Consider the following 144,179-nt stretch of genomic DNA (forward strand, 5'->3'; position numbering starts at 1 on the left):
TGTATCTTTATTTCAATCTTTTGTTACTGCATCCCTATTTGTCTTTGCCTCCCGCCTTTCTTCTTTCCTGTTGTAACAAGTTTCCCTCTGGGATGAATGATTTTATCTTATGTTTCCTGAATAAAAAACAATGATGGAATTCTTTTTTAAAGACATTTCAACTTTATTACATTTAGTCGTGGCTGGATTAGTATTGTGATAAAGCAGTGGTTGCACCAACATAAAATTAAATCATGGTTCAAATGGTTGAAAGGAGTTTGAAACTTACTGACATTTAGAGTAATGCACTTCATGCACCGTTGTCTTCCACATTCAGTTAGATTAAATGCTTACACAAATCATAGCTAACCTGTCAGTGGTACCACCTGGCTGGAACAATGCCCTGAAGTCAATATATCGCTGACATGATGAAAAACAACTTTCTAACCTTTCTTTGGGTAATCTCAATGTTTGAATAGAACATTTATCTGATGAAATTCAAAGTAACAGAAATGTAATTTTATGGTGCCAACCACGATCGGTGGAGTTGCTGGATAAGAGCATATTCATCACGCTTAATGAGCTTCCACTTTCCTGTTGGTATGAAATCTTCAAGATGAAGCACTTTCCTTTGGTGGCTCTGAGTTATCTCAAGAGTGGGGAGGAAGTTGCATTGCACACATTCCCAATCACTGATAATGGGGACTGTTGGGTGACATCAATTACACAGACATAGCAGACATTTTACTGGAATTACCTCACAATGAACTCCAGTCTCAGTCTGGCCTTTGACAGCTCAGAAAGACAGAAAAAAGAGAGACAGTCTAGAGAGACACAGGCGAAGAGTGAGAGACGTGTTTGCAGCCTTGTCAAGGGAGGAACACTGAAATATGCATGAAAGCAAAGCAGAGCAACAGGATCGACTACATCAGTATGTAACAGTATTTACACAATGGCTGGGCCTACCTACCAAGCAAAGAATAGTAAATCTGCTTATGAAACATTCATAAAGAAAGGGACTGTCATCTAAGTCGAGCTGCACCGCCTTGCATACACTTCAGGGTTCAGTGCCGTCGTCTGACAGGTTGGAATCCTCTGGTTTGATTTTCAGCAGGGCCAATGACTTGAAGCTAACGCCCCGCACCGCCCTGTGGTGCGGTAGTGGGTGCGGTGTGAACACCAGAGCACATCGACCAAAATGCCTAATCAGGGCTGGGCCGATTTGCTGCACAATCATTGGAAGTTGGTGAGGCAACACACAGGACATAGATTCTGCTCGTCAGTGGGCTCCACTCCTGTTCCTGCTGAACTGAGCCAGTTTCCAGGTAAAACACTGATACCAGTTCAGTAGGCACGGGAGTGCACAGCCCGCACAGCACTCTGTTTGACAATGCAGGGTGCAGTCCACATGCTAATACTGAACAAAAATACTAATGTAACATACAGCATGTGGTGTAAGAACAGTGACAGCAAAAAAGCAAAAAATCTCTGTGGAAGACAAAAGTAGGTTTGTCCTCTCTAGCCGGCGACTATTCATTTTGCCAGCTGAATGACAAGTCGCCTGGAAAATGTTATCAGCTATAGCTAGCTGGCTAATTAAAGGATAATTTCACAATTTTTCAAGTCTGTCTTAAAACAACAGTCAAGTGCCCATATGAACACTGAAAGAAGTTTTCCTCATTGTAATTTTTCCTCCTGTTCATATTGGCTATTAAAAGATTCCCTTCAAATGTGCTTTCAATGTAAGTGATGAGGGCCAAAACCAACAGTGTGTCCACACAGTAATTTTTTTTGCAGAAAATGCATTTAAAAGTTTATCTGAAGCTTACATGACTTCAGCAGTCTGAGTTAGTCATATCAAGTGGATATCTGCCACATTTACAGTCTTTTTAGCATACAATTCCCTCTTTGTGTTTCCTCAGACAGTGTTTCCCTGTTGAGCTGTGGTGGAAGTATAGTAACAAAAAGAGGGACTTTGTCACTAAAAAGACTGTAACATTGAAAGATATCTACTTGATTTGACAGATTTGGACGGCTGAAGCTTCATATTAGCTTCAGATAAACTTTTAAATATATTTTTGCACAGAAGGAGGCTTGTGGATTTTTGCCCCCGTAACTTACATTGTAAGTAAATTATGAAGGGATCTTCTAATGGTCACTATGAACAGGAGGAATGATTATGGCAAAACCTATTTCAATGCTCATTTGGGCACCATTTGTTTCAAGACAGACTTGAAAAATTGTGAACCAGTCCTTTAAGCTAGCATTAACTCCATGAGTTGGTTGAGTTGGTCTCCAGCTGACTTTTTAATGTTCCCAGCTGAGTTGTTTTAAAATGAGAAACCTGCATTTACAGAAAGGTCTTTGATATACAGTACATGTAGATATACATACATCATGCTAAAAGACTGAAGCTAAAGCTACATTGCTTTAACCCCATGTCTAGACAGCTAATGTAGCATGAGCAGCACATCAGCGGAGCAGCAGCAGCGAGTGCTCCGTCTGTGTATATACTGGAGGTGTTCAAGGGCAGTGTTGAGCGTAGGTCACCCGTGTGGTGGAAGCACTCAGAGCCCAATACACATGACTGTAGGGATGCGCATAAAACGGAGGAAAACAGGCTTGAAGCGTAAATGAACACTGAGATGCGAGCCTGCACGGAGCCAATGCAGACAGCTGCATAAATTAACATGAGAGCGTATCTGTTGCGTGTGACATGCGCATGAAAAACGTGTCTAGCACACTTGCTGTCTAGACACGGGGTAAGGCCCTTTATGATCCATGTAGAATTCCCCGTCGATAAGCAACCATAACAACACATCCTACACAGTATTGTTCTTGTATTGCAGTCTAGAGGCCTATTTATAAATATGATTAGGACAAATGTAAAATCAGACAATTATTTTGCTCCTTTTTAGCTGTTTAGCTTACATACTTATGTTTTCAGTTTAAACATTACATGAGAAAAGACTTTTAGGATGAGGAAATGCAACGCTGTCTACGCTAATGTTAGCGTGTTCGCCAAATCCAATAAAGAGCGTGTCAGAGCTGCTAATATTGCCCAAACTGATAATATCCAGGACTAGCTTCCACACAGGAGGAAAATACAACACAGCTAGTTGTGAACGGGGTGTTTTAATATAAACTGTAACCCCACAAACTCATATGGTTAGTTAATAACACACCTGTTTAGATAGTAAACTAGTTAGTGAGACATACTACATGATGATTAGAGCACACAAAAGCACTGTTTAATGCATTCCTTCCACTTTTGCTCTTGTATTTGGGTTTTGTAAAGGCTAAAAAGTACTCAATCTTCCAATCTGTTTAAATTTTGAGTATTTCTCTTTCTAAAGCCCAATGCATAAAGCTTGACAGGCCTGCTGTGCCTAGTTACAGTTGCTAAGCTATGATTGGACAATCGCTGTTTGGGGGAGGGATTTAGCAAACTGTCAGTTAGGTGTGTGCAGGTTTCTTCCCCAGCACATAAGTCCAGGCTGCTGTGTGGCACCAAAATACGGGCACAGCGGTCCTGAACTAACTCAGTTGGACATGAACTGGGCATGCCCAGACAGGTCCGACATTTAGCACCACATTCCTAAGATCGCAAACGAACCCGTGGCATTTTTAAGTCCACATTAAACCTAGGTCAAACTGTCTCACGGAAACGCTTTCAAATATATTTGGTATGCATGATGATTCTTGCCAGATGTACAGTATAAGGTGAGATGAGGCAGTTGTTGCTTCAGGCAAATACAATAAAACAAAACAGTACATGTCTGGACTGTAATTCACAATCAGGACCTGCCATTGGTCCACAGCAACACATTTAACCCCACGTAGCTCCTACATAGGACCGTGATCTTTCTCTGTTCACACCTCCCAGTCTCCCTCCCTCTCCACCTAATCTCCCGTCACTCCTCTCCTCCTCCCTCCTCCTTTCTTCATATCCAAGATCATCAAGTTCTTTCCATTCACCGGAACAAATCCCCTCCGACGAATCAACTATTTCACCTCAGGCACTGAACTTAGCCACTGTGAACAACACATAGCAGGGATCAGTGCTCACCAATTAGCTAAGCTCTGTGCCTTTAGCAAGTGGGTGGCTGGCTTTTGAGGGAACAGAGACGCACGCAGACCTTTACGTGACTGCTCAGTGGTAAAGTTGGCGGTTTCAAAGCCTGCAATTCTTATGATATTGAAGTTTGCTTCGCCTTCAATGGGGCTCATTCGTTTAGTGTGCTGCCAATGGAGGATCCTTGCCTTCATATTAAACATCAAAATAGTCTCCTTGTTTATAAATCTAAAATCCAAAAGCTGAAATGTGATATCCCTCCAAAAGTGTGTTCTATCGTGTAAAGCTGTGCAGCTCTCATATGCATTTACATTAACTTCCTGGCTGATTTGAAAGGGGAGAACAGTGAGGACAGTTTAAATTTCAGACAGCTGCACTTTTAACTGCGGCCTTCGATACGTTTAGACACTTTTAAAGGAGACACATGTTCTTAAGCAGCTTTCTGTGTGAGAAACGGATTCCGCAAGTTAACCTGTTGAAGTCTGTTGAGAGAGCTGATCACAACATCCGTCTAAACCCTCCAATATTTAGTCCTTTGACTCTATGGCAACATCCAGCATCAGATGTCAACTGCAAAGGACAAAACTGCCAATAAAAACAAACGCAAAACCATCCCACACTGGAAATATACCAATACCGACGGGTCACCTGCTGAGCTGTGAAGGAGTGGAAATCCCTGGCAATGTGATTTTTGTTTCTCTTTGTGCATCAAATCACGGTGCCAGGAACCCTCCCCACCACAGCTGGGACAGAAGATCTGCCCTTCTCTGCCCTTTGCATCTTCTCCAACATCCTCCTGGGCTCCAGATGCCTTCGTCCACAGCAGCTGCGGAGCACCTGTGACCTGAAAGAAAGAAAGAAAGAAAGAATGAGAGAGAGAGAGGGGATGTGGGTTACATTACTGATCTGATAATATAACCCTGAGATGAAAGATGATACAACTGACCTTTGCAACAAAACAAAAAAAATTAAATTTGTGGGACATGAGGAATGACTCTGCAGACTTTTCTGTTGCACGGATCAGCAAGATGCAGCAGATGTGGAGTCTAGTTGGAACATGCAGAGCCAGCTACCTGGTCAGTTTGTTTAAAGCAACTCAGGAGCAAAAAGAAAACACAGTTTGTTTGAAATGGCGAGGGCAGTGCAAACTGTCTGGTGCTGCTGGACATCAATACTCTCACTATAAAATGGCAGCCGAGGAGAACAGGCACCATAAAGAGATCTGTGTCTTGTTTTAGCAAATAATGAGCAAAATATGACTAACGTACATGATTCTGTTTTGTTTCTGCCTCCTATTAAACTGGGGGGTTTTCAGGTCAGAGAGGGCCGTTTGATTTGTTTTCCCATTGTAGATGGCTTGACGCTGTTGGGTGGGTCCATGAGGGGAGACATAGAAAAACAAACTCAAGCTCTTTATACAACTTCCTTCTTGCAAAATTAGAACGTCACTGTGTATTATTATCTTTTGTTGTTGTTTTTTATGCTGTTTTGCAGGAAAATTCCAGGCCCACCCTGGTAGGGAAGGAATAATGACAGGATTGTTGAGCGGTGAGGAGGAGGTTAGGGCTGAGTCTCAACAGTCTCTCCTTGATCGCTTTTCATACATACGTCAGCGTCTCCCTTAATTTGAGAGTCAAAATGATAGGAGAGCCATCTGGAGTCGCCTCAGTCACGAGTGATAAATCTCCTTTTTTTTTTTTGAAAGGAATAACTTATATAAACATTTGAATCTGTCTTTCCATTTGAAGATTTCAAAGATTTCAAAACACTATGATAAGATGTTCTCAAGCTACTTGTAATTGTTTTCTTTAATTTGTGGACTTAGTTTGACATTTTGGGAAATACGTTTATTGACTCTCTGGGGCAGAGTTAGAGCCAGGAAATAGTCTGGCACATAACTCCCTGTAAAACAGCGAATTGCTGTTTTTACACATCAGTTTTTGTACAAATTGAAGTTAGCTGTAGAGGTGCTGGTAGGTGGACTTCAGACAGAGCCAGGCTAGCTGTTTCTCCCTCTTTCCACTCTTTGTGCTAAGCTATGCTAACCAGCTGCTAGCTGTAGCCTTAAAACTAACAGATAGATATGAGAGTAGTATCGATCTTATCATCTAATTCTCTGCAACAAAGCAAATAAGCATTTTCACCAAAATGTCAGACTATTCCTTTAATTGTTAATTTCATATGCTAACCATGTATTTAAATGTTGTTTTCTTTTTAAAGTAAATATGAAAAGGATTAACTAACAGACTTGTGTGAATGACAGACTTCAGAGATCCATTTATAATCAAAGCTGCCGGTACAAATACCATCTGAAAGTACTATCATCAGTGCATTTTGAAATCATGATAATTACACAAATTCACAGAGATGGTCTTTTAAAGTCACATCTCTACACTTGTCTGCACTTGCAGGTACATAAAAACACTTGAGTTTCTGCTGACAGGATCACGATGGCATCTAGAAGGAACTGGGCGTCCTCCTCAGTGTTTGCGTCTGCACAGCCACAGTACACGCTGTACAACCTAACGAAGGCATGCAGAACCCTTTCCTGACAGAGAAATATGTCTGTCCTGTCAACCAGTGTTAACAGTCTGCCCCTCCCTGCGCAGGAATCATGAATAAATATGTTTGTCTAGGTTGTGAGATGTGGAACATACAGATGTGCTTCACTGAACAGTTGTAGAAAGTGGAATGAGGGATTGCCTGTGTTACTGTTTGTGTGTGTGTTCACGTTGGTGTGTGCATATTGTTCATTTGCATGCATGACATGATGTGTGTTGTGTATGAAAGAAAGAGGAAAAGGGTGAGAGTGTGAGTGAATCGAAGGGAGTGGTCATGCCCGGTGCCATGTCTGTGAGTCAGTGTTTGTTTGCTGGGTGTGAAGGCTTAGTATGGGAAATTGATCAGTGACATTATTGTCAGGTTACATGAATGGTGTGAATATGTGACATGTTTTTGGCAAGCAGGCTAAATTACAGGGTGGCATATAGAGGATGAATGTGGTAATGATGAGAATAAAATGACCTTCAAACTAAATCATTATTGCTTATCCAAGAAAAACATATATACAAAAACAAAGTTGGTGTAATACTTGAAATCTACAGTAGATTCGATTTGTTTAATTAAACATTTTGCCTATAAAATGTCAGAGAATAGTAAAATATGTCTATCATAATTTCCCAAAGCCCTTATTATATGTGACTAACAGTCCAAAACCCAAAGATGTTCAGTTTACTATCATGTCTGAACAAAGAAAAGCAGAAAAAAAAACATTTGAGATGCTGCAACCAGCAAATGTTCGGCCTATTTGCTCCAAAAATAACTGAAACAATTCCTTAATTATCAAAATAGCTGCCTGTTAATTTTCTGTTGACCGACTAATCGACTTATCTTTTTAGCTTTACTTTAGATAAATAATCCACTGCAGAATGAAGAAGAATAATGTAATTTTTTTTTTTTTTTTTTCAAATCACATCTACAGCCTCAGGGCAAGACTAATATTTTGCATTACTGGAAGTTAAGTGTTCAGTTGACATGATTTCCATATATCCATAGCAACTAAACTCCAGTGTTGTTATCATTTGCTTGTGGTTTGGGGAAAGCATATAGTCAGGTGTCCAGCTTGTGTGAGTCCAAATGGACGTAATTTACAGCCTGATGGAACTTGTGATTGTACATGAGGCCGAATGTGTGAACAAGTCACCACATTTAGAAAACGCAAGGTTTGCACTCTGAGCTCAACAAAATGACCTCATTCACGCAGCCTGGAGGAACTGCTTGTCGGGCAAAAGGCTGGAGAAGAGTCAGTGTGGATATAATATTGGATCTAAATTACTTTTAGCACCCTAAAAATGCAAAGAAGCAGCCACAAAATTCACTTGCACAGTATACTATATATAGTTGCAATGCCTCTCCCTGCATTTTCTTCCAGAGGTGACAATTACCACACACCATTTGTTGAAAAGCAGTTTCTCCTGTAACTCTACTCTTGGCAGTTGGCAGTGTTTACACAAGCGATGTTGTGATATATGTGCTGGTGACCACAGGCATAAAGATTCACATCTGAACCCGGCCGTGCAGCGTTGACGTCACCCTGCATCTCACACGTCTGTGGCACTGTGATTTGTCACCCTGCTCTCACAAAACACAGACAAAGTGTTGAGAGGGAGAAGGAGAAACAAGAGATGGAAAGAAATGTTAGTATGTGAGAATGTGTGCGTGTGAGAAAAGGGAGAGCAATATCCAGCCTAATTGCATTAGGAAAGCGTTGGTTTATGGATGCCATGCTATCATGCTGTTCCGGTCTGTAAAGTGTGCAAAGCTCCTCTGAAATGTGAAGCTCTTTTTGATTCACAACCTTTTGAGGGAACAGTTTGAACACTCGGCAAAGCAGACTCTAAGGGCGCCACTATGCTTCAATCGGAATGTTTGTTGGGTGATCAAACAACGTCTGCGTCCAATAATCTCTGTAACTTTCCAAAATTGACAATCTGACTTTCACGCCCACTTCACGCAGCAATTGGCCAGGTGTGCCTGGCGTGTCACTCTTAACTCAACTATTTCTATCACGTCATGTGCAAAACTATGAACATCCTACATAGGAGACTATCTAAAAGTGTGTGTAGTATCCCCATATTTAAACGATTATTGCATTTAACCCCTCAGAAAGTGTGTGTAGAATCCCCATATTTAAACGATTATCGCATTTAACCCTTCTAAAAGTGTGTGTAGTATCCCCATATTTAAACGATTATTGCCTTTAACCCTTCTCTACAACAGCCAGCATTTTACTCCACTGTCTGGAACAACTATAAACACTTTTGCTATCACATGTGGTCGGACCACACGAATTCGCCTTCAAGCAATCAGTATGCTTCAAACAAACTACTTGTCAGATCCTCCGGAGGCACCTTGCCGATATTGGAAACAAAAGGGGCTGCGGCCGACAATTTTTGTAACTTTACGAAACCTACAATCTGACATTTTTGCCAACTTCATTCAGTGTTTGGAAGTGAGAAAGTTGGCAAGGTTTGAGCCTCCTCTCAAGCTCTCTTTTTTTTATTTGTCACACAGCTGTGTCCACCCTTATTTCTGTGTACAAACGAGTGCAACTTCAGTGTGTGCTGTTTTCCACATTTTTACTGCCTTTGAGTGTGTGGTTGGACGACATATTGTACTGACGTATTCGTTTCAAGCACATCCCCACTATTACACTCAATGATAGTAGAAGAAATAGCCCATATATATTATATATCCCTCTTTGGAATTTACATGAGACCCTGATCTGAACCAATCACACCTCTGTAGGTAACTAAGGACCCCATGCACATTAAAAAGTCATTTCCAGTGCTTATTGGGCTTCATTATTTAGCTCATTAGATCACTCGGTCTCGATAACGCAGCCCTCACATGTGACTGATGAAGGGAGCAGGCATCAAGCAGCAGCTTTTTCACATATGCCATTAACAATAATCCACTTTGCATAGAGGTAATGCAATTTGGTGGGATTTAATTTCATGCAAAATCAATCATTACCAGCCTTTTCTTAGAAATGTACCAGAACAAGACATTTGAGACTAAACTGATTTGGTTGGTTCAGGAATTTTATATGAAAAAGTACTTGACGCTAAATTATTTGAATGTCCGGTCATCTTTCAGAGGCACTGACTCATCTCTTATAGGAACAATGGAGACATGAAAAAATGATATGGCCCGCTGCTCTGACAGGAACATGATCGATTATAATGTATGAGGGGAAATGGCACAACTGCATTGAAGCCTGGCATAGGCTATCTCTGAATCTGATAGTAGAAGCTATCTCAGCTATTAGCTAATAGCAGTGGCTATGCTGATAACATTCTGACTCTCAGAGAGAACCTGAGAAGAGCTGAGAAAAAGGGAGGTAGCACAGGGTGAATAAAGCTGAGAAAGTGACGCACAAAAGATGGTAAAAACAGGAAAGAGATAAAAAGAGATAAAAGAAACGTGTGAGGGTGTGCTCACATGACGTTGTCGTGAAGGAAATAAACTCAGACACAACAACATTAGACTGCCAGGTTCATCTGAGGACACTGGGATGTATCAGTGCTGCTAGAGCTAACTGCAATAAAGTCCCATACCAGACTCAACTAAACCAACCACTTCTTTATTTGTGGCACACCCAGTACATAGTGTTCCTGCAATTTTAGACACCACCTATAAGAACAAAAGCCTGTGAGGAGTTCTTCTATTTTTCCAAAACTCACATAAAAATTGTAAAGTAAAAATCTAAATACAGCAGGTGAAATCTGCAGCAGAATCTGTAGATATACTTTTCCAGTTAATTCAGATTAAGGTAAGGAGGTTAATTTAAGGAGGGACAGAAGGAGGTTTGGGAGGGATTCCTGACTGACTATTGAGATACATCCGTCAGCATGGCGTGTGAGAAGGCCAAGAGAGTTGGCGTGTTCGGATTGTGACCTCTGTAACCGGCAGGCTCCCTCCCACTCCAAGCATGCAATCTCTCCACAAACTGAGGCCTGTTTTTCCACCACACATGGCTTCAATTGGAGGCTACTGCTGCTGTGTCTGCAGCTCTGAGAAAAAAAACAAAACAAAACAAAAAAAAACAAAAAAAAAAAGGGCCAGGCATAGCTCGACAAACCTGATTATGAAATCAGTGACTGGCAAACAGATAGAGCTGGCAGTGTCACTTGTCTTGGATATTTCTGAGGTGTTAACTGGCAGAAGAAAAAATGGCGGTATATTTTTTCAGAATTTTTGGAAAGTCTGTCTATGTCTGCATGCATGTGCGTGTGTGTGGTGTGTTGGTGTGTTTGTATGTGTGTGAACAGGCCTGTATTTAAAGTCTCGCTCCAGCGCCAACAAGGCAAGCTGTTTACTACTTGGTTGGTTGTAAAAAGTAAATATGCATCAGTCGGGGCCTATCAAAGGCTCCTTCATTTGGTTCCTGGCTAAGATAGCCTTGGATGTGTGCTGTGCCTCGGCTCAGACAGAAATTCTCTGTGGTAGACGCATGGCTGGCCTGAAAGAGCTGAGGGAAACCATGCTGTCCTGTACACTTAAACCCTCTGCAGTTGATCTGAGGGGAACCAGCGAACACACAAAGTGCAGGCAAACCATGAGAGAGGGGAAGGCCATGTGGCTGCCACCGACACACACAACAACCTACTGTAGAGTCACACAGGTGCACTCGCAGGGGAACACACACACTCACAGGCATGCACTCATACAGAGACCTGTGCACTCACACTCACAGATGCACATTAACTCTATTGATGACAGCGACATCAGCAGCCGAACCCAAATAACAAACATCTGTTCACTGTTCTTGAGACAACGCCCTTGTCAGCATCTGCCACAGTTAGTGCGTTCACAGTGTTTGGCCTATTCTGAAGTAGACTTTAGATTTATAGCTGCATTCAGTGGTTTTTGACCAGTAGGGGGCAGAAACATGCCAGAACAAACTAACAAAAATACGTTGCTAACATATGTATTAAAGGACCTGAGTGTAAGGTTTACTGGCATCTGGCAATGAGGTTGCACATTGTATCCAAATGAATACCCCTCCTCTCCCACTCCCCTTTGAAGTGTGTAGGGGGACCTACGGTGGCTGCAAAACTCGCAAAAAATGCGAAAAGCCCTCTCCAGAGCCAATATTTGGTTTGTCTGTTCTGGGCTACTGTAGAAACATGGTGGTGCAACATGGTGGCATCCATGGATCCATGTCTTATGTAGATATAAAGGCCTCATTCTAAGGTAACAAAATCACAACGATTCTTTATTTTTATGGGATTATACGCTAAATAAAACATATTCATGAATATTATATTCCATTTCTGCTAGATGCCACTAAATTCTACGCACTGGTCCTTTAAGAGAGCTGGATATGGTGACGACATTCAGCCTTCCTGCCAATTTTTCCCAGTGACTACTAGCAGTATTGCAGTAAAAAAAAAAGTCCTCTGCGGCCCAAAAAGCATTTCCCCCTATTATAAAAGAAACTCAAACTGCAAATAAGTTTAATTATGACTCTTTGTGTTATGAATTTTTAATGTATGAAGGTTTTATATTTGTAAAACTTTCCTCGAGCCTAGAAAAGCAATTTTAAAATTTGTGACATCCTCCCAATGTAAAGTCAATGGACCGAGCGAGAGAAACATTACTGCACATATTCAGTGGGCCGCACAATGCAGAAGCAAACCTGGAAGCTAGAGGACTTTTTTGGCTTATGTGCCAAGCGAGCAATTTTCATTTGATTGAACAGGCGCCTATAATACATCCATGCATATCAAGTTGTTGTACCTAGCTGTAATGGGTGATAGCAAAAATTTCCCTCTTAACAAATCCAGCAGACACAGAGCAACATGAGCACCTTGAGTCTTATTGTAAGTCCAAATCTCACTTGGTGGTTATCTCTGGTTTGATTTACTAACCCCCTGAAAAAAAATATCTGGGAAGTTATTTTACTTGATGTTCTTTTTTCACCACTTATTTGTTTTGGCTCTCTGCCATTTCGTGTTTGGCATTTGGCATCATCTTGTCTGAGCTTGCTTGCTGTACAAAGCTGCCTGAGGTTGTATATTGGAGGGTTAGTGAGAGCTGTTAGACATAACCATATACTGAATGATTTGTAAACCAAAACAGTGAGCTAAAAAGGGCTAAAAGTGGCTAAAAGCTGCATAGCTGCACAGTTAGATATTAATTCTTGGTCTGTTTGGCTAAACTCTTTCACACAACAAAGCTATTTGATTCAATGTTAACATTAAAAATACCATTTAATACATGTTCAAGTTGGTGTACAGAATCCTCCTCGTGCTGCTTTTATTTTTTATCATTTGCAGCATTTGATATAAACACTGTACATTCAGAAGTATAAAACCCCTCTAAAATCGTTAGCCATGCCCTTGAGTAACATGGCTCGTACACATGGGAACAACTCACTGATTTAGCAGACCCAGATAAAGCCTTGGACCACGCTCAAATATTTGAACTATTTGTCCAAAAATGTTCTTTGCACTTGACTTTAGGGTTAGTTTATCAAATCAAGCTCCTTTTCCAAACACTGGTGAGATTATGGTGTTCTAAAAAAAAAACCCACCCACAGTCATGAGCTTGCTAAGAAAAAGTTTCCTGTTGCTGCAGCCAAAGAGAGACTGGGAACCATGCAGGTGTGCGTATGTGTGTGTGTGCGTGTGACATATGTGTTTTTCTCTTCACAGAGGTCAAAATCAAATATAGGTTTATCCGACTTTTATAAGGCCTTTATTGATTTGGCATTACAAAATACACTATGTTAAATTCTAGAGTGTGAATGAAGATCTAATTTTTCATCCGGCCCTCATAAACAACAGGATTAAACCACCCATGTGAAATATTTTTGATAAGCCAATGGTGGCTGTAAAATCAACTACTTGTTTGTCATACAAACAGATGCATTGTCTTCCCAAGTGCCATCATGAACAGATCAAAGCATGACTATGACAACTGCATAAACTCCATAACATCACACTGATGCTTTGATCAAATCTGTTGTCTTATGTCGTGTTTGTTACAAGTCAGCTGCCAAAAGGGGAGAAAAAAAAGATGAACACATAAGGAGAGGCACATCAGAGCAAAACTAATAAACTTTGGAAATGGAATGCTACACCCATCAGGAGAAAAAGAGTCAAAGGAAAAAAAAAATGTGTGTGAAAAAGCATGTGAGAGTTAGAGAGGGGTGTTTGCCACTCACCATGCCCACAGGTCCGCTTTTGCTACTCGGTGAGTCTGAGTCACCTCAGAGTTCAGATGAGGATATGCACAAAGTGGAAGAGTTGACCCTATGGGAAGGACCCCACTGACCAATTTACTGGCTGACTAACTAACCATCTGACTGGCTAATGACTGCCTGACTGACTAGACAACTGCACGGCTGTCTGACTGTCAGCCTGACTCGCTGACCGTGCCAACTGTGCCATTTCAGATCCAAGAGTGCGATCCTCAGAGCTGAGTTCTCCCACTGAGGTCTCGCTGCCAAAGCTGTCCTGTCCTGTCATGTCCTGCTCTGTCCAGGGCCGGTGCCCAGAGCTCGACAGCCCAACAAGAGCAGAGCCAGTGGAGGGGGGGGGGAATAAAAATCTGTCCCCTTGTTCCCACAGCCTGCCAGGAGGAGAGCAGAGGAGAGGAGAGGCTGCTCTGTTCCCATAGAGGTCAGATGTGGAGTTAACACACCCAGCCAGCTGGCTGGTGACTGCTGCCTGCCTGCTACCGGAGTTGTCTCCCCCTCTCTCCCTCTCTCCCCTGTCTCTCCTCCCTGCAAACCTGATAAATCACACTGGAGACACAGCAGAGCACTGACCCACTCAGCCACTCACACACAGCCAGGAGTAACAGTAGAGACAGAGAGAGACTTTCAACCAGTTGTCCCAAGAGATCCACTGTCCATATGAGAGTCTGGAGGCAGAGCTGCCAGTTCTCCTTCTTCCCTCCCTCCTCTCTCTCTCTATCCCTCCCTCCCACCCTCCCTCCTTCCCTGCCTCTCCTCTTTCATTCCCCTCTCTAGTTTTTTTTTACAGCCTCCGCTGAGACACTCTTATTGTGGCAATTGCATTAGCCTTTACCGAGTGAGGAATGGCTCTTAGTGCCTAATGCAATGTTGTGTCTCTCCGTCTTTGTCTCTCTTCCTCCTTATCTCTCTTTCCTCTGTCTGTCTCTCTCCCAAGTGTCTATCAGTTTGACATGTACACGTACACATACACACCTCCTCTCCTTCCTTCTTTGCAGCTTTTCTTCTTCCTCTGTGAGTTATCCCTTAAAGGGACACTGTCGCTCTTTTTTTTTTTGCTTTTTCACAGAGGTGCAGGACTTCTTTGAAGGAGTCCAGGTGCGGGATCACATTTCTGAAGGCTGAGAGGCATCGATTGTGTTTCTCTGTTTGCCTTGTGATTGTCTCAAATGTTTACCCGCTATTACGCAACTAATGGTCTACTGTGCCGCTGCAGGAGATATGTAGAATCAATCAAACAACAAAAGGCAGAAAGCACATTTAAGCACTTAGTTTATGGCCATGATAAGATAGCAAGAAGTATATTATCACAATGAATCATGATAGAAATTTGAGTCTGCAACTGGAGCATGTTAGTTCTCAAACAAATATCAGGTTCCTTGGATTAGAGTGTATTCAACTTCACATTTTCATTGCGAAGTGAATTTGAATTGTAAGCCACAGTCCTTTATGCAAATCTCACTCTATGTAGAGTCAATTTAACTTCAGGAAAATATGTTTGATTGAACTCTGTTGATGCAGATGTTCATCTTTCTCATGCTTGATGTGATGTGACCTCATTATCTGCTGTAACTCACTTGAGGTTGGCCACACTGTGAGCTTCTATTGCTAGCTGACTGCTTAGAGCTGAATCTACCAGTACAACAATCTTATTGTAAATCAAATGTAAAACTTTGAATTTTCTGATTTCACTGTTAAGTAAAACTAGGTACTAGAACTTGAGTTTTTACAGCACAATATTGTCAGTATATCTTTTAATCAGCCAGCATAAAAAAGAGTCTATTAACTCTCACTCAATCATATAAAATAATAACTTCCCAACTTTTTTTCTATTTATTAACCAAGGTTTCTTTAAAAAATACGGAGGCAAAAGAAATTTAGCTTCCTCCATTGCAACGGTGATAAGTCATTTTCTGTGAGAAAGACATGATATTGGCTCATGTTGACCATTTTTACTTTGTATTTCCTGGTTTCATTTTGCGATCAGAAAAATGACCACCTGTAAATTTACTCAAATAACCTTTTTATGAGTTTTTGTTAATGTGAAACAGTCATGTCAGAAAACTAATAAACATGAAATATAGAATTTTAATGTCTGTATGCTGCAACAAGTATCACTACATATTGTGAAATTATTCATGTACTGCATTTCTTCCTATAATATGTATTATCTTAAATAATAATAATATTATAAATAAAATGTATTCTCTTTCTTCTTGCATGGTTTAGTCTACATTCACTGTTTATTGTATTAGATGTAATTTGTGAGTTAATTGTATGTAACTATATTTAAACCTTAAAGTGTTAATCTGGAGACAACACAAATTACCCAAATAATTTTCTGTACACTTGTGTTGAAATGACCTCAGTTGCAGATTTTGCTGTGTAATCCGTCGGATGTCATTTACCTCACAACAGGGTTAAAAAAACATTTAGCAGCACTTAAAAATACATGGAAAAATAAATGCTAGATGTCAAAAGTCGCATCCATTCTTCACACCCACGTCAATATGTTCAAGCCAGTAAATCACTCTGTCAACAAAGCCAAGGCGGGTGACTGTGTTTCATCAGCAGGCACGATGCAGCAGTTTGGGACTTGGCCTTTAAGTCTGACATTGGAGAGTGACAGGAGGCCCAGTGGAGAAAGCGTCCTGTAAGTAGAAAGTCACGATTTTATCCCCAAAACAGTGTGTCCAAAACAGCTTTCTGTCCTGCTGAAGCATCCTTAAAAACTATGCTTAAACCTTCATCTGCTCATTGCACAAAAAGTCAGCTTGGATAAAAGTGTAATTAAATGTCATTAATGCACAGAAGAATATGTGAACAGCCAGTAAAAAAATACTCAGCAGGGATACCCTAATGATGTCCCTCTGAGGTAGAAACATGGCCGCTGGTGGCTCCGACTGTTCCCTGCTGTAAATCTAAAATGATTAGAGGGCAGCAGCAAAGATGAGACTGTATTTCAAAGAGTATTACATGTTCAGACATAACATTCATTAATTAAACTTTTGTGTTCTCTTTGAGGTTAGATAATATCTTACAAAAGCAGTTTGGAGGACTAGAACTGCAGCCCCTGCAATGTTCTTGGAGCCGTCTGTCCGTCTCATAACTCACAGCGACTTTATCAGTGCGACTGCGATCTATCATTTCACTGCACAAAATTAGACTTCAATGTCTTTTTCCAGGCTTGTTTTTCTCCATTTTTGAGCTAATAGCAAAGAAGGCATCATTCAGTTTCTCCTCAACAAATGACCTGGGTGTGAGTGGTGCACTTGAGGACAAACCAAATTATTTTTTTTAAAAAACAACGTATTTTCTTGGTTACTTGTAATGGAGATGGTTTAGGTTTTAATTGTCCATGTTTTGACATACACATCTCTGAGATTTATGCCACCACCACAATACAATGGAGGTGAGTGGAATATGGTGTGTGATTCTTAAAACTAATCAATATTTTTGTACTAACATATGGATAAATAACTATATGCGATGTGACAGGGGGTTGTTCATAGTGACAAACTCACAGGTAATTATCACCCAACTCTGCAGTTTCCCTCAACTCTATGAAGCATTTTAGCTTCTTTCAGCTCATTGTTTTGGTTTTAGTTGGGTTTGGTTCATCCGGCTCTCATTAGAGTCATTTCCAGCAGTGTCAGTCAGCTGTTTTCAATGAAAAAGCTCTGAGACCAAAAGCAGAGCTAAAAGAAGACTGAATATTGTACTTATATTCTTCAAGCTACCAGAAACAAAACTGCTAAAACTGCATTTGCAAAAATGCTAATGTTGTGAAAAATGAGAAACTGTTGCTAACACTTTCACCATAAGAACTTTATAAGTTGATTACATTTCAGTGTTGTGTTTACAGCTTGTTGCACTGCCCTAAAGTGGCCAAAAACTAATTTATTCACTGGTTATTTCAGCAAGTCAACTTAAAACAACCTGTATAACTGTGGCGGTCTGTCACGCACTTGTCAACATTTTCCTGGCAACTTTTCTGTCACCACGTACTTAATCCCACACACAAAACTCTGAGTGGTTCGACCATTTTTCCAACCAGGACAACAGCTGTCAGTGTGTGCAACACCAGATTTATTTGAAACATGAACAAAAAAAAAAAATTGCATCGTGGGCAGTTGCAGGATCTTGAATGAGGATAAAAGAGATGGTCCCTATGAAAACTGTGTGCAGCATTTTCTGTGAATTTCCAGACTAAAACGGAACACGATTTCTGAAAAGAGATGTAATTTAAGGCTTTGAGTGCCACAATTCCTTTCACCTCCATTGTGTTTGGGTGAAAGCAGAAATCTCAAGGCCAATAAACCTGGCTGCAAAAAAATACAGCTCTCTCTGAAAATTGCTGAAAATTAATCAGTACTTATGAGAGAAACGCTTCATGGGATGAAAACAGACATGGCATGACAGCATTAACCATAGATCATGTAGGTGATGCCGTCTCAGCACAAAACCAGCCATCTTTTAAAGCAGCAATGGGTGCTCATTACTCAAGCCAAGGTGCTGATGTTTGTCTGTGTTTCTCATATTTTCCCTATGGGATTATTTGTTTGTTTAAGTTAGTCTGAAGCATTCAGACTTTCCAGCAGACTCAGCCAGGATAAATCAAAGAGGCAGGGTGACCGACTGCAATCATAACCTCATTTTCAGTGACTAAAACCAAACATCCACCAGAACACAAAGCAGAGTGGTTTCACTGCGTGCACTGAGTTGCACTTACTGTGTTACAGTATATACCAAATGTCACACACAGTTTGTATGATGTGGCCTTGTTTAAAGAATTAAAATGCTTGTATATTAATGTTTTCATCTAAATCAATATTACTGTATATCTAGACACAAACATTCTACCAAGTAGGTTTCTTGTTTCCACTGTGTCTTGAATTAAATGACACCATGAAATAGTGTGTCTACTTTTTAAGAAGGTTGATTTAGGAACATTTCTGAAATGAAAGTGATTTTTTTTTTGTTCATAATAGCAAAACATGTTTTTGTTTAAAGAAATATGACATTTGCAAGACTCAGAGAATGATTTATTCACTTGTTGGGGTAAACATTATTGCTTCATGTTCCTCCCGTTCTGACCATCTTCGTGATTTGATATTGAAACACACACTGGCAGAGCGGAAAGATCGAGAGGTGATTCTGATGACAGACTGAGGCAGACAGACAGCCTGTCTTGACTTTTCCAGGGTGGGCTGAAGACGGTGCCAACGGGGATGCCATGCATGGTGCTGTGCCGGGAAAAGAGGCCTACGCAAGACATGGGGGAGGGAACACACACACACACACAGACATATTTATGAACTTGTTATGTACAAGTGTTTCACAAAACAGGGGCATGAACAAAAAATTGTGCAAGCGTTTGCATGCACAAACTACACAGACATACAAGCACACAAGGATTTCATTGGACACCCAGCTACAAATCAAACACTTGTACAAATACACACACACACACACATAACCTATGCAAATGAGGTCCAGAAGCTTCATGGCATGTGGCAGATGCCCAGTTCTCCTGCCCACATCCTGTTTCCAGACCAAACCAGAGCTCGCCTCTTCACACAGGGCAGCAGCACGGCCGCAGATGAAAAAGAGAGTTTTTGAATGTTTATCATTTCTGGATTTTTTTTCTCTCAAGACAAAATGTAGATCACTCCCAGTTTCTTGTACTTCATGTGCGGGTCTTTACATCTGTGTGTCAGCCTCCTTGTTAATGCGATTGCATACCGACTTCTGGTAAAATATGTTTTTTAATGTTCTTTCTGCTTCTCCCTATCTAGCAGAGGTGAGATTCAGTTTGTTGCTCAAGGGCATCTCAAGCATGGCAGAGGCTTGCTGAGACAGGACTTAAAGTCAGATTATATAGCTGAAGGCTGGTTTCTGCAGCTGTTGAGTTATATCGTACAGTAGGTCCAGATTTTACAGTACTGCACCTCTTTGCAGCATCATAACTTCAGTGACCGTCAGAACACCCTCGGTGCAGCTGCCCTCAATTGTAAGTCAGATATAGTGAGAGAAAGTAACTCAAATACAAGCCAACACACAGAGAGGCGTGCTAGATCAGTTTTTTGAGTGAAAATAGACACATATGTTCCCTAAAGCTCAGGGACTTTTTGCTGTAAGCCGTTAAAGAGAGGGATTGTGTGTGATGCATGCTGCCTGCAGGGTGCTCTGTCAGAGTTCTCCCTCTATTCTTTCTCATACCACTCAAGTATAAGGTCATCTGTAGCTCAGCTTATAACTGTACGCTATACAGCTACACACATGTTCATTTTCTACACGCTCACTTCTCCCCTCAGTCTAATGCGATGGATTACGCACCCATCTTTATTTTATGCGGCCATTTTCTGATTCATTCAATCAGTTTTTCCCTCCATGCACATTTTGATTTGTCATAGCAAGAAAGGCACAGGTGTAACTAATAATATTAACGATGGCTCAGTTCCATTTTAGTGTCTTAGTGAAGCCAGGGCTTGGGGCATTATGAATGTTATTAATTACACTTTTCCTGCTATTACATCAGAAAGGTCTAGACCAGCATCATCACAAAACAGTTACAAAACTTAACGTCAAATAAGAGAGCCAGAGGGAAAAATAACACACACACACACACACACAACGTGAAGTAAAGCAAATGAACCACAGCTGAGAATCACAGAGATTTTGCTATCCTTAATGCAGTGCAGTAAATTTGTATGTAATAACTATATACAACTGAAGATGTTTGAAATTCAGCAACAGTTAATGATTCAAGTGGACAGAAGCCAAAGGGAGAAGCAGAAGCAGGACAAGCGAAGGGTGAAGGAGGAAGATGAAGGAAGGGGAAGTGAGAGGCACGGAAGAGAGAGTCATATTGCACAAGGAAGAGGAATAATGGACCGATGGAAGAGAAGAGAAGAGTGAGAATGGAGGAGAGGTAGGCAAGGACAGACACACATGCTGTATGTCAGCTGTATGGCTCTCCCCAGCGGCCCTGCCTGTGCGAGGGGCTCAGGGGGAAAATCCCCAGGGACTAACTGAACTCTTCGCTCCTCTGCTGCCACATCTGGATGACACACCACCGCCCAGCATCAAAGGAAGGGACGCATTGGACAGCCAGACAGGTGGCAGGGGAGGACAACTGGGACACACACATACTGTATATACATGTTAAACATACTGTATGTGCAGATGTACAGATAAACACATATATTTTACACCCTTTGCTCCATAGATAAAACTGGCACAAAACTGCTCTAAATGTACCAAAAAAATTATCTTTTTTCATCCTTGTCCCAAAAATTACAATTACTATCCTTAAAGCTATAATCAATATTTTTTATCATAATGTATTTAATGACAGTGTGCAATGCGAGGTGCCGCAACTTTAGTGTTTTGGTTCACTCTCAGCACTCTCATAGCGTTATTTTGGCTGCAGCAGGCAGCTGTTCTCAGAGAAAAAACTCTAAAAACCCTACAGTACACGACCTGCTCAGCAACAAACAGCAAACAGACACAGATAATGACTACCTAGTGAACACTGAGCAGCTAAAGTGCCAGATATTTCCCTCAGGAGTTGGTGGAGACCAAAAACAGAGCTAAAAGCGAGTGAGTACTGGACTTGCATTCATCACCTGCACAGAAACATGACTTCAAATCAATAATGAAGTTGCTTCATAATTGCTGGATGTGTAATTAGGCAACTGTTTTCTAACAAGTTCAACATGTCAACTTAAAATATGATAATATGTAATAAAAAATTATTGAACATTGATTAAGCTGGCTACTAAATTTTTGCAACGATGTGCTACTACTCTGGACACTGTAGCACCCTTTAAATTGTCCAAAGCCTGTCCTGTTTCAACAAAACCACATCCATGGTTTAATGACCGTATCCGGAGCATTGGAAGGGCATGTAGGCGTACTGAATGGAAATGGAAAGCTTCCAAATTAAGATGTGATTTTAATGCCATGAAAGAGCTTTTAAAAGAGTTTAATAACACAGTAAAGAAAAAAAGATCAAAATACTTCTCTCATCTTATTGCTGCAAATCCTCACAACCCCAAGTTACTTTTCAGGACCATTAACTCCCCTATCCACCGCCCTCCCAGTTCCATAGAAGTCTCTTCAAATGAAATATGTGAGACTTTTTGTTCCTTTTTTGTTGATAAAGTTTCCAACATTAGAGCCCAAATCATGCCATCTGCACTTATTTTACCAGACTCTGAGGCGTATCAGTTTTTTAATTCTTTTTATCCAGTGTCCCAGTCAGATTTACTGAGGATAATTAATGGCATGAAATCTTCCACCTCTCCCTCAGATGTCTTACCCACTAGATTTTTAAAGGAGGTTTCTGCCTTTTTACCCTCAAATATTTTAGCAGTTTTAGCATACCTCCAATTTTTAAATCAGCCGTTGTTCATCCCCTTCTGAAAAAATCAAATCTCGATGCCTCCAATCTAAATAATTTTAGACCTATATCCAAAATACCCTTTCTCACCAAAGTACTGGAGAAAGTGGTTTATTCTCAGCTTATTTCTTTCATGAATGACCACTCTCATCATAGCACAGAAACTGCACTTTTAAAAGTTTAAAAAACAACATTAAAATCAATTCCAATGTCAGCTGCTGTACTGTTCTGGTACTTTTAGACCTCTGTGACAGAACTTTCTCTGTTTCAATTGGAAATGTCTCTTCCAGATACTCAGATATCACCTGCGGTGTTCCTCAAGGGTCTATTTTTGGCCCTTTACTGTTTTCCATTTACATGTTACCACTGGGTCAAGTTATCCGCAACTACAATATTTCCTTCCATGTTTATGCAGACGACACACAAATTTATCTATCCATTAATCCATCAGATCTCACCTCACTCACAGCCTGTCTTGCAGACATTAGATCCTGGATGTCCAATAATTTTTTAATACTCAACAATGATAAAACTGAAGTGACGGTGTTTGGACCAAAGCACACAGGGACTCCGTAAGTAAGATCTTAGTTTCCCAGAGTTTGCAATGCACTCATGAGGCCAGGAAATGGGTGTAATCTTTCCCCATTTCCCCTATTCTCGCCTCATTGCACTGGTTACCAGTGGTTTTTAAAACTGATTTTAAAATTTTACTGCTTGTTTTTAAATCACTGAACGGCCTTGCCCCATCTTACATCACCAACCTTCTCATCCCTTACACCCCTGTTCGTTCTCTTAGATCTGCAGACCAGCTGTTGCTCCCAGTCCACAGGGCAGGGCTTGAAACAGAGGGTAGTAGGGCATTTGCTGTCAGGACTCCTCAATTTTAGAATAACCTTCCTCTGGAAATCAGACTTACCTCAGTGTCCTCTTTTCAAATTCTTCTAAAAACTAATTTTTATATAATGGCATTTAATTAGAGGGTTTTTTGTTTGTTTGTTTTATGCTTTCACTCATTTATTTATTCTTACGATTTTTCATTGTCTGTTACCTTTGTTTCCATTTCTTATTGCATTGTAACTTTTATTTTATTGTTATTGCCTTGTATATTTTCTGTTTTTATGTCTGTGAAGCACTTTGTAAACTTGTTTTTGAAAAGTGCTATATAAATAAAGTTTATTATTATTATTATATATTGGTAACCAAGCTGCTCTCCTGCCATGGATCTCTTTTAAAAAAGCCAGAACTCTCACTCCTTACCAGAAACCTCCTCTGACACTTCAAACATCTTTTCTTTTCATCTTGTTAGGTCAAAAGTAAAGTTAGACACTACACTGACTAAAACTAAATCCTAAGCGGATTGAGTCCTATAAAAAGTAACTCAATGATCCATTTCTTGCAGCCTGGATTCATATTGCACCAGACCTTTCTACTGATGTGATGACATTAATCGATATCCTGTAACTCCTGCCTATTTTCTGTTTTTCCCAGCCTATCACTTCAACACGTGGACATTGCACATGTTGAACTAATCACTGCAGTGCTCTACAGGAAGCTCTCTGAAGCACATGTTGGGCTGAGTACCCAGTGGGGCACTCGGAGCAGAATGCTCCCCAGACGCTTCTGGGCTCTCACCCAGCCCAGCACTGCTCCTCTGCCTGCCGCTGGTGATGGATGACCTGTGAGGAATGATGAATCGACTCCTGTCAGGTCCTCAACACATCCTCATCTGGGATTCAGCCATAAGGAGAGAGGAGCGTCACCATCGCCCTGCGTTGTACTTTAAAATACAACCCATATCCCATAAGCCAAGATGATTATTAACTATCATGTCGTATTGTGTAGTAATAATGAAGCACAAAATGAATGTTGTGAGATTATAATTGTTGAATGATGTTAGTAGTTTCCGCTTTGATTTGAAACTGAAGGATTGAAAGGCTTTCCTCTTGAAAATATGAAAATGTGAGATCATTTCTAGAGCCAGTGAAAACAGAAACACACGCACTAAAATTCACTACAACAAAGCTGAAAACATTTTTTCTTGGAATCTAAAAACTTTATTTAAAACAGAAGGGACTGAAAAAAAGACTCAAGACAAAGAAAACTTAACTGGATACATACATTAGGCTCACTGTGTGGTTTTAAGTGTATATTTTGATATAAGCATTTTGCCATAAGATGGAGTTTACTGATGCATTTGAAGTAGGTACAACACTTTTTGTGGACAAAAATGTCTAACCTAGTTTACCAAGGTATCCAAATGTTTTAGTTCTGTCAGAACAGCAGGACAAAACCCAAAGATTTTCAGTTTACATCTTGAAACAACTTGAGAATTTTGGCATTTTTTAAATTGAAAATGTTGTTAATTGTTGCAACTTGCACAATATTCAATGCCATTTTATTACATCTAATATGTATCTCATTATTTCGATTTTCTGATATTTTGATTTCTCCTCAGTATTTTAGGATTTGTTGTATTCGTGGAGTTTCCTATACTTAAATTTACAGTACCTACGTGACAGTACAGGTTTGCTCTATTTGACGTCATTCAGTTTTGAGATGAAAAATTTGTCTGGATGAATGTCTAGTGACAAAAAGCTTGACTTTCATTCAATCATTAAATAATTGAACTGAACCTGTGCAGAGCTGTCTTTTCTCCATATTAAAGGATTTTGACCTTATTGCACATCAGCATTTTGTCATAAGAGATCTTCTTAAAAACAGAGGGCATTTATGTGAGAAGCTGTGTTTTTGAATTGATTTCAACAAAACTCATCTGTTACTGTTAGAGTACTGTTACAGTGTACGGCTGAAATAGAAACATTTTCAGTCCTGTCAAAGTACACGTTCATATATTGTAGATATATTGTGACACATGAGCAAACTTTCATCACTTAGAGTCATCAGTCTGCCAGGAACCCCATTCACACGCTGGATCAGCCCTAGTTTTTACTGTTTGAACTTCACACTCTGTGCTTTCCTCACTCATTTCATCACATTTTCTTCATTTCCTGTGTGCAGCAAGCAGATGGATCTGAGTTTGGGCTAAGGCCTGAGTGTTATCTGTGCTGAGCGAGAGAAGGGCTTCCTGCTAGCTTCAAAGCCTGCAGACTTTGAGTTGCTTTAAACCAAAGAGCCTCTCCACTATCTTGAATGCAGTTTCTCACTGAGGTGGTCAGTTGGCTTTATGAGAGTCAGCAGCACAGATGTTTTGTGTTTGTGTGGAGAGATCAGGTTAACGCCCCAACGTATTGTGTAAGCAGCTCGATCGATAAGCTGTGGGTCAGTACTGAGATATGTGCAGAGAGAGATGGAGAAAGAGTGTGAGCCATGTGGTGAGAAAGTCTCATTTCACACAAATCTCAGCGCGAGTGCAAACAGGAGCAGACAGAAACCATTCCCTCTCTCCTGCGTGCCCCAGTCCAGATTACTTCCTGAAGGTTCACTGGAATTTCAATCATGTCCCCCCTCCTCCTTCCTCCCTCACTCTCGTGCATCTGGCAAATGCCGGCCGATATTTATATTCATAACAAACAATGAATCCGCCATGAGGAAAAGAGAGAATGATATAGAATAAGTAAGGCAGTGTGGCTCAGGAGGCAGATACAACACTGTATCAAACATACTGCGATGGGCTGCTGGCAGATATTGGACTTGGGCTGGATGGAAGGCACAAAAGCCTCCAACAGACCACTCAGCCCACAGCATCATCCTTACAGCAGCATGGCCAATTACAAACCAGATGTGGCAAAAGCCCGAGGATCAGGCCTCCTTGATTGGAGCAGATCACCATCTCACGTTTGATTCTTGCTCTTGACTCGAGTTCAGCTGAATGGATCAGAGGCCTGTGGAAGAGAGTAACTCTACAAGTACCACCCTGTCCGAAACACTCATTCGCTTTCTTGACCAGAGATGTGAAGATCAATACCACTCTCATGTCTGTACATTCAATATGAAGCTACAGTCAGCAGCGAGTGAGCTTTGCTTAGCAATAAGCCTGGAAACAGGGGGAAAGAGCTAGCCTGGCTCTGTCAAAACCTTAAAAATCTACCTACTTGCACCTCTAAAGTTCACAAATGAACATGTTATATCACATTTGTTTACAAACAGAATGTAATGTGCTAAGAAGTGATGTTCAGAATTGCCAGTAGGCAGATTTTGTTACCTTTGGACAAAGCAAGGTGAGCTGTTTTCCCCTATTTTCAGTGTTTATGTGAATGTAAGCTAAATGGCTGCTGGCTGTAGCTTCATATTGAATGTACAAACATGAGAGTGGTATTGATTGTCTCATCTCACTATCAGCAAGAAAGCAAATAAGTGATTTCCAAAAATATCAGACTAATCCTTTAAGTGGCATCGTTACAGTGAAAAATATTGTGTAAATGTCAGTAAAAGTAAGTTGGTTAAGTAAGTTTTCAGTGTGAAATGCTTTAATTTCTTGTCTAACCCTCTGCTTCCACTTGAATACTCTCAGTAAGGTAATTCATTTTATTATTATTATTTTATTTGTTTTTTACATTTCTTTCAGCCTGCGTCATCTGGCCTTATTTACTACAGAGCATGATGCCATACATGTCCCAGAATGCCTTTGAAGAGCATGAATTTCTTGCATTCAGCTGCAGGTTTTATGATCAAGTTGAGACATGGAGACATAGCAAAGTACTTTTTTTTTCCTTTCAGTTGGAGGGAAACTCTTTACTCAGAGAAGCAACAGCCTCCTCCAATAATAATGTTATGACGAGACATTGAGCTCTAAATATGTGAACACATGCGACGCTAAACCCTGTCTTGATTCCTGTTTCTCTCTCACCATCTGAACGACCCAAAACCTGGCTGGCAATCAGTCAGTAATCAGGCCAATCAGACTGGCAAACAACCAAAACAAACAGCAGGAGGGTGAGCGATGGTCGGACAGTGCTCCCGTAGGCCTGGCGTGACCTCAGGACGAGGCGGCCTCATGACTAATTGGTGTTTAAGCCCAATCACAGTCAGCACGCTTCCTACTCCTGTGGGCCTGCTAAATGGCTCTATTCTCTCTGTCAACCCCCCATTTGTGTGTGTCTCTCTCCCTTTCTCTCTCTCCCTCCAGGGTCCCCTAACACCCCCTCTTCAGTCTGTCTGTCTGGGCCAGAGGGAGGCACCGTGGGAGTTTAATTGCCTCGTATTTCCATGAAGCCAAGTTCATTACATTAACAGCTCCGGCCCACGCTGCATACTTCTAACCTGCCGCAATTTGTTTTTGTATTTATTAGGCTGGCAGAAAGGCAGCTTCCCGCTCAGCTGGGGGAGAGAGGGAGAGCTCGCCTGGGTGAGGGAGAAGGTCAGAGGGAGCTCAGCAGGCACAGGCGTCCATTGTGATGCACAAGCCGGGCGGAGCGAAACATGACAGGGAGGTACAGACGAGGAACCCAAGGCCTAATCTGTCCAGGAGAAGTCAGGGTCGCTCTGGAGGGGATGTAAAAGCATTAGGCGGCGAAGGAACGATGAGGGGAAGGTCAGAGGCAGTGTTGACTCAAACTGTAAACATCACATTTGGAGGGATGCAGGAAACTTTTAGAATAAATTGCCAGCAATATACACAAGAGAAAAAAAACTGCTTGTTTAGTATGATGATTATTTGTCCTTCATCATAAACAGTCAGCATGTTATGTTACATGCTATCAGCCACAAAGTCACTTCATTATTTGCTGCCTTTGCATGTTTTATCTAATTATTGGACGACATTGACTTAGAGAAGCAGCAGTTTTCCCAGCTCCAAACCTGTGTCCATGTGTTAATTGTTCAGTTATTTCTTAATATATGCCAAAAATACGCAAAAAAAACATTTAATCAAAAAACATGTAGTATTTAGACATTTCTATAAAATCCCTGCCTTTCCTTTTCCTATAAAACATTTTCATATGTTTGATATTTCATCTTGAACTTAGGAATGTATACAAAAATGCATCCAATGAAATGTGATTTTGGGCGGCTAGCTAACCACACCTCATATAAAACTGCACTGGACCGCTTGTGTGTTTGGATATCAGTGGGCAAAAACTTTGTTTTCATTTCCAAAAGAATGTTACTGAGGTCTAATTTATTCACTTCTCCCTTGTCATTGTTTCTTTTTTTTTTTTTTGAACAAAGAGTTTATTTATATTTCTGCACATTTGCATAGCTCACATCTGCCTTATCAGAAAATTAAAACCAAAACCAACAAGAAATACACTTTTTTTAAAAAGTTCACAGTTCGCAAACATACATTAAAATTATAAATCATGACATCTTGTACATCCACATAGAGAGGAGTCACCCAATAAAGATAAAATAAAGAAATGAAAGAAAAGTAAACTGCAAGAAACAAATGTTAATCTTTGCCAATTTCATATTTACGTCAGTACAGCTTCTTATCACATTGCTAATCTAAAATAAGCAATTTTTGGAGGCCATCGGTTTAAGAACAGGTCGGCCTTTACATGGAGTTTGGCTGTTATTTTTTCCATTGAGTAAACCATCATAAACCTGTCTTTCCATTGATGCAGGGTGGGTGGCAGTGGTTTGAGCCAAGATAAAGTAACCTTTTTTTGCCACCAATAGAGGGATATTCAGCAAGTATGCCTTTCTCTCATTCATAGCTCCATCGGGGATCGCTCCTATAACATAATACAATCGGTCTAATGGTAAATCAATGTTCAAAATGGCAAGTATCTCTGTATGAATCCCCTCCCAGTATGACTTCAATTTTGGGCACGTCATTGTTTCTTGGTCTAACAACACTGGGTTAGGGAGGTCTGTGTCGAGACAAGCAGTCTCTCTCGACAGTTCTGTATTTGCTAAGCCGTGCCCGCCTTTTAGTGGTCCAATCAAGTCAGAGGGATTTGATTTAAATCCATCTGGTAATTGTACATCGCCCACATATTCTGTTTCATTGGAAAATACGTCACAGGGGCTAAACACACATTTTAAAGCTGCACTCATCAATAGTTTTATGGATCAAATGACTTACCGTAATATAATGGAGTCACTCATAGTGACTCACAGAGGATTATTATGACCTGACTCTGCACTTCTCTTCAAAGCATTTTAGCTTCTTTCTGCTCATTGTTTTGGTTTTATGGCCCACCAACTTAGTGTTCTGATTCACTCCCACTGCTCTCATCAACCTTGTTTCCAGACAGCAGGCAGCCTGTTTTCAACAAAAAAAGGCTCAGATAAACCTGTTGCACTCTACCTGCCCAACACCAAACAGACAGACAAAGTTAGTGTCTAGTGAGTGAACACAGTGCAGTATTAAGCAGCTCCTTCGTTTCCATCAAGAGGTGCCAAAACAGCTAATAGGGGAGTAAATATGGGACTTACATTCATCAGATGACTAGAAAATCGACTGCAAATAAATGCTAATGTTGCTCTGTGCAGGCTGGGTGTGTGAATAGTCAACTGTTTGCTAGCACGTGTGCCATAACAACGTTATAAGTTGTTAATATGTAACGGTTGTGTTTGCAATAGAGTTCTGCACAAACCTAAAGACAATGTCATATGATTGCTTTAGCAAGGCTCACACATAAAAAGTAACTAATCTGACAACGGCAATAGACCAACACAGAATATGGCACAGTGGCCCACCAGCAAAGATATAGCGTTATATCTTCGACTGATGGCATTAAACATACAGTTTCTACCAGCACACCAACGCTATCACATCTCAAAATAATAACTTATCTGTCTAACCAGTTATAGATTAACTTTGCTTGTTCCTGAATATTGTCCAAATTAATGTGGTTGGTAAACTCCAAATGCCTTTCCCAGCTGAATTTGACAACAGTCCAAACAATTATAATCCAAAGCAGCGATCACGACCCTCTTTATAGGACCAGTGCGTAAGATTTAGTGGCATCTGGTGGTGAGGTTGCAACCAGCTGAATATCCCCTCACCTCCCCTTCCAAGCATGTACCTACGGTGGCCATGAAACTTGCCAAAATGTAAAAGGCTCTCTCTAGAGCCAGTGTTTGGTTTGTCCATTTTGGGCTACAGTAGAAACATGGCAGTGCAACATGGAAACAACAAACAATATAGCTCAGTGGAAGGGGAGCTGCTCCTATGTAGATATAAAGGGCTCATTGTAACATAATGAAAACACAACAATTCTTATTTAAATGGGATTATACACTAATTAAAACATACTTATGAATATTATATTCCATTTTTGCCAAGTCCGTTCCACTAGATGCCACTAAATTCTACACACTGCACCTTTAAGAGTTGTGGAGGAAGGTTGGAGGTTTTAATCTGCTATCACAACGATTTCAAGTTTCCACAGTGCAACAGCCTTTCCTGAATCATTAGGGATTTTAAGAAGCTTCCCTTCATTTACATTTGAAAATACTACAACCCAAGACCAACCTGAGCCCTAAGCTTTGTGGAAAAAGAAAAAAAAGGGACTGAAAATGGCCCAAGCCCAACCTGACACTCAGCTCGTTGTCAGGACCCATCGGGTTCAGGTCGGACTGCTGAACTCTATATGCAGCTTGTTCTGCTGCCCCCAGGTGGTCAAAAAAGAATCAATTAATGCTGCTTTAATTTGCTGGATATCAAGGTAAAAAAAATTAACATGTGGTGGTAATGGTTCACTGTAAATCATGATCACACATGCCCCTGATGGCCTGGAGTCAAATCCTACCTGCGCACCTCCTCTCCCCTGCTTCATTTTTGTCTTCCTACTATATCACCACAACAGAAAAATACAGCACACATACATAGACATAATTCATAGTAACAAGACTGTGGAGATACTACATATATATTGTATATATATATATATATATATATATATATGTCTGACTAAGCAGTGATTGAGCTAAGAAAGCATTAGACAACATCCTCTCCCATCATAGTGCTTTAATTCCCAGCATTGTGATTGCCACATACACCCATGTCTCCATTCATGAATTTCTCTCCCTTCTGCTCACTAAATGTACAGTTCACAGAGTACTGACACGTGCACCTCTTTCACAAGCCTGAAGTTCCCAATTTGCCACAAACGTTGCAGTGACAAACTTGAAAAGCATTTAAGAGAAGTACATAGACTTAAAAATAAGCTTCTAAGAATTCTGAATTGCAAAAGTGTGAATCTACCGCAAATCCCACAGCATAATAATTCAGAGACAATATGTACCTTTTTGCTCTTGTGCAATGACTGTGATGATACTGCAGGAAAGCCACCAACTAATCTAAAACAGCAATACAAAATGGATGAATTCAAACCCTCCCAGGAAGCCAGAAAGAGCCAGAAAGAAAGAGAGAAGGATAGAGAACAGATGAGAAAAAGAGACACAGGGACATGCAGAGGAAGTCAACAGTAAAACAGGACAATGGAGAGAGTAAAAGAGAGAGAGAGAGATAGGCTGAAGCTACTGGCCATAATGAGTGAGCGTCTCTGAAAGTGGATATGAAGGCGGATGAGCCACGCCAACCTCCTCTGACCGCATTAACAAAACCTAATGGAACGGCTGGCTCCAAGAGGCCTCGTCATCTATTATCTGACTGTTGCCCTGCGCAACCAAATAGGCTCACGGTCTCAGTGGCTGCAGCTCAGCTGTCATACACTATGTTCTCCCTTTTTCTTTGTCTTATTTCCACTGGCCTTAATGAAAATGATTGGTAAATCAATTGCCTGGTACGTAACGAAGCCAGGGAAATATTGCCTCCATCGGGCCTGTGGCCACAAATCACTGTAAATCAAGAGGAGAGGAGAAGAAAGGATGACCATATTTTGTATTGAGAAGCAGCCATCATCTCACTACACACACCAGATCCATCATTACCCGTTCATGTCGAGCGAACAAACACAGTTCAAACCCTCAGACTGGATTTTACTGGTTCACTGTGATCAAAGAATTCAGGAAAACGTATTTTTCTTCTTGCATTTTTATTTTATATAATGACAACTCTGCTAAAATAGAAAGGTTTTGGGCTCCGGCATCCTCAGTGTGTGTTGACCAGGTGTGTAATATTAATGATTGTATTTCAGTGCTGAATAACTGAATACATATGTTCAAGTTCTCTACTTAACTTGTCCAGTTTTTAAGTACTTATACTTTACTTCAGTAGTTCCAATTAATGTTTTATCCTTTATACATAATTAAAGTCCACATTTCAGGGGGAAATGTTTTTACTGTTTTATTCCACAACATTTATTTTAAACCTGGAGTTACTAGTTACTTTACTTTTATATACAAAAAAAGAAGATGAACATATAGATATGATGTATTACTTTCCATAAAACAACCCAACTGATTATAGAGTATTCAAAAGTAGCTGCACTTCAACTAGCTGCACTTTTTTTTTTAAAAAAAGCTTACAGATGAATGCATCAATAACAATAATCTGATGATATAATATATTATATCATAATATAATAATATATATAGTATATAATAATATAACACTGATAGGGGCCATTCTTCCTCCATTATAAGTATTTTCTTTTAATGGAGACTTTTTACATTTTAGCAAAATCTGAATACTACTTTTTCTTTTATATATATATATATGTTTGCATTTTATGAATAAAACATAAGACCAAATACAGACAAGACAAATACACAAGAACAGTAGGCCAGAGATTACAAACGAAAAGATGTGAATATAATATATTTGCTTAACAGATCATTGCATCATAAATCTTCTTGACTGGAATTCTCTGTTCTTTATGCAAGATTCACGTTTCTATTCATTGTATGCTGACTTAGTCTTCTTCTTCTTCTTCTTCTTCTTCTTCTTCTTCTTCTTCTTCTTCTTTTCTTCTTCTCCTTCTTCTTCTTCTTCTTCTTCTTCTTCTTCTTCTCCTTCTTCTTCTTCTTCCTCTCCTTCTTCTTCTTCTTCTTTTTCTTCTTCTTCATCATAGCACCATAAAGGGCTTTTAGAGATTTAATATAATAATAATTTTGTTTTGTTTTTGTTATGCAGCCATAAAAATCTTTCAAAATTTTATGTGTAACTGTTTGTTCCAACATAAGGAATTTTGTTATTGTTTGATTCCTATTGGGGGTGAAGGTGACGCTGCCTTGTAATTCAGGAGTGTGGTGTACAGAGCAACATCATTGATTTTTCACAGATTTTGGGGATCCAGAGAACATAATTACTGGATTCTGCAATTTTTTTTGTGTTTGTGTAATAAAGTGACTATATATATAATTTACTGGCTTTGGTTAACCTGCTCTTTACAAACATTAAAATTCAAATGATTCACATCCTCTGACCACTCTGTCAGATCAAGGACCCCCTCCCTTAAAATTCTCAGGTCCATCCATCGAGCAGGATCTTGTTTTTTTCCAGCTCTCTGCTCATTAACAAGGGGATTACAGCGGGTGGTGTGTTAAGGGGTGAAAGACTCAGAAGACCTGCTACATAGGTCTTAGTTAGAAAGACCACCATTGTGTGCTGATAGTAGTGTCTGTGTGGAGAATTGAGCACGGCTCCCAGGCCAGAAAGCACTCCCTCTTACAGTATATCTTTGGTATTTTGTGATTCTGACCTTGTCGTTGAGTGGTTTAAGCACTTCAGTGTGGCCAGTGTTTGAGCAACCTGCCAGTGTGGTGAGAAAATGACAGCATCCTCTGAGAATGTAAAGGGGCAATAAAAAAAAAAGGGAGGGGGGGGTTCTTACATAGGCATGCTACACAGAAATTGCTTACTTACTGCTAGGTAGCTAATCTCTCATTAATCCATGGTACTTACCCCCACACACACTGACTGCACCTTTTGTGTGGTCGCACAGAGAAAGTGTTTTTCTGTGGCCGGGGGTCGGCAGCAAAGGCTGGTGTGATTCAGGACATTCCCAGGAGCGCTGGAAAGAAATGAGGACACTGAACAGCTTATGCATTGTGTCTGTGTGTGTGTGTGTGTGTGTGTGTGTTTATTTGAGTACATTTGACTGTTTTTGTGTCACAGTCTTCACTGTAGTGTGCAGACAGTCACATTTGGAAAAAAAAAAAGTTCATGTTTTTGGACAAGGCAACATTATGTGAAAAATGTGACCACATGCATGTTTGCTGTGCTGCTGTGTCGGATGATCTTGTGATAACAGGATGTTATGATTTTGAGGAATCAAGTGACACGACTGTCGTGCCACTCACGCACCATCCACACAAGAACATTATTTTCCTCTTGAGACAACTGTTCTTTTCTGCTTCTGTCTTCACATTGAGCGGTGACTGTTGGTTTGACCGGACAGCAGGTCATCTGAGCGGATCTCCAAATGATCATTTCTCAATAATGTGAAATCATTACAGCGAGTTTCAACGTCCACGCCAAATTGGTTTTGTGCTTTGTTTGCTGCTTGCCCTCTCACCAGCCTGGGCATGGATTACTCATACAACAGGAAATAATGACGCCAAGGTCCATTAAGTGGGATGGCAGGACATCATATCAGCATTAATCTCCACTTAGCAGAGCAGCCCCAGGAGAGAGGGAGGGAGGGGAGAGGAGAAAGAGAGAATATGATTTCCAGCTCTTCCCAACTGGACTCAGGCTTTTAATTTTTATTACTATTTCTTTTTATGATATAAAACTTTGGTCAAAAGGTCTGGTGGGAACTAGGATCATAATCAGGCCAAATTTTCCATTCATAAACATACATTTATTATCTCTGCACATTAATGCTCCCAGCAGGAAGATGCTTTAAGACTCTCCTTGGAGACATGTTACCTTTCCTTTCATTTGATCGGATACATTTGTGTATAAGAGCAGGATGAGTCATTAGGAGTACACACACACACACACATATATATATATATATATATATATATATATATATATATATATATATATATATATATATATATATAGTTAAATATTTTATTTTACAGGAACAGGAAAGAAATTATTTTTTGTATATAAATACTAATTTTTAACATATATTTGACATCTACCAAGAGACAACAGAACAATTTTTTGTACGTGGTTCCTGACAGAAAAAAATTTAATTAAATAAAAAGAAACCTGGGATTTGGTGAATGAATTTTGAATTCGCTGTGACTTTAATGCCACCATCAGGCCAGACTCAGGCTAATGCTACAGACTATTCTGTCAAACAAACTTGAGAAATGTGATATTGATGTTACCTTTTAGATTGTCTGTGCTCAGGACTGTGTGGAAATCAGGTGTGGAAATAGTCTTCCAGGGCAGTGATCATCATCATTAGGCCTTAGGTCTAGGGTAAGACCCTGTGGTGGACAGCTGAACCCTGAACCAAAGAACCCTTTTCTCCATATTTAGTTTACTATCATAGAAGCCTAATAAACCAGAAAATACTCACATTTGATGAGCTTGAATCAGATAATTTGACATTTTTCTCTTAAAAAATGACTGAAAACAATTAATTGATTATCAAAATAGTTGGCGTTTCGTTTTCTATCAATCAACTAATCAACTAACCATTGCAGCTCTAAATATACAATAAGATTATTAAGCAATTAAATATATGTTACACTTCACCATCAACGTCATTGTTTCAAGGGACCTGTTGTCCTCACTTCCATGTACAATATTTTTGCAACATTTAAAAAGTTATCTTTTGTTTTTTAGGTAATGATCAAACAGTGAAAGTGTAAGCCTACTCGTTAATTCATTATTGTAACCAAACCAAACAAAAATGCATCTTATCCATAAGGGCTGCATGTAGGACTCATGACATGACATCAGTATTTTTAAAATCCTGGTTATGCACCTGTCTGAGTGCTTTACTGCCATTGCGAAGAGGAAACTTGATTGATTTAATTAGTGAACCTCTGTTGTAGTAAAGTTTAAATGATCAGAGTAACAAAGTCACAATGATAAAGCAGTTTAACTATCTTTTTTGTGACCAATTTTTTTATTGCTTTTCCCCCTCATGTAATTTGGTATGGGTACAGGGGGCACACAACATGAACTGAATTGTCATGAATATAAACTCCACATGAAGCAAAAACTCATACAAGATGTATCAACATCTCTGTCCAGAGTCTTTACACATATCAAAACATATCAACAAACATACCTTCCCACCCTTTGACTGCAAAGAGTATTTCTAATTCATGGGTGCACTGCGCCACCGAGTGTCATTGAATATTATGGCACAGCCGTCCTTGGATGTCCCTGAAGGACCCCTAATTCAATTCAGTTTGAAATATTTAATCATCTGAGAAATATGTTAAAGAAACAAACACTTAGCATTGTGAATTGATTTGGTTCAGTCTGTTTTCAGAACGGAAAATAAAAATGATAATTTATAAGTCTTCGTCCTGCTTCAGGGTAACTGGCTGTTCCGCTGTTCGCCTGATCAGAAGTATTTCAATAACGGCTGCTGCTGGCTCAAGCTGAACCTGTCCCCCCGGCTGTCAGTGGCTGTGACAGCTGAAAATACTGTTTCACCCTCTATTTGTGCGCTGAATACAGTCTCCACCATGTTTGAGGAGGCCAGTGAAGTGTTCGATAACATGTTTAAATCTTCGTTTCCTCTCACGTTCATCGTGTTTCTGCCCGCAGTGCTGATCCTGGTGTCCCCGCTGCCGGCCGAGGCGGCGCATGAGTTCACGGTGTACCGCATGCAGCAGTACGACCTGCAGGGGCAGCCGTACGGTAAGACAGCTGTTCTTCACACAGGAGTAAATGTCAGCTTTACTGCTTTATATTAGCCTGTAATTAGATATGTGTCGAGTGAACGGGAACGTTTCTTGTGAAGAAGCTTTTAATGTAGCATTAGCCAGCTAACTAGCTGCTAATGTAGCTTCGCTTTGCTAGCAGGGAGGATCAAAGTAGCTTATTTCCCTTAAGTAAATCAATATTTTTAAACTTAAATCTGAGCCACATGATAAAGCACATATATCTCCTCCGTAAGCTGCACCCATTTCATGATTTGGATGCGTTATTATCTTAACATCATTGCTAAAATCATCAAACTTGAACTGAACAGGCAGAAAACTGAAGGCTGGCACAATGTGCCCTCCTCCCCGTCTCGCTCCTCTTCCCCACAGTTTTCTGCCTTGATGAACTGATAACATTTTATGTGGGTTGTTGAAATAGTGTACAAGTGTGAGCATGAGTGTGGTGAAGATTCAGCTTTCTATCTCCAATGGGAGAAAACATTTTGACAAAGAGATCATGAAGGCTCTGATCCAAACAATGTAGCAGGAGAAATAAATTCCTATTTGGTACAATACTGTGAAAGTACTCAGTCAGTAGTACTATGAATACTCTTTCTGTGTTTTGGATGAAAATGACTGAAAGCTTCCAGACTTGACAAATACATCACCCAAACTAAGGTATCAGCAGATCCTGAAGAGGTCTAGGTTTCCTCCAAAAAAAAAAGGTCTTAGAAGGTGTTTAAAAGTCTTAAATTTCATTCAAAAAGGTATTAAATATTTTTTTCTAGACTGCAACAGGCAGTAGTGTTAGTTATAAAATGATTTTTTATTTGTTTTTAGCAAAAACTGGCTGGAAAGTCCACAGTTATATTGTTGCAGACCTCTAATCTTAAATGAATTAGTTATTTATTAATTGTTTGATCTTTCCATCCATTCATCTATTGTTTTCCTGCTGCTGCTCCACATCTAGGTCATGATTAATAAGTAACTAGTTATATTATTGGGAATGATTATTATACTGCCAGGAAGTAATGACAATTGTGAAATAAATGTCAATAAATTGACATTTATTTCACATTGTTTATTTATCTTTCAAACTTTGACCATGAAACAGGTATTAAATTGCATTTATGTGGTATTAAAATGTCTTAAAAACCCTGCAAACCCAATCCTGCTGTTACAGTCTTTGTCAGGACCCTGACTGTGATTCATCTTATTCTCGTATCAGCATCATTATGTAAATGGAGTCCTAGTGTATATAAATAATGGCAGAAGTTCCTCTAAAGGAGTCGATTCATGATTTCAAACATTGTATCTGGTATCTTCAGGTACCAGGAATGCCATCCTGAACACTGAGGCTCGTACTGTGGAGGCAGAGGTACTAAGTCGTCGCTGTGTCATCATGCGGCTGGCAGACTTCTCTTACGACAAGTATCAGAAAGCCCTGCGTCAGTCTGCGGGGGCTGTGGTCATCATCCTGCCCAAGAACATGTCGGCTATGCCCCAGGACATAGTACAGGTATTTATACACACACGCTGTTGTTACAAATTTTGTGCTGTGCCCTATTTTTTTCCTCTCTACTCTCAACCTTAACATGTTGTGGTACAGAGGAACATGGTGGTGTCACATTGCAAAACTTTGTGAATTGACAAAGAGGTGGAGATCCTTTTCTCTCTACCTCCAAAAGTGATTTATAAGTGATGCTCTGCCTGTGACTGTGACTACAAACCCAACCAACATTGAATTGAGGCCAATACAAACGTCAGTATTTGAGTATCTTGAAATATTGGTGAAATATGATTTTCCCTTTTTTCTTTTTGCATGAACACACCAAAATATCCTTTTTTAAATTAGTATTTCTAGGAGCAAATTTAGAAAAGAATTTAGTTCAAGATATGTAGTGAAGAAGAGCCATGCAATAGAGACACTGTTTCTAAATGACTTCAAATATATCTTTATCATTTCAGTACTGCAATTTCTTATTTATTGGCTGACACATGAACTGTATCTGCAATACACTAAGATCAGTCATTATTTCGGTCTGGATGACTTATTGTTTTAGCTCTACTTGTGACACATTTGAATAAGTGAAGAGAAAAATGAACAGTAGGTGGTTGTGAAGCAACATTAAAGTCGATGTGATCTACAGATATACAGCACAAGAAGAGGAACAACTATTATTTCAAATTCTTGTTGTTAATCGTTATGAGTTGTTTCTGTTCCGATCTCGGCATCTGATAATGTTTACAAGTCATGAGTAATGTCCTCTATTTTAGTTTTGAGATGACTGAGCAGAATCACACAATCAATTTATTTTGCAAAGCCATCTTTCTAATAGCTTTTTTAAGCTTTTCTGCTCAGCTTTTCCAAGTTTAGTGTGGCTCAAAAACAAAGGTTTAGAGTTAGTGTAGTGAACAGTGAAGTCCTGCTAACCCTTCACAGAAATTCAGGATTATCTTGGTGAAGCACACGGCACAAGTTGTGACTAATTAGACTTCCCACCTGCGAAGGGGGATCATTAATCTTTCTGAGAAGCTGAAGAAGTTGGCATTTGATGTGTTACTCATTTTGTTACATAACTAAACTCAATTATTGGTTAATGGCAAAAGCTCTGGAAAGCTTTGTTAATCTGTAAATCAGTTTGTTTCCTGTTTTCCTTTGTCTCTACCTCCTGTCACTTACTGAATCTGAGCAGTTGAAGGAGTTGCATCCGATTCCCTCTTTCAGTTTTAACCCATCAGCATTTCATGACAATAAACGCAGCTTGGTCTCTTATCTTGCTAAACATGCTGTTCCTCCTTGTCCTGTGTAGCAATTCATGGAGCTGGAGCCGGAGATGTTGGCGACTGAGACCATCGTCCCCGTTTACTTTGCCATGGAGGATGATGAACTGCTGTCCATCTACACCCAAACCCTGACCTCCTCCTCCTCCCAGGGCTCCTTATCAGCAGCTGAGGGTAAAGACCAAATGAAAAAACCCCGGGGCTGAAAAATGAAGCCAACATGGAAGTGCCAAAAACTGCAGTTCCTTAAATGGCCACTTGAGGCTGGCCCCAGAAGCGAGTCAATCCCCATAGACCCCCATGATAAATGCCCAACTTTACAGCAGAAATAAACATGTTTACAGCCTGGTACCAAAAAAATGGTTTTGGTCTCTATAGCTAACTTCCCCTTTCATGACAACTGTACGGGGGTGAATTTTTTTATAACTCACCCATTTAAATTTTATTAAGCTGTAAAGTTCTGCATAATTAAGGACGTGGCCACTTTGAGTGACAGATCGCTAGCAGCTAGATGGCTTGTTTCAGCAACCAGGCTTCATTCGGCCCGCCTCAGCTCCACCTCTTTGCCCATTTTGGATTAGCCGAGAGTTAGGCAGAGTCAGGCACTGTCAAGATGGCAACAGCTGGGGCCGTCCACTTTGAGCTTCAAAACTGCCTTTCAGAAACCAATGGGTGACGTCACAATGGCTATGTCCATATTTTATACAGTCTGTGGTTAAGACTGATTGTGCTGCCAGGCTCTGCTCGCAGTTGAGAAAGTAGCTGAACTGATCATGTTTGTTTTGTGTTTTCTTCACCTCTCGCCTTATGTGTCTTTTTCCCTTTCTGTATTGTACACACTCATGAACACTCAGTTTAATCAGTTCAATAATTATGTCTTTAATTTGTGATTGTGTTGTGTTTTCTGTAGTCTTGCTGCATACGGCCACAGCCAATGGCTTCCAGATGGTCACCAGTGGAGCTCAGAGCAAAGCCGTCAATGACTGGGCCATCACCAGTCTAGAGGTGAGACTGAACTATAATCTGAAGACAGCTGTAGCTGAATCAGCTGCTTTAAACAAAAAATGTTAGCATTGTGATATGATTTATTCATGCATTACAGACACAAAAAACAAAATCCAAGGCATAACATGTTAAAGGGAAAACATTTCATTTGACATGTTCCTAAGAAGTTAAAAGACAAAGAAATATTTTATATAAAACTAACAATAAAATCCTGAAATCCAAAAACACATCATCAATGTTGAGATAAAAAATAACGCCCACATTAAAAGACAAGGACAATTTTATAGCTAAAGCAAAAATATCATTGGAGATTTTGTTATAAATCTGTGATCTACTCCATAAATAAGTCCTAACCTGACTTCTGTAATTCCCCTTGGCTGTTGCACAACACAGCACCAGTGTAAAAAAAAAAAAAAAAAGGAACTTCTGGCTACATTATTTACTCGAGGAGCTCTAACACACACTGGCTCTGGTATTATGGTTATACTGAGTACAGACCTTTATTATCTGTGAACACAAGTAGACATTTGAATCTTTTTTTTTAATTACTTTATTTGACAGGGATGGTACATATTAATAACATTTCTGAAAATATGCCAGAAAGGCTCATTTTCATCTGTTAGTCCCTGGGCAGGCAAATAGTGGGAAGCACAAATGTTACAAATAAAACCAGTGAAAATATGCAGATATAAACAGAGCCTGCATTACATAGAGACATCATGTCATCATGTGGTAACATTCACTCAGTAGTAAGAATAAATATACTTTCCAAGTTGTTAAATTCAAATTCTGCATGCTGCATACCAGGGCACAAAATTAGCACCAACCACCAGCCAAATGCTGGTAAAATAAGTGGCTGGTAGGTTTACTTCTTCTTCTTTTTTTTTTTTTTTTTTACTTAAAAAAGTTAATTTTGCACCCTGTTGCACACTTTCATTTGTATTCTAAGTATATAAGGGTGTCACTTTATCTTTAAAGAGATAAAGCGTCACCCTTCGAAGCAGCAGAAAGTAGGTTGCGGAACAGTGTTACACAACCTGCAGAGGAACAGTGGCTTTGTGGTTTGCACTGTTGATTAAAACCAAGAAGGTCCTGGATTTACATCTCTGAGCAATCAGTGTTCATCTGTGTGGTTTGTGTTAAGCTCTAAAAAAAAAACATGATCAAATTGCTGCAGCTGTCAACTGTTGTTTTGTGTCTGCAGCCAAGGAAATTCATATTAATTGGCTGTTTGATAACTAAACCTTTAGGCGTGTTTTGTGGCTATAAGACCAGACAATATACCAACACTTACAAAAAGCTATTCAGAACATTTTGAGTAGACTAAAAAAGATGTCTCTAAACTAGCGAGAAGCAACTGCAGCAATGACACTTTGTGTTATTTTGTTAGGGTAGCATTGTGTTTGCTGCCTGCTGCAGTATTTTAGTGCCGAATCTGTGTTGGTTTTTTTTTTTCTCTGAACATGTGGGTGGGCTTAAATCCCTGAACAAAAACGGTTGAGTGGATTTAAAGCCTGTAAGTCTCAATGGATTTGATCAGAAGGGCTTACTTTGATTTTATTCAGTGTTTGTGATGACTTAAATCGATAGCAGAATAATTGTATACAGTTTAAATTATATGAACAAACACACTGTGTAGCCTGATGGGCCTTAAAATTCTTTTAAGCTTAGATTTATTTCTATTTTACCCTCAAGTTCAACCTTCAATTCTAATTATGTCGACACAAAAGCCTGAACAAGTAGATTATTAATGCACAACGGGAGACCTTTCTGTATGAATGTCATTCACTGTTACTTCTGTCCTTCTCTCATAAGGGTTAATGAAGGGGTTTGGATGCCTTGTTTGAAAGTACTTTTAAACCAAAGAATTTAAGTCAGAAAGGTCACGAAATAAAGCCGGAGAGAAGTGTTAAGACAGGACTTTCTAATCTGAGTTTGTATTAAAACCAGAAGAAAAAAAAGTGGTTTAGTCACACTGCAGAGGATTAGGAGACAGAGGGGCTTGTGTGACTGTAACCCTACTGCAACGCTGCACAGTCACAGCCTGACAGTTTAAACACACATGGCAACACTGGATTAGCTGAATCCACTGCTATTGATTTACTGTTTCTGCCTTCATTTCCATCTATAACTCGCTAACGGCTTCCTTGTTGTCCACCAGGGTCGTCTTGCTGGAGTCGGAGGAGAGGATCTGCCTACTATTGTGGTGGTGGCTCACTACGACTCCTTTGGTGTCGCTCCAGTACGTTCGCTGCTTCTTTTCTCTTTTTAAATAATTTGATGCCTTCAAAAACATCCAGAGAGTTTAGCAGCTGAAGAAACATTTTGTCTGCAAACAGCTGAAAGATTATCTTACATTTGACAGCTTATTTAGTCTCTAAGTGGAGTCAGACACAGTGTCTCTGAGAATAAAAGATGTAAGAACCATATAATACGTGTTGATGCGGTAATAGTTCAGGAAATAACCCACTAACGCTGTTCAAAGTATTTACTGCCATCTGACTTCCTGTTTGTTGTGTGCAGTGGTTGTCGTACGGAGCAGACTCAAACGGTAGCGGAGTGTCCATGTTATTAGAGCTGGCTCGTCTCTTCTCAAAGCTCTACACGTACAAGAGGACGCACGCTGGGTGATTAATGACACAAAACACTTTCAACATACATTTTTTTTTCAACAACATTTTTTTTTTTTTTTTTTTTTGCACATTCATGGTCATGTTTCAACACCACACTGACGCTCCAGGCTGCTCATGTAATGACGTGAGCTTCCTTCGTTTAACTTGTGAAACAGTAAAAGTGTTATTGATTGCTGACTTCAGTCGTTCATCCAAACATCAGTTTAAGTTTATTTATCATGTCTATCACATTTGTTACGGTTAGCATCCTGCTCCGAATGCTTTTTGAGAACTATATTGAACATTATCAGTGCACTTTGTGTGCAACAAGGATCATATCAGATTGTGTTAAACACTCAGAGTGCTCAATAATCTGATGGAGACTCGTTCTTATGTCTAAATGTACTCAACACTAGCTGAGCGGAAGGAGTTATTCCTTTCAGGTGCTGAATAATGGACTTTACTGTTAACACAGATAAAACAGACTCTTCTTTGTAGAATCAAAGTCGTCTCCACTCGCTTGATTGGTCCAACAACTTGTGATTTATTGTCCACATTGGAAATGACTGATATTCTCTAATTAACCTTATCTTGTTCCCATGTTTGTATATCATAGTATCAGACATTCATCAGGTTATTCCTTTGGTGGATTTGACTCATTTATGAATCTCCGTGTGTGTTCAGGTACAACCTGCTGTTCTTTTTATCTGGTGGGGGAAAGTTTAACTACCAGGGCACCAAACGTTGGCTGGAGGACAATCTGGACCACACAGGTACTGTAGAGTTCAGTCGTCTCACAGTTTGCTGGACACTTATAGAAGGAGATGTAGTGATTCATGCAGCTAGATTTGGTTTGATACATAAAACTGGTGCCAGAATACTTGAACCAACATCTGAATAAAGACAGTTTATAAGCTTTTTAACAATGAAGAGCTGCCTGTGTTAAATACTGCCTTGGTGTTGGGGTTATCAGTGCATCATTCGTCTCTGCATAGCATATAAACAGGTTTTGTTTTTATCTTTCAATCATCTTAACTTGTCCTGGGCTCTTTTCTTCCTGTCCTGCGTCTTTCTGTATCTCTTATCTTATTGATGAACTTCCTTCCTTTCTCAACAGACTCCAGCCTGCTGCAGGACAACGTAGCCTTTGTGTTGTGTCTTGACACTTTGGGAAACGGAGACTCGCTGCACCTTCATGTGTCCAAACCTCCCAAAGAGGGAACTCCTCAATATTCTCTGCTCAAAGAGCTGGAGATGGTAAGACGAGTACCCACTATGCCACAGATTCTATATAGTATTATATTAGGTATATGGTAAAGCACACTCTTACTTGATGACACGTGAGTCTGTCTATACTAATAATCTCATAACTTGCATAGAAATGTAAATGACTGTGAAAAGTCAGCATGTCCCACTTTAATATCGCAGATATATCTGTAACACAACAGAAGTTTTCTTTCTTTCTCAAGTAACGTCATGTGAGTTGTGAATCGGAGCGCCTGTGCTGCTTCACACTGAGTTAACGTCTAAAAACTTGATGTTTTTCTAAATGCAAACCAATAGATTAACATGTTTAGGGTGGAGGACACTACAAAGTTAAACTGTGACAGAGCTGAAAACACATTTCCTGAGGAAGTGTTGCGTGAGCCTTCACACTTAGAGATGATTCACTGGAAGAGGCGAGGCGAGCAGTCCACTGAGAATATGCTGAAACAAAAAATGTGGAAGAATTTAAATTTATTAGATGACTAAAAACTAAAATATTCTGCCTCATATCTCAGTTTACTGGTTCACAGGAGCTGTCATATGTTTTTGTTGCCTGATACAAGTTGTTTGAATTATTAGCTGTACACATTCAGGAAAAACTAAGCTTATAATTTCTGTTTTTCTCTCCCTCTCATCTCCTCCCAGGTGGTCTCTAGTCAGTATCCAGAGGTCAAGTTCTCCATGATCCACAAGAAAATCAACCTGGCCGACGACATGCTGGCCTGGGAGCACGAGCGCTTCGGGATCCGCCGGCTGCCGGCCTTCACTCTGTCCCATCTGCCGTCCCACCGCCTGGCACAGCGCTCCAGCATCATGGACGTGCGGTCAGTGTCCCCCTCCTCTCGTTATGGAGCGGGAGAGCCCCCTGCTGGGTGGGTTCATTACTGCAAGTCTCTGAATCATCAACAGAAAAGAGTTTCTTTGTCACTTGCGAGTCTTTTTCATTTGTGTCATTGATGTTGTTGTAAGGGTCCTGTTCCTTTTCACGTCTTCTGACTTTCCTTGTCACATCATGTTAAATAACCACATCATCCATCTTCCTGTCTGTTAGTAAACCAGTTATCCTCAGATAACTTCATATTTTCTCTGTGCTGTTTTTCTTTTTGTTTTTGTTTTTTCTGGCAAACTTTCTGCATTCCAACCCACCTGTATGGAAACACATCCTCTGCAATCAGTTTCTCTTCTCTCCATTGTTGCCCCGGGTTGTTTTGTTCATCCTCTGATGTGTTTTGAGAATTTCATTCTCTTACTGTCTGCAAACTTGTGTTTGTGTCTTACAGGCCTCATGTTGACGTGAAGAAGCTCAGCAGGAACACTAAGGTGGTGGCAGAGGCGCTTGCTAGAGTCATCTACAACCTCACAGAAAAGGTGAAATGCACAGATAAAAAAATGTGGTATCAGTTAAATGCTTTTACCTGTTTCCAGCCTGTGAGGTAACACTTCTGTGTTTCTTGTGCTCTGCTGTACAGGGGGCCCCTGGAGACCTGCAGATCTTCAGCGAACAAATGGTCAGTCACTGAGCACACCTGCTTCCCTTTCACAAACAGTCATGCATCATCTGTCATCTAATCAGCATACTGTTTCTGAGTCATATAGTCACATCAAAATCAACCAGAAACAAACTCTGGAATCTAAGGAAGTTTTTATGAGTTGTGATAGATCTCTAATAGTAAAATCAGTACCAACAATCAGCTGTTTTTTGCTGTTATTATGACAAAAATCACAAAAGTCAAAAGTTTAGAATTTTATATTGTAAAGTCTTTTTTTAGTTGTAAAATCAGAAAGCAAAAGTTTGAAGTTACTCCAAATACAGGTATTGCTTTACATAGTAAAAATATTCAAACGATACTTTCCATCGCAGATTGACGGTTATTCTTAATGTAGCTCTGCGGCCCTTTAGCGGGTGTCCTCATACTGTATGTGTCTGTTGTGATATGATTCGTGTGACATCAGCAGGTGCAGGAAGAGCAGCTGTCAGCGGTGGTCGACTGGCTCACAGCGCAGCCCCGAGCCGCCCAGCTGGTGGACAAAGACAGCAGCGTGGTTTCCACGCTGGAGTATCACCTGGGACGCTACCTCAAGGATGTCAAGAAACACTACGTCAAAGCCGACAAAAGGTAAGGGCAACGAACAGAAAAGACACTTTTAGATGCTCGAATGCCCACAATAATGATAATGACTCTTTCCTCTCTACTTCCAGAACTCACAGATCTAATGTTTAAGGTATATCCTGATCAGTTTGTAACTTTGTCTTCCTCAGGGATCCAGAGTTTGTATTTTATGACCAGCTTAAGCAGACGATGAACGCTTACAGGTACAGTTTAATGAGCTGCTCTTCCCCTCTCTGAGATGCTTTGTATGCACCCTCCAGCTCACGGCTGTCTCTGTAAAGTCTTTAGTGTTGTTTCAATCAATCCTCAGTTATCAGACTTTGGTCCATTTCTCTCTTTAATTCTGAATCCCACTCTGCTGATTCTCTCTTTCTCTCAGAGTGAAGCCGGCTATTTTTGACCTGCTGCTGGCTGTCTGCATCGCAGCCTACTTAGGGATGATGTATCTGGCTATCCAGGTAAGGCTCTGCCCTCTTAGACGTGCACCTCATTACTCAGTTTTGTATGTCAATATCACGTGTGAATAAACACTTGGGTCACTTTTCTGTAAAAGACACAAACGTCATTATCTCATTATAATAAATGTTAAACTTGATGAGAAAACTTTGAAGCTGTTTCATTCAGGTCTTTAATTAAGGTTTGAATGACAATTATGTTTTAAAAATCCATAACAGATGCAGCCTTAAAGATCTGTGACCTAAAAACAAACCCTCTTCCTTCTTCACTTCACTTTTCAACTCACCGCTGCTCCAGCAGCGTCACAGCTTCCTCTGGTGCAGCAGACACCAAGTATTGCTTCAGTATCGTATCGATACCATCATGTTTGAATAAACCTAGAGCTGCAACTAACTAACTAACTAATTTCCTTATAGATGAATCTACTGATTATATTTTTGATGAGTTGTTTGGTCTATTAAAATGTCAAAAGGTAAAGAAAAACTGTCCAGTAATTTCCCAGAGCCCAAGAAAACGTGTTCAGATACCTTGTTTTGTCCGACTAAATGTCTAAAACCCAAAGATGTTTAGTTTGTAATGACATAAAATAGATAAAAGCAGAAAATCCTCACAGTTGGAAAAAATCACTGACATGATTGTTCAACTATTAAAATAGTTTTTCTTTCAAATAACTAATCAAATAATCAATTCCCTTTTTTCAGCTGTCAATTAAGCTTTAAAAAAAGATGTTTAACAGACACTAGTGACAATGTGAGCGTGCAGATGTTTGTGAGCCTTTTCTGAAAACATGAACTGATTGCTGTCTGTTTCTTCTCTTGTCGTCTCTTTACAGAACTTCGGAGTCCTGTACAGTATTGTCCGTAGAATCACCCAACCCAAGACGAAGACCCACTAAGCCCCACAGCACCTTCTTCTTTTTTTTTTTTTTTTTTTTTTTCTCTCCCCTTTTCCTCACATCCACACACTCTAGCCAGTAAGAACGCAGACGCCGGGCCAAGCTGCAGTTCTCGTGATGGTTTTCAAAACCAGCAGAATCATTTTCATTTCCTTCATCCTGAACCGCAAACTATGATGTCAGATCCTGTCTTGCTGCCAACTTTATCCATCTGGTCTCACGGACCAGATTAATCAGGAATCATTTTCCGCTCTCCCTGTCCTCATGAGTACAGATGTCTCGTCATTCATTTAAAAATAATTCCTCTGCGTTGGAAATATCTATTTATTTGACTCTCCTGATTGATGTAATCTGTTTGTTCACACCTCAGATCCAGATGAGATTAAGTGAGAGGTTGTGATGTCGCTGTACCGCCGATCACTCTTCATTCCTCTTCTCAGTACACTGCACGAGTGATCGTTCTGCCAAACTGACGTCATGTGCGGTCTCAGGCAGCTAGAGGGAGAAACTGACCGCACAGAGTTTAGCCCAGAATTTCTTCTGTCGAGAGATGTGCTCATCACCAATCTTTGTCTTCTTTAAGTCCGTCTTGATACAAAACTCCCTCATGTAGGCTGAAAGAGTTATTATTGGTCGCTGTAATCATTCTTCTCTGTTCTGGCTGTGTAGAGACCTGCTTCTAATGTGAATCCAGTGGAAGAGATGGGACACACGTTTAAGCTAATAAGAGGCTTCAGAAGTCTGATTTAACCAACCCGAGTGTGTATTTTTGTCAGTCCACCACATCGGTCCAGACTAAAATATCTCAACAACTACAGGACGGAACGCCATGAAAGTTTGTACAGTCTGTCATAAAACCCAGAGGATGAAGACTCATGACTGTGGTGATCCCCTGACTTTTCCTCTAGCGCCACCATGAGGTTGATATTTTTTGGTTTTGAGTAAAATGTCTCCACTAGTGCTGATTATTTTCATTAGCGATCAGTCGTTCAAGGTGCTGTCTTCAAATGTTTTTGTCCTGAGCAACAGTCCACAATCTAAAGATATTCTGTTAACATAATAGGACACTGAAGAAACCAGAAAATATTCATATTTAAGAAGCTTGAACCATTTTTAGTATATTTTTTCTTAAGAAATGCCTCAAATCCATTAATCGATTATCAGAGTAGTTGGTGATTAATGGATAAATTGTTGCAGCTTTAGTCTCCACAACTATCAGATGGATTGCCATGAAATTTGGTTCACACACTCATGTCCCTGTTATTATGATCCTCTAGCACCAACATAAGATCAAAGTTTCCATTTTTATAGTACTTTGATATATTGAAAACTAATGAGGTTAATAATACATGTGCACTTGTTAGCTTGCTTACATTAGCATTTAGCTCAAAGCTCAGCTGTGCCTGAGTAGACTATTGGGTTTTTTTTGTTAAGGGGGACTTTCATACCAAGAAGAGCATATTTTTGGACTAAACCCTTCTTCATCTGTTTAACTCAGACCGCTGAAGCTTCATGTTCGCTTCAGTTCAACTCAAAAATGTGTATTTGCACTGAAAGACACCAATAACTCTTTCAACGTACATGTAGGCGTGTGGGTATCTTACAAAGACGTGCTTGGAAAAATCTGTGAAAATGACTCCTCTTCAACACAAATATCGTTTACGAAAAAGTCGACCTGTCCAGATGAAATGTGAAGTAGTGTTTTAGATGATCCTGATTCCATTGCCTTGGTAGGAAAAAAAAAAATCCTTGCCAAACAATTATTGTATGCATGAATCTCCTCATTTCTCCCCATTGAATATAGACGTCTGTAGAAAACTAACCTTGAAATTTTCCTTCTTAATTTTTTCGTGTCACCTTTTTCTAGACTCGAGATTTGTTTCCTGTTGCTGTGTGACTTCATGTGTCTTATTTTCTACCACTCAGTCCTTTTTTTTTTTTTTAAATCCTGTATTGATTAGAAAGTCCTGCTGTTGAATTACACTTTCCTGACAGCAAAAGGTCACATGCTCAGAGCACCTGTGTGTGTTTTTTGCGTGTAAGAGTACAACGCCAACACATCATGACGAGATAAAACTCCCCCTTTACTCCTTTTTTATCAGTAAAACCATGCCGTGCTGAATAGGACCTTTTGCTGACTGTGGCAGAAATGTGATTTCCACTTAATCAGATTTTTTTTTTTTTTTTTTTTAAAGCTCAAGTCAGCACTGCAGGTTTTATACAATAGATGTCTTAAAATGAGCAAGAACACAAAGGGGGTGCGGTTAAATCGGAAGAGTATCTTAAAACACACAAAATAGAAGATTAGTTTGTGTAAATTCAACAGTTATGCAGTGAAGTCTCGACCTTTCCTCTGCCCTGGTCTTGCTCTGTTGTGGGTGAATGGTGTCTGTTTGCTGTTTTTTGTGTTTTCAGTGTTTTACTGCATGACTTGTGCCCCCCTCCTCCTCCTCCTCCTTCCCCACCCTCCTCCCGTCGCCATGGTAACAATGACGGGACATTTTATTTACCAACACAAGGGAACGACTGTGTGGTACAAATGAATTTTTTTTTTTTTTTTTTTTTTTAATTTATTGAAATCCGTTTTGATTTGTGCACTGAAAGTGAACGCTCCTCTGGTCTGAACTGTTTCACCTCATCCACAACACTTGATCTTTGCGATGAAAATGATATCAGTTGTGATTTAAAAAAAGACAAAAACAAATAAATGACAAAAATAAAATTGCACGTCTGTTCTCTTTTGTTTACTGACATGTTTTATTTTATGGGGAAAATAAATGAAACGATAACATTGGCTGAATGGTATTAAAATTGTATTACAAAAAGAGCAAGTAGTGTCTTTTATCAAGTGGTCAGATTTAAAAAGTGGTAAAATTTAAACACTTTGGAGGAAAAAAAATGGGGCAATTTGTATAGCTTACAGTGTTTATCAATGGTCCAAAAACAAAACAAAACATTTCATTAAAATAGACTTTGAATTAAGAGTTTTAGTCAATGATTCTTCCCAGAAAGTCATAAAAATTCCCAAATTCTCCCTTCCCTTTTCTAATTTTGATCTACGAATGAACAATAAAAATAATACTAATAAATTACAGTGCAACTTTTAAGAAATACCTGCAGTGCTTTCAGCCCACCGTTCTCTACTAACTTCTACTTAGCTCTCATCTCTGCTCGTCAGCAGCTCCCACAAACACTTGCCTTCATAATTTGGGTGGACATTTTGGCACAATCGATGCATTCATGTAAATAATTTGTGTCATAATGGAGCGAAGCCCGCAAGACAGTTCAGACAGACAGCTCGTATATCATACCTGGTACAAAACATCCAATTCATGCTCTGCGACAAGGTGGTCCTGTCAATGAAGCTGCTGTACTGCTCAAGCATTGCTTAATATTTTACCGTCACTCCCTAAATTTCTCTGTACTGAGCTTTGTGTATGCAAGCGGGGAGTGATAAACTCAGAAACTAGACACCAAATATATCAAACTACTAACTGCAACCTCTGCAATAAGGTGGTCCTGTCAGTGATGCAGCTTTACTGATCAATTCGCAAACATTGCTTCATTTTTTTTTTTTTTTATTGTCACTCCCCAATCTTTTCTTTCCTGATCTTGGTATGCAAACAGGGAGTGATGAGGTCAGAGATTAGACACCAAATATTATTCTCTACTCTCTACAACACATAGACTGGAGCCTTTGCAATAAGATGACCTTGTCAATGATGCTGCTTTACTGATCAACTGGCTCCTGTTTACCGTCACTCCCCAATCTTCTCTGTGCTGATCTTGCTGTTAGCAAATAGGTCAAACACTAACCCTGTTTATTCATATGATCTGTTATTGTCTAAGTAAGTTGTCTGACTGAACTGAGCTTCACATACAACTACAAAGCAAGATGAAGTGAAGCCAATGTTCTATTAAATGCTTAAATTAAGTAAGAATCAGCCAAATCACTACAGAAAGACAAAAAAAAAGTGTTCTCCCCAATTTCAGGTACTGTAGTTTTGTCAATTCTGGGTAGTATTAGAGGTGGGCGATATGTATAAATATATCTGCAACTTTATATCACCACATAATACACTTGAAAATCAATTGAGTTGAGTGTTATCTAGTGGACACCTACAGTAGTAGACAGGTGCGTAGTAAAATGAAATCATGTGAAGGAAAAAGTTTGAATTCCTTCAAACTGTTGCTTAGTTTAGATACAACTTTTCAGTCATGAACTTTTATCAGGCGTCCGTCAGGACACTTTGTATCTAATTAACTCAGTGCTGATAGGTGTGACAATCCAAACTTTACTTTCACATAGAAAATTATTTGGGAAATTGTTAATGGATTAAATAACCAGACAGAAATGCAAAAGATCTTACAGAAATCTAGCTCATTGATTTCCACCATAAATACACTCAGAGATGTTAAAAGGATATCTACAACAGTATAAACAATATGGTTAAATTTATATCGTCTGACAGTATATGTCGTCATATCGCCCACCTCTAGCAGTAGTTACTCGTTCACACATCACAGCACTGTTTGTAGTCTGACGCAGTGGGACTTTCTGCACACAGGACCGTACCAGACTTGAGGGATGAGTCGCACCTAATTCAGATCACAGGTCTTTGTGGGGTTTACTGCAATCTCGATTTACTTGTGTCACCATGTAACCACTGACATACAGTCGATGAATACAACTAAAACATCAGCAAATTATGGATAATGTAGTCTCACAGTTGAGCAGGCAGGACCTCGAGAGATATCACTCTCTGCCAGAACACCATACTAGTAAAACTGGTCTGAACGTTTGATAAATTACACACAGTAACATGTTGATAAACTGTGTTACTTACAGTACTGATGGATAATGACTACAGTAAAAACGAGTGTGAGCCAGCATTCAGATTAAAAGGAAGAGATCTAAGACTAAATCCAGATGTTTTGTAAAGTACGACTCTCCCTGGTCCCTGGATATCTGTTCCAAGCAGACTATCACTGACTCATACACAGCAGGAAAAAAAAAAAAAAATCACAACCAGAATACAAACAGTGCTCTCAGAGAAAAGAAAACAGCAGCAATTCAAAAAAAAAAAAACAAACAAACAAAAAAAACAAAACAACAGATGATAACCTGAACTACAGCAATAACATTGAAAGTAAAATTAAAAAGTTAGTTTTAACTCCCCAAGTGCTGACGCGGCGGTGTCGGGGATTGTGGAAGACGAACAGATAAACTAAAGACGGACAGACGACATCTGCGGCCTGCTCCAGCAACACAAGCATGCTGTTCATCCAAACAAGAGCTTGAAGTTGATCGAAAAGGTAAGAAGAGTGGAAGTATCCCTTATTTTTCTACAAGGTGCAGCAGCTGTTTCCACGAACACACCGACGAAGTAGGAAGTTCAAATCTTTAATCTCATTCCTTCCCATCTCTAAATGTGTGTGTGAGACATGAAATGGGAGCTTTTTTTTTTTAAATCGCACACTGGTTTGTATGTGTTCATTATGTGTGTGTTCAGTGGTCAGTGCTGCTTTTAAAAAAAAAAAAATAGACGACTTTTAGACAAGACATTATGATTACATAGCTAGAGGATTTTTTTTTCTTCATCGTTTGTTTTGTAAGACACATTCATAGCATATTTCCAAAATCATTCCGATGTCATGCATTCCTGGATACCATAATGTGTGCATACATAATGTTTTTATCATACTGATTTTTTTTAATCTTTACACAAGTTCTGGGCTATTCTTTCTAATTTTCCTGCGATAGCTGTCGCCACCCATGAACCGTTTATAAATGTTATTTGAATACTGTATCGTTTAAACAAATGAAATCATGAGGATGATACTGAAACCCAGTCAATCAATTCCAGCTATTTGCTGTCATTAAACCAGCAATCAGCTTGTATGCCTTCATGTCAGTGCAGCAACAGATGCTTTGCAACAAACACGCACACACACACTCACACACAGAGGAAAGACACAAAAAAAAAAGAAAAAAAAAAAGCTTTTTCCATACAGGAATGCAAAGTGAATGTCTGTTGATCATCAGAGACAATATGGTAAATCAAACCGAGAGGTGAAATGTTGTGATTTTGAGTTTGAAAGACTCGGCTACATGCGTACTCTCACACATACCTACACACACATCAATGTGGCTTTTCAGACTCAAACTAATGGGCGTGGGGGGGGTGGGGGGGGGGGGGTGGGGAGCTGTGCGGTCGCCACCACCGACTTGTGCAATGATATGAAAATCAATACATGTGGTGAAAACAGCAGCGGATGAACCGGGGCTCTCCTGCATCGCTGCAGCTATGAGACACAACACTCAGGAACAAACGACGCAGTGTTTTCCATCTGAATCATGTTTTGCAGCCTTTTCTCTCCTCACGCCTGGAGATTGAAGATGAGGGACGGATGATGAGGAGGGGAGAGTAGGAAAGCAAAAAAAAAAAAAAAATTCCAGACAGGGACCTTAGGAAACACTGAAATATTTCACTGATGGCGTATTGCCTGATTATCAAGTCACTGCAGGTCTAGATGTCTACAGACAAATCACTACAGGTCTAATCTTCGTCACTGTCTGGGTGCTGTTAAGGGTGACGGTGATAATTATGACACCCTGCACTACTGTACATGACAACTACAGCCCACCTCGCACGGAAACTGGATTGTTTCTATTGAATCTATCAAATGCAAAGTTAGCAACAATAAGACAAAAATGTCACTTGAAATAACATTCACAGTGCTCTAATAAAAACAAAAATGACAGTGATGAAATGAAATGGTCTAAAACAAATTGAAAAGAATAAAAACGTGTCGCGCCCTAACTAGGTTTTTTCCTTCCTTTTTCTTTTTTGTGACGCTCTTCCCTTCAGCCACGTTTTTTTTTTTTTGTTGGGTTTTTTTTTTTCTTTTTGGAGCGTGAGCTATCCGAGGAGGGCGTCTCGTCTTTGCTTGTACTCGTAGCCTAGTGCCAGGTGGTGGCGACAGAGAGCCTGTTATAGATGCTTCTCCTTGGAGATCCCGTTCTGCACGTGCTTCCTGCAACCAGAGAGAGAGAGAGAGAGAGAGAGACAACAGAGAGTCAAGGAACTGAGAGCAAAGCAGTCTCGGGGTGAGAAGCAGAATAAGCTTGTCAGGTGATCAGCAGATGTGAGGTATTAGCAGGCCGAGAGGATATCAGCAGTGTTCAAGGCCGGGCAGATAAGGAGTGCCACATAATCACATCTCCATATGGTCTGAGGCTCTTTGATCCGATCTACCTACGAGGGTCGCTGGTTACACAAGCTCCATGGGAGATCTCCTCTTTGTGCATCTATACCTGCCTTCAGGAGAGGAGGAGGAGGAGGAGGAGGAGGAGAAAGAGCCAACAGACTCTTAACCTGTTTGAGTTAATAAAGCTCCAGCAGCGTCAGACTAAACCAATAGAGGAGACTGTGTGATATAGACTATCTATAGATAGACTACATATATCTGCAGTTTCAGGTTCTTTGGAGTTGTGGTGGTCAAAGGCTACCATGATAACCCTCAGAAGATGATACAAGTACACATGACAGTCAGACACGAGGCTCCTCAGATAAAGAGTGATGAATCCTCAACTTCAGATAAAGGTACAAACAGATAGACTCTGATTTAGTCACGTTAGCGTTTTCTAGTTTAAAGCTCACTACTGAGTGCTGAATTATCACTGTGTTACGTAATACACCGGCTTCTTTGGAACAACACAGTGTAAGCTGGTAATACTATTAGTGAATGAGACCATGATTAAGAAGTATCAAACTCAAATACAGCTGCAATGATTAGTAGATTAATCAAAAGATGAATCGGCAACTATTTTGATTTCGATTTCTGTCATTTTTTTGAGCAAAAATGTCAAACAATGCCGACAGTTAATTGAATATTGTAACAATGACTGTTAGTAAGACCAAACAAGTATATTGAAGACATCAACGTGATCTCTGAGAAATAGTGGATGCCATTTTTTCACTATTTTTTAACGTTTCCTTGACTAAACGATTAATCCATAATGAAAATAACTGTCAGTTGCAGCTCTAAACTTGAGCCAGTGGCACTGAGAGTCTGACTTAATACCAATGCCATAATTCCACATAAAAGCTGCAGTTTCCTGTGACATCAAGGAAGAACTAAATCCCATCTGACTCAATTAGTGTTGTAGGTTAGACAGAAAAGAATTAGGTTGAGAAAAGCACTGAATCTGTTTCAGTGTGGTTTTACTTTGGGCTCTGAGTTTGACCGCCGTCTCTGTAGGAAAGTGTTTAATATATACAGCAAATTTCATTTGTATGCAGCCTGTGTTTATTATTCAGATCTACTGTATGAGTATGCATGAGTCTATATTGATAAGTTTAATTATGTCATTAGATCATTTTTTGGAATATTTAGAATATGCAATATGCCTGGTTTTGTTTTTTGATGTATTTTACATAGAAACTTTAAAATGTGTCCTTTATAGACTATTTAAAGTGTAAACTTCTCTGACTTGTATCATTTAGTCAACATAGCGCAGGCTCTGTTCTAGGAGTACTTACACTGGTGTGAAAGCTGCAACAGCTTTCTTCACAGTAGTTCATGTCTCCATATATTAACGACCTCTCTTAAAACTAATGATTTATTGATGTGGAAATTCTACAAATAGCACTTTAAACGGCTGGTTTGGTTTCCTGCCAAACCGCCTGTGAGAACAAACAAACTGTAGTAGTTTTCCACCCTGAGCTGTGGTCATCTCTCCGTCACATTAAACACATCACAGGGTCTGAAGGTGCTGCTCACCCCTGGGCAGAGATGTGATGTCCAGCATCATCATCATCGTTGTTCACAGCCTGAGGCTTTCTGAGCAGGCCCGCTGCTGCCTTGCTGCCGTCTTCGTCCTCGTACTCCCTGACGTCGTTCACCTCCTTCAACTTTAGCACCTTCACTACGAACACCACGATGAACTGCGCAGAGCGGGAAACACAAACAGATCAGACTGTGTTTATGTCATGAAACCAGTATGTATAAAGAAGCCTTTCTGTATTCCTGCGTCCTCACCAAGAACCAGTAGATGTTCATGACGAGCAGAGCGAGGAGAAGGGTGTTGAAGAAGAAGTAGAAGGGGATGGTGGGGACAGACTTAAGACTGGACACACATGTGGCGTACAGCACTTTTAGAGGGAACCAGTAGAGACGGAACCAGAACCTGAGAGAGACACAAATGGCATTAGAAATAAAAATATTCTACATATCTATGTGTTTTCATGAATAAGAGACTGTGTGTGTGTGTGTGTGTTTGTGTGCTGAGACACACCAAGTGATGCTGAAGCTGACAGAGCCCATGTTGGACAGCACGTCATTGAGCAGGTAATAGCCTCCTCCTCTGGACTTCAGGTAGACGTTGAGCTTGGTGAATTCCAGCTGGATGTCATTGATGTCATGGAGGAACAACACCAGAATCCCTACGTTGTGGTATCTGAAGGGCAGAGACATACAGTATGTGTATTATCTTCTACTGTTGTACACAAGGGGACAGATCACCAAGGTGCTTGATGTGTCAGTGTGCACAGCTAATGACTTATTTCTAACACACAGTGGTGTCCTATAAAAGACGACATCTGTGAAAGATCAAACCAGCAAACTTTCTAAAGCCGCTATAGTAAATCTGTAGTTGTAAACGGAATATTTTACAGATAAAAACAGAAAGTAATTACAGCAGTGATGCACTTTTGAAAGCACGGCTATGCCTCAATTCCCAAGTGTAAAAATCCATTTTCCTTCAGTTGCATTTTATCTATATTTAATTACAGGAAAGAGACCAACTCGAGCATTTCCGATTTTTGGCTTTATCACTTCACCTGTTCCTGTTGCAGTTTTTGCTGAGCTGTGACAACTGTAGTTCCTATATTCTGTTTTCTGTATCGTCATTTTATTTTGTCACTTTAATTGCAGGCAGAAAGCTGAAAGCCTGACGTGCTTATAATGATCTGTATTCTATTGTTTTTTCAGTGTTAAAATTTATGCTGTTCAACCAGAAAAATGAACAACCAAACAAGTAAATTTGTACTTTCTGAACTTTTTTGTTTATGTGGTGAACAGTTTTATGCCGTTTTATGATCTTTTGTTGTCTTAAGTGGACCAAAAAAAACATACCTGAAAGCGTAGGAGAAGATGATGAGCGCCAGTGTGATGATGTGGTGCACCACCATGACAGCAGAGTCCTTCCTCCATGCGTCCATGTAGACTGTAGCATAGATGGAGTGGCCGTAGAAGCTGCCCTGGATCAGGTAGGCTATGGCGATGTCTAGAGGCACTGACATACCGCTCTTCCAGTCTGGACAAACACGTGGGAGAAATGTGGCGACGTTAAGGTCTGATACACACTGGAGGCACATATGAGGTATCTCAGCTTTTACTTAAAAATCAACTGATGGGGAGAAAGAATGTGATCCCGTACAAGAGTTGTTTTATCCTGTTTGCATAGAAAGAGTTAAAGACTGTAGTTAGGTCAATAAATAAACCAGGCCAATTTATCAGCTGATATTAGCTTATTACAAAATATATTGATCTCTGCGCCTATAACTTACAATAAATTGTAGAATACAGAGGTCAAACTTGGTTGAGGTAATTTAAAAAGCATCTCCATTACATAGTTTGTCCACTGACGAGTTTAATTTTACACTGTAAAATACTGCGCTCAGTTTGTATCGTCTCAATTTAAAAAAAAGAATCCAAGGGATCTGTATCAAGATTGTTTGTTTATATTGTATGTTTATGGTAAAAAAAAATGTCCAGTGAGGCTATACTACAGAAAAATATATCTGTGCAGGTAATGTGTTTCAAATTAGTTTTTTAATCAACTCTTCTTCAACTTTTGGATGAAGTTTTTGAGAGAAAATGTCACCAAAGTTGGTTTGAAATAGGGTTAGGGTTAGGGTTATACTATATGCTGTAGCCATGGTCTATTTCACATAATAACCATAAATAAAATGGAGGCATATTGTCTGTAGGTGGCACTGCAGCGACATGATCAATTTAAACAGACATAACTCAGTGGTCTTACAGTAAGTCCCACTCTCTTAAAACTGTGTACAAATCTTCTATATATGCAGCTCAATGTTCCCAGTCCCCATCTGATCACCATAATTCACTGTCAATATGTGTATTTTGATGCAAATATAGATCCAGGCTGTCAATAAGTGCATTTTGATGCAAATCCGGATCTAGATGCAGATTCAAAATTCCTAAAAATGTTGTATTATCAATATAAAGAGAATTGTGCGACATTTTGCAGGTTCTAGTGTGTATTATATTGGACTATCTTTCTCCTTGTTCTCTGTTTTCTTGTTGTTTCTAGTTGGGGATCTCACACTGTTAATCACACTATAAACCGCAGCATCAGAACATAAAACAGCAATTGTGTCATAACTTCACAGAGTTGGGAACAAGTATGCCAACAGGCCTGTTTACTTCGAGCTCACTGCATGAGTAGCACGCTCTAGCGGTGGATGCAGTTGTCTGTCTTTGCCAGAATGTAGTTCACAGTGTGTTCACCTCTTTTCCAGTTAAAAATCAGACTATAGCTCACAACATCAGTCTATGCAACGAGACTGAAATCTGAAAAAATGTCTTAGAATTGACGGAGTCTGAACAGATAAACCAAACAGCAACTCTCAATGTTTGTTTCATTGTTTCATCAACAAACATTGGTAATTTCCCAAGTACAGTAAAGACTATTGGACAACTGGAGTAAGACAGAATTGTATACTGTATATAAATATATATTTTTCTCCTCTTTATCTTTTTCTCTGTCTTTACTTTGTAGTATCCTTTTCATCCCTCTTTTTATCTTGACTTGATTTGTATATCTTCGTATAAGCGTTTAGGTTCCCACCTCTGCTGAACAAGCATTTAATTACTCTAAACACATGTATAGCTGAGTTATGTTGATGAAAGTGTATTTTTATATATGTGAATGTATGATCAAATCCTTAAATCTTTTATAAAAATGGTATTTTTTTAATGTGCAAACCAATAAAAATTTTAAAAATGGTCAAACGTTGAGAACAACTATTAAAACCAGGAGGTTTAGATATTTAGTTAAGCATGTTTCAGCAACTAGATGACCTATTTCTAATAAAGGCTAGAGCGTGTAAATTTTTCAGTGGTTCATTATACAGTTTATAATGTGAATACATTTGCGATCAAAACCCTATTTAAGTAATTGAATGATTAAACGTTAAATGTGCCAACTATTTGCTTCATTATTCAGTGTTTTAATCATGACTCAATGAATACTTAAGTGGATTTGTGAAAGGATTTTAAATCTGCACTTCTTGATAATCGATTTACTATAATGCCTCCTTATCATATTCCATTTTATCAATAATTTGTCTCTTTTTGCCATTTACATTTTTAGTTTTGTCCACATCTTAATATAAATGTGTCTATCTTTAATTAAAAGACATGCAACTAAGTAACAAGTAATAGAGAAACCATGATGAATATGCTGTATATATATATAGCAGGAATATTGTCATACACACATACACTCATTTAGAAAGTAATACTGTATAACCAATATCTCCAAATACTGAGCTATATACAGTGACTTCCTGTAGGGATACCAGATGTGACGGGTCATTTGGGGTAGTAAGTATGGGAGGAGGCTGGAGGGATCAGGTTTAACCTCTAGAGAATTACAGAGGGTTTTTTAAGTACCACTGGCAAAACAGGCCACATGTACATTAAGGCTCCTGGGCTAGTTCGTGTCTCTGAAACCTATCCGATGGTGGACGGAAACTTTCTCCTCTGCAGTTTGAGTAAGGGTTGTCTCTGGTGGGATGGGGTTACTCTTGGGGCTTGTGTAATGTTTATTGATTGGACCTTCCGTCATTAAACATTAAGAAGAAGGCTGCCTGATGGATCACAAATGAAGGGCTGCCAAGTGGGTAGCATGGGAACTGGAGCCCTTATTTTTCCCTCCTGAAGACTATAACGCTTTTTTCTACTCTCTTGGACATACTTTGAATTTCCCTAAATTTCCAAATTCTTACCTCCTCTTTGTGGCTTCACATCTCCACCCTCTTTCTCTCTCCCTCTCCCTCTCTCTCTAACAGTCCAGCCGCATTACCCTGCTTCTGTACACATCTCAGACTGACAGCTATTAGAGGTGACGCAGCTATTAAAGATGAACCTGGCACTGTCAACCGGCCTTTGCTGGCTCCACTCAGAACGGCCGAGATGGACCGGAGCCCTGACACTTCCGTGTTTGATGGAAGAGGCCAAGAGCCTATAAAAGACATTGCTGGATTATAAGTGGAATACCCACTGCGCATCTATCTTTCATTAGCACTGCAGTGACAGTCTTCACACAAGCTCCCAATCGTGACTCTATTAGGTGCAATTATGCATCTAATTCTTTGTTTAAATGTTGGAGCAGAACTTAATGTTTTCTGTCGTAAAACTTTGCTCTCAGTTGGCTCGTTGTTGCATCATTTCTGTGTCTTTTGTTCACAATAAAAAGAAGATAGTTTTCTGTTGAGCCATAACTTTAACGCTGAGTCAGTGGAAATAGATAACATCACTGATCGTACAAGAACCAACCAAGAAAGTGATCAATTCAAAGTTCAGAATACAGCCTGCGTAACTTGTATGCACTGCTATATATATATATATATATATATGTATACACATACATATATATACATACATACATACACACATACACACATACACACACACACATATATGTGTGTGTATATATATATATATATATACACACACATATACATATATATATTTTTTATTTTTTTTTCACTCCCCCAGAGAGTCTGTGTAGGATTAAGCCATGTCGCCTGCTGTTTCATTAGATTAAAACTTCAGCTCCTTATCTACCCTCAGAGGTGAGGTAAGAGACTGGCTCACTATTAAATGTGCGTTTTCTGAGGGCAACATTATCTAATATGGACCAGCTTCTGAAAAGGAATGAAAAGAATTCACTAATTCAATTTAAATTAAACTTTTTGAGAGATTTTAACTATGAAAGAGGTATTTTACTTGAATGTGATGCGGAGCAGAGTCAAGCGATTCAATTAACAGATCCAAAAGAGGAATAGTGCATGGAATGCTAAATAAAATAAACAAAACATTTCAGTCTCAGTTCACACCACACTTGTACAAAGATTTGTATCTTACTGTAGAAGACAGAGGGTGGGTCGTGGAAAAAGGGGTAGGAAGTGAAGAAGAGCAGGTAGGTGCTGTAGCACCACGACATGGTGTAGAAGACCAGCTTCCACGCGCTCTCCGGCATCTTGGCAGCATCTTTGGGCAGCAGCCTGCACCACCGTGCAAGAGGCTGCAAGGGCAGAGCAGAGGAAAACGACAGTCAGTCAGAGGAAGTCACACAAAGTATGTATTTAACTCTTTCTTCAGGCATGTGGCTGGGAGGCCTTTAGACACAATAACTTATTAATATAAATTGTGTTCTTTTATAGTATTATAACTTTAATACAAGGCGCTCAATTGAGTATGAGTGGTGAAACAAACATTTTGGTCACAGTCTGTTTATGCAATGTTCTGGCTTTTGAGCTGAGATGACATCATTTGGTTGTTTTTGCTATTTTATAAACTACTTCAGTTTTGTGTCATATTGAAAAGGCTGAGAGAAAAAATGGTTTCATGCTAAAGTCTTAAATAATGTTGCTTTTTAATCTTTTGACAGGGAGATATGAACTGAGACATTTAGGGATAAATCTTGGGTAGGATTTTGGCCAGTTGACCACAGATATTTTTGGAGTGTTGCAACAACTTGACACTCGACACTTTACATTTTACTGAACTGATAAACACTGATTGCAGAAAACAAATGAGCTTAAGGGAGAGAGTCTACATTGTTTCTTCATATAAACACATGAAATACCAGAACATTCACAAAGACACAATGTAAAAAAAGTTGACATTGCAGTATTTAAGAAAAATGTGAGACTGCTATGCACAATAAATACTTTTAAAAAAATGACAACATCCTCTACACAGAGGGAATAAACATCAGATGACTGTTTGTTCATTCATATAGTAGTTTACATTGAGATGTCAATAAACTGTAAGATGACCCACTGTTGGCCTACAGCCAGAGCTACTGGCTGTGTACGGATGTTATTTAGATGACTACAGATACTGTAGTTGTAGCATTTAGGTAAATGTTAATAAACTAACTCATATACGTGATCACATGCACTTCCTCCTCTGACACACATGTACGCATGCATCACCGCCATTCAGCTACTTCACAACCATGTGACTTTCTGCCCACAGAAATGTGTCTTTCACAAGTCTGCGTAGGGTTTGCTATGCAAGCAGAAATAGAGGAAGTCAGAGAGAGAAGGCTCCTGACATACTGATGTAGCCTGATAACGCCGCCCCACAAATGTGTGGGTGGGGTGGCGTTATCGTCCTCCTTCTCCTCCCTAATCTTACTGTCTCCTCCGTCCCACCTTTTGCCCCCTTCTTTCATTCTTGAGTTGTTAAAGAAGACTTAAAATCTTTCTGTTTGAACAAATTTGCAGAAAAAAAGAAAAATGTCCAAGAAATCAAACAAAATGAAATGTTCAGGAATTGACGCTGATAATTAATTTCCAATGCAAGCAAATCTGTAAAAACACACAGATTGACATAAGCGTGCAGGCAGATAGACAGGTAAGATTGGTAAAACAAGGTACATCAGCTAAGCTAGCGGTGAGACAGGCAGGTGTTCAGTGTTTCATAGCTGTGCCAAGACAGGAAACCAAACCCAGCGTGCCGCCTCATAAACAAAATGCCATACACACGTATAGTACACACAAGACCACTTTGGAGAGCAATGAAACTGTGTAACCGGAGGCAGGAAAGTGAAAGATGCCTGTGTCAGTGATACAGTACATCTCGGTCAGTTGCTACCAAGACACCAGTCTACATGACATGAGCCGACAAGGCTCTGATTACATGACAAATTAATGGAGGAAGTGTCGCCACAGCTAAACGTAAACCATGTGCTCTTAGAAAGTCAGTCACAGGAATTCACAAAACTGTTCCTGCTTGATATTTTTTTCTACCCGTGTGAGGAAACATGAAACCAATACTGCAGTCTGTGTTTTATCTCTCGTCTCTCACCAAACTTTCATTCTCCCTCCCTCCCACTCTTTCTTTTTTCTCTTTCTCTCTTTTTTCGTTGCTTCTTTCCGCCGTTTTCTTGAATTGATGGAGCCCCTGCGTCACATGCGAGAGTAAAAACAAGACAGGGAAGGAAGCTGACAGGGCAACACTGATGTGAGATAACAAGTAACAGCAACAGACTTTGTGGTCCTCAGTCGTGACACATTTGGGAAAAAAAAAAAAAAAAAAAAAAAAAAAAGGGCAGCGAGCGGTGGGGGCACATGATCCCGCTCGGGGCTGCTGATTGGTTGAGACTGTGGGGACATGTGGTGTGTGTTCAGTAAGTCATGACCGGAGCGCAAGACACTCGCCACATTCTGTTAAGTTTCTCAGTTCATCTGTATCAGTCCGTCTCTATCAGCCCTCCCATCCTCTGTTTCATCCCTCCATCCCCCGCTCACCCCACCCCCCCACATCTTCCCTCTTTCTCTTGCTCTTCCTGGCTCCTTCGTTCGTGCTCTCTCTCCACCCCTGTGTCTCCCCCCTGCCTGCGACATTTATTTATAGAAGCCAGCTGTCAGCACACAGCATACCCCCCCCCCCCACCCCACCCCTCACCACCACATCACACCCCCCCACTACCACTCCCTGCACACACAAAAACATAGGCCTACACACGCTCACAAAGGCTGAAACACACTAGTGGCTGATACAAGTTACTGCAATCACCAGACCTACCTCTGCAGCTCATATCTTATATCTTATCTTGTTAATCACCATTACTGCTCTTACATCTCTTACTAATGCTCCAATATCAACATGTTATCTGTTCTCCTTACCTTTGTATGCAACACATCCTGATAATTAAACATAAGTAAATAAAATTCACCCTGCAAAAAAACGACCTATAGTTACCTTTATGACATCTAGCTGCTAGTAATGCACTCCAGAATGACCCATTGAACTGTCATGGGCTGCTTTCCAAAAATGTTACAAATCACTGAAAAAATATTGTTTTACGGTGTGACGACGCTGCGGTTAAGGACTGGGTAGGTTTAGGGAAACAGTTTTGGGTTAAAATGATCACTCGAAACATGGTTTAACTTCCTTAAAGTTACACAACTTTCGTCATCAATGCAACAGTAAACTCCATGATGTTTCGTTTTTTTAAAAAAATGTCCTGACTCACAGTCGGAAACAGGAAGTGAACAGTGGTCTTCTGCAGCAAAGTCCCTTTTCTATCTAGCCATCCACCCAACTCACCTGCCTCCTCCTAATTGGACAACATTATCTTATCAAGTCACCTTATGTTGATGTCATCTGAACTGCGTCACTTCCCCGGGTCATACTATAGCCGTTAAATGGTGTGAATGTAACTATAGGTCGTTTCTGCCAGCCTGAACTTTAGTCCTATACTATCAATTTTCTTGTGAGGACGAGCTGCTGTATGCAATGCTGTATGTCTCTTCAATGCCATCTCCTCTGTGTCATCTATCTCGAGTATCTCTGATGATGTTCACACATATGACAAAGAGTAAAAACCACAATTAGCAACTAAAGCGGTGATGTGAAAAGTTCTGCAGTTGGCAACATCATTTGTATGTTTAATACGAGCATGTGTCTGTGTGTCATTCTTTACATTTGGTAAAAGTTGAAAAGTAGTGACACAAAATTGCTTTTTTGGGAGAGTAGAAAACAAAAAGATAAATTTGAAGGCTTTTATTACACTGATAAAAGCTAAGAAACTATTCACAAAGGGAGCCAAAAAGAAATATCAAACAATGTCAAAATGAAACTAAAACACTAAACTCAGATTACAGCACAGGAGCATTGTCACCATTTTTGATCTGTGCTACATGTTGCTATGGTAACAGCCATTAATCATAGCTATTGAGAGGTTAGCTGAAGGAACGGACTGTTTACCTGTTCACATAAACTGTTTGAAAAACACAGCCCCCTCATTCATTTCAATGGGACCACCGCATTGACACAGTGTGGGTGCCAACACACAAGGTCTCCAGCAAAAAACACTGCACTGGTATGGTATGGTAGGTATGAGCACACATTCCTTTGTGCTCATGCCAGATTTTGGCATGATAAGCTTTCAAACTCACCGATTTATTACTCAATCTGAACCTGTACCAACGCATCAACACCAAAGTTAATCCCTTTTATTACTTGGGCTATATTCACAAAACATCCCAAAGATAAAAGTAGCTCCTAACTGGCCGTGTTAGGAGAAACTCTTAAGAATAAGGGGCGCCAGTCCTAATTTTAAGACTGCTACTTTTTTGGTCTAACAGCAATTCACAGAGCATTTTAGTGCTAAAACTAAGTCTGTGAGAAGTTAGAGGTAGTCCAGAGTAAAATTACCCCATTACCCCAAGATTTATTTGATCAACTGAAAAAAAAACAGTATTTACGGCCCCAGGTCTCTAAAGCTGCGTTCAGACTGACATTAGCCCTGCATAAAAAACGCATGGTCATCTGGCAATCGCATGTGACGGCATCACATTCATGCAAGCGTACATTCCTGGTGGAATACTTTGTAACATGAATGCTGTATTTTTACTGTTTACCTCACAATTGTCATGATGGCAGATAAAACTGTTGCTGCCGTAATACATTTCCAGAGTTGTAAAATCCTTTCTCTGAGTATTATAAGCCAAAGTGTAGTGTTTTAGTATCTCCGATGCCTTCAAATTCATGGATCTGTTACTGAAACTGGACTTCCTGGATCATAGTTCATGTCACGCTGGCACCTGAAGCACCGTGCCCTCATAGCACACTGTATTGATTTAAGGATTTAGTGGTATCTACCTCCCTTCACCCTCCCCTTCCAAGCATGTAGGTGAACTTACAGTGGTTACAAAACACGCAAAAAACACAAAAGGCCCTCTCTAGAGCCAGTGTTTGATTTGTCTGTTCTGGGCTACTGTAGAAACATGGTGGTGCAACATGGTGGACTCGTGGAAGGGGATCCACTCCCTCTGTAGATATAAAGGGATCATTCTAAGGTAACAAAAACACAACGATTCTTATTTTCATGGGATTATACAATAATTAAATTATACTTATGAATATTATTTTCCATCTCTGCCAAGTCTATTCCACTAGATGTTTCTGGCATGAATGCTCACTGAGATCCAATCACCCCGATTACATTCAGTTTTGATATTTGAACCCTTGCAACAGCTGCTTTTCAAGAGTATATAAACCCCAGACCCAAATCTTTGGGATCTTCTATTGGAAGAGGTTCAGTTACTCAAGGTGTTTGTTGGGGAAATGGGATGTTTTTGCCTTCTGACTAGATTTGGAGAGTGGTGGTCTCTCTATATTCTGGTCCCAGCCTTACTGCGACCAAAACCACACAGCGGGGATAAAATCTTTGTTTCAAATGCAGATTCTGAAAGATTATATAACATCCCGCCAATGGTTCCATTCTTGTCTCTGTGTGCCACTCAGCCCACCATCTCACTAGGTCCCATCCACCCACTCTATCCATCTACCCTTTAGTTTTCTGTGCCAGCCTACAGTGGGGGTATAGTGGGTCAAGGACACTGAGATAATCCACTCGTTCTCTGCCGGATAAATGACAGGGCCTTGAATTACACTCAGCTGGGACCTACGACCATTCAGACCCCCCTCCCTCTCTTCCTCGCTCTCTCTCTGACAGACAGACTCTGGCTGAACTCTTTCTCTAGCTCAGGGCCTGGCTGGCTTTCATTTCACTGTCTGCCTCTGCCTCGATCGCCCTGGTAAAGAGGAAGAAGCAGCCTGAAAAAAGAAACAGAGGAGGAAACGGAAGATAAACTGAGAAATTACATAGCTAGACTATGTATGAAAAGACAAGAGTCAGTATGAAAGACACTTGACAAGTGGTTCCCTTAGCAACCATGCAGGGATGCTGGCAAAGCCCTATAGAGTGGCTAAAAACTCTCTCCACCTCTCTTCAACTCCAGTCCTTTCTTGTCCTTCCTTTTCCTTTCTTTCCCTGTTGATCTACAGCTGCACCCTATTTCTCTCACTTTCACCCTCCACTCTCTAAAAGTTTTCAGTCCCCCCCCTGCCCTTCCTGGAAGCAAGTGATGAGAGAGGAGAGAGGGTGAATGGACTCCGCTGGCCTGTTGCATAAGAAGATAAACTGGGCCAGTGAGTCAGGATGCTGGCTCATGTGTGGATCTGTTCAATATGGCTCGCTCTCTCACTCACTCTTTCATTCCTTTAGCTCTGTCTATCTTGTATCTCTCATTGAGTCTGACGTCACTCTGACATCTATGTGTCACCTTTTAACCCAATTATTTCAAGGATTCCCCCTGTTCTCTTTCCATCTTCTTCCAGAATGGGGGCAAATAGGATTTGCAAAGGCTAATCCAATGGATGGCTAGAGTATTAGACTACACTGTATATACCTATGCAAGTAAATAAAGCCTATTTATGTGAATAGCAATATAAACAACACAATTTGAGGCATCTTCTAGACCTTTCTGGTGCTTTAAAGGTTCAATGTGTAAGAATTGGCCACCTGATCCAAACAAATAGGGGGCAAACGCATCACCCAAGATATCAAAAAGCTATGGAAAATTTACAAAGAGGTAAATTACAAAAGAACTGCACAGATCAGAGAGCAGTTGCACCACAGAGGTAAGTTACAACATAACTCTGAGTAACAACCAAATAGTTACATACACGCCCTTAGGGAAGGTGTAAATCATAAAAGGTCACAGAATTCACTGATGATAAAACAGCAGCTTTCTGCCACACAGCATCATTTTTCATTAACTGCTGCCATTTTGCAACCCAGTAATCCAGTAGAGACCTAATTTATTGATATGATATTTCAATATCGATCTAGCTTATGTGCTACAATGCCAAATGGCCAGCTTTCACATAGCTTGTGCAACCCAGTGCAGTTCATCGGATCAGCTGACATGAACAGCTGATGTCTCCCCAGCCAGAATCTGCAGCAGCAGCCAGCTGCTCCAACGTCGTTTGTTTAGCTTTCCAAATAGACGTTATTTGGATAAACTGACCACATATTAGGAATTTACAGTTCTTGGAAAATTACTGGGATAAACTTCCGGGCACTCCTAGTGGTTTTCACTATTTACACATGTGGCTACATTCGGGAACATTTCCGTCTTGCGCCTTTTCACACATAACATGGCAATACTGGAATAGATGGGGCAAGATGGCTGTAATGCAACACTTATGGATGCCAACCACCATAAAACTCAATAGAAGAAAAGGGTGAAACTCAAGAAACTCAGATTGAACTGTCAAACTAGGCAGCCCTGATCTAATATGAATCAAGATTATGTTACTTCATTGCCTATTTCTCTCCTCAACTGTTTCCAGGAACATATTTTTGGGTACTGTTTAGCCAAAATAAGAGAAAGTTTGTGATGCTGCCACCATGTTGACAACAGCCAAGCCAAAACCAAGCACCACCCAACTTGCAGTACGTCACCCACACATCAAGTCTTGTAATCGTTTGTTCACTCCATGTGAAAGTATCTTTCGTCAGATGGACGTAATCCTTTACATGCTTGTCCCTGCAATTTTGCTGTTTTCATTCACAACACAGCCGTACCAGCATTTTCTCTGAAACGTTACTAGGTCTTGAGGTGGGAAGTTGGTGGTACAGATTTCCCTGAATATCGATCCCTGCTCCCATTAACACATGACCCCATGCAGGAAATGTTCCTGAACATTTCAGGGATAGACTGTATGTGTGAAAGGAGCTAACATGGTTATTCTCTCAACTGAAAAAATATTAAAACTTAATAAAGTGACATATTTACATTCCTACAGCGAAGATTTCAACATTCAGCCTGGGTCTGCCATTACTGCCAGTGGCTCTGGGCAGCACAACTTCTTCTTCCTCTCATTATTAGACTGAGGGCAGACTGGATGCTACAGTGACTCACTATCGCCCCTGTGGTACAAAGTGGTATTACAAGACAATACAGGTCAGACAGGGCCAGGGCTAGCTGGCTAGCATGCTAACTTCAGTAGATATCTCTGCATCACAACACATATAGGTCTTTGATATAATGTCAAAACCTTTATTTTTCAAATTCTGTTGATAATTTTAGTTAATTTTGGAATCTTTTAAACTAAAATTCTGGCCAAGTCTTACACATTGACCCTTTAAGTAGGTTACAATCCACTGTTTTCACTTTAGTCTGCCTTTTTCCTCTCCCCTTGCATATCTATTCTACCTGAACCCAAACTGAATATCTGCCTCTATTTAATACTGAATTTCCATATGACTGGGTTTTTGCATATTCAACATTTTGTTCATTTTAATCCTAACCCTAACCAGTCAGTGGAGAGTAACAGATCTGTCCCACGGGTCTTTCAGTTGACAGGAAGCAGTTAAAAAAATGTTTTTTTACATTCATCAAATAATCATGTTGATTTAAGACGTGTTATTTCTGTATGTGGACTTAACTTGTACAGCTGTGTTGACCTCATCCATGCTTGTCAGTTTTTTGTTGCTATTTTTCATGAATGTGGTGAGGTAGCTAGCTATGTAGGAAAATGTTGTACCCATTCTTGCCGACCAAGCTCTGAATGATCAAATACTTCTCCAAAAAACACCAGAAAAAACACCAGTCAAAATCGATGAACAAATCTAAGATGTCTGTGGTGATTAACTGGTCTGGAAGCGGGCTACATTATTAGCAGTTTCTCATCACAAGCCTTCTAGTTGTCAGTTCACCAGTGGAACACTTTTAATGTGAAGCAGCCGCAAGGAAGCCTTTTCATTATCAGCAGCTTAACACGGCAATAGGTTTTGTTACAGTGCCAACAGCCCAACAAGGGAGAGCAGGTCAGACAACCGTAAGGCTACTATCTGTATGATAAAATTAACAGTAATGTGGGAGTGGCGTTATACTCCAAACCACAGAGAGATCTACATTATGCAGCTACAAACTACTGACGGGAGAAAGTAGTCAGCCTTTTGAAAATCTTGTTTTCTCTCTTGGCACTTGCTTGTATGTACACATTGAGCCAATGAGGTGACAGTGACTCTGTGATAGTATGGTGACCTGTCCAACATGTCTTTTGCCCCAATGTGTGCTGGGACTGGTATTAGGCCTTCAAACCTTGCACAGGATAAGCAGTTACGAGAATGATGGATGGACCATGACAGTAGGGCTCAGGTGATGGCAGAGCCTGTTGTGTATTGGCTCTGTTCCCATGCAGTTCAATAATATTGCAGGTCAGCGTGGCTACCCCCTGGCTATGAGGGCGCAGTGGCCATGGAGATGATCACAACACATCAAGTGTGATGATCACATCAGGAAGTGTTAAAGTGTGGGCACATCCAGTAGCCTAATAATTAAGGCACATACCACAATACCACGTCATTACGCCAGTTACAGCCAAGGACCTTTATTGCATGTTTTACCTCCCACTCTTTCCCCTCACACTTCCTGTCTATCTCTACACTGTTAACTACCAAATAAGGGCATTGTATATGGCTGGATCGTGTATGGTCACTGTGTGAAATTGTGGCCAATATGTTACAGGGATAGTCAGTGGTAGTGTCTATAATGTGAATTCCTGGTTATTAATCTTTATTGGCAATTACTGTTGTTAAAGTGTACTGAAGTAGCAACGTCTGAATAAAAAAGGGTATAAATGCAGTTGCAAAAACAATATTTTCCACTAATGTCTTGGGATGTTTGATTTGAAAGAAAACTTATTTTAATTTTAATTATAACTATTCTAATTATCTGTGAACTCCCCCTGGTCTTTCATCCGTTTCCATCTGCGGATGTCGTAAACATATGGTCTCATACATATGTTTATGTAGGGTTAGCATGTTAGGCTAACAGTCCATCAGCTGTGTGACTTTATATCTACACCGTGACACCTTTCATAGCACACAAATACTGTAAACACACCTGTCACCTGCCCAGCACGGTGCTGTTAACCTGGAAACACTGTAGCTACACCTTATTTTTATACAGTCAGTGGGCTACACACAGCACGGCATAGCTATGCTAACGATACTAGCTATGCTAACTAGCTGTTAGCCACTGTGCAGGCTGGTAAAATGGATCCATTGCATCTCTTTGTATCTGCGGGTTGATGTTCCTGTCAGTGTCGGAGCCTCCGTGTGAGACGCTTCAGTCGGTAAACGTCCTTTTTGAAAACTTATTTCGGGTCTGTGAGCTGTGCTATAAACGCCCCCTGAAGATGTAATTGAAACTGTTTGCGCTAACTCATTTTGAAAGAGAAACAGCCAATGGGGAAACTCCAACACTGGGCCCGCCAACCAATGGTGTAACTAACATCATTCAGTGAGTCAGTCAATCAGTAACGGACAGACATTCGGGGTTATCAGGCTGGTCCGTGGCCAGTCCAGCCAAAAATGACACAAAAACTAAAAGAAAAGAATTGTAGTGTGTACATACTGGAACAAACTAGTTCTCCTGCCCTAGTCTCCCTCTCTCTTCCGCACACACTCACACACACTCCTAAACTCTCCAGGTCACTGGATATGGATGTTGGATAATCCATATCCTGCCTACTCACTGGAAGCAGCTGAGGCTGACGGCAGACTGTTGTGATGCATGCTGGGAGATGAGCCAGCTGCTAATTTGTATGCAACTCAGTGAAAAGAAATGGACTAGAGATGAAAGACATTCTGTGATCAATCACCTCACCATGACCAAAGGGGAATGTGAGTGACTTGGTGGAGAAACGCATGGCTAACATAATCACACTGGGAAAGGGACAACAAACACACACACACACACACACACACACACACACACACACACACACACACACACACACACACACACAGTTTACACCTGGGGGCAACAAATGTTCAACTGTTACATGTGGTTACATTTTATGCACAATTCAGTCAGTCTGTCTGTCATTATCTGCTTGGTGAAATGCACTTGAAAGCTGAAAATGTGCTGTAGTGAAGTTTGCAAGGACAGACACATAGAGTTCCTTTTGAGAAATGAGCTCAATCATGTGGAAGTTGAGGGATAAAAGTTCTTTCCTTCCAGACAAAAAGAACAGGGCCACGAGGTCTACTGAATATATCGAGCACATCTGGATGAAGCTAGCCTAACACAGGATCAAATAGCATGTCATGGCTTTTATCTTTCTATATCGATATTGCTGGTCCGATGCTGGAAAATTCACATTACTCCAAATGGCCAGTCCGACACAATACTGATGCTGAACCAAGACTGTGGCTGAACTACATTTGAACCCGATTTTATTAAAAAAACATGATTAGGTGAGGCACTGTTGCCACTGAGCAAACTAATTTGCACGCAGGTACGTGACTGGACGAGCAGTAATGACCCATCTACTGTAGTAGCCATTAGGCATGGAAAAAAACACCTTCTGAAACGTTTGACTTTGCTGACTTTGCTGCACTGTGGCCGCCTGACCATCAAAGATTAAGCAAATTTTTTAAGAACGCTGATGAAAAATCTGCAGGTCTTGAAAAAAGTGAATGAATTTGGTTATTTGAACAATGTCCTCAGAAGTTCAATATTATGTAATGCAGCTTTTTAGTCTTTAAATTCTTTAAAAAGCCTGTTGTCTAGTAAAGCAAATACCACTAATGTGCACAATTCACTGCATCTGGCAACCTATTTTAAGTGAGAATTAAAGGTGCAGTGGTTTCAGTTCCTGCTGTAGGAACACATGAAATATATTCAAATAAGAAATGGCTTTGAAGCTTTTATATTTTGTGTGTGGTGGCGGGCATATCATTTTCCAGTACATATGTGAAAGAAATTGTGTGTGTATTTGTGTGTGTGTTTGTGTGTGTGTGTGTTTGAGAGAGAGAGAGCTGGTGCACCTGTCAGGAGGAGGTCTAGCCTATTAGTCAATCCCAGTGGAGGAATTAACCTCTAGACTTGGTGCTCAAATTAACTCCTGATGCATCAAAGTAAAATGAACATGCGTTCACAGCAGAAGATTTTCACAGGATTAAACTAAAACATACTATACACTCATCTGTACTACTACTATTACATATTTGTGAAGCAGCATCTGTTGCAGCAGGTGCGAATCTTTCTTAATAACATCACAGATTAGCAACTTTGTTCACCCTGTCATAGCTTTGGAAGAGGCTTATTCTGTCTAAATTTATGAAGATGACAGTAAAAATGGTGTTTCAAAATATAGTGTTTGGCACTGAGTAAAGTCAGCACATCGTTTACACAGCTGCACATTTTTACACTCGCCTAAGAATGACACAGAAAAACCTGTGAGGTGACAACACTGATCCTCATACACAATACTCTCTAGTGATGTGAGATGTAGCTTATTTTGGTTTTCATTATTACATTTTTTCATCACAGTCAGGGACAAAACATTATTTTCCTACATCGCTTAACGTGACTTTGACACACAGCAGAAACACCTCAGTGTGTCTATTCTACCTCAGCACAGGCACACTGTAGGAAATAAGTGGCATACAGTAAGCTCTTTATTTAATGCTGTTGTATATTTTGCTATGAGGAGGGAACACCAAGCTTGTGATGTGTGATCATATGGTTTTTATTCGTCTGATGACACCATACTGACGAGTACAGTATATAATCGTTATAGTGGTTTCTCTGTCTTTATTTCTAACTATGTCTGCGGTTATGAATGTTGCAGAAGAAACAAAACTTTCATGTTAATACGATGATCTTTCAAATTCTACGCAACACAAAGAGTGCAGGAATATGAGTCATAAAGGTACAGTCTGCACTAAGTGTTCAACTATTCACTCAAGCTGCTTCCTGTACAAACCGACAGCTAGAAGACATATGGCTATCATTCATAATGCAGCGTCTATCCCGTTGGCAATACAGAGAGAATGAGGACTAATTGTGTGTGTGTGTGTGTGTGTGTGTGTGTGCGCGTGTGTAAATGCATTGTCTTCAACAGGCCAGTCTACAGTGTGTAATGCATCAACAGGCGGTGGTTCATGAGCTCACCATAATCCATAATAATTTAAAGCTATCTGAAAACACACACACAACTCAAAGTGGCATAATGACTCCTTTTTCAATATAAGGCAACAAATGTATGTTTTATATATTATTTCACTTACCCACAACCCGAAAAATAATTTTAATGCAGTAACTTTCAAGTTAATCATTAATGTTAAACATGTAAATGTAAATGACCAAAATACAGTGTTTCATGCATGTAATGTTTGTATTCATAAATGTATTTGTGATATTGCTTTTATTTTATTTACTGTGAATACAAGAGCTTTATTTAGACACTAGATACATGTAACATGTGGAAATTGACAGTAAGTTACACTGGTGATGGCGCACAGATCCTCTTTTTTCATGTAAATGTCACACAACAGTCTCTTTCGGTAGATAATCATGGCACTATCCACTCTTCATAGACGGCTAGCAGCTGAGATGACCAGCTGGCACCCAGCCAGTGGCTCCTTACATCTCTGAAAACAGCAAAGCAGATGTCCAAATAGCTGTTATTTGGATAAACTGACCCCATATTGGGAATGTAAATGGTTACTTTCTCGACTGAAAAAATATTAAAAATTAATAAAGTGACATTTACAGTGACAACTTGATCTCCGCCATTGCTGTTGGTTGGTGCAAAATGCATTCTGGGATACTTAGCTTCGGTGGCCTTTGGCCAGCTTTGGTTTGTGAGGTCCAGCCAAAAAGAGGAAACATTGAATGATATCTACTTGATTTCACTAATTTGGACAGCTGAAGCCCCATCACTTACATTGTAAGTGCATTATGAAGGAACCCTCTAATAGTCAGTATGAACAAGAAATACCTGTTTCAGTGTTCATTTGGCCACCTGACTGTTGTTTTAAGACAGATTTGAAAGATTGTGAGCGCATCTTTTAATACAAAGGCAAAGACGCAATTTCAAGCAGCAACTGGCTGTGATTAATAAAAGTTCTGGTGCTTTTTTGGATTTGAGCCAATTCAGAGTTTAACAGATTAGAAACAACACAAGGACATATCTGGATCAATACCACATGGAGCTGAACATTAAAAAAATATATATATAATAAAAAAAACTGCCTATAAGGTTTATTCTAGTCTTTAAAAACTCTAATTAATGTCCTACATATTATGGAATAAAATTGACACACTTATAAATCATAAAAATCAACAAAATCAAAACTCATTTTCATGGTATTGATTATCGCTGACAGTATTGAACAACAATTCTACACAATCAGTCCAAAAAAAGGAAAAAGAAATCACAAAAATTGATACTGAATCATAACATCACAGAAAGGCAATTCATATCAAATTATCACCGCAAGAGTCAATGCTGTATGATATTGAGAGATCTTTACCCTAGTGATCGCTAATACTATTAACACTGCTCACAAAGCCACATGACATTGCAGGTAATAACGTGTGTGTGTACATGTGTTTCTCGAACAGGATCTTCTACAAGCTGGAGGAGCTTGGCTCAGAGTGATGGTAACAGCTCCAACATTGCACATAGGCCTCATTACACTAACAGACTAATGGAGTTAAATAAAGATCGGATGGCTGGATTAAGGTTAGGTTATTGGTTCAGGTATGGATTATAGCAAGAATACAACAGACACACAGTGCTGGGGTCTGTGGTATGGAAACACAATGTCATCCCAGATCTATTTTAGCTTTTATTCACATTGATGAACACAGAATTAAAATCTAGTCTATTTTTTTATGACAAGGTTATAACAAGCTAAGAACTCCAATATATTAAGATGACTTGTGCATGGCTTTAGATTTAGGTTTATTTATTTTCACTTGTCTTTCCCACACTTTTTAAGACTCTATATATGCTGTGGCCGATGACTGCCTCTTAAAAACAGATCTACAAACCAAACTTTGAAGACATAATCATCTCCACTGGAAGATATTTGTCATTCTTCACCAAAACATGGCAGTCTTTCAGGGTGTTCTTGAAAGTGTGACAAGACAGTGTGGTCTGTCTGACTCACACTTTGGTCAGAGCCGTGTTAGAACAACCTCTGTAATCGCTGCCAGATGCTGGTGAATTCTCCTAAGGGTCTGAACTAACCAGTTATATGATCATTCTAACCAAATACCACATGGTGGGGTAGGGGGGCGAGACAGAGAGATCTGCATGCAGAGGACAAGAAAAGAAAAATACAGAAGAAATAGGAAAGAGAAAAAGACAAAAATGAAAACCTAGGCAACTATTCTGGTCACATTTAGCAACAGAAAAATTTTTCTGACTGTGAGTCCATGTGGATGTACTGGTCTCTTCCACTGCAATGTGTGTGTGAGTAAGTGAGAGAGAGAGAGAGTAAGAGAGAGACTGGGATGCATAAACTGATCTAATTGCATCCCGAGAATGCTTTTGAAATACTATCCATAACCAAAGTAAAGAGAGGCGAGCAATTCATTATCAACACCCCGTGGACTTCGACGAAACACAGAAACAAACACACAATTTTCTGCTTTCTCGTCTCGCATCCGTGGACCTTCGGTTGTAGACCATCTGCTGCCTGTAGCTGCAGACCACGTGGTCCAGCCTGACGCCCGCCACTACTACTGTTATTATTAGTCATATTTCTATTGTTATTGTTGTTGTTATTGTTGTTACTGTGCTTCTCTGTCTCTCTCTCTCCCCTCTCCCCCTCCCTCTTTCTCTGCTCCAGGTTTCTTCCCGTTAAAGTGGAGTTTTTTTCTCGCTGCTGTCGCCGAGTGCTTGAGGGGGAATGTTGGGTCTCCGTACATTAAAGAGTACAGTCTAGATCTCCTCTATGTGAAAAATGCCCTGAGATAATTTATTTTATGATGTAGTGCTAAATAAATAAAGCTGACCTGACTTGACACATGCACACAAACACAAACACAAACACAAACACAAACACAAACGCACACAAACATGCATAGGATGTGCATACTTTGGTTTCGTCTGACCACTGCGCTCTCACACACATTTATAGAGTGGCCTTGTTAGAAGTGAGACAGCTGCCAAGTGACTGTGTGTTCTTGTCTAATGAAAGCCTGTCCACTGTGTCTGTCGGGAGGAAAATAAGGGCAACAGAAAGAGAGAGGAAGAGGAAAAAGATAGAGAGGCTGGCAGCTCTGTAGAGGTCAACGCCCCACAGCACATTCCAGTTGACCAGAAGAGAGAGTCTGACTGTCACAGTCAGCAAACCGATGATTCATGATCCTGCATTGTAGCTAGTGGTATATATGGCTGCTTTTAGCTATGATTCACCATGTAAGAGTGCCGACCACTCCCCCTGGTTCTTCCTCTTGTAGAATCACTGATAGACTTGCTGTCTTTCAATTGTCTTAGGGTTAAACCAACTCCAGGCTTGTACTTAATTATGGCATATGAAAATATAATATTGAGTATATCAAAACTGGAGAAATTACGAACAAACCTGAAGGCTGCATTCCTTCCTGTTCTGCTGATGAAGAAATGAGAGTCTACATGCATCTGAAGTGAGCGCTAAACTACAAGAAACTGAGAGGAAGATGTGTGGAAACAGTTACAGTGAGCATTTTCTGTTTCTGTTAGGGCTGCAATTAACAATCTATGTGGTTTTTGTGACCATTAACCACATAGATACTAAACAGGGTGTTTTATTTTTGTATGATGTAATGAAATGTGCTTCTGGTTTTGTACGATGCAATGTTTATTTACAGTACCCCTGTATTAACTGTAACATTTTTTATTAATTCTTCTGTAAATTTGTCTGCCCAGAGACTGCTGATGAAATTTAGCTATCTAGCTAACTCTGGGACAGTCAATGACTGCCCATTGTCCCTGTTAAATAAACAAGTTTTAAAAAATATGTTTTCATTATTGAAAATCTGCAGATTAATTTCTATTGTTGTCTGTACAATGTTAAAAAGTAGTGAAAAATGTCCATTATAATTTCCCAGAGTCAAAGGTTATGTCTTTGTAGCAACAACAGTTCAAATCCCAAAGTTAATAAGTTTACTATCCTGTATGACAAAGAAAAGTATTAAATCATCACATTTGAGAAGATGAAACCAGCTAAATGTAACCACATACATTGTGACAGAATGTAACAAAATGCCTCAATAATTAACAGACTGCAGAAGGTCTAAATGCGTCAAAAGGGCATGTGAATGGAAATCAGCAACTTGACAAACAAGCTGCCAAAGGCATCAATAGGAATTGAAACTGGCCAGCTTGATGCTGAGTGCATTACAGGCTGGAGCAACCCTGCGGGCAGCCAATCCTACAAGTGCACGAGGACAAAAAGCCATCAGCACACAAGGTTAGGAACATGCTGTGGCACTGGCATTACTGTAGGCGTTTTATAATCTAAACATACACAAAAAAAAATTACATGTATAATATTAATATAGATGTAAACAAATATGATGGGATATAATTAGGCTTTGCTGATTTCTACAGCTACATCTACTGCAGTGACAGATTATGACTGATTACAGCAGAACCCCCTGTGCACAGTGGGACTGACAGCTCTGAGAACTGTTAAGTGCTTTGTATTTATAATATATGACACAATGAAGCATGTAAAGCAATAGATCACATGTCAGGTGATAGTGAAAGTGCTGCTCATCTAAATGCCATATGCTGATGGATTAGATAGCTGCGTCACAAGAGGAAAGGGGAAGAGAGATCACAGCATGTGCCTAATAATAACCAAATGTCAGAACAATTGTTACCAATCAGTGTCAAAATTACAAGAAAGTTTCACCTGAGTGGGCACTTTTGGCTGAATGGGTAGCACTTCCCCTTACCGCAAAGCCAGTATCAGGTTTCTGTCTGCATCTCAAATGCACAACAATGAGCAGGGACTTAGTGGAAGGTGATCTGGGATCTGTGGTCGGGGACCTTGTCAAACCTCAGGCTGCATTCACATTTAGCACAACAGCAGGGTATGAGGTACTACTCAGCTATATGCAGGGAGATAAGCTCTGAAACAAGGCTGGAGATGGCAAGCACACTGCTGCAATAGCTGCACTCCTCTGCGTGACTACTTCAGTGTGAGTGTGTGTGTGTGTGTGTGAGGGGCTATGGGAGGCATTTATGAGAGTGGTTATAAACTGCTGCTGCTGAGAGGGTTGGACCACTGCCTGCCTTGTTTATCTGCACTGTTTGTGTGTTAGGTATGTGCTGCCTATCCCTTGATGCTGCTTGATATGACAGTTGGGTAGTGGACAAAAGTTGTATGTTTTCTATGAGAGAGCATATGTCTTTTTACCAACTTATGAGCGTGAGTATGGGAATGTGTGCAATTGTGTTAATAATTGGCTGCTGCATGCTGAGTCAGCAGGCTTGGCCCCTCAGCCCACTTCTCTCCTCCATTCCTTCCTTCCTCTACTCTGTCTTCCTTCTCTTTTCATTCATCCCCTTAGATCACTCCATGTCTTCTTTTTCTACCTTTCCTCTCTCACTCCAGAAATATCACTTTGTCCTCTCCTCTAAACACTAATTTACAACCATCTTCTCCACTCACACTCACATCCACCCGGGGGATTAAGAATGTGTGTGATGTAGTAAGTAACCTCTTGCACTTACATACTTATGACTCACAAAACATATGCAAACAAGAACACGCTGCATGTATCTGAAACCTCTAACTCATAAATGCAGACAGACACATGCATATACTGTAAATCAAATGCACACAACTCATTAACTAACAGGTGAACAGCCTTTTAAATGAACATAAGCATATAAAGAAATAAGCCTGCACATGCTCTGACAAACATGTTTGTGCAGAGTGAGGACAAAGAAAATGAGGAAGGAAAACTTTTGGTAACCAGGGTAACCCTGGTTTTCTGAAAACAAAGTGAAGTGTCTCACTATGGGAAGCACCTTCTTGCGTGACCAATCATGGAAGCTACAATACCACCAAGTCTGTCACGAGACAGACCATTCATCTTAAGTTGCACTGGCCAGCAGGGCAGTGTTGTGAGATACCTCACTCAGTTTTCAGAGAACCGTGGTTACCCTGGTAACCAAAGGTGCACTTTCAAACCTTGCTCGGTATCTCACTATGGGAGATATGGCCTACTCTCACTCCCGAAGCCCATAACACCTTGACCCAGAAGAAGTTGAGACCAAAAGCCCTCCCCATAAGCCTGCACACAGTTAACATGAACCCACACTAAGGACTGAGTGCGCCAGTGAAGACATCGTCACGTCCAGGTGGTAAAACCAAATAAACGTGTGTGGGGATGCGCAACTAGCAGCAGCACAGATGTCATTCACAGAAATGCCCCTCGTCGTCAGGGCCCATGAGGTGGCTCTACCCCTGGTGGAATGAGCCTGCAGGCTCTCAGGGTGCTCCAGTCCATGACTCTCATAAGCCAGAATTACAGCCTTCACCGCCCAGTGTGACAGGCACTGGTGAGTCAGAGCCTTCACTCTGTGAGAAGGGGCCCAAAATACGAAAAGCTGGTCACTCTTCCTAGATCCCTTACTCCTGTCCAAATAGACGTGTAAGGGTCTTACAGGACAAAGTGAATTAAGCCGCCTCTCACTTTCCTCTGCAAAATGTGGCGGGTGATAAGCAAGGACCTCCAGTATCAGGCAGCTATAAGAAGACTCGCTAACCTTAGGCTCAAAAGCCAGGTTAGGGTACAACATCACCTTATCATAGTCGGGTGAAAACAAGCAAGCACAGACAACGCATGTAATTCACTTATCCGTTTGGCTGATGTCGGTTCCAGCAACAGGATTTTGAAAGAGAGCAACTTTAAGTAAGTACAACCCAAAAGGCTTGAACGGCAACCCTGAGAGTGCCTCCAAAACAGTTGGCAAGTCCCATGAAGGAACTAAAGGTTTACACGCAGGCCGCAGTCAGCGGGTTCCCCTCATAAACCTCCTTATCAGAGAAAGCTGTCCAAAGCTGCCCAAAACCCACATGGCAGGCTGAAATCAAGGCCAAATAAACTTTAATGGTGGAAAAAGCTTTAAATTCCAGTAAATCCTGCAGGAAGTGTAATATATCCGGAACAGAACTCTGAAACAAATGGCTCCAGCTTCACACCATCTTTCAAATACCACTTACCATTATACAATGAATGCCTAGATGGCGCCCTTGTGCTTTAGATAGTCACAATCACCCTCAACAGGAGACCCAACTCATTTAAATTTACCCTCTTACATGCCAAGCCCAAAGAGCCAGTCATTCAAGGTGTGGGTGAAAAATCTGTCTGTGCATCTGTGACACCAAGTCTTGAATAACGGCAGCGGCCATAGCTGGATGTGAAAGAGCCGCGCTAGCTCCGCCATCCACGGTCTGCTGGGCCAATATGGGGCTATAAAAATCAAAGATAGCCACTGCTCTCTCACTCTGATCAGTATCGGAGCAATGAGGCTGAGCGGGGGGAATGCGTACAGCAGCACGTTCAGCCATAGATGAGCCAGTGCGTCCACTCCTAGTGGTGCATCTCTGTTTCTTAACGAAAAGAACAGAGGACACTGAGCGCTAATGTGAACGATAATGTTTTACTCGAGTTGACAACAACTACACTCATTATTGTGAGTAAAACAAAACCTTCACAAGTAGAAAGCCAATACGCACTTTATTAAATCACCTGTTTAACAAGCATAATTATGTAGAAAAGCGATATTTTAAACTGCTTTGCCCACACTACCACCGCCGGTAAGTTTCACACAACCACAGCACATCACAATGAAAACTGTCTGTATGTAGCCTAACTGTTTATCTGAGTTTGCCACATATCCTAACATTTGACAAATTCTCGTAAACTTAGTTACTGGCTGACACAAACCAGCCTCTCATTATCAGCAGTACCTGCAGGAAGTGAATCACATCAGCAGCAGAGGACAGGATGAAAGACTGCCTGAGCAGAGAGCAGCTGCGCACACACACTGTACAGTGCCAGAAACACGTTGTGATAACGAAAAGGGAAAACTATGAAATCAGGAGATAAATGTTCGCTGCTTCTCTCTTCTCTGCTCTTCTTCAGCACAGTCAGGGCTGCGCCCTCCGTTTGTGTGCAGCGCAGCAGAGGAGAGACAGACAGCGGTGGAGAGTTGGAGAGCTGATGACAACTAAACTCGTTATGTTACTGTAAGTGCAATAAAAGCTTTGTGAGTAAAAAGCCAAGACAAGAAATTTATCAATGTAATCCGTGCAAAAGATGGGTAGACTCCAAATGATGAAAAATACTGCCGTAAAGAGTGTGATTTGCGTAACGAAATAAACGATAGAACATAATATGACACGTTAGATGTTTTTCTCTTGTCACACGATATATATCGTCATACTGCACAGCCCTAGTAGTGACACTGGATTTCACACATTGTATCTCTGTTACTGGCATGTATCCAAGTCTATATAGCTAATGCTGTAGTAAGTGGACAGGTTACGCTATAATATTACTACCATTCCGACACATCGCCAGTGCGCTGGTTGTCATGGTAATGGATTACATCCAACTATTAACCATAACCCATTCTCTGTTTGAAAAAGAACATTAACTGTTAAACTGGAAGTAACACAGGCTAGAGTGGGGCTTTAAAGTGAAGGGGGTTAGCCCCGAGGTTAGCGACAATGGGTTAGCCTAACCTCATTTTAGTGAGAATGAAATGTCAGAAATGTTTGGCTGCTGAGACTCTCCCGAGTTTTGCTCAGTACCCCCCCACATACCTCACTCCACAGCAGTAAACCTAGGGGAAACACTGAACCTGATATGAAACGTGATGAGAAACACTCATTCAACCACACAGCACTGTGTACAGGGGCCATCCCCACCCCCACCACTCCCTCCTGACCTCACCCAACGGTATGTTCACTGACACGTGAAATTATGGTACCATGTGGAACCTAGTTTCCTTGCTTTGGTTAACATAAACAGAAAGACACAGAATCCTCCAAATACTGGACAAAGGATGATCTAAGTTAGCAATCTTGACATTTATTTCCCTGCTCTTTCCCTGCTCTTGTTTGTGGACCAGGTTTATTCCCCGCAACCAAAAGTGTCCAAACACTGAATCCTTGATGGCTTTAAATGTGATTGGATTCATCAGCTGTATTTCTGTATATATAAATCTTCCCAATTGAGAGTAATGAATCTGTTGCAGAGGCTCTGACAGAGAGGCTTTTGGCAGTGGGTGAATTCCACCAGAAGACATGAGTCTCACTTTAACGAGGTTTGGCTGCTGTCACTGTGCTACCACTCACTGAGTACAGCAGGCCATACAGAACAGACAAAGGAGCTAGTATCACTTGGACTGCTTTCATAATTGGAATCTGTACAGTGGAAAATGCAGACCAGAGTAAATGGAGATTTGAAGTGGGTCAACTGTCATTCTTCAAACATGACTGGGAGTGCTGTAAGTAACAAAACAGAAAGCTAATTATTTTTATCCGTCAGCTCTTGTGGCAGATGGATTCTTAAAATTTACCAGCAACCTCTGCATGAGAAAGTCCCCTGAATTACATAATGAAGAATGTAATTTGACAAATGAAATTCCCAGTCAACAGTCCCTGTTGATGCAAACATAACTTCCATTGTGCACCATTCTTTCATTCAGTGTTTTCAAAAGGTTGTCAGAGGTACCAACACTCCTCTTCACATGTCAGATCACATCACAACAGGATAAGCTTGCACAGTGAATATTCATTCACTTGGCTCTGCTTTGTCCTCTGATGTCTAAGCTAACATTTAATGTACATACAGTCTTGTGAATTCTGAACCCAATAAAGTATGTGTACTCATGATTGTCTGTGCTGTCATTTACTATGCTCATATGACAGCTCACCCACTTTACTGCAATTGTGTACTAATCAACTGTGAAAACCCACATATTCAATCATTACTCACAAGTTATTAAATGCACTATGGTGTAACGTCCAACTTAACAAGTGAGAAAACATCCTGTTTTGTTCTAGTCAGCGGTATACGCTGTACTCAATTAAGACTTCAAATAATGTGGTTGTACCCATCTGACAGCCCACCTCAGCTTTTGTGATGTATAACAGCAATATTCATATTGCATTAGTTCAGCACGGCTAACCTAACACTGAACCAATCCTCTTCATCCCTAATGTAAGCACTATAAAGGCAGTATTATACATGCACTAAATAACAGAGGGCACAAAGACTGATTCCTAATTCACCCTATATAAAAAATCTCACCTTATCTTTTAGAAAAATTACAATATGGGGGCCTCAAATGGGGTCCATCCCATACTGTTCCATAGGGGTCTGTGAGTCACACGCTGAGAAACACACATACATAATGTGAAAGGCAAAACAGGCCTCATTCTTTGCATTCTCAGGCCACATCTGGCTTCACACATGGGGCCCTGAGCTACAGTATACCGCTGCAGCATCATCATCGTAGCATCCACCACGTGTAGACACTCCACCCCCACCCACGATGATGGCAGCCGGAGGCCACATCCAGGCAGTCTGCTGAGAAAGGCCTCTCCCCAGATAAACCAACAGGGTGGAGGTACTCAGGACATGGAAATGTAAGAGACTCAGGCATAAGGCCCGTTTGTCAGCATAGAGATTCTGGCCTGTAAGTGATGTGCTGTAGCAAGAAACAATGTTGTGATGTGAGGCTTTTTGCAGTTTTGCAAGTGCATATTCTCAGGTACCTATCGAATACCATAATTTTCTATTCAACAGTAGCAGCACCAATCTGATGTTTCACAGTCTGTTGGTCTCATTTCCGAATAGAGCAGATACAATAGTTCACATTTGAAATATCAGTGGGCAATATGATGATATCGACACCGTGGGACGCTATAAATTTATCTACTATTCAAATCGAAGTGGCCATTTCTGTAATTAATATCTCTGGCTGTATGAGGCCAGTGTGGGCAATGTTGTAAATCAATATGCAAGACTGATGGCAATATATTGATTATTACATGTGTACGAATTTTGCATCAATGTGATATAACGCTTTGATTTGTCAGGTATCTGATTTACTGGAGTTGAGACATTCCTGTTTGTCTATTTATTTTTCTATTAACAGCTTCTTAATTGATTTCCCATAAAATGTATACTTCTAATATTGATATCCCAATATAAAGTTACATGTAGATTACATTTGATCAACATTATTCATACCTAATTTGGAATATTTTAAACTGACTGACTGACTGATTTAGGCATGGTGTGTGTGGGGATGTCTCTGTACAGACTTTGCTGCCTTTCCCCAAAAAGTACCTAAAAGCCCCGACTCTAAATCTAAAAGCTTCAGGATTATATTGACTCAAATGCAAATTACAAATGCATTAAACAGAAGATTATAAGTGGGCTGCATTCAGCGAGCAAACATTATGTAAAAGATGAAAATGCAAGATGAAGATGAAACCTATGAGCTGTTTCACTCTTAGTGAGACCCAATTTGGCCTCTGAACTATAAAATACATACTTCAATAATGTTCATACCTTCCTTTATATGAGACTGAAGCTTGCAGATCAATTCAATGTACAAAAAATGCAAATCTACTAGACACTACACACCTCAAACACAGGAACCATTGAGAACCTTGTGTGAAAACTGTGTGTACATGCGTGTGTGTGTGTGTGTGTGTGTATAAGATTTATCTCCCAGCTGTGTTTTTGGCAGGCTGTGGGTCAGGTTAATGTTTTCTGACAGTGGTTGAGCTATCTGAGCAGAGGTGAATGTTGTCAGTTTCTCCTGGTTTGTTTCTTTATCTTAAACCTACAACTGGATCCAATGTTTGTTGACATCTGTTAAACTGATTCTCACCTGCTTATACACACACACACTGACCCTCATTTCTTCTGTTTGCCTTGCTCCATAGCATGTGCCTTCAGTAACAACTCCTGAGAGACTGGGGGCCACATTTCTGCAGTGCAGGAGCTCTAATTAGACGAATGAGCTACTAAGCCCATTAATTAAGGATGTAAATAAATTAACCTTGCGCAGCTGAGGGATCAGTATGTGTTGTGATCGTGTGTCACCCACCTTGAACAGACTTTCTGTCAATCCCCGCCTGATCTGCGTCCACAAAAAGGCGCAAAAGAAGAACAGGAATATTTCCTTCCAGGTAATGTACGCGTTATCCAGGAGAGTCCGTTTGGTGAGCTCCAGACCGCAAGAACTACAGTCTCTCCATGCTTCCAGCATGGCAGTGGAGGCTCTGATGAAGAGGTCCCAGTATCCCGGCATTGGATCCACTTCTACCGGCCCGGTGTCCCCGGTGTGACCGCCCATTGTAGTGCGGCGCAGAAAGAGCAGAAACCGGGGGGAAATCACTCCGATTGCGGGACACAGGGATTCCTGGGAGCTGTACAGTCCAGACTGTGTGACTAATCCGTCAACAAGCTTGCTAGCTCACCTAAAACACAAAATCAATCTTATCTAACCAGCTTACCCTCCTCAGTAGCCTAATTCTTTGTTTTCCAAATTAAGGCATGGGCCCATTCTTCGCATTCAGGATAGTTTTATGAATTATAGCTAGGGCCCACCAGGTCTGACCACACACACACAGTGGCTATGCGCCTGTATTTATTAATCAAACAAACCAATTATTTAATAGTGTTTTGACCGTTAATCGGAGCCATCCGCGACTGTCTGGAGGTTTCTTCGGCTCATCATTCCGCTACGCACACGGGCTCATCAGCGGCAGCGCGTCCTGATTAGCCGCCTAGCTAAGTTAAATCAAACGCACACAATAGTGAATGGGCCAGCATTGGCAGCGGCTTCCAAGCTAGCTATCAGCTGTAATAAATTAATCAAAAACGTGATGGAAAACACACACACATCGACAAATTCAATTTTTGTCCATGAGGTCTTACGTCTCTGTCGCCTCTCAGCGTCGAAACCAGCCAGCACATGCGATTATTGTGCCGCTATGCTGTAACGTACGGTCTCATCTCTGTCCGTTACTCGCCTTATATAACGTCTCTTTTCCGCTACAAAGATAGACTCATGGCGAACCGGCGTGTCTCACACGAAGAAGAGGAGTTATTCCAGCGAAGACGAAAGGATAAATAAGAAAAATAATTATCCTATTGAAGAGACCCGCCGCCTCCCTCTTAGACGCCTCGTCTTCTTCTTCTTCTTCGTCTTCTCCTCCTCTGCCGCCGCTCTGCACTGGTCAACGTGTCCAACGCTGCGTTTTTTGACAAGCCGCGCTGCTCCGCTTTCAATAGGATTCAACTGCTACGTTGAAAAGGCGACAGCGTACGTTTATGAGAAACGGAGGAGAGAGAAAAAAAAAGCTGAGGGGGGCGTGACGTAATTACCGCTATCTTTTCTTTTTGAACTCTTCGCTTGAACCGCTGAGGATTTAAAAAAAAGGATGATTTAAAGAGACAGTACAGCCAAATGAGAACAAAATTACAAACAAGACATCACCATTTCCCCCTCATATAAACATATGCAAAAGCACAAAAATTCACACCTCATTTCCTGCTGACTTAATTTTATGGTGTCCGTCTGTAGAGCCCCCCCACACATAAACACAAAACCACACATCAATCCACAATGGTAATAAACATTTATTATCTTTTCAAAGGAATGCATACATTACACAAATGTGTTGATTTCCACTGGATAAATTTATTTAGAATGGATACTAAGGTGGTTTCTGTTCTGTTTTCTCTGTTCTGGTTTTAATAACACAGACAACAGTTTCATTTAAACATTTTTTTTTCTTACAGGTCAAAAATATCAAAACAAATACAGGTATGCAAGTTAGAGAGAGAGAGCGAGAGAAAGAGAGTGTTATCATCATGGCGCTGAAATGAAGTCCATTGTTGAGCTGTCTCAACAAAAGCAGATGTTTTATGCTGTAGCGGTGGGGGTGTACTGCATCTCTAGTCTGTCAAATTCATTCTCCTGCAGGAAAACAAAGAGCAGAGGAAACAGTTAGACACCAGGAAAAAAAAATCTGACCAAGGGAACAGCTGTGCATCACATGGTTTATTTGGCAATGGTATAACCCAGTTTGTGTTTATGTACATCTGCGCTCTTGTGTAATTACTACACAATGTGTGACAAAGGCTGGAGACTCAAAGTTTAAAGCTCTCATTGGCTTTGCTCCAGGGACGCCTGCTGCCCTCCCATCAAAACAACCAAGCCAGGTAATTAAATTATAACAGTAAAGGTTATAAAGGCCAGTCAACAACATTGAGTGGATCTGAACCTGAATAGCCCCAGCCCCCTCGAATACATCCCAGATTTTATCGTCGTGTTTGCTTTTGACTTCTGGAAAATCTGGCTCGAGTAGTAATGAGTAATGGATCAATGCTTAAAACGTAGCATCTAGACAAATTCCCCATCATCTGAACACGAGGGAGAACAGAGAACAACAGATCCTGATATTAGCGGGTTACCTTGGAGAAATAGTCTTTGAGGAATGGATGGGCTTTGTGAGCATCTTTCAGCTGAGAGAGGTACCGATTAGTTACCTGAGGACACATGTAAACAAATTATACAAATGTTAGAAACTAAATATGACAAAGTTAACCAGAAAAGCCTCCTAAACAGCTTCTCATCATGAACGACTGGATCCTACATGAGGACACATTTTTCTTCTAAATTTAGAACATTTTTTTCCACGTTCAAAAGGTTACAATCTCCTACCATACCTGAGGATTACATTTGTTGGCAAAAATTGTCCACGTAATTCCAGTTAACCTTGTGTAAGACGAGGTAATCAGCGGTTATCACAGTTGGAAACTTTTTAATGATGGCTTTGAGTCAATGGTCAGCATTCTGTTGCATTACTATCAAGTCCTTCAAACGTAAGTAAGATAATTGAGTCTTTATCTTATGAACTCTGGAGTTTCAGAGTGTGTAACTCACACAGCACTAAACCAGCAGATATGCTTAGATGACACTTTTCACGATAGAACACAAATGCAATCAAGGAATTGCTTGCTTGAATGCATTTGCCTGGTTTAATCAAAGCAAACACACATAAAATTGCTGAGAGGTGCATTTTGCACTCAAAGCAACAGAAGAAAGATTTCTAAAGTCCTCTTAGACCAAGGTTGAGTCTGTCTAAAGGAAACTGCAAAACTGATAGCTGTTAAAGCAGTGTCTCGTTAACAGCTTTGGGTCCAAAGTCTCACCTCGGGAGCTTTGCCCAGGTGCTGAGTCAGCACTATGAGGTTGATCAAGGTCTCAGGGTGGCTGCTGTCCTGAAAGGGAAGGAGGGGGGAGAAAAGTGAGACACAGTGAGAGACAATAGATCAACAGAAATGGAAAAGTGAAGACAAGACAGTAAAAGCAAAAATGACCTTCCATTCAGCATGTTTTATGTTGCTTACTGAGATCAATAACTAAATGAAATGACTAATTTCCTCCATCACATTCATAATGTGCAGCAGACAACGCATGGCTGCAGACAGCTTTTGTGCAGTGTTCCAGTCTGCTGCTAACATCTGCCATAAGGGATTAATGAGTATTGTTCCCAAAGTGCATCAACGTGTACATGTAAAACACTACAACATCTGTTTATCTAGTCAGTTTATTTACTCCGTTTATCATCATAGAAACAGTTTATCTGTTTTTCCACTGGAGAACACGAGGATTGAGATCATTAATGTAAAGTCACATTGCATTTTGGGTTATGTTGTGTTTCTGTGTCTGTTTAGTGAGACATAACATCAATGGATAACCATCACTCTGTAATAATTTTACCAACATCATGGTATGTCACCCAGTCAAGGCAACATATTTTTTGAAGCAGGATTACAGTTTTTCAATAACTGACAGGTTACAGGTGGTTATTTAGGAAAAAAGGAGAAAGGCCTCATTTAAATCAACCTGAACAGTTGATTTAGTTGTTAGTTATTCCACATAGACATCTCAGATCTAACATAATCTCAGAGCTCAGAGGGTCTGGTTAACCCAGGTCTGGTTTCAACAGTCAACAGAACTGCTTATAAAAAAACAGACATGAGATGTAAATCATTCGTTGTGCCCTCATTCTCAATAAAGGAATATTCACAACCACAGAGCAGCACATATGCAACATATAATAACAATGAAAATTCATAAAAGACTAAAACCCCTTCAAATAATGAATATTTAGTTGTATATGTATATTAGTATACACTAGTCAACCCCTATCCTGATAATGTAGACTTACTGTGGCCTTCAAAACAGTATTTGGTGCCATCTACTGGTACAAAGTAGGAAGCTGAATTTTTTCAAATTGCACTAGATTCAGCCTAATTTCTGAGACTGATGTTATTGCTATTAAAAATGATAGGCTTTAGCATCTCATACATTTTTGCAGGCGCTGAGTAACAAAAACAAAAGAGCACGAGAGTACCCACACACTGCTAAATTGTTCCCAAATTTCATTTAATTGTTCTTTTCCCTGCTTGTCTTGTCCGTATCTCGACCGTAACTCTCAAACAAAAAGAAAAATGCTAAAAAAAATAATCTTTCAAAAAAATAATAAGGCCCTAATTACTAAGTGTGACATATTGGTGATATTTTCTCACTAAAGGTTATCCAGTTTCACTAGAATGCATTTGGTTTCACACATTTCTCAAATGAAACAGACTGTTTGGGGTACATTAAAAAACAGTTTGCATAATTAACAATTACACTTATTGGTAGCCAGAAGCTCAGAGTCCCTGAACATCCCCTATCTAAAGACCATATGTATCAGCACACAAACCTGATAAAAACCCAAATTAGAAACATTCAATACTGAATATCATTATTTTTTCAAGCTGTGACACTAAGGAGTAGTTCAGATTGGCTTTTTCAAATAGTGCTTCTGCGGCACATTAAAAAAACAAAAAACAAAAGAGACTATTCTTGTTTTCCATTACACCCCCTCTTTAATCTTTGCTTCCTCTCATATAATTATCAGTGTATCTTGTCTTGTCTTAACCCTATATCCACTCTACATAGCACTTCTGCCACATTAATTCAGGATTAGTGTGAATCTAATACCAGTCTCAGAAACAAACCATTGAGAGGTTCAACTGAATAAACAACTGTTCTAGTATGTGCGACACAATATGCTCAGTATGTCAGTTGATGTGTGAGGGAGGAAGAGACGAACAACAGAGACAAAAACAAAGAACTACTGTCCTCTAACCTTGTCAAGTGCCTCCTGCAGCACTCCCTCAGCCTCTTCCCACTTGTTCTGAGCCATGTAACAGGCCGCCTGCCCATTGAGAAGCAGCAGCGTAGATGAGTACTTGTCTGACATCTCCTGGAAAATATAGTAGGCATCCTGCAGCTTCTCTCCACCCTGGAACGACAAGCAAACCGCAATAAAATGTAGGCAAGAAGAAATATAATCTGAGTGTTCAGCAGTGTTCATGCTGAAAAGCCACTAATGAGTGCACGAACCCTGCAGTTTGTTTTTGTTTCATCTTTTTTAATTGTGTCTGGCTGCCTGCTGCTCTTCAAGAATTCAGAGCTCTAGAGTGAAATATGAGCAATTTAAACAAAACATAATCCAGCTAATACCTGCTGAGCTTTCACATGGTTTAAAAACAGCTATATACAAATTGCCTTCTACAGCTTCATTCAATCGCAATATAACACAGATGCTGATAATGTGATGAATAGGAATTTAATTTCCTCAGTGTACACAGAGAGGCATTAGGCTTCTGATGTCGGCTACATTGTGCGTTTAGAAATTATTCATTATAGAGCATTTATTTATAAATTAACTATGTATCTCGGTAATGTTACACAGATGTAACTATATGCTGGTCTCCTCACCACAGCGATATTAACCCAGGCTGTGGCTAACTGGGTTAGAGTAGCATCTTCATCCTGCTCCTGCATCTTCTTCAGCTCTTTCCTGTCAAAGCAAAGAGAATCTTGTCGTCACGATCAGTGGACACAGACAATTTAAACAGTGTGCATGCGTTCGTGTATGCAAAGTCTCTTTCTATTATGTAATTCCAGACTTGGCAAATGCATACTGTAAGGTTTATGAGAATTTACATAATGAATATGACCACTGTCAAATGAAATTTCTGAATGCATACTAAAAAACGCCTGAATGTTTTCCATGAGGCTTCCAGTAACAAGGCTGACCTTTCAATGCAATGCAAATCATCTACTGTTCATGTTTTTGCATGAGGCCTTTAAAGTACTCCATACCTTGCAAGGTCAACACGATCCAGACTCAGCAGTACCTGGATAGTCATGGCCATGCTGAAAAGTAAATAAATGATTAGGTCAGTTATGTTGGTTTCAGGCTAGTGTCTTCTAACTAAAACAGAGTGATGTGGAGTAGATGTGGGTCAGAGATTCAGGTGTGTTATGCTAGCAGTGACTAATGTAGCCTCAAGCAGAGATGAGGAGAGGGCTTCAGAGGTGGTAACCTCACTCCTTTCTGATCCTCAGATTTTTCTCATTTTTAAACTTGGAGCTCAGCCCCCGATCAACGTTGCCTCAAATTACATCACTTTACCAGACTTTGCCCAGCTCCCTCTGGAGCCACAAAAGACTTTACAAACCTTTTTTACATATGTAGTAGTAAAACTGGTGCGCTTCCTCTTTAATTTGTGGAGGCTACTTCTTCCTTCCTTCCTAACAACCTTTCCCTTTATGATGTTGAATTTTCCTGTCACATGACTCTAGTGCCTATTGCAAATGTAATTAATCTCTCTCTCTCTTACAAAAACAATATCAGCTTTGTAGGCATCTGTACTTATTTGGCTATATTAGATGGCAGTAGCTTGACATGACGTCATGATTAATATCAGGACACACCTTTCTCTTTAACGATGATAATGACAATAAGTTTAGTTAATCACTTTTGCAATTCTTATATGTTCACATTTTAATGCAAGGAATAAGAATGAAACAAATTTGCTCTGTCGTCTTTGTTGTAGTCTGAATGTAGTTTGCCGAAAGTAACAGATTTAATTTTCTTTGCTGGTATATTGACTTGAAATCAGTTAGGGTCAAATCTTGCTGAGACCTTTTAAAGTAAAATCCTGATCCCTTCTTACCACTCCAGGCTTTCTCCTTGGTGCAGAGTCCTGAGAGCAGCGTCAGTGTTCATCTCATGGTAATAGATGGAGGCAGCCATGAGGAGGAAGGTGGTGTTGGCAGCATCCACACTCTTCGCCATCTTCTTGTCTAGATCAGCGACAATAGCATCCCTACACAGAAAACAACAGCAGGAAGACAGTTTAACAAATATATTTACAATATGTAGTATATTCTAAAATATTCTGTTACATACAAATGTATATTGATTATAATTCACTTTTTAAGACAATGGTTGCCTTTCAGTAAGAAATAAAACTTGGACACAGACACTGTTTGGTTCAGAGCAAAACACCTTACTTTGCAAATTGAGGAAGACAACCACAAAAATTGGCAGCACAACTTACTGTACATGTTTCATCACCTCAAACAGCATCTGTGATATGAAACTGTGAAGGTCATCGTTCTCATCTTGCACTGGCATGAAAACTCTCCCATAGAGACCTAGCTGTATTATTTTACCAAAGTGTGCAGTATGCCAAACACAGCAAAAGATTGGAAGAAATAACCGCTGCTGTCATGTAGCACATAATCAAAGACATTAATCACTATTGTATAGAAACTGGGCTCGGGCGGCTGAATAAGATCCATGAATTCACATATTATTTACCAAGCTTTTTATCTTTCCTTCACTGTGTAGATGTATATTTTTTTAATTGTTAACTGTACATATCCTCACTGGCCACTTTACTAGGCACACCTGTGCAATCTAATGCAATCCAACACAACAGCTCTGCCATAAATTCTACTTTTACGAAGCTTATACATTTCCAGTTTTTGTTGACATTGTCAGAAAGGTGATAATTCTACTTTATGTTTATTATTAGGTCATAGTAGGTGGTGCTGTACTGGAGTGAATTATATTAAAAAGTGTTCCTCATATTTTGTCCACTCCATTAACATATGCAAAATATTAGGAACACTTTTAATATAAAACTAAAAATGTATAAGCTTTATAAATGTAGAATTTATGGCAGAGCTGTTATGTTGGATTGCATTAGATTGCACAGGTGTATCTAATAAAGTGGCTGGTGAGTGTATGCTGTTGATACACACACACAGTTCATTTACACTCAAATATATATTTATATCTACATTGGTATTCATACTTCTATTTATATTCTGCTCTTTTGAACACACATAGTTTTTATCATGTCAATATGCGAGCACATAGTACACCCTCACTGTGTAAATTACTGTTATGTTTGTGTTCATGTTTATTGTTTAATGTTCCTGTTTATTACTTTTCCTGTTGACATCTGGACCACACAGAATTCCGTGTACTTGGCAAATAAATCTGATAATTGAGGAAGCACACTCAAAACTTTCAGTATGATTGCATTTCTGCTTGTATTTAATGTAGATTAAAACATTATTGTGGTTAAAAATCCTTTTGCTAAGACTTACAGTATATTTGTACTTCTATGTTGAACTCGGGCCAAATAAAGGCTCTTACCTTTTGCCTTCATTTGAGAGATACTCAGCAAACATCCTGACAGCCTGAAGCTCAGGTGATGAGTTGCTCTTTATGTCATCCAGGACTACAGCATACTTCCTCTGCAACACAGAACACAACATGTCTGAGTGATCACGCTTTTAATCTGTTACTGTTTTTACTTTATTGTACTGTGACAGTGATAAATAATACAGCACATTCATGATAATAAAATTTCTACTAGAGAAAATGGCACTTGGATTTACCTGGGCAATGTAAGCTCTGTACAAAAACATGTCCCGCTCAGTCTCCTTCTCTGGTGTTGACGGCTTTTAAATACAAGACAAAAGCAGCAGTTATAAATCTACGCTAATTCAACTCAGTGAAAGAAATATTAGCTAAAATATTTAGCATTGTTGCTCGCAAACCGCAGCGCTGTCTGCTGTTAGCCAGAGAGCTACAGAGTGGACACAACAATATACTTTATGACGTTCAAATGTTACCTACCTTCACCTTCTGAGCCTCGTTGATACATTGTTGATAACTGCCGATATAATATGCATTTTTCACATCGAAGAGCTCATCAACATCACCCTGCTGCGCCGCCATGTTGACTACAGAACTTCCTGACACGTAGCACAAATACGTCACCTTCTTGCGTTGTACCGAGGATTGTGGGAAGTGGAGTTCAACAACAACAACAAAAAAAATGTTCTTTTTTTTTGGCGGGTGAACCAGTATCTGCCCCCTTGAACAAACAAACACAGTAAAATAAAATAAAAACATCCTGTGGGATGTTTGCTTGCTCAGAGCTCATTATAGGGTACATTAATAATACAGACGGATCAAATATACGCTTTTATTACGCTATTACGTTGTATTGTTTTGTCCAGAAAGGCAACACTCACATAGTTACAGGTACACTGTTATGTTTATGTTTACTTGGTCACTAACGATGAATTTCCATTAGTATCAGCCTATTGAGGCCTATGGTGGGTTTATTGGGCTTCCAATGACATTTAATCCCACGCATATGAAAATGATAATGCACAAAGGGTAGGCGCCAGTATTAGCCTATTTATTCACAGACTAGAAGTAGTATAATTAGACCTGAAACAATAAGTTAATCAATCAGTAGATAACCAGAAAATAATTTGCAAAATTGTGATAACTGATTGATAAGTAATTAGTATTTTTGCTGCTTTTCTGTGATAGAGAACTGGATAGCTTTGAGTTTAGGACTGCTGGTTAACCAAAACAATAAACTTGGAAGCATCATCTTAGATTCTGGGAAATTTTCACTATTTTCTGACATTTTATAGGTCAAACAATTTATCGAGTAATGTCAAATTACTTGATAATGAAAATAATCATTGGCTGTAACGTAATGCAGCCAAATCACTGAAAATTGCGTATCACATGAAAAAATCAAATTATGAAATGAGAATAGTTCTTGAAAAAACAAAAATAAATTACAGACAACAATCTTGTAAAATAAAAAAAAAGTGCATTATACATTATACATGATTGTTTAGATGTTATTTGTGTATCTGACAAAACTGAAATCTACAGTATATTTCTGTAGCTGTTGTTATGTGATTGATAAAGGCACCCACTAGAGGGCGAGCTAGATTGATTTCATCACTACAGGTGTCTGTTTTATTATGAGACCTGCTGCAATACAGTACTTAGACATACAATCCAATTGATATTAACATTAATGCCCAATTTATAGGATAGTATCACAATTTCTTAAGTAACACCTGGGTATGATCCCCTACAGAGCTAAAACGGACACGCAGGTGGCTGAAACACGTAAAACGTGCGTCTATAAAATGAACTCAGTGTTAAACTAACAATGCAATAAGGTTATTTTGACCTCGGGAGTTCCTGTGTCCTCATTAGACAGATGAGGAAAAACTTCCCCTGTCTTAAAAACATCCGCTGATAAAATTTCAGACCTCTCTCTCTCCCTCTCTCTCTCACACACACACACAAAGAGAGAGAGAGAGAGAGAGAGAGAGAGAGAGAGAGAGAGAGAGAGAGTTGTGTTTCCATCACTTCAGAGGACATTGCATTGACTTACATTCATTTCCTGCAGATTTACCCCAAGCGTAACCACAATCACCACATTACTAACCGTAACACTAACCCTAACCTTAACATAACCTTAACTTTAAACTAAGTCTTCACCCTAAAATCAATGACTTACATTAAGGGAACTTTAACCATAAGGGAGGCGAGTCCCCACAACATGAGAAATACCTAGTACACACACACACACACACACACACACACACACTAATATTAGTCTACGTGTCTGTTCCCATAACTACCTATATACACTTGTTTGTTTGACTCGTTCCAACTGAAAATGCAAAAACATCAAGTGTACTTCATTAATGTGTAACTTAACAAGCCACTATATCATTTTGTCCATGACAGTAAAACTGCTCCCCACAGTTCCTGCTCATTGTTCCCTTAACACCGTTTCCTCTGGGAAATGTTCAGCCTTGGGACTGGGACTGGACGAGGATAATTACTGGAAACCCTAATGGGGGCAGGGGAATGTGCTGGCTGTAAATGCTCCTTTCTTTTGGCCTGATTGGGCTGGTCTACTGCCCTTGTTGCTCCTTCATTGGCTCAAGCCAACATCAATCTGTTCATTTCCAGGTCCCCCTCAAGTTTGAAACTTTTTTTTTTTACGAGTAGGAATCGGGTTACAACAAACTCTTGTAACCGATCTCACAGCAGCCGAGAGAAGAGAAAAAAACACTCTTTCAATAATTTACACATCTGTGCTTGATACACGGTAACAGAACAAAAAAGAGGCGTCGAGCCGAGGACGTGTTTTTAACGCACAAACAACCGGAGACGCAACAAAAAACAAGCCAGAGAAACAAAAACATGCTGTAAAACAACTTTCGCTGCGTTGCCAGGATGAAGACTTGAGGAGGTTTTGACTGGAGAGATTAACTTGTCATCTTGTTGGCTGACCACTCCTGTGTCCCACTGAGCTCAGAGAAAAAAGGTGAGTTAACGGTTGGCCAGTTTCTAATGTAACGTCTCATCAACAAACAGTAACAGTTAAAAGCAACGGTCAACGTTTATGACGTTATCAGCGGCCTGTGGTTAAATCACTCTCGACTTAATTAGGCCGATAAAACTTAACTGCAGTCATGCTCGACTGACAAAAACGAACTTATTAAGACTTAATTTTGTTTGCTAGCGAGGTCACTTGGCTTTCTTTGACTTGCTGTATTTTTTAAAATAGGAAGTTGTTGAAAGTAACGGACAGTTTCTTTTTTTCTAGCTTATCAGTTAGGACGTGACTCATATAGCATTTTGACATTATAGCTAGCTAGCAGCAACAACTGGCAGCAAAAATGAATTTCAGCTCATTATGAGTCATATGATATTAGTTTGGTGAGTATTTCTAATAATAAGATTGATTCATGTTTAGAGTTATTGATTTAATGTGATAGATATTGGCAGGATGAGCTCAGAGTGTGTAGCAACTATCATGCGTAATATTAACACTAGAAGACTAAGAAAAGGGAGAAACAGTGTCATAGAGTGAGTTTTTGGATTTTAAAACGCATTAGCTTAGTTATTGATGACTAATGAGAAACTTTTCAGAATGGACTGCCTGCCATATTTGGTTTTACTGTATGTGAAACCAATGAATGGAAAATTGGATGGCTTGCCTGATGGCACGCCCTTGCATCAGTGTTATCCAAATATTACTAATTTAGTATTTATAGAACCAGATGCTCCAAATTTACCCACTCATGAACATTTTAGAACAACAGATAAGTCAGACTGTTTGGAGGACACCATCGAGAGAATATCCATATGTGGCCATGTAAGGCAATATTTCACAAAGACCTTATGTTTTGCACAAAAAAAAACTCCCATTCTGTATCATGTCACAGGAAATTAAGGAAACATAGAGGAAAAAGATCTCTTAAGGTTTATCCCAGCACCTTATATGCCTCCTTATAGTTCCACTGCGTGTCCTCACTAAGGGTACAGACATATGTTTTGCAAACATTGATATGTTTTGTAACACATCACCGTGTTTACATTGTAAAGCGTCTCTCCAGAACATGGCTTTGAGTGTGGATGAATAGCTTCACTGTGCAGCCAAGGCTCTGGCAGGTAGCAGCGCACATTATCATGCACAGCCTCAACAGACATGTCAAATGAATTATGGCCTTGGATTAGGACTTGGAGTTGCCGCTCCTCTTGCATTAGCTGTGTCAGTAGTGAAATGATTTGGCGTTCTTCTACCAACTGTGTTTCAGTTGCCTGGGCTTCCTTTGTGTCTTTGTTGTTGGCAGCAACAGCTGACAAGCAGTGAGCTGAGGCAGGGCCAAAATGAATATTGCAGAATAACCATAAGGCTTCATTTCAACATCTACTGTGCATATTGGCCAACATATGTAAAGATACAGGCTAAATAACCTGTAACCTTGTCGATTTACCAATTAGTAGACAATCACAACGTTAATCAGCAGCGATTTTGGTGATTGATTAGGCTAAGTAATTTTTCAAGCAAAAATGCCAGACATTACCTGCAGTAGTTCCAGCAGCTCAACTGTTAGTATTTGCTGCTTTTTGTTTATATAATTTTAATTTGCATACGTTTGGATTTTTGACTGTGATGGATACTTGGTAAATTGAAGGTGCCTCCTTGGGCTCTTTTGAAATTGATTGCCATTTTTTTATTTATTTTTTTCTCTCCTGTAAATTGTGGTGGGCATTTATCCACACTGTTGTCTGATATTTTGTGGGCCATATCAGTGGTTCCTAACCGTTTTGGTCCTCTCAAAGAGGAGCAATGTCTTCATTGTAAATTTAATATCTTTTGGTTTTGAACTATTCGTTGGACAAAACAAGCAACCTGAAGGTGCCACTTTGAGATTTAAGAAATAGTTCTGGCCATTTTTTTAGTATTTTCTGAGATTTTGTAATATAAAAAGATTCAATTGTTAATCTGTATCGTAATTGATGTGAATCAATGAATAATCAAATTGGTGTCCACTTCCTTGAACTGCATGGAAATATATTGAAAGTGGAACACAATACAATACAAGTACAATTATAGTCCATTTATTTTAGATTTCATCCATGACTGATTTTAATGAGTATTTGCTTTTCATCATTAATCATAGCTTTGTGCTTCACAACAACTTCATCATTGTTTTGGGACAATATGAATGTGAGAGACAATAAATAATAATATACAATAATTAGCCAGCAGGTCTAGGCAGAAGCTGGTGAGCCTCATTCATGTGTATTTCAGCGTAACTGTACCTGTGAAGATCCCCTCCTCCGAGTGTCTTTTAGAACAAGACAATATAATGGCGTTGCCAGACATTCTCCATGCAGTGTTATTAAGGGCAGAGCTTGAAATTGCAGCAGTAATGCTAGAGACACTGTTGTTCCTGCTGAGGAGAATCCATGGTAACTCATTGACGAGACAAGAGAGGTGTTTGACCTGCTTTTACTAGGCTGCAAAGTTCATCCGAGCACGCAGGTGGCCTCCAGTTTCCCTGGAAACCTGAAACACTTCGAGCATGCGGCCTTGTCTGAAAGAGCGGAGCTGCATGACCTGCAAATATTATGGCATTGTTTGAAACAGAGACAGAGTGAGAGATGGTGGTATCTTGCCAGTAGACAGAGTAGACTGGATTCATTTGAGATCCCTCTCAAGTCATCTATTAGTCACAGTCATGTCTTCTCATATTGGTCCCTCTCTGTTCTCGCTGATCTCCATCCCCGCTGTTCTTACAGCCAAGCACACTGGTATTTGCCACTCCATTAACATACAAAGTTAACAAATTACACTCTCTGGGCTTGAGGTGAGGAAAATTAGTCATAATGTGCCCTGCTCTTATGGTGGCCTTAATTAAAATGTCATTGGCCCAGACATCAGTCATAGCTCAAGCACCCGTTAGCACCTTGATTATATCTTGAATTATTCGCAGTGCTGTTAAGATACTAATTATATTGTAAATAATATGTTATTAAAACTTGCACACGGCAGTCAAAGTTAAGTCACGTGAGAGTGGACTGGCGTTTTTTAATCTCTATTATTCTTATGTGTAAAGCCAAATCTACTCAGTTGTAACAAACAACTACCCACTTATGAATTTTAATGCGAGAACAAATGTTGTCAGTGAGTGTTGTGTTGGCCCTCGGGCAGCGCAGCAGTGATGTAGCTGCTGTATTCCCAGCCTTATTATACATGCGCAACACTGACTGATGTTCCTAAATTAAGGCCATCATCTCGCCGCCACTGTCTTTTACTGTACGTGCTTGTAGTCCGCTCTTTATCCCCACATCGCTGCCCCAACCTGTTGCGCCACGGCAGACTTCTCTTAGCCTCCGGTCTATTTTAGTCCAAATCGGCAGGATGAATTATTAATCCCTGATCCATTATATGCCGATGTATTAATTATTAATTGTTCAGCGGGCTCTGGCAGATCTGAGAAAACTGTTAAAAAAAGAAAAGGGTAGGTGTCTGAGCGAAAGGCACTGATTGCCTCCTTTCTCAGCAGATCTGCACAAGCCTTCACAGATGATGACTGTGTGGGAAGATGAGAAGGCGACAGCACATTACCATCATACATACTGCATTCAAAGCAAAGCATGCATGTAGTGTCCCCCCCACCCGCTGTATATTACTTGCTTGCATTTGCTTTGGGCACGATTATGAATCTCATGTCAGAGCCACCGTACCAGATGACTATGTGAACATTGAAACCATCACATAATCACACGTCTGCCATATACAATTGTTCCCAGTGCAGGCTCTCTTATTAGCAGTCAGCACCTCCTCTGTTATGCAACATCTCAAGAGAAGGAGTGAGACAAACACTACAAAAGTTGATGAAAGATGAAATCGCAGCGTTGACTTGAAATCCTGCTGTTGATTTCCCTTACAGCGGAGTGGCTCCAGTCGTACAGCTCATTGGAGTGGTTACTTGTCCTCTCTGAACACAAAGCACGGATGTACCTTATATAACTGCCAGGATTGTCTATTGTTTCTCAAAGTGGAGACGGATTATATCACACAGCTGGGGAGAATTTGTGGAGAAAGAAGTTTTCTTATTCAAGATTTCCTGATTAGACGGCATTTTAACGACATCCGTAATGCTTCTGGTTATGATCAAGAAGCTTGCTCTCAGGGGTCCATAGTTCTCTTGTCTTTTTATGGCTGCAACTAAAGATTATTTTCTCAATTTAATTGATTGATTATTTGTCAGAAAAAGTGATAAGCCGTGTGTGACGTCTTGACATAGCTTGTTTTGTCCAACCAACAGCCCCAAATCCAAATTTATTCAGTTTACATACACATAAGATCAAAAAAAGCAGGAAACCCCCATAACTGAGTGTCTGGAAATGGAGAATATTCTGCAATTACACATGAAAAATTATTGATTATCAAAATAGTTGCTGATAAACTTTCTGTCAATGGACTAATAGATTATATCTAGATTAGATCTAGTAATTGTTTCAGTTCTAAAATTTTCTCTAGCGACTATTCAGTGTACAGAGACTTTAGTTCTATCTTCATCTAATGTTGCATGGCCTTGGAAAAGGTAGAATAGTAATCCAGTAGACTCCCCCTGTTCACATGGTGGCTGTTTTTTATTTACATTTTGCTCGTGGGAGTTCTACCAAAAGGCAGCAAAGCAAATACAATATGTACAGAGAGTGAACACAGTGCAGAAACATCCCATCCAGGTCTACAGTTTTGCAATAAATTATACTTTTATGATGCTTATTATGTGTAGTTTTTGTTGGCACTGTGTCACAGAGGTGTTGATTCAACACTGTATGTTATTGCTCAACTGTATTGAGAAGTGTTTATAGTATTTTGCCTCCCACATAAGTGGTGGATTATTATGCAGCCCATCACAATATGGCTACAACTCCTGGTATAAAAGTTATCATCATCTTGAATAGCACAGAAACAATTGTTAAACAATCGAAACATAATCAACAACTACAGTATTGTGATAATTGACTCATCTTGTAAGTCGTTTTTAAAGCACAAATAACAAACAGTGTCTGGTTCCAGCTTCACGTTGTGAGGATTTTCTACTTTCCTTTGTCTTTTGTGATCGTATACTGAATATCTTTCGGGTTTGGAGTCCTGCTCCAATAATACAAGCTATTTAAAGATATCCCCCTGGGCTCTGGGAAATTGTGATGACATTTTGAGATCAAACGATTAATGAAGAAAAAACTTGAATCAACAATAGTCTGACAGTGTCGCACAAAATGGAACATTAGAAGCTTCACAGTGGCAGTTTTTATTGTACAGCTCTTGTGCAGGGTTGCATGAAAGGCTGCAGATGTTGCTGCGTCTGTATTGGTCCGTCTCTTTCAGGCACTTTTCAAAATGTGCATTTAATTGATTTAGAGCTTAAACGATAAGTTGATTAATGCCAAAAAAGTTGGCAACAGTTTCTTACTTTGATGTGAATATACAGGTACTAAACTGAATATCTTCAGGTTTTTTTGACTGTTTGTCAGACAAAACAAACTGTGCTGGACATTCCTCACTATTTTTTGACTTTTAATGGACCAAACAATCAATTAATTTAGAAAACAATCAACATTAAAATATTAAGTGCAGCCCTAAATTCTGTTTGTACTACTTGTATCTGTTTGCGTTTTGACCTGTTTGAAGCTTTTAAGAGTTTCTATTTATGATATTTTGTGTTAATTGGACAGTTGAAAGCAGCAGGAAACAGCAGGCGAGAGGAGAACGAGTGGAGGGAACATATGGTAAAGGTCATTGGCCAGACTCAAACCGGGCACGTTTCAGATCGATGTTATGAGTCTTACACCACTGGGTCACCAAGATACTTAAATGTTTATGCTTTAGAAAAAATGCAGGATTAAGAACACCAAGAAAGAACCTTTTTGTTTTTGCTAAAACCTGGAAAAAATGATTTAAACTTCTGTATGTCACAGCAATGATTTGCTGAGATCATTTGTTAGCAGAAAAAGGTTACTGTCAAATATCAGAGACATTTTTTGCAATGATCCCTCAAATATGCACAATACTTTTATGAAATAGATATGTAATGGAGGCAGGATGTTTTACAGTTTAACAATAAACTTTTATTGTCCAAAATGACATCAGTCCACTGAAACAGTAAACTTCACATGGAATTTAATATATATATATATATATATGTGTGTGTGTGTGTGTGTGTGTATATATTCAACTTGAATTAAGAAAAAGGATCAAACATACATAAACATACATAAAATGCTGTTTATATAACTTAATTTATTTATTTTTTAAATATTGGCGAATATCGGATAACATATATGCCAGTACCAATATATCTGGGATAGGCCAATTTCGGCCAAAAGTATCTCCAGCTCTAATCTTGTATGAATGTCTATTCAGAGAGTTAAAGCAGTAAATCCCTACAAACACAGAGCTCTTCTCAGTAATCACTTCTATCCCATAGCAGTGAAGATTTTCTCTGCTGATGGAGTCATCTCTTTCAGGGTCACAGTGCCCCCATCCATGTGACTAGTGATCCCTGAAGAGCATGAAAGTCGTGACATTTTCTGCTGCCATCAACCAATCACTTGTGCGATGAAGTGTCATGGAAAGTTCTACAGTGTCTGCCAAAGCTTTTTTAGCAACTTGTGGTGGCCAAGTACTATAAAGAAACATTCTTTATTGGTTTTCTCTTTATTATGACTGTTATCGGTATCCACCAAGACGTCTAGATCGGCAGCAGCTATTAGAGTGATGATATTTTGGATGCTGCGGCCTCCTCTTCCTCATGAGGCGTGACATCATGGGTTGGAGGGGGTGGAAGCTACAGGTGTATCCAATTTCTGGCCCTTTCTCACCTGTCACACCTCACCTTTGGTTTAACTGACGAGTGAGTACAGTCAATACAGAGGATGTATGTTAGATTCTGCTTAATAAAAGCAATGCTACGCTCACATCATGTTAGATTTACATTCAATATGAGCAGCAAAAAAGCAAAAAATGTTCATGTGAAGTAGCATGTGTGGAATTTTCTTTGTGGTCTCCAGTAAATATCTCCCTATCGTCCTTTTTGGCTTTTTTGGCCACTGTTACACAATGTATGAATTAGCAAGTAGGTCATCATGTGACAAATGCTGCAGCGAGGCCACCAATGAAACAATTCAATCAATCGACATCAAAGTAAGCATCAAGGAATTGTTTAAGCTATTTATCAAGTGGAAAAACCCAAACAGTCACTGTTTCCAGCTTCTCAAATATGATTTTTTTTTTTAATCTTTTAAAATCTTGTTAATCTTGTTTAATTTTATTGTCTTTAAGTTTTAGACTGTAGGTTGGAGGAAAAAAAGCTATTTGAAGACATCTCCTTAATCACAGTTTACAGTCTTAGTTTGAACACGAATTGCAAAAAGTTCAACCCAAGAGTGACTTTTCCTTTTCAGACAGTTTTTTTTAAAGGAGTTATGATTAAATAATCAAGTATTTCCCAAGAAAAAAACAGATTTTGTTTCTTTCTTTTCCCTTTAATTATTTGGTGACCCCTCAAAGACACTCAATCCACAGGTTTGGAACCACTGGGCTAAACTATTAGGTATTAGGGCTACAACTAACATACTTTCATTATTGATTAATCTGCTGATTGTTTTTGTCATCAGTTGATCAATGGTAAATAAAATGTCAAAATAGTGAAAAATGGCTATCACAGTTTCCCTTAAGTTGGAGGTGACTTCTTCAAATGTCCTGTTTTGTCCCACAAATACTTCAAAACACACACAAACACAGTTTATTATCACACATAATGTGAGAAAAGCAGCAAATCCTCACAGTGGAGAAGCTGGAACCAGAGAATATTTAATGAAAAAGAAAGACTAGGACAGCACTCTAAAATGAGTTTTTAATTGCTACAGTTGTGGCAATTAAAAAGTTTTTAATTGCTACAATTGTGGCAATTAAAAAGTCAATTGGAGTACTGTCCTAGTCTTTCTTTTTCATCATCAACTATTTTAAGGATCCAGCACCCATTTTTCATGGTATTATTGTTAACTGAGCGTGTTGTATCTTATTTAGAGAATATTTACCATTTTTGCCACAAAACTAATGCAAAATGATTGATTGTCAACATAGTTGCAGTAGTTGATTATTAATTGAGTTGCCTCTAAGTTGTAGCAACAAAATGTACAAATTTTCACCTTTATTCACTGTAAGTCTCTAAGGGCTTCACAACAGCCACATTATGGCAGCGCTAAATGAAAACCACAGCCGGTAGTTGTCATCCCACTCTTTTCCCAAATGAACTGGGAAAAGCTTTTGGCCCAAGTGTCACCAATGCAGTTTTACTTGTCTGGAAACTCAAAGAGGCAGAGCACATTAAACCCAGATAATAAAGGGCCTATCCAGCTTCATCCGACCCAACTTTAATAATGAGGACTAGAGAGGACAGTAAGGTTATATCTTCATCATCACGGCCTCTTTTTACCTCGATCCCTCAGCCAGGCTGTCACACCGCCGTGATGGGGCTGTCTACACCTGCAGGAGGGTGAGTCTCTGAGCACATTACCCAGGCTCCCTCACTGTCATGAGACATCCATCCACCGCTGGGTAGGGTCGGGTTTCATTTCCATGAGTCATGTTTGCTGAGCTTTTCAACTACACGTCTTTGTGAGTGAATGTGCTTGTTCTGAGCGAGCTGATGATTTTGTGGCTTGTTTAACTGTCATAATTACGCTGAGGAGCTGTTGGCTGCCGCAATCCGTCTTTGTTTTTCATTTCATTTTTCATCCGCTCAGCAAGCCAGACCTGTCAGTAATGTGTATATGTGTGTGTGCGAGTGTGCAGATGTTTGTTTGCGTGCCACGATGACTCTGGCTTGTATATTTTGCTGTAACACTCTGCAACATTGTTGCTGTCATGTCTCGTTCTGCCTTAAATCCGTGAAAATTTTTTGCCTCTATAAATTCTGTGGAGACGCTGTGTCAGGGTTGGCCAGGCTGTCCCTGGGCACCGGACTTCACAGGCCATTTAGATTTGGCAGTAGCCACTCTCATGCTGCAAAGTCACCAGAAAAAAAGGAATCCTTGATCGAGAACCTTTTCATCATACTGAGCACTTGTCCCATGAGGACTGTTTTTTTTTTTTTTTTTCATGAAACCTTTAGTTTTCTCGCCATGGGGGAAAGAGAGGGGGAAGCGAGAGCCACAGTGAGAATCTTCCTCCATCCGTAAGATGAGAGTGCCACGGGTCTGTTATGTGACTCTTCAGCTTTGAGTGAAAGCTCACAGAGACAGTCCTATGCTCCACCTCATTTTGAAGTGTTTGTATGTATGGGTATAAAAAGACAAAACACTCCTCTCTCTCATTCTTTTTCCTCTTTTGCTTTTTTCTGTTCATCGATAGGCTACGCAGAGTTGACAGCTGTGATGGCTCCAGTGCCCGATGAGAGTGGAATTTAATGAGCACTGTGAAGTCACCCTTCAATCTCAGAGAGAGGCTGTTTTTCCTAATGTGCCCATTATCCGTTTGCAATTTTCCAAAGTCTTATACATCCGTTCAACAAGGGGCACGGAGAGGAAGAGAGGGAGGTGAATGCAGACTTACTCTAAGTGTTGCGATGAGTGATTCTCCTCTTGAGGCTTGACCGTTTTGATTAGAGGGTGACAGTAAGGACTAAGTGTTTTCAGCAGGCCGCTCTCATAAACATAAAGATCTCAAGCTCTGTTGTTTTTTTTTTCTCAGTCTGATCATTAGTAGCTGTGTCAATGTGTTTTTATGCACATTTTGAAGTATCACATTAGTAAAGGTTGAAGGAAACGGCCAAATTTGAAAAAATGTCCTCAATTTTGCAAAAAGGTTTTTACGCTTGCTTGAGCCTTTTTTTGAAAAAACAGTTAGTGTGGCAAGTATGATGGCAACACTTTTGTTGAATGAGTTCTGACGTCTTGAACATTTAACTCAAATCAGCTATTTCAGCTGTCGGCGTCTTCCCAGACATTCCCAGAACACGTGAAAACATGACTGGTAGTAGCAACTAAACAACCAGTACTAGCTGACATGAAAGAACAATTACAACTTGCCCAAATGAAATGAATTCCTGAAGACCTCGATCCGTTTTTCTCTCGTAGATGGCCAAGGCGATTGTTTTGTTTTTGTTTTGTTTTTTTCTGGTTCGCAACCAGAAAAAAAAACGCTTCTTCTACTCTATTTATTACAGTCATGCGTAACGTAGCCTATACCGCCATCTTCTAATTAAATTTTTTTTTTAGTTTTTTTTACGACATTTAAAAAGTTCGCTTAAAATTCGCTTGACAGATAGATGGAAACACAGCTACTGTCTCTCCTTGTTATCTGTTTCACACACATTGCATCAGAGCAGGATTTTCTGTAACAAGTGCAGCTGGGCAAATTTAGAGTTACGATCACGATGGTGAAACGGTCGATGGGGATCTGCCATTGATCCTTGATCAGCACAGCGAGAGGCCTGATTAAACGTCCAGCACCTGCAAAGAGAGAGAGAGGGAGAGAGAGTGAGAGTGAACTAGATTCAGCATGAGACAATATATAAATGACCTCTCATTCAACACCTACGTTTCCCAAATGTTTGAGGATTGATATGTAACACCCACGGCCCTTTTGTCTCTATCTCTCTGCGTCTGTCTTTGCTCTCGCTCTCTCTTCATGTGTCTCCTCCCTGGGAAGCATCCTGCTGACACTCTCTCTAAGGAGTCTTATTGATATTCTTGGAGAGGCATTGCAGTGAGAGAAAGAGAGGAATGAAAGTCACACTGTAGCAGCAGTCGCACTGCCTTCTAGTACCAACAACGGTAAAAAAAAATCACAAGTCACCCAGCAGGGATGTGTCACCGTTCATTTTGTCTGCTGCTCTAATAGCACCTCTCTTGGATTTGTATTATTCTCCAGCACGTTGAACAGGCAACTTGCCAATCACACAGATTTTCAGGCTATTGTATAAAGATGAATCCCCTGTTGTGATGTGAATAGGACACTTTGCTTAAATATAATTGTTTTGTTTTCATTGCGGCTGTCACCTATTAGGCTACATTTAGCATATCAGAGACAGTGAGATGTATCAAGGAAATAAGATCTGACTGTTACGCCTGTTTCTTATGTATTTTCTTTCCCTGAGGTGCAGAAGTGTTTCACTTATTTGCTTGATTCTGAGACATCTTCGCAGTGACGCTGGGTTTTGTTTTTCAACACTAGTGCTGATTTAATTCTTGACATTATTCGATACCTTACTTTGAAAGATGTAACCATGTTTTCTTTGGAGCTGATCAACCGATAAGTCAGTTACCAGAAAATGAATCTGTAACTATTTCAATTTTTGTCATTTCACAAGCAAAAACCTTCATCTGAAGATGTGCTGCTTTTCTCTGTTTTATTGTTAACTGAATATCTTTGTGTTTTGGACTGTTGTTCAGACAGAATCAGACATTTTAAGATGTCACCTTGGTCTCTGGGAAATAATATCACACATTTTTTTGCAAATTTTTGATATTTTATAAATGAAACACAAAAAACCCCCCAAAAATCAGAAAAAATAATCTGCAGGTTAATCTGAAATTAGCTAGAAATAACTTGTAAAGTGTGAGGTTTTTGATGTTTTTCTCTGTTTTGTATTATTGTGGATCTTTGGTTCTGGGCCTTATAATCAGTATTAATTAAAATAATGGGTCATTGCAGCCCTATTTCAGGATTCCTAAAATGAAGTTAAGGGAGGTTCAAAATATAACAAAAACATTTTTTGTAAGAATAAATGTTTGAAAATTGTTGCCATCTCTTGTCAAAGTTAAACTTGTAATACAGTTGCTCCCTCCTTCACCCTTATTCATTCTTCTTGCGCTGGAATAGGAACGCACTTGTGGAAACCAACTTTTTCTTTGCCCGTTAACTCTCGTGTACTTGATGTTATCCTTGGAGAAATGTGAATCTCAGAGAGGGAGTGCACAGGAAAATAGATTGGTTTTATTTTTTTCGAAAACAGGATATACAAACCTGAAGAAGTGACCCGCATTGAGACGCGGCCGCTGAAATGATGTGGCGTGCTGTGGACCTGCCTCATTTGATTGGGGAGATGGGAGGGAATGTGGAAGCTGGCAGCCTCACTGACCCCCACTATTTATGAGTCTCTGTCATAGACGCAACCCTTCACTGAGTCACCGTGCTTCGACACACAATCCATCCACACACACAAACACACAGCAGCAGCGTCATACATAAATCAAGCAACACGTGTGCAGTGAATGAGTTGGCACTCTCGCTTTAACACACACATACACACCTTGTTCTTGAAATGCACTCAACAGATGAGACGTCCAGATTACATTGTCTGCTTTGCTTGGTCGTGCTGTAGCCGACTTCACTCCTACATGGATAATGAAACGTTCTTCTCTATCTGGTAGGATACGAGCCACAGGGTTGCTGCGACTAATTTGACAGCTGCCACTGCTCATTATGTGATAAAGGGGACAGTTCTTGGCCCTGCAGTTTAAACAGTATTAGTGTAGATGTTATTTTCAATAACCTCACACAGTGCAGGATGTCAGTGCAACATGAGAAAGTCTAAGCTGATATCTAAGGACGAGTTCTTGTCTGTTCATTTCTGTGTGTATATTAGTTTTAGAAACCAAACATGTTTTCAATTGTTATGTTATGAAAAACCATCTAACTAAACTGTTTTCTTTTCTTTGCTCTTTTTTTCTCCGCATCTGTTTTTTTTTCTCCTAGACTCGACTATGGACTCCTTCAGCACTAAGAGCTTAGCCCTGCAGGCGCAGAAGAAGCTGATGAGCAAGATGGCCACCAAGAGCATGGCCAACCTCTTCATTGACGACACCAGCAGCGAAGTGCTGGACGAGCTGTACCGCGTCACTAAGGAGTACACCCGCAACCGCAAAGAGTCGCAGAAGATCATCAAGAACCTGATCAAGATGGTGGTGAAGCTGGGAGTGCTCTACAGGAACAACCAGTTCAGCAGCGAGGAGCTGATCCTGGTGGAGACCTTCAGGTGGGCAGAAAGAATCATTAAAGGACATTTTGGGCTGCAACAATTAGTTGATTAATTGATTAGTCGAGCATCAGAATATTAATTGGCAATAATTTTGATAACTGGTTCATTGTTTTTAGTCACTTTTTAGGAAAAAAATGTAAATACTCTGCTTAGTCTTGTTACATTTCTGTTTGTGTGCAGATTAAATGAGCACTACTTTGTGATTCAGAGGTTTTGGAAGGTGGATTTTTTTTAACTTCCTGCCTCCTGGCTCTTGCTCAGGAATTTTATCAATCTTCTCATCTAACTCTCAGAGGGAAGCCTAATAAATTGTTTTTTTACTTTATTTATTTTTAAGGGGTTTAAATGAAAAGGTTTTCAGACATTCATTTAAAATATATTAAATTGTATGTCAGAAGGTGACAAACTTTGAGAAGCAACAGTCAGTGAATCCTGATTGAAAGCTTCACGTAGGAAGAACTGCAGCTCAAGTACATTTCTGTGTGCTGATGGAGGCAAATTAAGGAAATTGAGTTTTACATAAGTTTATTTTCCACTAAAATAGTAAAACTCTGCTTGGAGGCATGTGAAACTGACATAAGTGCACAGTGTGGAGAATGGTGATTATATTAGCATGGAGATGTATCGCTGCGAAGGACCATACTATAACAGATACAGGGACGGTGGGGGGGGAGCAGTGAAACTTCTCCAGAAAAAAAAAAATCACAAGACAGCAGTTTCTATTTTTACCCAACAGATTTCACTTTGCTTCTGCTGCTGCAGTCAGAATTAGAAACTGACAGCCTCTCCTTTCATTCTGTCTCACAGGAAGAAAGTCCACACTCTGGCCATGACGGCGGTCAGCTTCCACCAGATCGAGTTCACCTTTGACCGCCGGGTCATGAGCGCCATTTTGAACGAGTGCCGCGAACTGCTGCACCAGGCCATCAAACGCCACCTGACAGCCAAAAGCCACTCGCGCGTCAACCATGTCTTCAATCACTTCGCCGACTGTGACTTCCTGGCGGCTCTCTATGGGCCCTCGGAAGTTTATCGTGCTCACCTGCAGAGGATCTGTAACGGCGTCAACAAGATGCTCGACGAGGGGAACCTCTGACCTCTGTTGGCCTCGTCAACAGGGACCTTTACCTCCAGTCACCCCTCATGTATCATCTTGCAGAATATCTTTTTTTTTTTTAATAGGTGACAATCATGAACATTTCTTTTCATTTGTTGGTTTGTGTTTGTGTGTGCCGTTCAAACATTACTGTAACACTGAAATTCTCTTGGCTAGTTAGTCCAAAGTCTGTTTCCTCTCAATTTTTTTTTTTTTGTTATTTCACAGTAAACAAAACCCAGCAGATGTTTTTTTAAATGAATGTAAAACTTCATGCTCTTATCAGTATATTCAGAGGTAGGAGCCTTGACAACTGTGCCTTGAAAAAAAAACACATTTTTATCTTCATTCCAAGGGCACAATGCTCGCTCTCTCACTTAGTCATAAAGACATGAATCCAGGCACAGGCCTTCAGTTATATCTCTGTGAGGTGCCTCTAATGGACGAAAATGGTTTTGGGAGTAACAGGAGAGGAAAGAAAGTGAATTTCTGACTCTTTTTAATACCCAAGGACATAAAGAAGTGATTTTTTTTTTTGTTTGTTTCTTTTCTAAAAGTGGTATTGCACTCAATCCTGAACAAGCGCTGTACTGTACTTTCCTGCAATAGTGAAACCATGTGAAGCACAACAGTAATCCTGCTTAGCTAGCATTTACAGATCTCACCATCATGCACTGAACTCCACTTTGTAGAGAGGCCAGGCTTTTGTTTAAGGAAACTATAAACCCAGTTCTGCTTTTAATAGTGTGGTTTATATCCACCACAACAAAGATAAAGTATTTGGGTCACAGGGGGACCATAAACATGCAGGAATTTGATTGTGCTGTGCATTGTCTCTGCACTGACTCAAATGTCTCACTGGCTGCAAGCTCGTGTGCTTTTAAAAGCGCTCGTAGAAAAACTTCAACTTTCTGTCTATAAATGTCATAATCACAGCATGGGAGCGGTACAGTGTAGCACCAGGTGCAAAGGTTGCTCTGGCATTTTATCAGAGGGGAATAAAGCGAGAGAAGCGGGCAAACTAGTAGTCATAATAGATGTTGGGAGTTCAGTGTCAGCTGTGTTACAGATTTAGCGGTGGTGCCTCCAGTCTATCCAAAAAGCACTAAAACTCCAGTTTGAATTCTGACAGATCTGAACTAAAAAGACTCCCCTTGAGCAGCCAGATGAAAGGCTGGACGAAAAGCTGCAGCCCCATGTCTATGAAAAAGGCCAGGCAGGGTGTAGAGATTAGAGCAGAGACAAACACAGTACCTGATTGTACTCTCCCACTGCAATTATAGCTCCCAGCTCTGGGGTGGTATAATGGCCCAAAGCCTGCCTCCATCGAGCAGCTACTCCATTTCACCGCACAGCAGCCTCATGCAATGTGATGGAGATAACCATCTCCGTTTGCGGGATTCAAGTCCTTTTTAATGGAGTGAAAGATGTTCTGTTTCTTCCTTATAAAGGAGCGTATGAATAGTTACTACTATCCTCACATAATAGCCATCTTTCTTTTTTTTTTTTGTCTGTGTTTTTGTATCACTGAGCCTGTCTGGGAGATTGTTTTGTGCTGCGGCCTCATTTTGTATTCTGTGTGAGTGAGTGAGTGAGTGAGTGTGTGTGCGCGTGTGTGTGTTTGTGTTTGTGTGCGTATCTGTGAGAGAATTGGAAATTGAGCCGTATAATAAGCGCTGTGCTTTTCCAGATAGGATTGCTGAAACTTTAACTTCATCCACAGCAGCTCTGCCAAAGACAAGAAGTCTGATGTTACTCAAAATGCAGCCTTTTTTCCCAGAGAAACATTTCAGAAAACCGTATGCACTTGATAACTAATAAATAACCCTGATAATGATGAAGACAAAGGTGGTGGCTGTTGTGGGTTCAGTCCTTTTTTCTTTCTTTTTTTTTTTTTTTATTAATTCACCTGAGTATATTCTCGTTTGTTAGACCCATTTTGTTCTGACTTGGGAGGCTATAAAAGCGAATCCTTTTATAGCCTGAGCAGTTGACTTTAATTATCTTTAGATGCCTTTTTCTCCACTCCCCTCACATCTCAGGGTTCTCCCTCAGTTTAAAATCCATGTAAGATAGAAAGATTAGGAACCTTTGCAACAGCCCCGCTTATTTTACTAAAGCTCTCAATGACGCATTCTTCTCTTGTTGCCTTTTCACTCTTGTGAATTGTGAAATGTTTTTATTTTCACTTGTGTACATATGATTGTTTTTGTGTCTCTGTATTGTATCCAGACACAATGTAATACAATTTACTTTTTTAAAAGAATACATACTTCTTGTCTTTTTTTTTTCCTCCTCCCCAAACAAGTGTCTTCCCATCAGTATGTTGGATGTTGGAATTTTTCCTGCCAGATCAGAGGGGTTAATCTGACCAAGTCTGACCTGGATTTAGTCGGCCAAATCCCTTCCTCCTGCTCCCAGCATTGTTGGGAATCCACGAAAGTAAACACAAGCTCATCTGACTCACAAACAACTCACGTTTGGGTCATCTTTTTCCACTTCCTACAGGCCCACGTGACAGTCAAAGGTAGAACAGGAAATTCATTACACAGAGAGACTTCTGTTTTTTGAAACTTAAAGCAACACTCGCTGTATGAATTCAGTTAATCTGTCATTGACTGGGATGATAATAGCACGTCTGCAGATCCTCCCTGCAGCACACTTGAAAGGCTACTGCAGTATCAAGTGCCCAATTATCCTCTAATGGTCATTATCTCAGCAATCTCCTTTTTTTTTGTGAATTTACCTTCAAGTTCAGGTGACCATATTCTGACTAAACTGAGATGTGAGTACAACTCGGTCGCATCTTATTGTCTCTCTGTGTACTTCCTTTTTTTTTGTTTGACTTGACTGTGATGTCAAATGAAGCGGAAAAATATCCTCACATCAACTTTTATGATTCATCTTTGCCTGCTCTAATTTTTCGGGTAGTCGTGTAAGAGCTAAAAGTCAAGAGGGGAGGGAAAGTTTTTTTTTTCTTTCTTTCTTGCCAGTGTGTGCCTCACTCAAACGCTTTACTGAAAATTTAAATTTCAAAACGACAGTCAGGACTTGATTATCAGTGGATGTGACTGAGGGCTCTAATACATTTTGGTGAAGCGAGCTTCCACTGGGGCATAATTATCATTTTGACATAATGAAGTGACTACAAAGGTGCTGTCCTGCATCCTAAGAAGTAGGCAGCTGGAAGGATGAAACGTGCACCCATTACTCTTTCCACTCATGTTCGAGCACAGATTATCGAGTTATGATTCGTGAGCCAGACTCCTAACCTGAACTAAACAAAGTTGAACAGAGCTATTGTAGCATCACACTTTCCTCTAGGATCAAAAACGACACCCTGAAATCCTCGCTTGGCTGTATGCACGCACGGCGATGCTACAGGAGGAAGGACAAACCGAGCAGGATTTTCACGCTCCATCCCTGCAAGGGTACAGGCAGTTGGTTTTGGCATAACACAGTAAAGTCTGGCTGGCTGTCAATACGGTCACAAACGCTGTAATGTTTGAGTTCTGGGTGGTGCTGCAAAACAAACCACAGGGCATTGTGTTCAAACAGCAGGCAATGCTCTGCACTTGTGCAAAATCACAGATTTGCTTTTATCATCAAAGCCAACGAACATGCCTTTTAGGCCTAATGAGTGAAAAGGAATAAGATTGCAGTCAAGAGAAGAGAGGCACTAAAGAAGAAACTGTAAAATGATTCAGCTACCTCTATGATGATAGCTTTTTTGTTGTACAAATTCAAACAAAATCAGCTGAGGAATACGTATTGATTTATGCTGCAGCGTAGCAGCAGATAGTGAGGTTACATACAGTAAGACACATCTTGATTTTGTCACCACATTGTCTGTTTTTGTTCCTCATTTCTATGGAAATCTACTTGTTGAGACCAACATCCCAATCTGACGGTTGCATACATACTTCTGAAATCTTATTTCAGTGTGTGCTGAGCCACACTAGGCCAAATTTTTTTTTCTCAACACCAATCTCATGTAGGTTAGCTGCCTGAGCAGAGCAGAGCGAGCACTGCTTATTATGTATTACTTTGCTTTTGTAGTCCCTCCACATTGTTACTCATCCAGTATGCTTAAAGGTGCTCTCCCCTCTGGCAAGCACAGCTATGACAGTCGGCTTGGAAGTTAGAAGTCTTTCAAAACTCTTTTCCCCCTGTCTTCCTCCCCCATCTCTGTCTCTTTTACTCTTTCTTGGTGTCCTCGCATCTCTCTTTTCCTCTCTCTCTCTCTATCTCTCCCTCTTCCTCACTTGCTGTAGTCCTCAGAGAGCACCTGACTGACGTGTTGTTCAAGGATGAAAAGCACGGCGGAGGGGAATCCAAAAGCAAACAACACAAAAATATACATGAGAGGACAGAAACGACACTGCTGTACACACACACACATACAGAATTCAGTGCTGAAGCCCTGAGGATTATCACCAGCGCGACACTGGACACTTCGGGGAAGACAGCATCTGCTCACTTCCATATTTAATACCGCAAAAAAGAACATTGTGTTCAGAAAAATTCTCATTCTCACTTTGTGTAAAAACAGAGTCAAATACAGGCATTTCAACCCTTATAATCCTTTCCAAACGATACATTTCTGCTGTCCAGGTGACTATAGAAATTTCTCAGGCGCCCAGAGGCATTCACACTGTGACTAAAAGCCATTTTGCACAGGAACTTCTGACAGACATTAGGCCTTTGCCTTTCAAAGCATTTTCTTTGACATCTATCTTTTCCACTAACTTACGTAAGGCATTCAGTAATATGCTCTCTCTCTCTCTCTCTCTCTCCCTCTCTCTCTCTCTCTCTCTCTCTCTCTGTTGCTCTCTCTCTATTTCTCTCTCTCTCTCCGTTACTGCCTGTTTCTCTCTGTCTCTCTGCCTGTTTCTGCTCGAAGAAACTCAATCAGGAAACTGTATCTGCAGTGGCAGTAAAGTTCAGCAAACACACACACGCGCGTGCGGCTGAAGTCTCCCAGCACACACGCTCTGCTGCTTCTCGATGGGCAGGCGCCCTGTTACAGGACTCAAAACAAGTGAGGGAGCGCTACAGGAGGCGGTGGACAAGGTTACAAGGAGGCCATATGCTCCCAACTGTTCCACCGATATTGAAAACTACATCATAGTGACAAAAAAAGGCCTCCTGTAGAAAAAAAAGGGTGAAAAGGAGAGTTTGCAGGGAAAGAGAACATGTAAGAAACACTGCAGCAGAACTGAGGAGGTGAAATTTCCCTTCTTTAGACCTCTTTCAGTCTGTTTTTGTCCTTCAATCACTTACACACATATTCAGCGCATTATATAATGGATGGAGTAAAGGCAACTGGACTCGAGAGGCTGCTCAGCCAGCATTAAATGGACATCAACTGTGACAGCTACTTAATTATGCCACATTGACTTCAAAATGAGCAATGATTGTGTGTTTCACTGCCATGTTATTTATGGACCTCACAAAGGGTGGCTGATTGGAGGAAAACGGAGACTTTTAAGTGACATGAATTCAAGGTCTTACCACACACACAAACTTCAGTACTATCTGCAGTCAGGTAGGTGGTGTAGCTATGTAGCTATCTGAGAGAGAAATAGCCATGTGTCTCCCCAAAATCAGACCCAACAAAGCCCCCGGGCCTGATGGTCTAAGAAGAAAGGTGCTTAAAGTGCTCTCAGCAGCTTAAAGGGGTCATCACTCGGTTGGTTTAGACTCTGTGTAACGGTTGTATTTTACCAAACTCATGGGAAAAAAATCCACAATAAGACCTGTGCTTAAAGTCTGTGGAGCAACATCTTTTAAAGATTTTAGACCAGTTGCACTCACTCCACTTTTAGCTACGTGTTTAGAGAGAGAAGTCAGCACCCTCCTACGTGAATGGTGGTCTCATTCATTGGATTAGAAGCTTTCTAACTGACCGCCCTCAGAGACTTTTGATGAACGTGGGTCTACTCAGACCAGCCTGTTTTAAACACTGGGGCACCACAAGGCTATGTGCTGTCACCACTGCTGTTTTCCATTTACACAAATGAAATGACTGCTCACAGCAGTAATGTCAGGCTATTCAAATACGCTGATGATATTGTCCTTGTTGGTCTTCTCATAAAAGACAATGGCATACATGAGGAAGCTTACTTACAGCCAGGTCACTGTACTGCAGGACTGGTGTCACGCAAGTAAACTGGAAATGAATGTGGCCAAAACAAAAGAACATATAATACAAACAAAACCAAGTGGAACCAGTAACATCCTCCCTGTCATAATTAATAACCAGCCTGTAGAAGAAGTAGAACATTTGAAGTATTTGGGCACAATCATTGATCAGACCTTAACTTTTAATGAGAACTCAGAGAGCATTTTTAAGAGAGCCAATCAGAGATTGTTTTTAATCAGGAAGCTGAGGAGCTTTGGCGAATACGTACTTGAAATGGCTTACAGGAACCTGGCTGAAAGCATTTTTATCATTTAATGTAACAGCTTGGTACACCAACTTGAGTGTAAGGAGCAAAAACAGGCTCTCCAAAATTGTTAACATTGCAGGGAAGGTGATTGGCAGGTCACAAAAACAACTTTGAAATATATTTGACAGTGCTGAACACAGAAAGGCTAAACATATAACTGCAGATACTTCACACCCACTACACTCAGAGTTTGAGCTTCTGCCGTCTGGCCGTTGATTCAGAGTCCAAAGGGCCAGCCAGAACATAAAGAAGTCTTTTATTCCCGTGCCATACAGGCATTGAACACAGAATGACTGCATCAGAGAACACTTGTTATTTTTTAAGATTTGCTCTCAGGTATTATTTATATAACCTCTCAGGCTGCTACCTGCCCATTTGCACTATTGTATGCTGTATATTTTGTTGTGTGTTGTGTTTTTAATGATGTGTTGTGCTATGCATTGTTTATGTACTGTGGACAGTAGAATCAATCAATCGATCAAACAGAAAGGTTCAGGGAAGGTTATTTTGTCTAAATGTAAATGACCATTTTAAATGCCTCAATATTATTAGTACTAATAATCTTTAACATCAGGTTTATACCAACACAATAAAGATATAATGCAGTCACACATTTTTAGTTCAGCTTTAATTTATGTTTGTATATGTGTGTTTCTGATCTAATTTTAATTTTATAAAGCACTTTGAATTACTTTTGTATGAGACTGAGCGCCACACATGAACTTGAATGACTAATCATTGTTTCAAAATGAAATTCTGTTTGAAATTCTCATTATGTAAAACCTTTCAAACATGAATATGCAGACACATTCACACACACACCAACATGCATTCACAGTTACATTTTTAAACACAAACTCATCATCACATAGAGACAGACCTTGGTTGTTCACACATTCGTGCATTCACCAGTATGTCCTGCAGAAAAAGAAGCTCTGAAGGATTAACACTGGCTGCTCTATTACTTCCACTCTTTATCGTTTTTTTATCCAGACTTGCGGTCATTACCGGCTGACAGCAGTCTGTCGACATGTAGGCAGGAATCTTCTTAGCCTGCAGATTACACATAGCCTGGGTCTATTTTCTCTTCCCCCCACGTACCTGTATAGTAGAATATGTCACTGAATGAAGTCATATTTTAACAGGGCACTACCAGAGGAATAGATTGCTATGCTGACTAACAGAATGACAGATGCTTTGAGGGTCTCGCTGCTGAGTGACAGCCAACTGTCAGGGCTTTTGTGTGGCTCTGCTGCTGTCTTTTCATTTTGGATGCTGCCAGAGAGGGAGGGACCCATCCAGCCGCAGCTGACTGAAAAGGCACCTAGGAGGCATCTTTGGGCTTGTCAGACACAAGAAATCTAATCCAGACTGCCAGGAATTGGAATTTGAATGAGAGACCCGAAAATAGCAGCTGTCTCTGCATAATTGGAACAAATGGAAGTTGGATATACTGCAGAAAATAAAACAGGAAAACAACTGGGATGTAACGTGACACGATTTGCTGACAGTTACAATAAGCTGGGGAGAGCCGTGCCACAGGCAGGCTGTTGTTTGCAGCTGGACAGCTTATAGTTTCTGTCAAACTGCTGATCTCTGATCTAGTAGGTCGCAATTATGTGCCCCCCTACTATTCCTCCTCCATCCCTTCCTGCTGCCATCCTCCTTTAAACCCACTCTGGTATCCTAAGCAGCATTTAATTGTGGAGGGTTGAGCTGGGGAGGGAGTAATCAGATGAGAATGGAGGCAGGGGGAATCACGTGGATATACATTGGCTAACGGGGGATTAATAACACTGGCTTGATTGAAGTTCAGCTGCTCTCCCTCCTGGGTTTGGGTAGGGGTGGGGGGAGAGAAAGAGAGTGACAGAGAGGGGAGGAAAAGAGAGGAGAGTAAGACAGAGTTGCAATGACAGAGGATGATAAGGGGTTTCTCAGATGTGATCGGAGAGTAACAGAGAGAAGAGACAGAGATGGGGAGAGAAGAGGGAAATAGAGAAAGGGAGTTAGAGCAGTGAGAGGGAGTGGGAGGAAGAAAGAGCGAGGATAGGAGGCAGCGCAGCGCAGTGCGGGGGGGAGAGAGAGACAGGAAGAGAGAGAGAGAGAGAGAGATGTAGAGACAGGAAGCCTCCACTGCTACCGAGCCAGTGAGACGCAGGCAGGCAGAGAGAGAAGACGGAGAGAGAGAGAGAGGCCCTCAGCATCTCTGAGGCCAGCCCAACGAGGGGGTGAGGGGCTCAAGAGCACTACAACGTCGAGAGAGTAGTGGGAGGAGAAGCGGGCACGGAGGGGAAAGAAGAGGGTAAAAAAGCAGGGCGATAAAATCAGAAACAGGCTTCCAACAGCAAAAGGGGAGTGGGTGGGTGGGATCTGAGCCGAAGAGGGGAAAAAGCAGATAAAAGTTTTGGAAACAGAGTAGGAGAGGGAGAGGGAAGGGGAAAAATAACAAAAAGATAGAGCAGATACAGTCCATGTTAATGGCAAAGGTAGGAGGAGATTCATGGAAGAAAAGGAGGAAGCTCTCTGTGTCTCAGGAGTCCTCCTGTTCCTCTTCTGCTTCTTCTTCTTTCTGTGAGGCTGCAAGACATCATCCATCACCATGTTCTCTGACAGCAGGGCTCCAGCGCCTGGGGAGCAGAAAGGCTTCAAGCCTCACACCCCTCACTTCATCCCGTGGCTGCGCAATAGTCTGAAGCCCCACCACAGCAGTGACCTGGGGCTCAACGGACCATACAAATCCAACTCTGAGGCCCGCAGCAACCTGACCCCGCTGGAGAGAGCCAAAGGGATTGGGTTCTTCTCCATTCAGGGGAAGGACAGAGCAAAGAAGGGTGAGCTTCGGTGTAATGGCGTGGGGATGGCGAGGATGCTGCCAGTGATGCTGAGGGGGCACCACATCCTGCCAGGGAGTCTGGGGAAGCAAAGGGAGGACAGTCCTGCCAGGTGGAACCAGTCTCCAGAGCTGGAACCAGACCCCAACGCACAGATCAGCCCAGGGGACGGGCCGCAGGGTCTGGGCAACAGCTCCACTTCTGCCCAGAACAACCACACCTTTGTTAGCAGCCACCTGAGCCTCCTTCATGCGCAGAATGACGCGACTAGCACCACAGTCAGGAAATATGGGCCACTGATGGGACCCCCTCCGGTTTCTGTTCCTGCACTACTGGCTGAGGAGCCAAACTGTAAGGTGCCTGTTGTGGCGTGCATGGAGGACAGGAGGGGGAAGGTGTGGGACTACGCCAGCCACACTATTCGTCAGAGAGACCTCCATTCATCCAGCTGGCTGAGCTCAGACACTCAGGGATTAATCGAGAGGCAGCACGGGTTCAGTTCCAGCTTCAGCTACATCAGCAGGAACTCCCAGAGCCAGAAAGACCTGACAGCGCTGAGGGATCCACCTGTGGAGGGTTTCAATGGCCCCCTCAACGGAGTCACCTTCTCCACAGAGGTTCCACAGAGAGGCCTGGGCTGTACCGCGACTCTACGAGGCCCCAGGAAACCCAGACCGAGCTCAGAGCGCATTGCGGTCCTGGGCCAGAACCAGACATGGGTCCAGCACAAACAAGCAAACAGAGAAGGGGAGTCACAGAGGAAGGAAGCAGGCTGCAACAGAAAAGTGGTCCGAAACCAGATTAAACGAGTGGTGGACAACCTGGAACAGGTTCTTGCAGCGCTGAGGGATGTTCACCAGGAAATGAAAGAGGTAAAAATACAGATTTTTATTGATTTTTGATTTACTCATAAAAAATAATTAGTAAGAAACAATAAGACAAAAGCTGTTTAGTGTCTGATTCATGTTTGGTCTTCACCTATTAATCATCACATTTCTATCTACATCTAAAAAGACAAAATCAGTTCAGAATAGGTACAGAGAAGTTACTGCATCCTCTCACAGTGATTTTTCCTCATGCAGGAAATGTTTGTGCTTGTGCTAAAAACCCTCAAGGGCTTCTACACTTACACTTTAATATGCATTTAAAAAGTCAGCAGCAGGGTTGCATGAATCCACCACAGTCTGCAAACTGTCTCTCCAACTCTCCACCGTCATCTGTCTCTAAGCCTTCTGTATACAGCGCTCGTTCTGAATTCATGGCTACATTTTCACAGAGGTGAATGACACAATAGTTATGCCTCATTTGCCTGATGCTTTCAGAGGTTGCTGAGAAGATGCTGTGTGACTTTAGGCAAAGCAGTCGCTTTCCTCTCTGCATCTTTTTCTGTCTTCCCTCCTCTCTGTTCTCTCATCTCTTCCTCCACTCTCCCTCCTCATGGACAGATGCTGCTCCAGGCACTGCTGGATAGCGTCCGACGCTTTTCATAATCCATTTATGTCTTCAGTACCTCTGCCTCGTATTCCTCATCCAGTAAAAGTGACACGTAAATCTCGCCTCTTGGCATTTGATCTGCGTCTACGTGGTCAAAGCTAAAACCGAGGTAGTAACCTCATGTTCCTGGCTGGGTAGGGGGTGGAGGGTGGGTGGATGGGGGGGGGGGGGTGTCGGCTGTGCAAGGTTTTGTGTGACAGTGTTAATATAACACTGATGAAAGAGCATACAAGCTACACAAAAAGAGGGGAAGGAGGAGGGGAGCAGACAAGACACTGTGATAGAAAAATCCCGAATTTTAACAACAGAGACGACAGATCAAAGGAAGATAAGGCACCCGAGAAGACTTTGGTCGCATATTTATTTCAAAGCCCTGTTTTATCATTCTGTTGCATGAGCAGCAAACCCTCGGTTTTATCTAACAATCAGTCACTGTTATAAAACAGAATTGGAGTGATCCTTTAAAACGTTTTAGACAGACAATACAGATATTACAGCAACATTTAAGACCTTCTCTCTCTTACAACAGGAGAAAAAAAGCATCTCACACTTGAATATGATAGAGATCTTTCTAACAGATCAAAAACTGTACAAGACTCAGAACTTACAGCATGAAACTGAAAGAGTTAAAGGAAATGTCTGAGCTCTAACACTCATCAGCACTACATGAAGACCTGAGGGGTCAAAAAACATTGTTTTTAATAAACACTCTGGGGAACAGCAGCAGAAAACCAGGGTCCCATGCTCTTTTATCTCCTCTGATTCCTGACATTAACAAGCAGCATCTGCCCAGAGTCACTTGATGTGCATATACACGTTGTACTTCAAAGTAATATGAAATGCCTTGCCCAAAAAGCTACAGCAAAAAAAAACAACAAAACAAAACAAAACAAAACAACCAAAAAAAAAAAACAGGTAATCTTTTGACATCAGCAAGGATGTTGTTGAACACAGAGAACAAAGTAATAATTCATCTGTTCCAGCAGGGGCAGAGGATTTATCTGTGCACATAGAGCAGGTGGAGAGATAGGTCAAACATTTTCCCCGGTGTAATTTTCTCCAATCTTTCCAGCCTCCATCATTGTACACGTGTGTATGTGTGTGTGTGTGTGTGTGTGTGTGTGTGTGTGTGTGTGTCCACCAACCTGACTGTGTTTTTGTGCTGAGCATTTGTGTGTTGTGCATACACTCACATGTTACATGCACTGCACTCATTTCAACATGTGTATGCCTGTGTATGATTTATTATATAGTGTCTATTAGAAGGGAAATCCACTTAAATGTAGTTTACACATTTCCTATAATAGTAATCTCATTCTTTCTGGGCTGAGGTAAACATTTTTGCACTAAGTAGCAGCACGTGTGACATACTTACAGTTACAGATTAGAGCTATACATCTGGTGAGAGGCCATTTCAAAAATGACCCAAATTATAAATTAATACTTGAGAAAACAATAATCAAACTATAATTTAAGATCTTCATCACTATATCAAGGCTACAGTGTTTCTTTATGTTTTCAATTATTCTGTTTTTTTTTTTTTTAACAAGGCTACAGTTTTGTGTTTTCAATTATTCTGTTTGAGTTTTTCACAATGATGTCTCCACTTGGAAGAAAACTCTTTAAATTAATAATAAACTGTCACAATCAAGTTCATAATTTAAGTAGTTTATCACACAAAAATGTCAAACATTCTCTGGTTCTAGTTCTCAAATTTTAAGGGTTGTTGGTTTTATCTGTTTTACATAATTGGAAATTGAATATCTTTGGGTTTTGGACTGTTGGTTGGAAAACAACAACCTGAAGTCGTCACCTTGGGCTCTTGGACATTGTAACCGACATTTTTCACCACCCTCTGACAAACAGTTTATTGCAAAAGAATTAGCAGATTAATCAATAAAGAAAATAATCGAAAGTTTCAGCCCTACATTAAAGGAGTACTGCAGTGATTCAGTATTGCACTTTAAATTGGGGGATTCACAAGAGACAGATACAAAAAAAATCAAAATTGAAGCAGCAGACTTTTTGTCCCTAGTAAAAAACACTGTAAAAAAGCACTAGTTTAAACTGGTTATATTTCCCATGATGCAACTCGTTAGCGTCTTTTGTTGAAGGTTTGGCCACCTGCACCAAACAAATAAAGGGGGGCATATCACCAGAAGGCACAATCCCCCCCACACAAACAACACAAACAGAGCTGCAGGGAGTACTGTGGTGTTCAGGTTTATTTTCACGTGAATTAAATGAAGATTGCCCTGACAGAGAGATGAGATTTCTATGTTGCCAGATCTCACGAGAGTGCATTGCAGAGACAGAGACAGATCTTGAACAAAGTTAATTTTCTCCTGATTTGTCTGTCTGAAAAATGTCATTTTAGTGTCAGAATGTTTGGAAGATATGTGACTCGTGAAAAATAGGTCCAATATTTACTTTGATGACAATTGGGCGAAAGTATCGGTAATAATCTGTGCTCACGTTCACTTCTCCCATTGGAGTAAATAGACTCAGGACCTGCCATTAGTCTCCTAAAGGGGCAGGGCAGTGGCGAAACCCAGGTGACACAGATACAGGAAATGACGCTGTCTCCTTTCTGAACCGTCTCTGGCTCAACTCAGCGTTACTTCTTCTTCCTCTCATGTTGGGCTGAAAGCAGACTGGACGCTATAGTGACTCACTATTGCCTCTAGAGGTACAAAGTGGTATTACAAGATAGGACAGGCTGGGGCTAGCTGGTTAGCATTCTAACTTCAGTAGATATCTCTGCAACACAATACATAAATGTCTTTGACATAATGTGAAAACTGTTATTTCTTCACATTCTGTTGATAATTTTAGTAAATTTTTCAATGTTTTAAATAAAAATTTCTGGTCAAATCTTACATAGTGCACCTTTAAACACCCATATCTTTCAAACTTCACAACTCCAGTTTGTTTGACATCATAGTGATGTCATCAGGGTAATTTTCTCAGACTAGAACGCTTCAGAGTCACAGAGAACATTATAAAATTGTCTCTAAATACTGAGTAGTGCTACTTGTGACATGTTGAGTGACCCTCATGTAAAATCAGTGGAGTGCCCTTTTTCATTTGATCACATCTTTTTATTCATCACCATATTGTGTGTATTTTCTAGGTTGTGCAGCAGATCGACCATCTAACCTCGTCCATTGATCTGAATGAGGAGGAGCAGCAGCAGCACACTAGCGGAGGAGACAGAAGCCCCAGTTCAGGTTCCAGCTCCAGCGAGGTGTTGGTGGGCAGCACTCATCAGAGGCCCTCAGAGCCTGAAGACCAGCCAGGAACCACACACTCATCTGGCACCCTCAGGAGAAATCATCGCACCAGGAGCCAATCTCCACCAAATGTGCAGATGTGCCCAGTAAACTCTGGATTTTCATCAGAGAAGACTCGAACTCATTGGCTCACCAGTAGTCTCCCTTCGGCAGTTTCCTCAGTTAAGATCAGCAACCCAACTCAACTCCAAAACCTCACCTCTCATGACCTTACTTTGTCTCCCCAAAGAACCCTCCTGGTTCGGCCTCCCACTCCTGGTCTCTCCCCTCTAACAGTAAACCTCCATCACTCCAGCAGCCCTGGTTCTCAGCCTCATTCCCCTGGTCACTGCTCCTCTATCGGGGTCAGCCCTGTCTCCCCTCCCTCCCCTCTGTCTCCAAAGTCTCATCCACCCCCTGCCCTTAGCCCTTCTGTCATCATAGAGACCAAAGTCGGATCTTACCAGACCCCACAAAGCGACCACCCATCTGCTGGTCCGCTCTGTCCATCACTGACCCAGCCTCCGTCTGCCAGCTGCCCACCCACTGACTCAGAAACTCAAACTGTGTCCAACACCGACAGAGAGAGGGGAGCATCCTCAGCAGGGCCCGTTCAGTTGTGCACCACCCCCGCGGCCACAGCTAAACCAACTGCAGCACAGGGCCGCAGAGGTCGCAAGCCTCCGCCGTACCCACACCACAAACTCTCTGAACAGACAAAGAAAGTCAAGGAGCCCCGCAAAGCTCCTCCGTACCCCGAGAAAAGAAGACTGCTCTCGACCACAGTGTGAGACAAATGCAGCAGGAGGGGGAGGCTGATCGAACAGAGCCATATTCACAGCACCAGCCACGAGTCTGCAAGAGCGGAGAGTGATTTAAGGCTCGCCAAGTTGAGCTGAGACCAAGTTTCCAAGGTGACAGGACTTTAGACGCAACTTGGGGTGAGTATGCTAGGAGAAACAGCTTGGCTTAGCTCTCCTTCTCTTCAAATCTCTTGAGGACATATGCTGAACATACACAGGGCATCATAACATCTGTCTGGGTTAATGTGATGGTAACAAGAGCCCCTGTACAGATGCTCACTTTGCACCCCACCTCTCACACTCCCACAGATTGCACAGTTAAAAAGGGCAAAGGAAGAGACCTAATTAGTCAGAAATATGAAGGAAAGTGCAATTATTGCAAGATGACAGGAAAAAGTAAGACCTTATTACTTTAGAGCACTTCAATCTATGAAGCCAGACACATTCACTCTCATGTATCAGCATTGTTTGGGTTAGATAATTGCTTTCAGGAGTCGTGATGGTATAACAAGAACTCATGCGGGGGAAGCGACGCCAGAGATCTGTGGAGATTTGGAGACAAAAAAGGTCTCATAATATGAGAAACTTAGCGAGGCCAGATAAGAAGTGAGCAGGCCGAGTGGCCTCGAGCTGACTAGGTCAACATCCCGGCACCTGGGTGCACGTCAGGGGAGACAAGAGGCAGCTGGCCATTCGTTGTACCCTTCACTGGGCCCCTGGTGTTACAAAAATCCCATCTCCTTTGCTGCCTCTGGCTTGACCGACCCGGCCACAATCTCCATCTGTTCCCCTCCAAACGTCAGGAGATGCAAAGAGAGAGAAATAGGGGGCAGGTGTGTGAGAGAGGAAAGAGAAAAAAAAGAGACACTGGAATGCCAGACGGAGTAAATCAATGGCTCATTCATTCATGTTGTCCTCTCTGAAATGTGACTGTAGTTCATTTCAATGCCTTCATGCCTTCTTAAAGGATAAAGCTGGTGTTATTCCATATTTTTCTTGTCAACAAATCAAGTGAAAAGATCAAAACCAACAGTGTGTTAATCCGTCTCTCAATACTTTATGACTTTCCTACCTGTCTGTGACACTCAGACTTAAGCCCAATTGATCCCCCTGAAGAAGTAAATCTTTAAAAGAAAAAGTCTCACAAATCTGTAGTTTCATTTTTAGAACAGCAGTAATTTTCTAAAACAGCAGGACACTAGAGGAGGAAATAGTGCATTTGGCGGTGAATAAAATATTAATAAACGATGGAAGACTGAGCTATCAGGCTTTTGATACCAAGAAAATACTCGTTGGTGTTTGTCTTTTTGTGGGATTTGTTGACATTAAGAAAAATATAGAACATCACAGTTTTCTGCTTAAACATGAGTCTACAGCTCTGTGCAGCTGTAAGGCACAGAGGTGCTTTGAGGTAAATGCTAACGTCAGCATGCTAAAATGCTCACCATGACAATGTTTAACATTAATGATGTTTAACTTGCTAGTTTGTTTACTATGTTAAGCACCTAAGTTTAGGGTGTTACATAGCATGCAAACATTTGCTAATCAGCACCTAACACAAAGTACGGCTGAGGCTGATGGGAATGTCATTAGTGTTGCATCCACCAAAGTATTGGACAAAGTCAGAAGGAATAGTCTGAGGATTATTGAGTTATTACACAATAAAAATCACTGGGTCAAAACTTTACCCAGTTTGAGTCAATATAGCACCAGTACAACATTACAACACAATACAACAAGGTTTACCCAAAAGTAATTTTGACCCAGTACACACAACAAACATTAGCCTAAAACTGTCACAAATGTATTGTTTCATATTGTTTTAAGTTATTATCAATCAATAACAAACCATGACATGTAAATTTAAGTAAAGTAGATTATTTAGTTTGTGTAAATAACTCAACAGTAAATTAAGATAACACTAAAACACCAGGTGCTCAAGCAGTAAAGACTGATAATTACACCTTGAGGTGGATGGGCAGAACATGCCTTTACTTTAAGTTTGCCAACTTTTACGTAAACGGTGTCACGGCTCTTGATATTGTCGTATTTGTCGTCAGTGGCTTTCTGGGTAATATTAACCCAGTTTTGTGTTGGTGCTTGTCCCAAATTGAGTAAATTTTGACCCAGTGATTTTTAGTGTGTACAATCCCTCCTGTGGTGAACATGAATTTCTGTACCAACTTTCATGGCAATCCATCAAATAGTTGTCAAGACTTCACTCAAAACCTGCTGGCTGGTTGCACGAGATGAAAAGTCAGCAGATCACCAAAATCAGTAGGATTCATAATCTTGGGACTATAAATGTGTACAAAACTTCATGCTAATCTATCTATTATTTTTAAAAGAATATCTTTATTGAAAGTATGACATGAATACATTATCATAGGAGAGTAAAGACTACATGTTTTTCCCCCCCAGAACCCTCCCGTGTTCATCTCTTCTCCCTCCAAATCCATCTGAGAGTTGTTGACATTGTTCTGTACCAAAGTGGTGAACCGACCAATGAATGAAATGGCGTCCCCTACTACAGCGCTAGTGTGATTAAAAGTGTTTCTTTATTTAATGCACGCCATCATAATCTAAGCCAGTGTTTGGCAGCATCAAGTGTACATATTTTCCTGATGCTTGTACTGTAGATGAAAAGTTGAAAGTAAACATCTCTACTGGTTCCAGATGGTAAACAGTAGTGACATATGGGCACAGAGGCAGCTCTGAGTCTCAGAGACAGAGTGAACTGGTGCTGAATAAAGAGCTATTGTGCTTCAGAGACTCATTACTCAACGGAACAACCATCTTATGAGAAAAGTGTCAATTCTTCTTTCCCCACAAGGCCACAAACAGAGTTTGTTATAGTCACAGCTTTGCTATAAGATGCTTTACTTACAAGTAGGAGACTCTGTGGGAGTTTTTTGGCACGGCCTGTCATGTACATGATGTTGTTGTTGAAACTCAGCTCTTCCAAAGTGCTACTAACACAATAGAGTCTGTCAACATGAAATCCTGACGTTTCATAGTTACAGTCATGGCTATATTTTACATTTAAGTACTGGTAAACCGCATGGTTTCAATAAAACATGGCAGTTCCTCTATCATAAAATTCAAACCAACTGATGCCAATTTGAGGACAATCAAGATTACTGATTTTCTTTTGGCTTAACATAAAATGAATAAATCCCTCCTGACTCTATATCTCTATAAGCCAACAAAGATCAAAGCCCTATACATTCCCATATGCGCCGCTGGATTTAGTAGATCCTCACTGCAAAGCCTTTTCCCCCCAGAAATTAAGAAGAAACAATGGAAACTCTTTATCTCATGGAAACATTTATCCGAGGACAATATATGGTAATTGAGTACGTTTACAGAATACATTTTCTTCATAATGCCTATTTTAATATATAAGTTTCATATGAGGTCTCATTTGTATGCTGAGAAACTGGCTTTTTTATATGCTGCATAAAAACTGAGTTTAAATTAAGAATATATTAGTGCTGGTGCTAAAATTGCTGTTACTTTGGACAGATATGACAGGGGCATATAAATGCTCTCCGCATGTTCACTGTGGCCCGGCGGTGACAGTGCTCAGAATATTTAATGTGTCTTCGCTGGCACTCAAATTTCTCCTTACTTTTCATGTTTACCCTTTAACAAGGCTGTGGGAGGTTCAATCAGATTATGACTGACATAACAAACCAGAAACAGTGAGTTATCTCCAGAACACTGACAACGCGTCTTTATTGAAACATCCATCACGTATCATCATGAATCAGAAACCATCAAGAAAGTAGAAAAAAAAAAAAAGAAAAGAAAATAAGTAACATCTTGTGTGTTTTTTTTCTATTCTGGCTCAGCATCTGGACGTGGTTATTTCCTGTTGTGTGACCCCAGAGGGAGCTTCGTCGGTGACAAAAGGGACACAGACGTCCCTGCTGAGCATTTCCTTGAGCCATGACGATCACCTCTAGACAGATGAGAGAAACCGAACCCAGACCCAAACAAAGGTACGAGTCTCACAAGTAATCCCACCACAGAAACAAATCAGCAAAATCCTCAAATCTGAAATCAATCCACCAGAACTCGTCCTGTGGACACTTGTGCGGATCTAAAGAGGGCTGGATCAATGTCAGGAAGATAAAGGCAATCCTACTCGCTACATAAGAGAGCAGAGACAGCGGGGAGACGAGCAGGACGCGTAATAATGATGTACTTCAGAAACCTGCGCAGGATCCTCGCTGATCCACACATGTGGCACTGAAGGATGAAAGCAAAGGGTTCAATAAGGGCTCAGGAATATGTGATGGCATCTATACCAGCCAAATGTGTGTGCGCACTCTATATTTGAGTATTTTTGGGTTAAAGCTCAAACAATGTTGGCGTGAAGTCATTGAAATACTTTAAAATTAGAAAGGAGAATATTACAAATAAGGGATTGGTGCAGCACCTGCTACTCGTGTCTAATTAAAATGATCACAATTTAGGTCATTTTCACTAAAATAAAAAACATTTATTCCCATTACTTTGTCATATTTTCTAAACTTGGGAATTTTACAATGAATTCACATTTACACTGTTTAAGATTTATCAAAAAAATTGGAAAAATACAGTCATCATGTGTATATCTTTCTCTTAATATCATGTTATGAAGCTGCTATCTGCTGTATTACAAGTATCCCTTCTGGCCAAAAACATAACAAAAACCTATCACAAGTAGTACTCATTGATGATTGAGAGCGAGGGGGGGGGGATCAAATGCGCTGCTCATAGTTATCTGGAGCAGATGAAGATAAACAGAAAGATGAAGAAACAGACCGAGGTTTTTCTCCTCAACAGCGGCTCAGAACAGGGAGAGAGATTGAGGAACATGTAATTGTTTATGTGTGCGCGATGATATTGGGGATTACACAAGATGGATAAATCCCTCCCTACTCTAAATATGTTATCTATACTCTATAAGCCCCCAGTCTCCAATCCTCTATATACATTCACTACATCACCAGTGGATCAGAACAGATTTATTCTCTGTAAGTCTTATAGCTTCAGAATCAACTACTGTATGGAAGCACTTTCTCTTATGGCAGAATTTAAAGTAGGACTATTTTTTTTAGGGTAAATCCGGTGTTGTAAGAACATACCAGGTGATTAATGTACTGACATAAAAAGCGTTTCCAAGACAATATCATCATCCAACTTCAATTTTTTTGGTTGTTACTCAGGAAGAACTCCAAATCCATCCTTCATTGAGCTGTGACGCACAGGCTCAACTCAGAGCTCCCTTGAGTGCTCTGATTGGTCAAAACACGACCAAAGCCAAGTCAGACTCCCGACCAATCACAGCTCATCGTGTCGTGTCCGTCCGATGGCAGTCAGTTTCGAGAGTTGAGCGTTGAACTTTCCGCTTGTGTGGGTCACTGGAAGTCAGAGAGGAGGGAAAATTACCGTCAGAGACGACGTTAAAAACAAAAAAAAGGACACACAGAGTCACTAATGCAACCTAATGAACCTGAAACCCGCCGGCATCGTCGTCCAACTGCACAAGCAGCAGTTTCAGACCTGCAGTTCCAGTCAAACCTGCATGGCCCATTGGCAAGGAAAGTTACCGCAGCAGGAGATGTAGATGTGCTCCATCTACAGGTAAACATAGTAGCAGCTGCTGCACTTTCAACACTCGTAACACCTGCAGGCAATTAGTGCTTTTTGTGGCTGCTGCATGTGTGTGTTTGAACTTTACACATTAAACCTGAAATGGGTAATAATTTTGTTAATTGGAGCATTGCTAAATTCTGATCATTACTTTTTATTTGTCCAAAGAAAAATAAAGATCAAAGGAAACAATGAAAGAATAAAAGAAAAATAGTCTTTACTTGATATGATGATACTTGAACTATAAACTGAGGTTTTAGTAAATTAATTCAATATTTGTTGTTTATTAGTAGAAAAAATATTTTTTTCTTGATTGATTACTGTACAAAGGGCACTTAGACTTCTGTCTGATGTCTGAAAATGTGAAGTTGAGCTCACAGATGAACAGAAAGGAAATAAAAAGTACTTTCAGTAACACAATCTTAACATTTGTGTTTTACAGCCAAAAGCTGAACTGCATTTATATTTGTGTGTCTGGTGGATGTTTGTGCAACAGAATTATGTTTCTATATACAAATAATTTTTATTTTAGCAAACAGGTGGCGTCTGTGTTGAATGTTAAACCTCAAAAACACACAAAAAGCTAACAAGAGCAATAAACCTGCAACACTCACTGCTACTATGCAGCACAAATGTTAAAAATGCAACTACTGTCAAAATGTCAACTACTAGCAGCGTATTGCTGCCGCCATTACAAAAAAACGTGTCGTTTCTTGTTATGACAAGAAACTTTCCTCATTTGAACACAATTCTTTTCATGTTGCAACGAGATAGTTTCATGTTGTAATGACCAATTTTTCTCATAATTACTAGCTGCATTATTCTGTTTTAACAAGAAACGTTTCTTGTGGTAACAACACACAACTTCATCTTGTTATATCACTAAATGTTCTCATAATTCTTGTAATTGACTTTTTCTAGCTGATGTAGGCAACAGTATCATCTCTTGAGGCGCTGACTGTCTTGTGTTAACAACATATGGAAGTTTCTTGTTTCTTGAGATACATTCATTTTATGAAATTGCGATATAACAAGATAGGTGGTAGTGGTAAGTTGTTATTTCAAGAAAAGTTTCTTATTAAAACTGAATAATTTGGCATCTAATAATAATGAGAAAAGCACATCATTATAATTTGAAACTATCTTGCTAAAACGTGAAAAGGATCTCATTAAAATGAGAAAAGTTTCTTGTTATAACAAGACACTGAGTAAATATTTTTTGTCATGGTGGCAGCAGTACTAGTGCCTCCCCCTTGTGGAGAATCTGCAGCCTGCGAACGTGCAGGTTTGTGAGTGAGTTACAATCCGGTTCATTGATTTTCGTTACATCTAAAAAGCCATTTACCTTCTGTGGTTAAGGAGTCTATCGCTAGAAGTCATGACTGGAAGTGTTTTCCACAGATGGGATTATCTTTAAGTCTGTGATAGTCTCTGAGTTTTGGAGTCTGTGAGTGTCTAATTGCTGTTCAGTGTGTCTTGTCAAATCCTGCTAATCACAGTCCGGAACTGAAGCCACGGTGGGGATTTGTGCAGAAACTGAATAACAACAAATAATGCTACAGGGACGAACAGCATCCCACTCACAGCTGGAGCGTACGCTTTAGAGGGAGATCAGTGGGAAACTCGCAACGTGATGGAGGGAGACAGAGAGAGAGGCAGAGAGAGAGAGGGAGAGAGAGGGAGAGAGACATTGACATGACAAGCAGAGGGAGCTGATTGAACACTAGGAAATTCAATCAATTTCTCACCTGTTGAGTCTCCTACGGTAAATTCCTCCGGCTTCAAAGGCACGTCACTCTGTCCCGCCGCCGCTGTCTGCGACTGGAGACAGCAGAAGTGATGAAGAGGAGGGGGGGAGGAGGAGGAGGACAGGGAGGAAGACAGGAAAAAAAAAAACAGGGAGAAAAATAAACAAAACAGGATGAGAACTGTCTGTTGCGACGAAATTGCAACCCGGGGGAAGTGGGAGGGTGTTGACGACAAGGTCAAGGAGATGTTGTGTGGGGGGTGGGTGGCGGGAGTGTTTGTTTGTTTGTGTGTGTGTGAGGTTATTTTTATCCCAGTCATTTAGCGAAGTTACTTTCTGTGCGTTTGTCTTCTACTTGCAGGGCACGGAGCCAGAGCGGGAGGAGGAAACGTGCGCTCTCACTAATGACAGTGTGTCAGGACTGTCCTTGCTGGGGGAAGGAGGCGTGTCAAGGTGTGCTTCACTTCACCGACGACCACATCAGACACGGCAGACCTCCGCTAAGTGACTGAGCTCAGAGAAGAGTCTGGACATTAACCTTCCACGAAACATTATACGCAAAGACACGACTCTCAGTTTGACTTCCAGAACAAAATAAAGTTTCAGTGTCACTTTTTCTCTGCCTGCGGTTAGTTTGTCAAAGATGATGCAGGCTTGGATGTACAGTAGTTCAAACCATCATTCATGGATCTAAAAATGTACAGGTAAATGTGGAGCAAATTATTGGTTTCCATGGAGACATAAGTATTAGCGGAGTTGATGTAGACAGCAGATTGCAAGTGATTGCATGCTTTGTTCAGTTGTACTCAGGACTGTGTGGTCAAGCACATTCTGCACTGCTCCGTCTCTCGGATGATGACAATTAATGTTGTGTGGCCAGATTTCTGAAAGCTAACGGAGGTCTAAAGAAAATCTCGTCACAATAATTTCAGAAAACTAAACTTTAAAAAAATCTTGAAGCAGCGTTATTGGCCATGAGTTTAGTATAAGCAGTGTATGAAACCAGCAAACAGGTTCTTCGAAGCATAATTTCAACAGATGAAGTAAAACGTATTTCTAACTGACATTTGTGCTTCACGAGACGGAAACAAGAGAAAAGTCTGTCTGGTTGAGTTCGGTGACGCCTGATTCTGTTTGTGAATCATAACATTTTAAATGAATAAAATACAGACTGTCCAGAACCAAGAGACACGATCACATCACACCTGTTTCAGCCTCTTTACATCGGCTCCCTGTTTGTTTTAGGACTGATTTTAAGATGACCTTTAAAGCTCTTCATGACCTGGCTCCAGATTATAGTTTAGACCTTTTAATCCCTTATGAACCTTTGTGTAGTTTGAGATCCTCGGGCAGAGGTCTTCTGTCTCTTCCAGAGACCAGAATGAAAACTAAAGAGTCTTTGCCATCAGGGCCCCGAGGATCTGGAACGACCTGCCCGAGGAAATAAGGCTGTCTGCTTATTTTACTGGATTTTGTTTTTAATTTCATGTTTTTTATTTTCAATTTTGCGTTTTACTCCCTTTGTGTTTTATAATGTGTTTATTTATTTTTTTATATAGCTTTTAGTTTGTTTTAATCTCTGTGTTTTAAATGTTTTGTTTTTATTGTAAGCACTTGTAACTGTTTTGAAAGGTGCTATATAAATAAAGTTTTTTATTATTATTATTATTATTAAATGTTCTTTATTTTTCGTACTGTAAACAGATATAATAAAAAAGATCAACAACACCTGAGTCTGTGTCTTAATACATTCTGACTTTCCTGCCCATTTGTTCGTTTTTAAGATACTTTCATTTTAGAAAAAGGCTCAAAAGTTTCCTAAAAGAACTGGGAACTGTAGTTTTTAGTAAATAATGTATTTGTTGGGGATGATTTTCACCTACAGATTTGTTGCACCTGTGTGTGTTTCCAGCTGCTTTTAATATTTTTTGGACAATAATGGACGTCTATGATGAAGAAGAATAGGCTTCATCAGGTTTTGGCTACACACGCAATATTTGTTAGTGATCAATTTATTTTTGGCTTTGTTCTTTTCGTGGTGTAAGTAAAATACAGAATAGCACCAGACTTATCCTTTAAGCTGTACCCTAACACGCTCTATTGGGGCTGCAACTAATGATTATTTTCATTGTCGATTAATCTGCTGATTATTTTTCTTGATTAACTGTTTAGTCTATGAGTTGTCAGAAAATAGTGAAAAATATGCATTATAATTTCCCACAGCTCAAGGAGATTTATTAAAATGTCCTGTTTTATCCGTCCAACAGTCAGATATATTTGGTTTACTGTCATGTAAGACACATAAAAGCAACAAAACTTCAAATTTGAGAAGTTGGAACTAGATTTTTTTTCTGCACTCTTGTTTAAAAAATGACTAAAATGATTATTCAATTATCAAAATAGATGATTAATTTTCTGTTGATCTAACTAACTAATCAATAAATTGACTAATCATTGCAGCTCTTTATTGCATACAGATACACTGTATTACATGCATATTATATTCACGTGTGTTATTTTACATGTAAAACAGATTTTTTTATCTGTAGTTTCAGAAGCAGCAGAATCCATCTCACACAAACACTCTAGAAAGGTAAAGTTAAGCCTGACAAAGTGTTGCTGTTCTGCTGGTGTATAGGTGGATCGTTTATTATTTGCAGGCAATGCAAAAATGGTCATCAACTGTGTTTTGCCTCGATTTTCTGACACTTGTGCAGACTCTGTAATTTCTAAACTCTGAAACGATTTTTAGGCACAGGAGAAGCTTTAATCTCAACACTGACGGGGTGCCTGACACATCCCAGGTAATATCAAGGAAACGCTCTCATTACAGTTTGTCTTTGTTAGGCAGTAATGTCCTGTGAGCTCTCTGCTGTCCGACACAAGCTCAACTCCAACTAATCACACAGCAGGAGAAAAGCTGAGGAGCTAAAACTGAGAAGAAAGTTGATCATGTGTTGCACCTGCAGTGTTATAACTGGAGCCTGCAGGTTGTGGTGTGATTTGTCTTCCAACAAATTACAACAGTGAGGACCTCGGCTGTGCATTGATCAGTTTAAAGAAAGACATGCATTTAATTAATTTCATTTTGTTTATGTCTGAACAACATCGAAACAACAGTGCTGCCTTTCAAACTGACACACAAGCTCTAAGATATAATTGGCTGATATATAGGCCACATTGTATATGGTTACCTTAACACAAGAGTTTTAAAAAAAGAGTTTCTGTGGTGTTATATGAAACCCAGCAGCTACAAAAGAAGAGCACCAGTGTTTCTTTTATACTTACGTATGCATTGGCATATTCGATTTTGGTTCCCTTCAGTTCTGCTTTGAACTGAGTGAAAAACAGGTATGATTTCCCCTGAGGCCTGACAAGAATGAAAAAGGAATATTTGTTATCAACATTAAGTTATTTGCATACATTCATACACTTATTAAGTCAGACATGAATAACTTAAACCATATTGTTAGAAATTGTTGTGTTATTTCTCTTCTCGTCTCTTCTGTGACTGTCACGATGAGCTAAAAATCAAAGAATGACTCAGTGGAAACAGAGACAGGCGAGACAGATTGTTACTGATGACACGCTGGTCGTCAGGGTCACTGAGCTGAAGCTGAGACTCTGTATCCTCTGTGCGTGTGTGTGTGTGTGTGTGTGTGTGTGGTAACCTCACCTCCACACAGAGCAGGAAAACAGTCTGTCGTCATCACTCAGACCAACACTCATCAGCCATTGCTGTTTGGCACAAAAACAGAAGAATATTTAAGCACAAAACTCGCTGTAATTAAATATCAATAACGTGATGCTGGACAGAAACAGAGACACTCACCTCATTGGTTCCTCCTTGTGAGGCGTACGTGAACGAGCATTCATACTCCTGCTGTAAGAAGACAGCGTGTTAACTTTAATTTTAATCAGAGCTACAAAAAAGTATTTAAATGACAATTTCCATTAATCGTGTGTGTTTGTGTTTTGGTTTAAGTGTCAGGGTATGAAGGAGAAATGTTTTTGAGCTATTTTCTATTTAAAAGGGATCAGTATGCTTCAAATGAGGGGCTCATCAGATCATCTAACAGCATCTAAAACTCCCTTTTTTGAAGGCGGTATAAGTCAGCTGCATCTAATAGACAATCTTACAATAATGCCCCCTTGTGCAGAGATTGTCCAGGCATGTGGAGGTGAGAAAGCAGGCAGAACTTCTCTCTCACACTCTCTTTTTTCATTCTTCGCACAACTGCTTCTGTCAGTTCTCGTGTGTATAAATTGTCCAAATGTGTGCACTGTTATATCCATGTTATGAACCACAAAGACACACTTTCATGCAAGTTTCTGACTTTGAATGAGGCCATTTGGGACAGGTATAATAGGCATATTTAGACACGTTTGGATGACAGATTTAGTCAGATGAAGTAGTTTAATTGTTAAAATGCAACTAGTGTTAACTAATTTGGTGATCCAAAGAAAAGTCATTGATTTGATTTCTTTTAATGCTCAATTCATTGTGTTTGTCATTTTTCAAGCAAATATACTAAAGATAATTAACATTTTGCAGTTTCATAAAGGGAAATATCTGTACTTCAGATTATTTTACATTAATTGGACATCACTTTGTGCTCTGACACAGAGGCATTAAAAAGTATTATTAACTTTATTAATGGCTGCATATCATGAAAGTGTGCCAGCTCAAGGGCTTTAGTGTGAGGGCTCAACCCAGTAAGCCACAGCAGGTTTGCTGGGTTATTTAAATGGGCAGAGCTGTCATTACATCTGTTGCACCTGTGTGTTTCCTGCGATGACAAGTCAAAATGACTGTTGTGTAAAACTATTGTGATGGTTGTTTGTTACTATTTTTGCCTATTTTATGGACTGATTAATTAATGGACAAAAATAATCAATGGATAATAATAAAGCGTTTAGTTGATTTTTTTAAGTTATTCTGTTATTTTAAATTTTTTCTTTAGTTTTAAACAATACAAACCAGTGTGTCAGTATGTGAAGCTCTCAGCCAATCAGAGGAGCCGTTGTGGCAGCGACGCACAGCGACGTGGCAGCTGCTCAGAGGCTGTGTCGTCATCACGCTCAGACGCTCAGTATGTAGTTTTTTCACTTATGTTGTTTTAATTAGCAAATATGTTGAATCTGACACCGATTAATGAATGAGACGCACCGTTTAAACATACAGTGAAGCTCCTCGTGTGTTTATTTGGTGTTATTAGTCGGTTAACTGTTGATTAATAAGGAACAATGGAGTGAGTTAGCCTCCATGCACATTTACAGACTCATGTAAACGTTTAGATGTGTTTTAACTGTCGCTATGTATCCGGGGGAGTTTGAAAATGAAAAAATGCAAAAGCAAACTGTATGAAATGACAGATAATAGTTAAATACAGTCACTTACAATGCCCTGGCTGAACGTGTGCACCACTCCTCCCGGTTTCACGTTGAACTCCACCGTCTTCGTCCGTTCAGCTGACGCGCTGACCGGGACACAGGCTGATATCAGCACGAAGACCAACAGAGCTGCTAAATTCACAGCACAAAAGTTATTCGGGCTCTCCATCTCTTCCTCCTCGGATTTGGGTACCCCGGGTTACCTGGTGTCCCGTCGACGGTCAGTGTCGTCACACCAGGAAATCACAAAAACCAACCGAAAACTGTCGTGTCTAGACGGTAACCCTGGATTGACGAAACTCTCCCGCTTAAAGCTATTCTTGTCTCGCTGTTCATGATGTGACAGTTCTGTGGTTAAGGTCTGGTTATGTTTAGGCACAAAGGACACTTGGTTAGGGTTAGGGAAAGATCATGGTTTGAATTAAATGATCACTTGAAATGTGGTGAGGGTTAAAGTTTCTACTTTCACACAAATCTCGCGAGAATTCGCGCAAATCTAGGGTTACCACTTAGACACGATCAAAAACGTAAACTGAGGTCTAAACCATAAAAAACAAATTTTCACTTATTTGTCCATGTATGTATTCCAAAATACTTTGGATTGATATTTCTATCAAGAAAACCAGTCAAGTGGTCATGCTTTATGGTAGTTATATTTTAATTTATTTTTAAAATAACTCAATGGACTAATCCAGTTGTTTATAATTTTAGGCCAATTCCATATACATAAAATGAAAGGGACCAATAGAAAACCGATCGAGATATGAAATTGAAACTGCAGATCATCAGTTTTTCCTTTGTATGTACTCTGTGACACTCTACTTGCTCCTCTCACGAGAGAAAATATTGTGTTTGGTATTAACATGAAGGACATTAAGACAAACTTGATATTGAACAACCTGTTTCTGTTTTTAAAAGGCACCTTGTGGACGATCGTCTCAGTGCTTTGAGACTAATGAAAAGAAAACATGAAGTCTCTCCTCAGAGCTTATGAAAAACTGAACATATATAATGACCTCTAGAGCAACTATGGAAGAGTGCAGACATATTATTATTATTAGTTTATTTTTAAATTGTATTTATTCTCTATTATTATTTACATTATCATATTATTATTTTATATAATTTAAGTTATCTTTCTGATCTGATGTGCCTTGTATATTAAGAGGTGTTTGTTATGGCTTCTCTGCCTTGATCTGTGTATATGAATCCTTTTTGATTAAAAAAAATATTTATTTTTTATTACTTATTTACTCATTTATTCTCCTTAATTCTCTCGTATCTGGTATATCTAGAGTTACACCTACCAGAACCATTGCTTCTGCACATACTTTGCACAACTTTTCTATTTTTAGATCCCACAAGTCTGGTCATGTAGCCTAAGTACTGTAATGTTTATAATGTTTATAATGTACATAGACTAAATTCCATTTACTTTACTTTTTATTTAGTTGTGTTAATTACTCCTAGTTCTTTTCTGTTACATTGTTTCCTGCACTGCTGGAAGATGCGAATTTCCACTCTGGGCATCAATAAAGTTTTATCACACTACCGTTCATGGCCACACAGTGTCGCCCTCATTCAACCAAATTTACACTGTGTGTGTGTGTGTGTGTGTGTGTGTGTGTGTGTGTGTGTGTGTGTGTGTGTGTGTTCATGCCATTAACGGGACTATTAATAAACTAAACTTTATTTTATTTATATGAGAGCACTTCAGTAAAATCACAGACCATAAAAGTGTAAAAATATTTAGTCTCAGTGCACATTTAAGTTCATTCTTGAACTTGGAAACAGCAGTTTGACAAAAAAAAAAAAAAAAAAAAAAATCCCAACTGGAGGCTCACTGAGCTCACACATTAACAGATCCATCGTCCATCCATGCCAATTGAGCAAACTCCATCCACTGATGAAGACAATATGATGCAGCTTAAAGCCCAGAAAAAGCTAGTAAGTGGACCTTAAGTAGGGATTGTCACAATGAGTCTTGAGTAGTTTTTTCAAACCACAGTAACGACACAAACTATTTAAAGCATCTGACATCAAGAGGAGAAACTCTATAGGTTTTTGTTTGAGGTTTAGGTCTGTGTCTGTTTGTTTAAGTCATGTCTGAGAACTTCTTCCTATAGACGGAGGGCTGTCGGGATACTATAGACCCTCTCATACATGCACACACACACACACACACACACACTCTGGTTAAATCTGTGTCTCTGTGTTTTTACTGCCTGGCTGCAACCCAGGAAGTCATATGCAGGTGTAAAGGGGAGAGGGCAGAGTGCACATCTCGTCTCCCCACATTTATGAGGTGCATTAACATGCCACTGAAGTTTCTTGTCTCATTATGAGGTATCTCAATCAGTTATTCTTCACCGAGAGTGGTATCGAAAGTAATATCTTCCCACATTATGATTAAAATGGAAACAGACAAATGGAGGCTATTTAAAGAGCTCATCATAATGTCCCTGACGTCTGATTCTTCATCAGAGAGTGTCGAGGTTTTTTTCTTCACCCTCAGCTGCCTGGTTAAATCTGCCGTGTCATTTTGATGAATAAATATGCATTCACAATCAAAGCTGGTAGAGGTTATCACCTACATACAGAACACCAACCATTTAAGAGCTGTCTAGTAGGATCCAGGAAATAACAGCACAGCAAGTAACAGAGGAGAACTTTTGGTACAAATAAGTTTGAAGTTTGAGTCAGAAAAAATATTTAAAAATTGCAATGATTTGGAGAGACGCATTTGAATTTATTTCAGTGTAGTGTAGTCAGTGAAAATGAAAGCAAATAGAAATCCTTTCAAGCACTTAAATTGATATAATTGAGCTCATCATGTTTTGTATCTTTTACTCTACAAAATAACTGTGATAAGCCTTGAAGGAATGAGCAGCTCTGAATATTTGTGCCTCTTACTCCTTGTAAAAATTTTTTCTACTGCACAAAACATGTAATATATTTTCCTTGTCTACAACAGCTCCTGTACATGTACATTCCTTCCTCTTTTCACAGTAGAACAACATTTTGTACTACAGGAGACATGAACAGTCTCATGTCTGCATGTCTCCATGTATGTGTGTGTGTGTGTGTGTGTGTGTGTGTGTGTGTGTGTGTGTGTGTGTGTGTGTGTGTGTATGTTTACATGTACGTCTCTGGAGCCATAAAGCGTTTTTCTCGTGAAGTGTGACACATGAACAGATGTTTGGTATGAACAGAAACACCCCGACATTGGCTGACACCCATGTGCAAAACCCATAAAACAATACGAGCATTTAGAAACTAAATCCAGACCAAAAATAACTAGATGGTTTCACTTGAATAACCTGAACGCCTCCTTCTCCTCTTCACCATCACCTCCTCCTCCTCCTCCTCCTCCTCTGTTCGCAGCCTCATCTGGTCGGCCTCCCTTCCCATTCCCTCTTCCTGGCCCAAAAATAATACAATAACAGGATTAATAACAGCATGCATTCACTCCTACAACCTGTGGAGTATTTTGATATTTACACAGCAGCTCTGAGGGGAAAAGCACAGAGGTCGTTAAGCATACATTCTTCTATTTCAAACAGGGAAAATCTGTAATGATGAGTATATGGTCAGACTTGAGGAGTCCTTTTCCTGCCCAGGTAAACATTGTTCCCTCTTTCAGTGGGTCAGACACTTAGCCATTTAATACCATGAAGAGAGAAATATATTCAGTCATTTCCACTGTGTGTGCACACAAACAGCTTTTTCTCTTTGCTATAAACAAACAATCCCGGATAAATAAATACAGACCACATTTTCAGACAGAAAACGGAGCATTAGCACTGAGTTGGCGTCAAAAATCTTTTCACTAATGATGCATACTCATATTCCAGACACGCTAGAGAGTGTTAAAAATCAACAGTTCAGTGAGT

The 144,179-nt window shown here is 40.2% G+C and overlaps 6 protein-coding genes across 11 annotated transcripts; 3 read left to right on the forward strand and 3 right to left on the reverse strand.

Annotated features, from left to right (window-relative positions):
* Positions 1 to 36,522: 36,522 nt before the first annotated feature.
* Positions 36,523 to 49,897, forward strand: ncln (nicalin). 4 transcript variants are annotated; one of them, XM_044360793.1, is made up of 15 exons: positions 36,523 to 36,823; positions 38,157 to 38,347; positions 39,642 to 39,786; positions 40,523 to 40,617; positions 42,779 to 42,859; positions 43,141 to 43,244; positions 43,914 to 44,002; positions 44,347 to 44,486; positions 45,141 to 45,367; positions 45,776 to 45,863; positions 45,965 to 46,003; positions 46,449 to 46,612; positions 46,756 to 46,809; positions 46,986 to 47,064; positions 47,895 to 49,897. In XM_044360793.1, the coding sequence occupies exons 1-15, from the start codon at positions 36,649 to 36,651 to the stop codon at positions 47,955 to 47,957; spliced, it is 1,734 nt and encodes a 577-aa protein (XP_044216728.1). In that variant the 5' UTR covers positions 36,523 to 36,648; the 3' UTR covers positions 47,958 to 49,897. The 4 variants fall into 4 exon arrangements, with proteins under 4 accessions (XP_044216728.1, XP_044216730.1, XP_044216731.1 ...); XM_044360795.1 differs by having other exon boundaries at positions 46,452 to 46,612; XM_044360796.1 differs by having other exon boundaries at positions 45,141 to 45,319.
* Positions 49,898 to 50,473: 576 nt separating this feature from the next.
* cers1 (ceramide synthase 1) lies at positions 50,474 to 88,294 on the reverse strand. Of its 2 annotated transcripts, XM_044360799.1 has the most exons (8): positions 87,866 to 88,294; positions 87,033 to 87,405; positions 62,142 to 62,301; positions 58,098 to 58,278; positions 57,259 to 57,420; positions 57,003 to 57,150; positions 56,745 to 56,908; positions 50,474 to 54,995 (listed from the first exon to the last, which is right to left on the reverse strand). In XM_044360799.1, the coding sequence occupies exons 2-8, from the start codon at positions 87,279 to 87,281 to the stop codon at positions 54,953 to 54,955; spliced, it is 1,107 nt and encodes a 368-aa protein (XP_044216734.1). In that variant the 5' UTR covers positions 87,282 to 87,405; positions 87,866 to 88,294; the 3' UTR covers positions 50,474 to 54,952. The 2 variants fall into 2 exon arrangements, with proteins under 2 accessions (XP_044216734.1, XP_044216733.1); XM_044360798.1 differs by having other exon boundaries at positions 87,033 to 88,294.
* A 258-nt stretch (positions 88,295 to 88,552) lies between these two features.
* On the reverse strand, positions 88,553 to 96,151 carry cope (COPI coat complex subunit epsilon). The gene is made up of 10 exons (XM_044362497.1): positions 96,001 to 96,151; positions 95,760 to 95,822; positions 95,515 to 95,615; positions 94,019 to 94,171; positions 93,162 to 93,215; positions 92,775 to 92,856; positions 92,140 to 92,295; positions 90,149 to 90,217; positions 89,408 to 89,482; positions 88,553 to 88,910 (listed from the first exon to the last, which is right to left on the reverse strand). Exons 1-10 carry the CDS (start codon positions 96,100 to 96,102, stop codon positions 88,857 to 88,859), a joined length of 909 nt encoding a protein of 302 aa, XP_044218432.1. The 5' UTR covers positions 96,103 to 96,151; the 3' UTR covers positions 88,553 to 88,856.
* Positions 96,152 to 97,983: 1,832 nt separating this feature from the next.
* Positions 97,984 to 114,916, forward strand: tnfaip8l1 (tumor necrosis factor, alpha-induced protein 8-like 1). 2 transcript variants are annotated; one of them, XM_044362301.1, is made up of 3 exons: positions 97,984 to 98,524; positions 111,272 to 111,551; positions 112,362 to 114,916. In XM_044362301.1, exons 2-3 carry the CDS (start codon positions 111,280 to 111,282, stop codon positions 112,648 to 112,650), a joined length of 561 nt encoding a protein of 186 aa, XP_044218236.1. In that variant the 5' UTR covers positions 97,984 to 98,524; positions 111,272 to 111,279; the 3' UTR covers positions 112,651 to 114,916. The 2 variants fall into 2 exon arrangements, with proteins under 2 accessions (XP_044218236.1, XP_044218237.1); XM_044362302.1 differs by lacking the exon at positions 97,984 to 98,524 and adding an exon at positions 98,623 to 98,919.
* A 6,576-nt stretch (positions 114,917 to 121,492) lies between these two features.
* LOC122989048 lies at positions 121,493 to 128,338 on the forward strand. Its single transcript, XM_044361728.1, has 2 exons — positions 121,493 to 122,805; positions 126,561 to 128,338. Exons 1-2 carry the CDS (start codon positions 121,702 to 121,704, stop codon positions 127,488 to 127,490), a joined length of 2,034 nt encoding a protein of 677 aa, XP_044217663.1. The 5' UTR covers positions 121,493 to 121,701; the 3' UTR covers positions 127,491 to 128,338.
* A 2,873-nt stretch (positions 128,339 to 131,211) lies between these two features.
* mydgf (myeloid-derived growth factor) lies at positions 131,212 to 140,675 on the reverse strand. The gene is made up of 6 exons (XM_044361998.1): positions 140,294 to 140,675; positions 138,725 to 138,775; positions 138,569 to 138,630; positions 138,181 to 138,262; positions 134,894 to 134,966; positions 131,212 to 132,913 (listed from the first exon to the last, which is right to left on the reverse strand). Exons 1-6 carry the CDS (start codon positions 140,453 to 140,455, stop codon positions 132,834 to 132,836), a joined length of 510 nt encoding a protein of 169 aa, XP_044217933.1. The 5' UTR covers positions 140,456 to 140,675; the 3' UTR covers positions 131,212 to 132,833.
* Between the last annotated feature and the right edge of the window lie 3,504 nt (positions 140,676 to 144,179).

This window comes from Thunnus albacares, chromosome 9, assembly GCF_914725855.1.
Source record: "Thunnus albacares chromosome 9, fThuAlb1.1, whole genome shotgun sequence".
In the NCBI taxonomy this organism is placed as follows: domain Eukaryota; kingdom Metazoa; phylum Chordata; class Actinopteri; order Scombriformes; family Scombridae; genus Thunnus; species Thunnus albacares.

Excerpts from the sequence above, each read along its gene's own strand:
- LOC122989048 (XM_044361728.1), top strand. The coding sequence starts at position 121,702 with ATGTTCTCTGACAGCAGGGCTCCAGCGCCTGGGGAGCAGAAAGGCTTC. Across the intron at positions 122,806-126,560 it reads TTCACCAGGAAATGAAAGAG|GTTGTGCAGCAGATCGACCA; the intron begins GTAAAAATACAG and ends TGTATTTTCTAG.
- ncln (XM_044360793.1), top strand. The coding sequence starts at position 36,649 with ATGTTTGAGGAGGCCAGTGAAGTGTTCGATAACATGTTTAAATCTTCG. Across the intron at positions 39,787-40,522 it reads CTCCTTATCAGCAGCTGAGG|TCTTGCTGCATACGGCCACA; the intron begins GTAAAGACCAAA and ends TGTTTTCTGTAG. Across the intron at positions 47,065-47,894 it reads TGATGTATCTGGCTATCCAG|AACTTCGGAGTCCTGTACAG; the intron begins GTAAGGCTCTGC and ends GTCTCTTTACAG.
- tnfaip8l1 (XM_044362301.1), top strand. The coding sequence starts at position 111,280 with ATGGACTCCTTCAGCACTAAGAGCTTAGCCCTGCAGGCGCAGAAGAAG. Across the intron at positions 111,552-112,361 it reads ATCCTGGTGGAGACCTTCAG|GAAGAAAGTCCACACTCTGG; the intron begins GTGGGCAGAAAG and ends TCTGTCTCACAG.
- mydgf (XM_044361998.1), bottom strand. The coding sequence starts at position 140,455 with ATGGAGAGCCCGAATAACTTTTGTGCTGTGAATTTAGCAGCTCTGTTG. Across the intron at positions 138,776-140,293 it reads ACACGTTCAGCCAGGGCATT|CAGGAGTATGAATGCTCGTT; the intron begins GTAAGTGACTGT and ends GTCTTCTTACAG. Across the intron at positions 138,263-138,568 it reads TTTTCCTGCTCTGTGTGGAG|GCCTCAGGGGAAATCATACC; the intron begins GTGAGGTTACCA and ends CATTCTTGTCAG.
- cers1 (XM_044360799.1), bottom strand. The coding sequence starts at position 87,281 with ATGGGCGGTCACACCGGGGACACCGGGCCGGTAGAAGTGGATCCAATG. Across the intron at positions 56,909-57,002 it reads TGAACATCTACTGGTTCTTG|TTCATCGTGGTGTTCGTAGT; the intron begins GTGAGGACGCAG and ends CGCTCTGCGCAG. Across the intron at positions 54,996-56,744 it reads CATCACATCTCTGCCCAGGG|GAAGCACGTGCAGAACGGGA; the intron begins GTGAGCAGCACC and ends CTCTGGTTGCAG.
- cope (XM_044362497.1), bottom strand. The coding sequence starts at position 96,102 with ATGGCGGCGCAGCAGGGTGATGTTGATGAGCTCTTCGATGTGAAAAAT. Across the intron at positions 94,172-95,514 it reads CTCTCAAATGAAGGCAAAAG|GGATGCTATTGTCGCTGATC; the intron begins GTAAGAGCCTTT and ends TTTTCTGTGTAG. Across the intron at positions 89,483-90,148 it reads ACCTGGGCAAAGCTCCCGAG|GTAACTAATCGGTACCTCTC; the intron begins GTGAGACTTTGG and ends ATGTGTCCTCAG.